The sequence below is a fragment of the Pezoporus occidentalis genome, unplaced genomic scaffold (genome assembly GCF_034315485.1).
Source record: "Pezoporus occidentalis ecotype Australia unplaced genomic scaffold, CSIRO_AGI_Poc_V1 ctg32, whole genome shotgun sequence".
Classification (NCBI taxonomy): domain Eukaryota; kingdom Metazoa; phylum Chordata; class Aves; order Psittaciformes; family Psittacidae; genus Pezoporus; species Pezoporus occidentalis.
In genome coordinates, this window is record NW_026915158.1 from 1,809,658 (window position 1) to 1,931,553 (window position 121,896).

General features: G+C 39.3%; 1 protein-coding gene across 1 annotated transcript; it reads right to left on the reverse strand.

The window, feature by feature from the left end:
• Window positions 1-6,298: 6,298 nt before the first annotated feature.
• On the reverse strand, window positions 6,299-120,148 carry GABRB3 (gamma-aminobutyric acid type A receptor subunit beta3). The gene is made up of 9 exons (XM_062628601.1): window positions 119,872-120,148; window positions 119,627-119,718; window positions 119,401-119,468; window positions 36,701-36,921; window positions 32,581-32,663; window positions 31,357-31,494; window positions 22,094-22,246; window positions 17,841-18,085; window positions 6,299-6,873 (listed from the first exon to the last, which is right to left on the reverse strand). Exons 1-9 carry the CDS (start codon window positions 119,949-119,951, stop codon window positions 6,523-6,525), a joined length of 1,431 nt encoding a protein of 476 aa, XP_062484585.1. The 5' UTR covers window positions 119,952-120,148; the 3' UTR covers window positions 6,299-6,522.
• Between the last annotated feature and the right edge of the window lie 1,748 nt (window positions 120,149-121,896).

Sequence of the window (121,896 nt, forward strand, 5' to 3'; positions counted from 1 at the left end):
TATTGTGCGTCACTTGTGTTTAGTGTATTTATTTTATTTCCTTCCCTTTTTAGTTTCATATTCTGTTCCCTTGTTACTTCCCTTATCATTATTATTATTGGTGGTAGCAGCAGTGATTTGTGTTATACCTTAGTTACTGGACTGTTCTTATCTCAACCCGTGGGAGTTATATTATTTCGATTCTCCTCCCCATCCCTCCGGGAGTGGCGGGCAAGGAAAGGGGGGGGAGTGAGTGAGGGAGCAGCTTCAAGCTTCTGAGCTACCAGCTGGGCTTAAACCATGACACCATCAAAACTCTCCAGCTGCTCAGCCAAGAGGAAAGACCTTTGGAAGTCAGAGGAGCACAAGTGCCTGACTCCATCCTAGCTCTTGGGCTGCGTGCACTGGAAGATTTACTGCATGCTGATTCCTGCTCCCACAGTTGTTAATGCCTTTCATATTAAATATCCCTGGAAGAAAAAAGGCCTCCAGTGTGGAACTGTCCAGGATCTTCATTGCTAGCAGCTTAGAGCTGTCCAGGCTTCAGTGGTAACTGAAAAAAGTACTTAAAATTAAGTACATTTGCATCTATCTACATTCCTGACATTTTGGACTACAAACTCATTAAGAGTTGCCCTAAGCAGGAAGAATTTTGTATCAAATTACTTTTGTCCCTGTGGATTAAATGTATAACCTGAAGCAAAATTTGAGCCTTCGCGTACAGAGAGAGAGAGAGGTTTGTAATTGCCCAACAGCCTGCAAATTCCTCTTTTTCTTGTAATTCTCAAAGGAGAGGAAAATGGGGTCTATAGTGAAACTGGCATTTTAGATGGAGGAAGTGTGAAGCAGCAGTTAGCTATTAGACTAATATAGCATCTGATCTGTGAGATACTTTCTAACAAGCAGAAAATCTAATGGTATAGCTGAGCAAGTCATCACTTGGTAGCACACGTCTGCAGGCTTGGGCTCTCGGTAATCTGTAGACAGATGGTTAACCTAGTGCAAGGGTGATATAAACTCTGACCTGTGATATGGGTGAAGGACAGAGAAAACACTCAGGGAAATGCTGCTGAACTGTTTTAAAGACTTTAGAAAACTTCCCATGCTCTGCCACAGACTCCCAAGTACATTCACATGAAAAGCATCAGCAGCTGGAGACAAGTGTGCTAACTCTTGAAGGCTAGGACATAAACGGAGATATATTTAAATGCAATATTAGAATGAATAACCTAAAGGTCTTTTCCAACCTAAATGATACTATGATTCTATGATTCTGTGATGCATCATAGCCCCGAGTATGCATGCTGTTTGCCGGTGTGCTTCTGCCAGCTAGGATAATAGCTCCTTTATCTCCCAGTTTTTGCAGCAGGAGCAATAACATCTGAAAGAAGCCAACTGCTGGTGGTAAACTGGGGGATAATTTAGAGTTTAGCTTAAGGCTCCCTCTGGAGTCTAAGGAGGGATTCAGAGCAGGGACCTGAGTGGCTGTGGGGAGTTCTGTCTAGGGAAAGCAAAGCACCTCTCCCTGTACCTCACTGGAGCTATGAGAGGTCAGGGCCAAACTTGGCCTAAGCAGCCACTTTTGGGGTTTTCCCTTCTTTCCATGGGAGAATGGAAGATGATAATCTAAATTAGGCTGGAGTAAAAGCATTAGGTCATTGCAAGGTAAGGGACGTTGTTCAAACAAATGCTGTGCTTGCTTAAGCATTACATAAAGTTCAGTTAATTAGGCAATAATTTAAACTCTGGCTGATTCTAGGGGCAGTAGTTTTTATTTTTGTATCATTACATATCTCATCCACGTGGCTTTAGTTTTCAAGTATGACAAGTGATGCTGTATGACTATAAAGCCAACATCTGTGGAAATAGTCTTGATACTAATAGGACCATATTTATTTGGGGAAAACAGCAAATAATTTCTAGTAGTACCTGAAATCCTTTAAGTTAATAAGTAGTAGTTAATTGGTCGTGTTTATCCTACATCAGCTCCAAAATACACAAAGAAATACATCTCTTACCAGATATTCCCAATCACAACTAAGCTTGGTACATCATTAACTTTTCCTACTCTGGACTGGAATAAATAGATGTTACTTATGATCTGGGATGCGTTGCTAAAACTGAGCAGAAATGTGCTGAAGTCAGAGGGAGCTGTTCTGTTAACTTCAAAGGCCTTGCAATCACATCTGTGGTGCCGAATATTTTACCTACTACAAGTTGTGACATGTACCATTAGCTACTATGAGATTAAACAAGTGTGTGACAGCTTGTTCTAACACAAAGCATGGCAATTGATTAGAAGGATGGAATGCTTTCCAAATCTTGAGAATATTTCTTGGTTTTGGGGAAAGGGATTGGTGAACTACTGTCCAGAAGACTTAAAAAACCTATCCTGGAATCTGTTCTTATCCTGACTCCTCTAAAATAACTTACTAATATTTAGCAATAAAAAACATAATGAACACAATCAGCAGTCCCGATACAATTAGTATAGCTGGAGAAAGGATTTTTTTTTTTTTTTTTGGTTTTGAAATATTTATAACTTAATTAATGAAACAAATAAACAGGACAGAACTGTCTTGTTTTGGTATCGAGTACTCTTTTGCCTCCTGGGCTGGTAGAGCTTTCATGCAAGGCAGAGGGCAAACTTTTTGCTCCTAACTGGCAATGCCCCAGCTTGAACAGAGGGTGGTTTGCTATTAAGAGTTCTGCTAAGACAGTGGATACAGTGGATTCCCTTTTCTATAACCTACCGTAGAAAACACCAAGAAATATAGTACTTTAATGCTTAAGAATCCCTTTTGTTACTTCTGTGTCAATAAGAAAATGCTTTAATTTTTGTTAGTTTTGGGTGGGTTTTTTAATTGTGTAACACTAACAATTGCATGATATTTAGCATGTAATTAAAGATTAAAATTTAGACAGTCATCACACTCCCTCCATCCCCAGAAAAAACAAAACAGTAAACAATTAATCTTTAAATCCTTTTTAATAGATGAATATTCATTCATCGATATTTTCATAAAGCATCTATTCATCTTTCCATTTTACTATTCTGTTTCTTTTTTCACTGTTGAATACCAAAAATACATAGATGTGCCTTAAGCAAAAAAAACTGGGTTTTGGTTTATCTTTACAATGGGATGAAATCAACTTAAACCACCTTAATATTTCTACTGTTTATTGACCCTTTGGGCTATAACACAAGATAGTTCCTTTTATTTTTAAATACATTTTACAAACAAATGGTGTGTGTTATTTATAGTAGTGTTGAGTTAGAAAGGAGTTAATTAGCCATGAATACATTATTCTGGTTCAATTTGGTTGAAATTACCATTTTTAGTCTTAAAGCCATCTACGGTTAAAATCATACACTGCAGCTAGCATAAAAGGACAAAAGCCAGAAAATGGGAGGCCAAGGCAAACACTGTTTTTAACACGTGTGTGTGTGTCTGTGTGCAAGAAGTGGTGCTGGGACTGGAGGAAGGGAATTGGCAGAAAAAGGCACAAAAATGCATGTTAGAGATGAAGTATTAACCTTAAGTGAGATTTTCCTGTTTTTTTTTCAAGACAAACCAAGACTTTGATCTGTCCAAAGTTCAAGCTGTTTCTGTCCCACGTAACTCAACTAGGCCAATGAAATATCATGAAAACTCTGAAATGTGCAAATGCCCACTTTTTGCAGTGACAGGCAAGGTGGGGTGTTCACTTTCAAAGAAGGGTCTGCGATAACACACTACTCTCCAGTTGTGCAAAGGGTAAGAGAGGGGGAGTCCTCAGACACTGAGTTCTCTTGCCTATACATGGTCCCAAAAATGCACCTTGCCCCTTTGCTCTTGCTAGACGGTGATTTTCCACCTGCTTGGAAATCCTAACTGAAGCCGCTGGAGAACCGATTTCACCAGGATTTGGAGTACCCATTTTGATCACAACTAAACAGTCTCTTCTTGTTGAAGATCTCTGCTTGACCACAGGATCTGCAGGAGCTGGGACTTGAAGAAAACAGAGAATTTAACTGTGATTAAACCATGAGGGTGGGACCACTTTTCTTTTAAATACCATTTTCAGGGTAGTTCTTTGGGGCACTTACTGAAAGTCTTGCTTGATGATAATTTCATTAGGGTAATTTTCTAAAGCAAAGCCTTCCATTTAACATTTTAAAAAAAAAAACAGATCTTCTTGTTTAATTCTATTTTGTCATTAGGATAAAAACCTGGGAGGTCTTTTCAGCAGTTCTACCAAATCTGTACTTTGGGAGGGTGTTAATTGTTTAGTGACTTTGATTATAATGATGACAATGTGCTCTCTAATCCCTTCGCAGTTTGAAGCGGTATTAGAGAGCTCATAATACACTGTGGTTTACCAATGGGAGATAATACTGAGGAGCTTTTAAAAGCAAAGTTTTTCTGCTCCAGCTATATGGGCTCCTTTGAGGCTCTTCATACTGAATAGTTGTCTGCAGATATAGTGCTTAAACACTGCAGTTAGAGCCACTTTGCACCACTGCCAAGGATGCAGCAGGACTGCGGTGCTGATCCTGCACACAACAGCAGCTGGGGATCACATTGCAGCTTTACTGCAAGGCAACTGAGTGGAGCCCATTCCTGTTCAAGGAGCAGCCCTGAGGATGAGATTGCAACACAGACTTAGCAATCCAGGTTCATCTATGCTGCATTTCAGCTCAGAGCAAAGTTTCATAGTTCAGCTGCAGATAGTCAGGGGTGGGAACAGTAATGGACTGTACACGGCACCAACACAAGTATCATTGCTCTACTCACAGACAAACCAAGTACTAAGGAGAATGAGGGTCATTACAGAGCTAAAGCAGCCTTTTCAGCTTCATCGTTTTTTGGCGTTTTTGGTAGATGCATATCCACACATTTTTCTCCCATAGGCGTCTCTAGCTAGCATCCAAAGCTCTCTCTCTGCCCCAAATTCCTATTCATGTCCAGAGGAATTCTACATGCAGAGAACTGGCAGGGCTAAGCCTGAATTTTTTTTTTTTTTTTTTAAAGATCTATTTATGCTACTGTTTTTGTTGTTATTGAGAATGTACATGATAGAAACACTGTTTACAAAAAATATATCTTCTTTTCTTTAGAAAGTTTTAGTTCTGATAAATAGCAAATTAAGTTTACAGATCTGCAACTGGCATACCTTGACAACTACAATCTACTAGACTGAAAAAAGTTGGAATGGCAGTGAGGGACTGAATTGAGATGAAAACCAAAATGGTCACATTTGCATGAAGGATATGTTAGAATTTAGTTAATGCTGAAACAAAACATACTGTTTGCTATCTCTTCTGATTTGTGATGATAGCACACTACCTTGGTAAGTGGACGTGTATATACTTTCAGTATATAAATAAAATATGAAAATGCTCCATTACTGAATCAAAGTATCAGAAGTGCTCTACTCACTCAATTCTAGAGAATAAAAAGTTGCAATATCACAGAAACAAAAATATGACATAGCATGCGGTCACAATAGCAAGCACAGGGAGGAAAAATATTCAGAAAATATACTTATATGCATATTATGCAAATATATTTTACATTAACATACAATGTTATAAGAATGTTAAATTATGTGAATGCATGTTTAAAAAAGGCTACAGCTAGGTGGTTTCATGTCAAAGTAGCAAATAACCTGAGACATCTTCTATGCTTTCACTGGAATAACAATCTTTAAATCTACAACAGATGTAGAACACATTGACAGAGGTTGAATTCTCAGCTAAATTATACTAAAAATGTGCTGTTCTCTTTCAAAATGACATGGCAGCTGGAACCAGTCCAAGGGAAGGGAAATGTGCTGTACATTTACAGTACTTACAAAAGATTCATTTCACTGTTGATGGACACTTAAAATGCTTGTTTGAAATATTATGAACATGTGTTTGTCTCCAAAGACCTAGAGCAACGCTCCCATGATCACCTTGCTTGCTACAGAAGAGAAAGCAAGAGATCATTGAAAACAACGTCCATTCAGGGGTGGGGAAAAAAGTATGACATATATAAACCCAAGAAATTTTAGCAAAGAAAAATAAATTTGGCTCAATGAAATCATAGTTGATGGATCTGCGGTATAAATGACTTACTTTAAACTTACCAGTGTAACTCTACTGCTTTACGATTAGTGTGTATGGCAGCATTTACAAACAATGTTACTCAGTACTGACTTTATACATGTTTACAGCTGTTTGAAAATTTCTATGACAATCAAAGTCTTGTAGGGATAATATACAACACTTACTTTCTCAAGGCTTGCTGTTTTGACAACACCTGCCTTTTGATTTAAAAAGTTCCTCTGTCCATAACCTCAGAAACAACGTGTACATGTGTGTGTGCATACATATACATTTGCTTTGCAGTATGTGCTTTTAAGTACACACAATTCTTTGCTACATGTATTCACACATACATGAGTATGGTCTATAAGTTCATATATATATATTTATGTATAAATATATATATAAACTGTGCAAGCAAGTAGTATTTCTCTTGTTACAATTGAAGTCCTTTAAAAAAGTTCAGTCACTCAGTTAACATAGTATAGCCAGTAAATTAGGTTGAAAAGAGAAAATGTGAACGGAAAAACCATTCTTGACCATCTGTCGATGGCATTCACATCTGTTAGATCAGGGATTTTTATTTTCAATTGTGAAGACCTCCTTCGTAAATGGCCCCTCCTGCTGTGGGGGCCTGGTCTTTCTGACGAACGTCTCCCAAGGCTTTCGCGATGTGAGCTTTGTTTTCTGTACTGTATTCCTGAGTTGTCAAAGGATATCGTTGAATTTCGGGCTTCCGTAACACTGGTGGTGACCTCGTTGCTTGCCACCTCGTTGTGAATTTCGAGCGATGTTAACAGAATGTTTCCATGGGTGTCCACCTAGGGGGCAAAACCAGAAATATAAATTGCTTCAAAAGACTTGACATTTATCAGCAGAATGTGGGTGTATTTAAATCTCCAAACCCATACATATTTTAAGAAAGTGTGTATTCATTTTAAGCATGTGATAATCTTAGGAAAAAAAAAAAGGGTAATACTCATATGCCTTAAATACTTTTACAAACAGGCATATCATCATACTACCAATCTCCAGTACAACCTGCATTTGGCAAAAATAATCATTTCCCTCTCCCTCTAAACCAGATGCGTTTTAAAGGGTGGTGTAGTTCAGTGAAATCTCCACATTGCTGGCAATGGGGGAAAAGGGATGGATTCTGCCTCTGCTATAGCAGAAAATTAAATTAAACCGGACTAGCTTTTTTCTATCTGTGATTTAAAACCAGCTGGAAAAAGTGCCTGTGAAGCTTGCTAAAATCACAAGAACAGTTCTGATCTGCTGAACTCTTTGCATTTTGCAATCATAGAGTTTATTTGCAAGTTTTCTCTTCAACTTTTCCTTGCATGGTCATTTGCACAGTTTTCCAATCATGGCAACGCTTAACTGTAGGGTTTTACCTCTTGGGTAAGTGATCTTAAAGTCCAATGAACTTAGACGTAGAAGAAATCTGCTGAACTGAGAAAATAGGTGGCACTCTTCCCTTCCACTTCCATATCCAACAGGCAGTGAGCACAGCGTTGAGCACAGGTGAGCAATGTGATACCATTTTTAGTAATTAAGAGGAAGGTTGTGATCATTCATAGCCTCCAGACCCCCTGAGCAGCAATAACGGAAGAGTTGCACAGAGTTGGGTTTGGCTCTTTCATTCCAGAAAAACCTTCAGTTCCCATCAATGGCACTAAAAGGAAGTCTCAAATTATGCTGTCTTAGTCAGTATTTGGTAGCTACAGTGGTGAGGCGTCACCACCCCTTGTGCCCCGTGCCCTGAATGCTGGAGGAAGGGGGGAGAACACAGCTGATGCTGGGATCAGCTCCAACTTTCTTGCTAGTTTTTAGAAAAGGAAAATGACAGATGAAGGTAAAATACTCTGTGCTGGGTATTTTCAGCCAGTTAATGCATGTGTGACTGTTCAAGTGAACTCACTTCCCTATGTCAGACACAGATAGTGAATCATGCCATACAGCATAATTTCCAGTTTTACATATATAATTTATCATCCAGAATTCACCCTGTAATTAATATGTATTTCTAATCTGCCACATGATCTAGCTGTGTTAACTGCAGCAGTCAAATATATCATCCTAGCAGCATCTGTTTAAAAGTGGTTCATAAAACACACTGTTGTCATAGCCTTTTGAAGCTTGTACAGTCATCTGATAACACATCTTTTGCAAGCTTTGTGTGGTGCATTAAAAATATGTGTGGCTGTGGCTGTCCATATGCATTTAGCTTTTTTCAATCCTGTTAAAATTTTGTAAAATGTATATTTCTTTCATTAAGTATTGAAGCTACAGCTTATCTTTTCTCAGAGAAAAAAAATATGATAGTTTATCAGTAATGCTTTGCCAAGCTTCTTGCAAATGGAAAAGGAATATAAAATGCTATGACTGACATACAGGCAAGTAGGGAAAAAATGTCCTAAGGTGTCCAACAAATCCTGCAGTTGTAGGCAACAACAGCACATTATGCTGATTAGCGCCTATAAATAAAAATAAACAATGTGAACCAAAATAATGGGGTGGAGAAGCCTCAGAAGTGATTAAGAAGAATTTATTTTCCTCATGGCAGAAACCCATTGGGTACAAAAGTACAAGCCTGAGGTTTGTAGAAATGAGTTCATGCTGTTGAGCAGTATCTGTGACCGGGGAATACACACAGCTGTAAAATACAGCCATGAATAGCATCACTACTGATGGTGGTCTCTGAAAGGAATAGATTCAGATTTCTCTGTTTTGTTGGTTGGTTGTTGGTTTTGCTGTTTCGTTTGGGTTTATTTCCACAAAGATTACAAATTATGATCAGGATTTGTGACAGCATTGTGTAAAATATCTCCATAATCTGCATTTTTCATATGAACCTTAAAACTAAATCTGTCATCCAGACCCCACAGCATCACATGTCATGTCCTTTCCCATCTCCTCCCACACTTTGAGTAATATCTTTCAGCTTACTAACAATGCCCCAGCAGAGGCTGTTTTGCTGGGCTCCATCCTGACAGCACTGCCTTCTCTTTGCAGGTTTCTACTCCCTTTCCTTCCACCACCACAGGTGTCAGCTGCCCTTTCCCTCAGGGCTTCCAAATTCTGCCTGCCACCTACATATATACAGACATTAGCCCATCCATGGGTACTTTGTCCTTCTACACTGAGCCTGGATTTTTGTTAAATGAGGTGTTGGCTGAAAGCTTGTATTCTGGAGGGTACACTTATATATTCTGGCTTCTCCTGCCCAAGGAATTAATTTTATTCCATTTATTTCATTACACTTCATAGCCGCCTTCATTTTTGTCTGTCAACCTTACATGCCATCCTAACATGGCTTCTGCCTTTGATCTCCCAGTGATGTGGCCACTTGTCACTGCTTGTGACTGCACTTATAAATCAAACTAGAAAAGTTGTAAAAAATGTTGCAACATTTGTGTAAATGCTTTGTCTGAAAATGCCATTATATCCTATGAAGTTGCATGACAGCATGTATTCCCTAAATATCTCAAGTGAAACATATTTGGAGACATACTTCTGAAATGAATCTCCTTGTTAATAGAGCAACAGACTTGCATGTCAAATACAAGGAACGAGCAGATGGAGAGAAGAAGGGGTCTGCAAAAACTGAATTCAGGCTTCTGGTCCACATATACTCTTGAGATCCATTCTTAAAAATTATATTGATACCTTCAGTGGTTTTAGATAAACTACCTAAACATTCAACCACATTAGAGCAATATATGATAATGCTTTGTGACAATCTTAAGGTGATATTGTGAAGTATGAATACTTAATGTATGCAAAATGTTAAAAAGTATGCACAAAAGCATGACTTCTGAATGGTCTAAGCAACAATTTAAATGACTTTGACAAATGTACACAAGCTCTCTCAGTGAATGAAGAAGCAAACCAATAATGGTAGGGTATCCTGTGCAAGTCAACTCATGTTTGCCTGAATATACAGGTAAGGCAAAATCCTCCATGAGTGAACATGAATGTTGCTCAGTGGCTCCTGGGAAAATATTACAGATACAGATTGAGATAAGTAGCTAAACAGATTAGCCATGGATACACATGATGAACAAGGCCAATGTTTTTGTTGAAACTTTTGTTTTGCTCCTTATGAGCCTTAGAATAAAATTTTATCACCTAGCTCAAAAATGTCCTTGTCTGTGCACTGGAAATTACCCCAAAAATGTTAATGGTAGGCTTTGCTCTCAAACATTGCTTATAAATTGGAGAGATGACTTTGTAGATTTGGATGATTTCCTCTCAAACCTTACCACCCTTATTTAACTTAAACATTTCTCCTTTTTGCCTTCTCTGCAAACCCTGTGCCTCCATGCTTCTTGTATTCTCCTTTCTGCCCACTCTGGTTCCACCTGAAGCCATTCATTTCCATTTTCTCACTGTGGTCTCCACTGCTGGTACTCCCATCTTCTCTTCAACACAAGCCAGGGCTGATTGCTTCCAAGGAGTGTTACCCCGTGAGGTCATCAAAGCAGAGAGAAACAGCTGAGTACCAACTCATAATTCCCTGCTGAAGCATTATGGATCCAAATGTGCAAAACTGATGCTTACATTTCAGAATCCATTTTAATCAACCCCATCCTTCCCACCTCTGAACAACAGCTCCTGCACTAGGGTGAAGTGACTGAATCTCACATACTCTGGAGGCTGAGAAGCATGAAATGCTGTGAGATGTTTCAGGCACAGAAGAACAGATTAACTTTTGAAAGTTCACCATTTCTGAACTACACTTATTACAGTACAAATAAAAAAATCTGAAGACACTAGAAGCCTAATATCATCACACAAATATTACCATAACTTACATAACTGAAGTCAGAAACAGGAGAAATAACATAAAGTTCACAAAGAACCTCTGATACTTGCTCTTGGAGAAACACCATGTCACCAGCTTAGATTGTATGTTGTGGGTATGAAAGTCTAAACTTTTACACTTGAAAAGTCCTGAATCTACTTCTCAATTCTAAACAAGATACTGACTCATTTAGATGTTAAGTATTATACTTTTAGAGAAATGAAAGACAAGATCTGCTATAGAATACCTTTCCTCAATTAAGATTTCTGGAAAACCTCAGCTTCAATGCCAGTGAGAGAACACTTTACTAGGGTCAGGAAACTACCATAAGGCTTGATTTACTATTAGGTAATGTCTGAATTATTTCAGGTTCATTTAGTTTTCTGATTAATATTCCATAAATTTTAAGGAGTACTTTACAATTAAATCTTTTTCCTCGTAAGTCTTTCACTACACTACACAAAAAAGAAAAATAAGTAGCATTTTGCTCAAACCCCATAGGTATGTTTAGGAGTTCATAAATCCCAAATTTTTAAATACCATGTCAACACTTTCCATCATATGAAGCAATATAAATGCAAATAGCGGGTTTAAATAACAGCATGAAAAGCTGTCTCTGTAGTTAGTCTTGCATTATTTTACATCAAAATTACTATTCAAGCACATTATCCCATGAAATGGATCTCCCCTTAAAATCATAATAAAATGGAAATTATTTTTAGTGCAAATTATAATCTAGACTCCATCTCCCTGATTCTCACCTTACCTGCCCTGGTGCAAGCGTCTACAGTTTTGTAAGGGGTAAACTACCTCATAGCAGTTTCTATCTTCTTTACTTACGTATATAATTGGCTTTCCAACTTGTAGAACAGTATGCGATTGAACCTTAAGTGTTATCTGTGCTTAAAACAAAACTATCTGACCACATTATACCTTGGATATTTTAGAAATAATTTAAAACTGAAAACACAAGAATCATTGCATTGAGTGTTCTTCCTGTGTCTAAAAGTTGATACTTCTCTCACTACTGTTTTAATATGTTTTTATTAATTAATAAGCAGAAAAAAAAAGATTGAAAGAGAGCATTGTGTTCTATCAGCCTAGGAGATAAGCCCAGGGTAGCCAGCAGAACTGGGAAGATGGAAAGATCTTGAAAAACAAGGCAAGTATGAAGAAGAAAAATAATTAGGAACTCCCATATTAATATCACTGTCCACCAAGTAAGAATTAACATTGAAGTATGTGAATAGAGAAAAAATAAATAAATAAATGCATGGTCCTCCCTTGCCCTGTGTTTCACATTGTCTGGATTCTTACAGTCTCTAGGCTGTACAATGGATTGCACATACAATCCTTCTTATTGTCTCTGGATTTACGCCATTCATACTAGGGCAAAGTGGCTGCAGAAAAAAAATAGTACATGCATGAGTCCACCAGCACATGCTCAGCATCCTCATCATAAGCGCTACAGGACAAGAGTTCTTCCCACAAGAACTGCGCTCATCACCCTTGATGGATATTTTTCGAAACTTGGCACCTACTCACCATGCTCATGTTTCAGAAATATCCCACTGTTCAAAACAGCACCAAAAAAAGTACCCAGGAAAGATGAAGATGCACAAGAGAATACTGCCAGTTTTGCTATTCTCATATTGCCCAATTTAAACTGAGTGGTAATTCTGCCACAGCAGCCAAGATGTTCATTCTCAGAATAAAATCCCACTTGTGAGAAGGGTTGCTACAATTAACAGTTCCTTAAAAGCACTAAGTAGATGTAAGTGGCCTGAGCCTCTATTCTCAGCAATGCCTGGTGGGAAGCTGCCGCCTTGGCCAACAGCGGGGGTTTGAGCCAGGAATCTCCAGCGCTAAAAAAAACATGTAGTGACTGCCTGAAGAGAAGGGCCTTTTTATAAAGGGTTATGCATTATTTTTGTTCAAAGGAAGCTGTTCCCACATGTCTGACAGCCACGGGGGGGTTGAAGCTTGAATGAGCTTGTGCGATAGTCACCCTCCTGATTTGATACCCTGGGGCTGAACTTTTGGTCCCACCAAACTGGAAACGTAAATTGCCACAGCTTGAACTAAGAAGCAATATTTTTAGCAGGGGACTGTGAGGAAATCATAACCTCTGTGGACTGGCCCAGAAGGAGCTATGTCCAAAACACATGCTCACCAGCTGATTATGCCAGTAGCCTCTATCACAAGAGTGAACAACAAGATTGCCTTAGAGCTCTCTCATGCTGATTTAGTTGTAAATTAGGCTGTATCTGAGCCTTATTTAAAATAAACAATTCATGTAGCAAAACTGAAACTGCACAGAGAGCTACAAATGAAGCCTGAATCTGCCAATGGGAACAGGAGAAACAGAATTGTTCTGTAATGATGGTGATCATTTTCCAGGGAAAACATTTTTACAGGCCACCTATTCTTTTGTGACAGCTTTACCACAAACAGAGGATTTTAGGCACTGATACCATATGCAGAAGAAATATTTTATGAAAAATCAAGACTCAGTTCTTCCTTTATCCTACGGTTTGTCCTGATATATGAAGCAGAGTATCAGAGTATGAGAGAGTTTTTAATACAAAACTGGTACATGTATGAAAATTGGTTATACACCAAAAAAATAAATGGATCATCCTATGTTTGCCTCCAGAAACTATGGTTTACTGGGATAGGCTGGAAAAGTTCAGTGAGGAATACTATTTACAGTGCATTATCTGAAACTAAATGTGATGCAAAAGCAGTCAAAAGAAAGAGAGAGCTAAATGTGACATTTTCTTTGTAGTCAGCTGCTGATCCACAAATGAGTCATTTGTAAAGCCTTGCTCAGGTTTCATCTTATCACCAGTTCTGAATCTTCTGAAACCATTTCAAGAGGTTCATTTTAGTCAGATGTGCCTCAGTCATCATGCCACCTTCAGCAGTGCTACATGGGAGAATACAGGAGAGAGTTTTTCTCTCCCCACTGCTTTTCTTTGTCACCTCTGCAATGTGAGGACACTGCATGTGCCGTTTCCATGCTGTGAGGACTCTTTCCCTTATGCCTGGAGCTAATGGGCTCATTGGCTTTATCATTTGGGCAGAGCTGGACAGAAAGCCATAACTGGAGCAGTGAAGCCAATGAGCAGCAGCAGCAGCAGCAGCAGCAGCAGCTGGTGGTGGAGCATTCCTCAACACAGCAAGCCTCAGTGGCAGTGGATCAGTAATAACTCAGAGTGAAGTGCCTAAAAGCTTGGCACTGGAGAGGCATGTTCATAGCAGCAGCAGCAACATGGAGATGGTTGTACCAGTTTTGGCTTTTCAAACCCATAACCTCTGATGCGGGACAATGCAAATGCATGTGATAGGAAGCAGAGTTACTGAGCATCAACTGTCTGTTTGCAGTTATCAAATAAAACACAAACATATCCACATCTGTGGATTCTGTGGCCTAGAACATCTTTGTTACTAAGATTCTCCTGCTCTACAACCAAATAAGACTAAGAAAGTGTAAAAAGCTTTTGCTACTACAGAAACAGTATTTATAACCAAGCCTGCTAGCTTGTATTCCAGACTTCAGTCCTCTCTGACATGCAAAAAGTGAACTACAATACCAGTTTCCATGAACTAAAATCCTCCTGTGTGAAAATAATGTGGCATTTTCCCTCATCCTTCTCTTGCTGCCTTTGCTTGAGAGACAGACACTGCCTCAGCAGTACTCCCAGTCTCTTATACTGCAAGAGCAATGCTTGAACTCAGGGCCTGCGCATAAGGCAGTATGCTGTGCTGCCTCCCAACACAAACAAGGGATTTCCACAGCACTGCTGCCCCTCTTGACTCAGGTTGGACTTGATACAGCACAGTTCACAGTTCTATCACAACACCCACAAGTTACAGCAGCTGATGTGGACAACAAATGGTCTAATGTTTATTTATTTATTTGGTTTAGTCTGGTTTTTTTTGCTAGTGCCCTGAGCTAGCACCCTCAATCAGTGACAGGCAGACCATGCACATATTTCATATACAAAAAAATCAGTTACTCAAACAAAACAGCAACACAAATCAACCCAAAATGGTAGTCTTCAAGACAGACTAAAAATAATGCCTTCTTCCAGTTTTATATTTGAACCCTTTTCAATCTTCTTTCTAGCACAGCACATTTTGATAGTCATCAAATAGTGCTGATGATAGCTGCAGAGGAGGCTGCCTGATTTTAGGCATTCTCCCTTTCTTTCAAAATGCTGGTCAGCCGCAGATCATGTGAGATTTGAAATATTTCCCAGGATTAGAAGTCTTCCTGTTCTGAATGGATATACACTCCATGAAAGCCCAAAGCCTCACCGAAATCACAAAAACTATAATTTTCTTGAACTTGTGCAAAGCTGTCTTCATGGCTCTAAGCATTCCTTGCTATGCAGTGTGCCCTCCCTCCAGTTTATGAGCCTCTCCCAGGACATTCAGCCCCTGAGTCCAAACTCTAAAACAAGAAGCAAAACTGCCAACCAGCCATTATTTCCATCAGACTCAATGATCTTCAAGGGCACCAAAGGAGAGGTTGGAAGTTAATGCCTCTTTGCTGCCTTGAAGAGGTCAGAGCAAACCTTGCAGAGCTTTCAAATATTGTCTTCCAGGGCAAGTATGTTAAAAACTGTGGCATGACCACCTCTCCTGCTGTATTTAAGGGTATCTGTACAGAATAGTGGACATAGAATCACAGAATCATAGAATGGTTTGGGTTGGAAAGGACCTTAAGATCATCTAGCTCCAACACCCCTGCCATCTGCAGGGACGCCTCACCCTAGACCATGTCACACAAGGCTTTGTCCAACCTGGCCTTGAACGCTGCCAGGGATGGAGTATTTATCATTTTCTTTGGGCAACCTCTTCCAGTGCCTTACCATGGGAACCATTTTCCTGCATCAGGGCTGTGGTGTCTGGAAGCCCTGATAAACTCTGTCCTATGTAGATCTGCTAGATGGATTTTCCCTGAGCTGCTCATCCTGAAAGCAATGGGACCTCTTACGTGCTCTGATAAATTCCTTCTGCTTTGCATTAGACAGGCTTTCTAAAATGAGAAGTTCAGATTTAACATCCTACATCCACTGAATCTACATTTTCTATGGTTTTTTTTCAAAGGAAGATTTCTGATCAGCTGTACCTGATGTTCCTGCCTTTTCCTGTTGTATGCTGGCACTGCTTCTCTGAAAGCACTGAATCCAGTAACTGCAATGAAGCTGTATTGACTTCACCAGCTGAGGCCTGGAGACAAAATGTTTTCTACACAGAATGGTATCATACCTCTTTATTTATCCTATGTCACCTAAACAGCACATATTCATAGTCAGTATGAATACATACATTGCCACAAAGCATACAGAGTTCCCTTTCACAGCTGGGACTCCAAGGCAAACAAGTAACAAACTCTTCTTCCAGCTCTGGTGTGCTGAATCTCTTTCCTAATTTGTTTCATGTATGGTTGATATTAAAACAGCAGAAAAATCAGAACAGTCCATGGTATTTGCTTAGGATAGTCCAGAAAGAAAAGATTGTTAAGGGCTGCAATTCAGAAGTGAACAAAAAAAGGTTGATATAAATCTGGGATATAAAAATGGCATGATCTATGTATGAAACTCTATTTTTTTATGTTAAGATACTTATACTTCTTTTAACAATATAGACCAATTGGTCTTAAGATGGAAAAACAGTCAGGCACAGGGTGCTGTTGGGCCCGTTAACAAGACTTGCACTGAATTATGTAAATCATTTAAATGGACAAGATTGACCAGATGGTTTCCATTGGGAGAACTGAACATCAGTGCATACATCTGCATTACACTCTTGTAGCTAAAATCTTCTCAATTTCTTTCAAATCTCTTAATTCTCTTGATACTCTTTTTTTTTTCCCCATCTGCTTTTTTTATTATTATGACTATTTATTTTTCAAGGAAAGGGAATTCATTCTTCTTGCTAGCTTAGTCCTAAGCAGTGTTACCAACTGTGATGAGAATTTGGTTTCATAATACAGTGGACAAAAATGAGTTTATCGATTAAAAAATTCCAGATATGAATGTCAATAATTTGGTGCAGCTCTGCACTACATTTACTATAGCAGACAGAATCATTAGGATCAAAACATACAGCTTGAAATTACTTTTATGATACTGGTATTTTATAAACAATTAGTAGTTCTTTCACTGTGAACTCTTCTAATTTATAGGTCATATTAAAAACAATCTTACTCAATGCAACTGAATGAAGAAACCTCCCTGGAAGCATTTTAGCCAAAAAAAAAAGAAACCCCCATGTTCTATTCAAACTGACATGGTTTGCTAATATCATATAATGTTAAATACCTTGAATGTCTCTTCCAAAGGGAAAAAAAAGGGCATTCATTGGATGAAGTAATACTCTAGGCAAGGGAATAGGCTTGAATGTAATCAGCACAGACCATGCTAATATTTGCTTCAAAAGTAAACCCAAAAGTTTCTCTAGGAATCATAATTTTCTGCTGGTCTTAAACAGCAGCACATGACAATGCCACACACTGCGTTTCAGCTATGCTGGCCAATTAATTAGCATGGCAGAACTAATCCTTTATCTGTTCTCTCCCGTTCTAAATGCATCTGCTGTAATTGAAGTGAGAAAAAGTATGCTCAGATCCTGGGTTGCCTTATGTATATACTTAAACAAAATCACAGCTAAATTATATTGGATTTAGAAAAATAAATGCCTTTGTGGATCTGAGCCTTTATATTCAAGCTAGCTGCACTCCCATTGTTTTCTTCTTCTTACAATTACTTGTCAGACTCCTTCGATTTCTGTATGCCTAAAAATATATTCTTCTGAGTAGGTTCTTGAATATAAAAATGCCCAAGTTTGTCCACAAAAAGATGATGTGGTTGGTGATGTTTTTACACAAGGTTTTTTTGTTTCAAACAGATACTTTTGTAATAAAAGAATAGAGAGCATATATATATATAGATTAAAGAATCTTACCCGGTTGCCTTCAAACTTTGAGCGATCGTTGTTTGCCTTTGCTGTTTTTTCTGCAAGTTTTTTCTGCCTTTGTGGGCCTTTTCCAAAGAAAATGTAGTTGACAAAGGCATATTCAAGTAAGGCCAAGAAGACAAATACAAAGCAGCCCATGAGATACATGTCGATGGCTTTAACATACGGAATTTTAGGCAAAGTCTCTCGCAGATGAGTGTTGATTGTTGTCATAGTCAGCACAGTTGTAATTCCTACACAAAGAAAAAGAGCACATATCTTACAACTCCAGGCACACCACATTTCAATTTTATTTTCCCTTTTGGCAAATCTGCCTTGTCAGTGTGAAGAAGCTTAAAAATTTCTCAAAGATATCTTACTGGTGACATCACTGCAAATCAAAGCAAAATGAAAGCTTGATGCATTATTATTTTGTTACAGTATTTTCTTCACATGATTGGGGGAACAGCTACCAAAGGGTCTGGCACCACTGCCATGAGTTAATGTAGGTTCATGGAAGCCAATGTAGCTGTACTGATGATCCATTCCTCAGAGATCAGGCCAAACTGATATGCAACAGAATGAGTGTTCATATAGATGGTGAAAGACTCTTCCCATGCAGTTTTAAATTTCAGCAGTTAAAACAGCTGGTTGAAGTTAGTCCTGTAGCAAATGTTGAGAGACAGGCACCCTTCTTGAGCAGTTCATCCCACCTATTTTAGACACCTATTTCAAGGAAAGGTCAATATAGAAGAGAGACTTGGAGATGACTAGTTTAGAGCAGTACTCTAATTTTTACATAGAAAGAAGTGAGATGAGCAGTGAGAGGCAGACAGGTATGTGGATTTGTGCAATGAAAAAGCTAAGGGGGGAGAGCAGCATTTTTATGGTGATTGACTGAACACTAGTAAAGTACCTAGAAAAATCTATAAGGTATGTCAAACCCTCATTTATTTACCTAAGGATGGACATAGCAACTGAAAATATATTACGGAGCACTGTTTTGAAAAGCTGGTAAGAAAAGCAAATTTACTATCAGTCTGCTTGAATTCACAATAAACTACATGGTCTGTATCTCTGCTGGAAATTTTATGGGAACTACAAATCACAAGTGGCTGAAAACAATGATTCATAGAATAAGTCTACATTGCAAGGCAAGACATTCTAATAAGTCCCCTCCATTGCTGTTTTCTCTGATTTCATAATTATACCATCAGTTTGTAAGTAGTCACTAAATTGCAGGCAGTACAAAAATAAAGGACAAAAGAAAATTGCTGCCATATTATAAAGCACAGCTTCTTTTATCTGAAGAAACAGAAACAAAGACAATATAACTCAAAATCAAGCTGTCAGTGTAAACAGTGTCACTCCAGGGAACTGCAGTAGTAGCCTATAAGGTTCTGTAACAGATATCTTGTATATTTAGTAGGTCAGTGTCATGCGGTTTTTCAGTGCTTTTCCTCTAAAGTGTGAAACAAGTGTGTGTTGATGTCAGATGTTTGGAGATCCAGAAGATTAAGCACACTGAATAGAAAGGTGGCTATCACTAACCACAAAGAAAGACATCTCATGGGAAACCCTGGCATCCTGCACGCAGATGCCCTTCCGACAATCAATAATTTATTTTAAAGCACAGTTGGAGAAGTAGCTGACACTCACCTGTTATATAGAAACAGGATAATCTTGTGATTACAGCTGTTCCCAAGAGCGAGAACTCTCAAGGTTATTTTTCCCCTCACTCAAAAGACTGAATTTTGGAAATTTCTAGGACTAACTAGCAAAACCTCAGTACTGAGCAGAACTGATGGGTTTGAATATTTCTCCTGAGAACAGCCCTGTATCAGCCCCTGTCTGCAGTTGTCCATAGTACAGAATCTCTGCAATGAGCTGGTGTTTGCTCCATGCATGGATTCCTCCATTGAGGCAACTACTGGGTTCAGTGCAAGCTGGAGCACAGGTGGCATATGCAGCAAAGGAAAAGGGATAGGCACAAAATGTAGAAGTGAATCAACTAGAATTAGGATGTTGTAGAGAACACAGGCTTCCTGTATGGGTTAAGTAAGTTTGTCTCCGCATCCCTAAGAATTGCACAAAGAATCCTTCCTCTAACAAATACTCAGACCAGCAGGCCTTACCCTCCTCTGTACTGCACTTTTCAGTCAGATACATAACTCTAAAGGTGCTATATTGCCTTTAAACTTTGCTACCATTTCAGATCAGCTCCTGGCTCATAAGAGGGGCTACACAAAGGAACATAGGATTAGACCCATGATACTGAACTTTATTATACAAGCATCACAGACGTTATCACCAAGGCACTAATTGTTTTCTCAGAAGAATCTATGAGATGTATTTTTGTCCTGTCAAAAGGACTATCAATTTGTAATAGAACATCTGGGCTCCTGGGCTTGCCTTCAATGTTCTCTCTGACTTTTATTCTAATATTTGTGTTATCACAGTACAGCACTTGATAAACTTGTGTTACAGAGAAATAGACCACATGAGACAGTCCTGTTAAATAACAAAAAACATGTGAATCCATCATAGAAGGGAAAAGAATATCACTAGATTTGGTGACTTTGTCTAACCACCTATTCTCTTTAGTCCTGGCTGGTATGTAAAATCTAGATGCTGACTGATATGTTTGAAGTTCTCCCTTCACTCAATCATATCTCCAGGGTGGACCTTTGAAATGCAGTAGCTAATTTCTGAATACGTCACAGCTGTTTGGACTCTATGTTCCACCTCCTGTTCAGCTACTACTTATTTGCAACCTGCTGAGCATGCACTAGCTGCTCAGTGGCAATGCCAGATTGTGTCATACCCGTATGCACCAGCTAATCTACAGTATCTGTACAATTACTGTACAGAAACTGCAGTTAATCTACTGTATCTCCAGTTACCCAAGTTCAGGTGCTAGTAAGGCAATATTGCACAAATGTATAGCTGTGGCTGACCAGCCTTCTTTAGTATGTGGAACCTTGGGAGGTACAGGGTACAGAGGTAGGGAATCATATGGACATGGGTTGCAGTCCCGGTTTGCTGTAGTACATATCATAAAAATAAGAGAACTAGGGAATATGTTCGTGCTTTAAGAAGGGAAGAGATTACAGCAGGAAGTTATACAGAATAGTCTTAGAGACAGGTTTAGGGTAGGAAGGTATCTGCTATTGGGAAGCACAGAGTTGAAGTCAGGATTCAGGATGAGACGATAGGCAGCCGTAGCCATAAGGATTTATGGCTCCATTTCATCTTCCTTGTCCATAACTATCTGTGGCTATGATTCTGTAATAGATGAAGTATTTCCTGTGAAATATTTTCATAGAATCATAGAATGTTTTGGGTTGGAAGGAATCTTAAAGATCACCTACTTCGAACCCACCTGCCATGGGCAAGTACACTTTCCATTAGACCAGGTTGCTCAAAGCCCCATCCAACACCCCAAAAACTTTTTCCTCAGGGCTGCTCTCAATCCATTCCCTACCCAGAGTGTATTTGTGCTTGGGATTGCCCCACCCAGCTGCAGGACCTTGCAGCTGGCCTTACTGAATTTCATGAGGTTCTCACAGGCCCACCTCTTGAGCCTGTCAAGGTCCTCCTGGATGGCATTCCTTCCCTCCAGGGTATCTACTGCACTGCACCATTCTGAAGCCACCTTCTGTTATCTAAAGGATATTTTGATCTCAATAGGTCTTGGACAGGGATCACCAACATGTGCCAAATCTAATATTTTCTGCTGTGAGTTAAACAACACTTTAAACTGCACTTAAAATGCACTTAGAACACTGTGCATTTTGAGGGTTAAGCAGGATGTAATGGCCTGTAGCTGATGTGCCCCTGTGCTCTGAACTAGTACATGGTTCTTGAGACCTGTTCCTGCCACTGTCAGTTAAAGTCCCAGAACCTCAGGAGGAGGCCTGGAGCTATACTTATCTTCCCACAGTAAACTGGATTAAAAGCCCACACTCAAGAACTTGGAGTATGATTCTGAAGCTGGTCTCCTTTCTGAAGCTACTGACAACATTAACTTTGATAAGAACAAGGGCTAAGATCTGTATGAGCGGCTCATGTTGAGATTTAGTGGTAGCTACATTCTTACATGAAGGGGAAACCTTATCACCTTTGAGGCAATACTGAGTGATATGATTTTGATGGAAATTTAGGATTATCAAAATGCTGACATCACATTGAAGTCTTTTAATGACCTCCAAAGGCTACATTCAGTCTGAAATTTTAATGCTCTATTCATTCTTAGCACATACCAAGGGCAACTCTTGCTGCTGATGCATCATAATTGATCCAGAATGACACCCATGATAAAATGGTAATCAGTATGGAGGGCATGTAGGTTTGAAGAATAAAGTATCCAATATTTCTCTTCAACCTGAAGCTCAGTGAGAGTCTTGGGTAGGCACCTGAGGAAAGGGAGGGGAAAACAATGTTATTTATACTGAAGAGAAGACACTTGCAGATATTTGTCTTCAGTTTCTGTTGAAACTAAAGCACACACGTTTTATGGGGTAATATGACATCTGCACAACAGTAGGGAAAATGCCTTCGCTAGATTACTGGTTGGTATTATAGGAAACTGTGCAGTGAATATGATAACATGCAAACAATTTGTATTTGAGAAGCAAAGAGAGAAAAATGGTAAATTATTCTAGATTATTAAACAGATGGGTGAGCACCAGTTAGTTTTTAAAACCAGATGCTTAGGTCTCCAAGTAAAATGATTATTCAAATATTCAGTTTTATGTATAGTATTTATACTGAGGTTAATAATGTGCACAGTTATTTATTTACAGGGAAGAGCTGTTCATGAGATGGTACTTCTTAATTACATTTGAACTATGAGAAACATTCTACCTGTGGTGTCAAAAACAAATTGCAATGAATCCCGGTAAAGAAATGCCTCTAACAGACAGACCAGATCCTCTAACTCAATTAGAACAGGACAGAATATTTCTTCCAAAAATATTTAAGCAAAAAAGGATTATTTTATATGTGTGTATACATGCATACAGTATACATACAGATTCATGAATCGTTACAACTGGAACACATAAATAATGAAAAAAATTAAGAACTTCAATTTTAGTGTTTTAAAAAAAACATTTAACTTCAAATTGGTGTGTTTCAAAATCAGTGTTAATCTTAACTGAATGTATTTTATATATTTAGAAATCTCAAACAGTTTAAAAAAAATTGTGCCTTTTTTCACCAAAGAGGATTAAGTCTGAGTACAGCTGTACAGGAAAAATGTAGTCATTCTCACAACATTAGCTCTATGATTTCAGTGTTTGCTTTACTAGTCTTACATATGATACTTTTAATAGCTCATCTAAAAGCTCTAGTTAAATCAACATCCTAAAAAACATTTCTGCACATATTGAGGACGCGCGTATATATATATTAGACTACATCTCACCCATTCTAATGCAAATACGTGCAAAATATGAGAGATTACATGTAAAAACATTAAAATCTTCCCTTAAATTATGTTTATATGTTTGCATATAAGCATTAGAAATTACATTTGCCCATATACACAAGAATGATGGATTTCCTGAGACAGAAAGTGAAAGAAGGAATAGAAAACTGCAGATTTCTCTTCATCACATTCTTGATAGTTCGGTATACTTTGAGTCATATGACAGAAAAAATTCTACACCATTTCCAGGAATCAGAAGCATCCAGGCAGTATCAAGCTGTATGCAACTATCCTTAATTGTTTTATCAAAAAATCTCAGAAGAACTACCATTAGAAGAAGAAATATCTGGTAGCTATATTTGTTTGCTGTGATTACTTCAATCAGTAGTAATTTTTTTTTCCAGGATGAAATGCCTTCTAGTTTCACTAAAAGATGAATCTTGGTGGAATCATACTGATTTATTTTATCATGAAAATCAGACCCGGGTTTTCTGCTGTCTGAAGCAGTAAGTATAATTTTTAGCAAAGAAACATTTAAGCTTTAGTTTGCTTAGCATCTTTGTTTTCCAATGAACAATGCTTCATTTCAAAAGACCAATTCTCTCTTTTAAACTATGCCTTGTTTTTTGTTAGGAAAGCTTAACTTTTCCATGGAGCTTCTTATGAAATGGCTTCTGAGCCCTTGTGTCTGCAGACTATGTAAATAAAACAGAAACACACCCTGCCATCATGAAACACATTAAAAACATAGCAGACCTGATCACCTTTCTACAGTAAGAGTAGTGCATAGTATAAATTAGGGAGTATAAATTTTTATAAAGCTCTATTGAGGAAAATTATTTCATATAATACAGCACCCACTCAAAGAATTCTCTACAGAGCAGTTCCTTTCCAAAAGTCCTGTCCAGGTCTGGGTGGCTGGAATATCACTGATAGAGGTGATGACTGGAAAATCTCCCATAAAATACTGATTCTTTGATAAATACCCTAAAGGATTCACTCAATAAGGTTCAGCGGAATTGAATCACTGAATCAAAGCCTCTTCTTGGGCCACTCCAGTGCTGAGGACCCTGGACACACTGGGGAACCTCAGAGAAAGAAGAGGGGACTTGGTGCTATTGAAAAAGCAGGGAAAATTGTGTGGATGGAGGAGATGATAATGTGTCAACAGTGGAGAGACATAGTGTGTCATGTATGTCAGTCATGTTCAGTACTGAAATCCTTAACTGAGAAATACTATGACAGAGCAAACTTTAGATATTTATCCTGGATGATTCACCTGTGAGCATCACCCATTATCTCTATCTAATGAGACAAGATAGTTATTGAAATTAGTGGAATCTGGACTTAAAGGTGGACTCCCCAGACAGTGTCTCAAAGCCAAGGATGTCAGCATAAAGTTGCTTCAAGCACCAGGTTCTTTGTCCTGAAGCAAGAAGACAGAACCCTAAGAACCATACATGGGGCCAGGACTGTCAGTGCTGTCTGACTGCTCTAGAGCTGGACCTGAACTGAAACAGAGAGATTCAATTGTGAATCTGAAGGTGCACTATTTCTTTTGATATCCCCTACAACATCTCAGACACGATCATGTAGCTGGTGGATATGATGTGGCTCCTGCACCTTTTTGATTAGCAGCTAGAAACTAAGAAGGCTGCCCTATGCCATCTCAAGTAGCAGCTGATTAAGCGGCTCACCTGAACTGCATATAAATGAGCGAGGTATCTAAGCTCTCATTACATTTCCAGGAAAGTCAGTTAATCTAGTCAATCTAGTAAATGAAACTTAGACAATTATCCATCTCCTCCTAAAATAGATTCCTATGGGTCAACTGAATTTGTCTCCCGACTCCACCAACTCTATTGACTAGATTCCCAACAACTAAGACACCTAGTTCATATGCAGACACTGAAATTATATTCATCTTAAACCAGAACAAGATGAATACCAGCCCTGCAAGTCTCAGCGTAGGTTTTGAGGGTCTGTGGCTCCTGGGCAATCTAACAAAAGCTTTTACTGGCATTACAGATACTTAGTTGACACATTGTTCAGTTTTATAATGGTAAACAGAATGTCATCCTGTTTCATGGTGATTTTCCAAGCTCAAATTTTGTTGGGAGGTCTGGATCTCTGGAATTTCAGAATAATTCAGTGTTCATATAGTTCAGGTTGAAACTGAAACATGAACTGGTAGCCTTGTGTTTTCATACTATGCAGCCAGATTTCTCCTTTAGGTAGCTCTCCATGAGACTACAGAAGTTTTTATTACTTTCAGCTGTATGGGTTTTATGTCTTCACAGATGATCTATTGGCCCTACCTCCAGCCTGCTATCTCTGCTGTAATATCTCACCTTCAGCAAACAGACCACGGGAATCTGTGGAAAACAAAGAATTAAAAGAAGGAACATTCCTTTTTTTGCCTTGTTTTCCCTTTGCATGGCTAAAACTCAGTGAAAAGGATGGGTCCTAACCTGCATGGAACAATCTGCATGTAAGCCCAGATCTTTTCTGATCGAAGAAGAAACCATCTTGTGTAATATATTTAATAAAAATGGATTTCTTGGTGAGCTCAACAATTACACTGTTACTTTCCTGATTATTCTTGGATAATGATTTGTCAATTAAGGCTCAGTACATTTAGAGATTAGTTACCAGGAAATTCTAGTTGTTAATTTTCCATCAATTTTTTTTTTTTTTTCATAAAGAACAGTGTTGCTGTTCAAGGACCAGATTTGTTACCCTTTCTCCCATCTCATGTAACATATTTATGTCCATGGGCTAATTTAAATAGTACAGGAACAATAGAATTTAGCCTGAAGTATTTAAATCGAAAAACAGCGTTGAGAATTCAGGCATGAAAAAGAAAATAATCAATAACTGAGCTGAAAATATTCCTCTTTCATATATTTGGGCACTTGGTAAAAAGTAATTACTTGTTTCTCTTTCATTTTCATCAAAAGCTGGCAAGCTGAAGTATATAGCTCCAAGGCTAAATTAGTCTCTTGTTATTTTGTTCAAGAACCAAGATAACAGAGTTGGTCAGTTACAGAATTCTTACTTTAATCTGTTCTTTTGGGAAGGTTCTTCCACTAATTGGAAATGTACTTTACAGATTGATCTTTCAGAATACAGCAAATAATTAATTTTCAAATCTTTTAGGACTATCCTTCTCTTACCAACAGGTTGCTAGTCTGGCTCTGACTGCTACGCATCTTGAAGCTTTTAGGTGGTGTTTTACACATCCCTATTCCTGTTCAGTTTCTTTGCATTTGTGGATAACCAACATTTAGGCGGTGGATTCAGCTCACAGGTCTAGGCTCTAAATTTCAGGGGTTTCCATGTAGATATTTACATATGGATGGCACATAAGCTCTTGGTGTCTAGAGATCAGGAGAGCTAGACTTAGAGGCAGCTGATTCTAAGGGCGTGATTTAATTACCTATACAGGCAATCAAATTAGAAGTGTCTAATGCTATTTGAGATGCATTAGGCTATTGAAGAGTAGAACTTAATACCAGTTAAGTAGTTAATACTGAAGCACTGTATTGTCACATAGGACACAAGAAACTACCATGGAACCTGATGAAATCCATCTGCAGGTCCTGAGGGAGCTGGTGGATGAATTTGCTAAGCCACTGTCCATCATATTTGAAAAATCATGGCAGTCAGGCAAAGTTCTGGATGACTGGAAAAAGGGAAACATAACCCCTGTGTTTAAGAAGGGAAGAATGGAAGACCTGGTGAACTATGGACCAGGCAGTCTCACCTCTGTGCCTGGCAAAATCTTGGAGCAGATTCTCCTGGAAACCATGCTAAAGCACATAAAACACAACAAAGTGCTTGGTGACAGCCAGCATGGCTTCGCCAAGCTCAGATCATGGCTGAGCAATTTGGTGTCATTCTATGATGGGGCTACAGAACTGATGAATAGGAGCAAAGCACTTGATATTATCTACCTGGACTCGTGCAAAGTATTTGACACTCTCCTGCATGACATCCTTGTCTGTAAACTGGAGAGACATCAGTTTGATGGACGGACCACTCATCAATTTGATGGATGGAAGATGATAAAAATCTTGAGACACATTCAAAGAAATCCTGGGCATGTCCCAGGGCAATAGCCTGCATGATGTGCGGAGGTTTGGCACCCAGTATTTTGGAAAGGACAAGGCATTCTTTGCATGGGAAAACTGAGGGAGGTGCACCAGGAATCTAGCTTCCTCAGTATTTCTAGGATTTTTGTCAACAAGAAAAAGCACTGAGGGCAATTACTATTCAGCTGAAGGCACTTGACATCTTGCTGTTTCTCCCAGCTGGAACAATCAGTTTTGATGTTGCAGACATCAATTTAATGGATTGGCTGGATGGCCACATGTAGAGTTGCAGTCAACAGCTCAGTGTCCAGCTGGAGACCAGTAATGAGTGGTGTCCCTCAGGGGTTGGTGTTGGGATCAATCCTATTCAACATCTTTGTCGGTGACATGGACAGTAGGATTGAGTGCACTCTCAGCAAGTTTGCCGATGACTCTAAATTACGTGGTTCATCTGATATGCTGGAGGGAAAGGATGCTATCCAGAGGTACCTTGACACGCTTGTGAGGTGGGCCAATGCCAGCCTCAGGAAGTTCAACTATGCCAAGTGCAAGCTCCTACACCTGGGTCAGGGCAATCCCAGACACCACTACAGGTTTGGCAGAGAAGAAATTCAGAGCAGCCCTGTGGAGAAGGACTTGGAGGTGTTGGTTGAAGCTGGCAAACAAACAGCTGGCAGTGTTTGCTTGAAGCCTAGAAAGCCAGCTGTATCCCTGGCTGCTGGGGAGGAACTCTTCATTAGGGACTGTAGCAATAGGACAAGGGGTAACAGGTTCAAACTTAAACAGGACAAGTTCAGATTGGGTTTAAGGAAGAAGTTTTTTACTGTGAGGGTGGTGAGACACTGGAACAGGTCTCCCAAAGAAGTGATAAAAGCTCCATCCCTGGCAGTGTTTAAGGCCAGGTTGGACAGAGCCTTGGGCAACATGGTCTAGTGTGAGGCATTTCTGCACATGGCAATGGGGTTGGAAGTAGATCTTAAGGTTCTTTCCAACACTAAACATTCTATGATTCTATGATTCTAAGGCTCTGGAACACCAGCCTAATTGCTAAGCAGGATGTTCTATAGCATATCAAGAGGCACCAGATACCTATGTTTAGACAACTGAATAGTTTCCTAAGAGCTATTCAATTGACAGAATACAGGTATTTGAGAGCTGAACTGTTCTTTAGGCTCCATTGACAGCACTGATTTGATATTATTTGACTGTGGGCTTAATTTAGTTATTGACACACAGGCATCCATTGCCATTTCAGATGTCTTACGGCAGCCTGTATGGACTTCAGCTGTGTTAAAAAGACAGTCAAAGCAGAATTTTCCTTCTTCATAGAAATTTCACTTCTACTGTCTCTTCTTTCCATCATGAATAAAGAGAACAGGCTAAAGCCCGTGTCTTGCACATACATTCTAGACATTTGAAGAATTTAATTACCACCAAGTATTCTCTTTTTTTAAACGTACATGACCATACCTGTTTCTCCAGTAATATCAGGTACTCCATTTTCTAGACTTCAACTCCTACTTACTGATTTTCCCTGGACCCTCTTCTATTGCTCCACAACTGTTTTGAAGAGCGGTACCCATGATCACAGATATTCAGCTCAGGCCTTAGCAGTGCAAGTAAGATTCCTTATAGGATGAATTTTGTTTTGCTTGTTCCCCAGAAGATGTTTGAACATTGGCTCATATTCAGCCTGAGATCAACAGCAGCCCTAGATTTCTACACACAGACGCCTGGTCTAACCTGGTATTCCCTGTCCTGAATATGGATAGGAATAATTAGTTGTATGTATTTTGCACTTGTCCATACTGATTTTTATATTTTCTTTACAGACCTATTTTGACTCAATTTGGCAAGATAATTTTTAACTCCAATGCTATGTTTCAACATGCATGCATTTCCTCCAGTATTCTTGCAGCCCTGCACAGCTTTCTGCCATTATCTATGGGGTTTTTCCCATGCTTACTGTTGCTTCTCTGTAGTAACTATGGGAACAGATTTTCCCATTTGCATAAGTTACACAAGATTATACAGCACTGATCCTCATAGAGGATAGGAGAAATAACTACTCCGAAGGCTGTTTATGGCATGACTCTGAAGTCTTCTTTCAGTTTTATACAGTCAAAGCACACTAGTACTGAAATCTCTGAAATGTTCACGGAGATGTTGTGCTCAAAGAACTAATATCTTCCCTTAAGAATTCAATAACCTCATAGCCAAATAAAAAAGAAAGCATGCCTGACTTATTTTCTACAGAAATGAAGAAAATGGCCCTAATTACTAGGACCATAATAAAGCAGGGTCTTGAGATGAAATCTGAAGAGATTGTGTTGACTTTATCAACCAGATTCACTAGCATGCTTCAGATTTGAAATCAAATATGTGATTTTTGGAAAAAAAATAAAAGGAATGATGTTTCCCCTGCATGGAAATACTTGTCACAAAACTTCATAATTAATCAAGCATTTTCACAATGTCCTGAACCAAAACAATAGTAAATTCAGTATTGTGTCTTCATCAGTGACAAAAATTACACGCTTCAGAAAATGGTACAAGAAACATGGAGTAATCTGTTTCCTGTGACTGTGTCATCCTACTCCTGAATGTCAAACTGTCTTAAACCCTGAAGCATGAAACTCTTATACTGTTTCCACAAGGTTGTTTGTTGTTTTCGTTTTTTTTTTTTTGAAAGAACTGTTGTGATTCTGAAACTTTGGTCATAATAATGTCTAATCCTAGTTTTCATTCTCTCTTATATTCATCTTACAGCTCTTTGGATTTCCTTTTTTTCCTGAATTAGCAAATCTTTCTCCTCTCTAAATTACTAAATCATGCCTTTACTGAAATATTTCATACTGAACTGAAAGGTGGTTTAAGACTGCCATAAAAACTTCCCAACTAAGTTCTCTGTATTCTCATTGTTATCCAAAGGAGCCATCCTACAAAAACAGGTCCAGTCTTGCATAGGGGCAGGTAAACTCTGGCTGCCAAATGTGACACTAGCTGCAGAAAGGAAGGATATAAGATTAGAGTATCTGGTTTGTTGTAGAAAAAAACCCTTCCATTCACAATGATAAACAAGCACAGCAGCAATTGGCAACCCCCCTCACATTAATTTCAATCTCAGCAATATTTACATTTTGTTCTGAAATACAACTTGTGCTTCTGTGTACTTCAAAACAGATGCTGTGTCCAAAGAGTGGGTGAAGCGATGCTTACAAACATAATAGAGCTGTGCTTCATTTGTTCTAGTGCACCTAGACAGGTGGAACAGCACACTCCTGTGGTCTGAAGAGCACTGAAAATCTGGAGGTCCCAAATAGTAGCCCCACACTTGCTGATAGCTTTCTGTGCTGCTTGTCACACATAACAATATTTTCCTATGCTGCTGTCTAATATTAAACATAAAATTCAGTACTGTGCTTTGTCACCCAAAGACATCTAATTCTGTGAGCTACCAGTAACTTTTATTACAACTTCAAGGAAACAAGAAGGAAAACCAGGGATTTAATTTTAGCATCTTTACAATGATGACAAAAGCACTGGCTGTGTATATAGTACTATATATACCCATCAGTGCAAATCAAGATACAAAAGACATTACATTCACTATACAACAATAAAAACAAACATGCACTGAAAAGCTGCAGGGAGGTATTTCTAAAAATAGTGGCTTTTTGACCTAGTATGCCAAAACACAGTTATGTATGCCCTGTAACCCTGTATGAAAACTTACGATTCAGAGGTGAATGACTTCATATGCATTTAGATCATAGATATTTAGGTCTCTGGTTAAGTATCACACACACACAAGAAAAAGAGAAATACACAAGAAATTATATTTCATGGGCTCTTGCCTCCGGGTATAATCAAGTAAGTAATTTCTTTAGCCAAACACACAACACAGACTATGTGTTATTATGATTAATTATGATCAATAAAAATGTAGTTGTCATACACGAGGAAATCAAACAGTAAATGGGCAAATGACAATACTTGCCTGTGGCAAAGACAACATTTTTTGACACCAGTCTATATTCCACAATGGAGAACTGAGGAAGCTCAATCCTCTCCACGCCAGTGACTGCATTATCTCCACCTCTCCAGTAGAACTCTATGTCATCAGTTGTGTAGCCGTCTGGAGGCAGAGCAGAATAGTAAGTCAGAAACAACAGCAGACTCAAAGGTAGCCTCAAAGACAGTACAGGCAGTTTGTCATTTGAGACAATGAAAAGCATCAGAACAGCTGGAGTCCTGTGTGGTATTTTGTTCTATTTTCTCCTGAAGATCTGTGCTATTACAGTCTGCTCAAGAATTTGAGGCAATATATTCTGGGTTGTTTTCTGTTTGTTTTTTTTTTTGTAACACTCATAAAATTCACATAGAGATTAATGGCCACAAGGAGACGGAAAATGCTACCCAATAACTTGCAAAGTTGCATGATTTTCATATACATTTAGCACTGAAACGAAGTGTATATTTATGCTAATAATCACAAGAAGGTGGACTGTTCAATGAATAAAGACAAACATAATTGAGGCAGATCTTTTCCACTCACACTAAAGACTGTGAGTCTCACCATTTCCATTATCTTCCATAGTGGAGGACTGTAGCTGAATATAGAATATATACTAGTATTTTCTGTATATGGCTTACAGTCCCCAGACAGCAGCAGAAATGGAGCAGGAACTCTTGAAGCACAAGTATACCTCTGAATATTTCAAACCTAGGAAAAGACTTGGTGTTTAAGAGAATATGGTTCTGTTTGGAACACAACTGCAAATCATAAGTGGGGCAGATATGAACGCCCAAGGGGAGTTCCTCTGTCAAGACCATCTATCTGTGTGTAATAAAGCATACCAAAAGAAAATGGTATCACAGTGTTTTCTCTCTTGAAAATGAATCTGATTGATTGAAATATGAACATTCATTCTCTTATGTTGATGTATCCAGTCACTGCCGCTGCCAAGTAGACTAGAGTAATAAGTTACTTCATTGTCCTAAATCCATTTTTCTAGGATGTATCCATCCATCTAGAAATGGATGACGCCTTTTATTTTTTAAAAAAAGTCAAATAAACAAGCAAGCAAAAAATCCAAAGGGTGATAATTACATGATTCACATATTGCTTATAAATAACCAGTATGAATAGTACACGGTTCTATAAAAGGAAAACTGCCCCACATCTGAACCAGGTTTTACATGCATTTCCTTATGTACATACAGCTTTCTATTTCCAGAGTACAGTTCTGTTCATCTAATGGGTATCTTCTCAAGTCCATCATACAAGCTGCAGTGGTTGTGATTCTGAAATACAAACATCAAACAGAATTACTGCACAGCCAGTAATCCAGGTTTTGCTGTTGTCATTTATTTTTCAAAGTGAGGACTCTCTGAAGAATAACTTAAAAATATTTTAGGATCTGGTCCACAGTTTTACACTGAGCAGCAGCTTAATAAAGCAGCAGTTACAGTAACTGCAATGAACAACTCACTGTGACTTACCCTTATGCAACCAGTCCCTTTGGGGTTCAATGGACGTATCCACATATGCAAGTTTTACACAAACATTTGCTGAGATTAAAAAATATGACTATATACCAGAAAATGTGAAGCGAAAAAGTCTGCTACAAATGTCAAAATGATTAGAGCTGTATGAATAACTGATTCCTTGGGTTTGTGACAGCTCTAGAAAAAAACTGAAATGCTGACAAAATGCTTTAGTTCAGCAAAACACTTTGTTTCAAAGTTGAGTATACTTCTCTAGTCTTCAGATTTAAAGAGGATTTTGTAATGAAGCACTGTATTGAATTTTAAATTTTCTCCCCAAATAACAATATATTTTTGCTTCTTTATCTGTAATGCAGGCAATTGAGCATACTAAGGATGAATTTGCAGAACATTTCACTATTGATGCATCTGCATTTTCCATCAAGCTCTTGCATATCAGGGGTGTAAAAAAAGGAAATGCACAACCAAAATAGTTCTATTAGCAGCTTCATATGACATTGGACCTTTTTTTTTACATGTATTAATGAACTTACATATCTGTACTAACGTATTTCAGTGTTTTGCTGAATCACAACCTTCATCAATATGTACTTTATTATGCATAATTTTCTTTATAATGGCTTCATATATATTTCACAAATTATCTTCTGGGACTGACTAGGTCCATTCCTTGCTGATCTTTTTCTGATATAAACAAGAGATGGATCTTGTACACAGTTCCTAAACAAACAATATTCTGGTGACAAGGAGGAAATGCCTTAAATGTACCTCTAAAAGCTGGAACTATCAATATTAAAAGCTTTGTCCATGTGTATTCTCTGTTTTGAAGCTTTCTCTTTAATCCCTTAACCAAGGTTTCATTTAAGATCGTGCAGCAGAATCCACATGAGCTAAGTTGATACAAGAGGGAGTGTGGTACCAGGATCTTTACTATTATGCTGTGTAACTACCTTTAAATGCCAGACATAGAGCACATATGCAATTACAACTGATTAATTTGACAGAATTATAAAAAATTATGCAGCTGGCAAACTTGCATTCAACTGACTAATTGCCTTATGACTTTTTAAGGAATGTATCTTTATTTTGGCCTCTTAGCGTACCATAGTTGCTCTGTGTCATGGGTTCCAATACTGGAAAACACACATTCTTGCTCAAGTAAAATTTTAGACTACAGCATAATGTATGGTTTTAATTTCATAAATATGCACTAGAAAAGAAGGTACAGCTAGATATAGATAGAAACATATTTACCCCATTTACTCAAAGTAAGCTGAGTGCTCAGAGGTCCCTCCTGAATGAACATTCAAGCAACCAAATTTAACTTACACAAATGCTCACCGAAAGCAAATGCTAACTGCTCAGGCTTGTGTGCACTCCCAAGAAGAACAGGTTTATTGTTTTATGGGCTGGGATGCTGCCTGACACAGCAGGACTGCAAGGTTTCAAGAACTCACCATCACAGCAGTGACAGAGAAACAATTATGAGGCAGACAATGGTAAAGTAGTACAGAGATACACATACACTGTGGGTAAATGCAATACACAAAAGAAATATTTTTACTTGTTTAAAATCCTTCTCTACTACTTTATTACCAGGCTGATTGCCTTTGATTATATTGCTATATTATACAGGAACCCCATATGGAATGTGCTGGGAGGTGCTGCACAAACAATTGACAGAAGGATATTTTCTGTCCCTCAAAAGTTTACAATATAAGTCAGTCTAAGCAATATAAATACTTGTTATGTGACTACGTCACAGGCTTGATGGCTAATTTGATTCTCTTTTCATCTTGACACAGAAATATATTCATCCAAAAAAGAACAGAAGTAAGCGTGGTTTTCTTGTCTGGCCATTTGTAACTAACCTTTTCATCTTGCAAATATCCATCACATTGTATTTATGAGTGATAACTACGTAAGTCCTTTCAGACAAAATACATATATTCCTCCACTCTATTTATTTCTAACATTTAGCATTGTACTTCCTGAGAACATGAGATCTATATATGGCAAACACACAAGCAGTCAGACTCTATTTTTGATCCCCAGTCTATGTCATTATTTCTTTTTTGGTCTCCTATGAGAAAAAAAAGCTGTTGTACCATTGTATGCTTGTAAATTGCTCTGAACAAGGTGGAACAAACTCAGTGCCATGGCCCCCAGAAAAAATCCCCAGAAATGGGTTGAACTTCAAAAAGCTACTGTCCCATTTCCCCACTCTCTTAGAGAACACAGAGACACTGTGACCTCAGGATCACTTTCACAACTGCTTTGCAACATGGATATTCCATAATCAGTTGTAACCCTCCAAAATTTCCACTATTATTCTCAGTGACCCTGTGTTTTGTGGCACATAAAACTCAGGTTCTTGTCTCAGCCCACAATATGAATCAGTGCCTACAGACTACAACTTGAGGCCAATGCCATCAGGATGCTCTGAAACCACAACACAAGAAGACAGGCTAGCAGTAGAACAACACAAAGCAAAAGTCTAAATCAACATAGTTAAGGCTCAGATATTTACTTCCTTCTGGTCACAGTGTCCTATATTTTGCCAAGATTTAATTTTAGGCAGTTATCCTTCACTAAATAACTTGGCTGCATTACACCATGGGTATCTGACCCTGGATGTTGCAAGCTTTCAGAAGAAAGGGAAGGATAGAAGTGAGCCACACATGAACCACTGGTGAAATCCCTATTAAGCACATAATATGAAGTGAAATGCAGTCTGCTTGTGGACATTTACATCGTGAAGAAGAGGAAAATAACTTACTTAAATACACTGTTTTATGGCAGATAATCCTCACTTGAATGATTTCAAAGTCTTTTAGAGTGGAACAGAAAGACTTCTATACGTTATTATGATCATAAGAGTTCTAATCTCCATCACTGCTACACTGCTTGTGGGGATGGTTGTTGAGATAATGGAAATGAAAATTTTTCCTTTCTTTTTTTTGTCATTTAACTACCTTTGGAAAGAATTGTGAATCTGTAGTGTTCCATTCTGGGTCAATAGGATGAGAGATGAAAGGCTCCTTTTGCTAAGCTTAGTTAATTATAGAGACAATAATTCCAAGAACATCCTAAACTTCTTTTAAGTTTCATAATAGACTGAGGCTACTTTTATTTTGTCTAGAAAGATTCACCCAATTATAGGTTATAATTGGATGATATGCAATAGGAAAAGAGGTAAAGGCCCAAGATCCAGGTCAGGTCAGAAGTGCCACTGCTCATAAAAAACAAAAGCAGGTAAAATAATGATACTAGTCATATAATCCATCTGCATCACTTTTCAGATCTCATTCATATTTACACTAGGGATTCTTTATGCAGCAGTACCTCTGTGCAGCAATCTTGGGTATTATCAATGTTTAAAAATACAAGAAACTTCCAGTGATGGAAATGGAAGTACCTACAGTCATGGTCTTAACTGTGGCTGAATTCATTCAACCAGCGCTGACTGTGTCTTTTTCTTTATAGACTACAGGCACATCAAGAGACAACACAAGCACTGACATTCAGTCTTACCACCTACACTTTGGACAAAATTTTCAGGTTTACAACTAATGTGTGCTGTTCTGCTTCCTATAGCCAGCGGGCTTTCCAGATACGGTGACTCTACATAGAGAGATAAAACCTGACTGAAGGCACTTTTGGCAAAATTAAGAAACATCCAGTGTGTCATTTATTTTCTACAATCATCTTTCAGACTTACAGTGGAAGGTTACACAACACACTACCCAATGTTTGTAATAACCTTGTACCAGGAAGCAACTATCAATCATATATAATGACAATGATAAAATCTTCATCATGGAAGTACAGACCTGAGGCCGTAAAGCACTGTTCCATCCGGGTGAAGGCGAATCATTCGATTCTTCACAGTAACACCATGCACAAATGATTTCTTGTCATTTAAGAAATAAGTGTCGGGCACCCAGAGTTGATCTGCCACTCGGTTATCAAGCGTGAGGTTGAGAGGTATACCAGCGTAAGCCAGTCTCTTATCTCTCCAGTACTGTTGAAAATACATAGTCAAAGTGTAATCCTAGTGAGGAAAAAAGAAAAGCACATCAGTCAATCATACTTGGTGTAACTAGAAGAATTTTGTTTTTTACTTGTTACTAGCTTATTTTGCTGTTAGTTTCATTTAAATTTTATTAAAAAAACCCAAAAACACTAATGAAAACATCAAATATTCCCATCACTTCCTAAATAATTTTAACAATTCAGGTATCACCCTGGTCTAAAGAAGCATTTCAAATCTGAAGAAATTCAGCTAGTATTGGTATCTTTTGTCCTGCTCCTCATTTTCTTTCATGTGGTTCCCCTGACAACTACCCAAAATAACGATGTTTGTGGAATGATAAATGAGGCAATAGGTAAATACTGCCATCTTCCTCACTTTTAAAAATGATACATAAATGGAAATATATGCAAAGTATTTTGAAGCAGCATGCAAATTTCTGCATGAAAAATAAGCTGCAAAGATGCTATTTATCATGTGCCTTTGTGTGAGACTGCATCTTGCAGTGACATAAAAATTTTCTCATCAACAGGCTACATTGGTACTTAGAAAAACAGCAAATCATAGTAAAATCCTACCAATGTCCATGTTTGGTATTCATCATTTCATCAGTTTCATGGTGTCTGCTATAAGCCATGATCATGAACATAAAAACCTACACATGGATACAGAAGTCTAAAGCACCCATTTTGGTGAAGAGGGCTTTAACCTAAGTTGCCAGAGGAAGGGAACATCAATCCATCCCACTCCTCTCAGTTTGATGCCAGTGCCAGCAATAGATGCCAGGAGCCCATAAAGGGATCAAAGGTCAGCAGGAGAGCATCTGACGACCAGCACAAAGAAATTCCAACCACTCCTGCCAGTAAGTCAGCTTCATCGAGGGTGCAATTTAAATGCCTCTACACAAACACATGTAGCATGGGGAATAAACAAGAGGAGTTAAGAGATGTGCACACCCTTCAGGGCTATGGTCTTACTGGCATAATGGAGATGTGGTAGGATGGATGCTATTACTGAAGTGTTGAAATCGAAGGATACAGGCTCTTCAGGAAGGAAACACAGAGGAGATGAGGAAGTGTTGCCTTTTATGTGAATGACCAGCTGGAACGCATGGAGCTCCACCTGGGGATGAATGACAAGCCAACAGAGAGCTTATAGGTCAGGATTCATGAGACAGCAGGGACAGGTGACAATACAATTGAGGTCCACTACACGCTGCCTGACTAGGAAGACTGAGCAAATGAGGCCCTTCTGTAGACAGATAGGAGCAGCCTCACATTCACAAGCCCTGGTCCACAAAAGAGACTTCAACCACCCCAATATGTGTTGGAGTGACAAGACAGCAGGGCATAAGGAATCCAGGAGGTTCCTGGAATGCACTGATGATAACTTCCTTCTCCAAGTGACAGAGGAGCCAAAGAGGAAAGGGGCTGTGCTGGGCCTTTTTCTCACCAACAAGGAGTGGCTGGTGGGGAACATGAAGCTTAAGGGCAGCCTTGGCTGCAGTGACCATGGAATTGTGGAGTTCAAGATCCTTAGGGCAGTGAATTGAGCACACAGCAAGCTCTTTACCCTATACTTCAGGGGTATAAGTACTTGCAGACTTTGGCCTCTTGAGGCATCTGCTTGGTAAAGGACCATGAGATAAAGCCCTGCAGGGAAGATGGGCCCAAGAAAGCTCATTAATATTCAACGATCACCTCCTCCAAGCTCAGAAGCATCCCAACAAAGAGGAAGTCAGGCAAAAACACCAGGAGGCCTACAAGGATGAACAAGGAGCTCATGGGCAAACTCCAGTACAAGAAGGAAGCCTATGGAGGGTGGAAGCTAGGATAGGGAGGAATACAGAGAAATTTTCTGAGAAGCCAGGGATCAGGTTAGGAAAACTAAACCCTGATACAAGTAAATCTGGCCAGAGATGTCAAGGGCAACAAGAACAGCTTCTGTAGATATATCTGTGATAAAAAGAAGACTAGGGAAAATGTGGGTTCTCTCCGTCAGGAAATAGGAGACCTGTTTACCCAGGAGGTGATTCTGTCCCTCTACTCCGGTCTCTTGAGACCCCACCTGCAGTACTGCATTCAGCTCTGCGACCCCCAACACAAGAGGAACATGGACCTGCTCGTATGAGTCCAGGGGAGAGACACAAAGATGATCAGGGGCTGGAGCACCTCTCCTATGAATACAGGCTGAGAGAGCCTGGCTTGTTCAGCCTGGAGAAGAAAAGGGTCATGGGAGGCCTTAGAGCAACCTTCCAGTACCTAAAGCGATAGAAAGCTGAAGTGGAACTTTTTAAAAGGGCATGTAGGGATAGGACAATGAGGAATTACTTTAAAGTGAAAAAGGATAGATTTAGATTAGATAGAAGGATTAAGTTGTTTACTGTGAGGGTGGAGAGACACTGGCACAGGTTGCCCAGAGAAGCTGTGGCTGCCCCATCCCTGGCAGTGTTCAAGTCCAGGTTGGATGGGGCTTGGAGCAACCTGGTCTATGGAAGGTGTCCCTGCCCATGGCAGAGGTTTGGAACTAGAAGATCTTTGAGGTACCTTCCAACCCAAACAATTCTATGATTCTAGGATTTTAAAATTCTTTATTTCATTTTCTAATTTGCTAACCTTAACTTAGTCATTTCAGAAGAGTTCAACACATTAGTGGTAGGGAAGCAGTCCACACAAGAGGGTGGTTTAGATTGGATATTAGGAAAAATTTCTTCACAGAGAGGGTGAGCAGGTATTGGAACAGGCTGGCCAGGGAAGTGGTGGCATCAGTGTCCCTGGAAGTGTTCAGAAAATGTGTAGATGAGGCCCCTAGTGACATGATTTAGTGGTAGTCTTGGTAGTCCTGGGGTAAAGGTTGGACTTGATGATCTCAGACGTCTTTTCCAACTTAGCTGATTCTATGTTGTAATAATGCTATATTGAAACACTGAAAGTCTTAGACACAAGGTCTCATTCATTAGCTTGATGGTACTATAAAAAAAAATAGAGTCTGGAAGCATTTTAAAGTTAGGTGTCACTAAACTGAAAACGATATCACATTAAATAATAGTAACATTTGCAGTTTAGAAAAGAAAAAACTTTGTCTTTTCTTTCCTTCATAGCTTTCTAAATGCGGAAGAGCATTTCAGCTTTAGGAACCCTATTTTTATGCATGACATAAAAAGTGAATATCTGAAAATAATTCTGTCTTATATCTGGAAATGCATGTTTATAATTAAAGAAAATACTGAGTTTAGATCTGATAGTACTGACATATTTACCAATGGAAAAAAATGAGACTAACTTCAGGGCATTAAAACTCTGATTTTCAAATTACAGAAGGGCTCTAAATGATAAAACTCTTCGCAAAATGCTGAGAAATTTATATGATCTCCAAACACATTTAAATATTTAGCAGCAGGTGTGCAAGCCACAGGATACCTGCATTTGCATCTGTTTCTACAAGCTGGTAATGCAAACCCCTCAGGCTTGCTGCTTGTTTGGGAAAAGGATGCTCAGGCTTTCTAAAGACGGCTGTGGGGAATGGTCCATCTTTGTAATGGGCTTCACGTGGAGCCAACCCAATTTCAGGCACTGATCCTGCCCTACTTCCCTCCAGCCCTACAGCCTTTCCTTGAAATCAAATGGAACCTGAGCATGCCTTTCATACTCTCAGCCTTTGCATTTTTTATTCAGTGATTCATTCTCTTTAATGAAGGAGCTGCTATAGCTTTAAGAAATTAAATTTAATTGCTTAGAAAAATAAATCATTGTAGATATCAAGGACAAGCTGTTCTCATTTTAGGAAACTAACAGGAGACCTCTGAAAACAAAAGGGCCCAGTGATGGGAGAAAGGAGCACATGTGGAACTGCCTGGAAGGAAGCTCATTCCTCAAAACTCAAATTCAACATGACTGCTCAGGAGGACAACCTTTTTGTCAGCAGCTTGCTTTGGTGGGACTAATGGTCCCTGCTCAACAGTGAACGAGGTGCATGCTACACTGGGTGCACTTCCCTCACTCACATTAGCATGTCAAGAAGACCACATCTTTACTTATGTTGTCTGAAATCAATCTTTTAACGCTCATGTATTAGAATGAATATCCTCTGCCAGTTCTGTTTCACCTCAATTAAAGCTTTTTTCTATTAATGTTCAAAATTTGCTGTATGCTTAGCTTCTATAATATTTTGCACATCAATGTCAAGAGCTAGGGCTTATAAAAGCTGTGGACACAGGAGCAGTACACCAAAAGCTCACTCAGTGTAAATGTATAGTATTGCCCAAGATAATGCTAAACAGAAATAAAGAAACAGGGTGGCATTACACAGCATTGAAAAAAGTGAACCAGCTAGCACCAAAATATAAGAGAAGCAGTATATTTGAACAGAAGAGAGTTTTAGCTTTCTTTTTAGCTTGAGACAAAATATATGTTAACAGCTAACAAATGAAGAAATTAGCTAAGTAAATTATATGTAACAAAACAAGCAGTGTTAGTTTGTAGTTTTATTTTTAAATAATGAAATTTATTACAACAGGGAACACCAGAGAAAAGGTTTACAAATTACACATAGAAAAAACAACAGCCAGCCAACATCAAAAACTTTCAGTGTCTTGACTGAAACATGAACTTCCAAAATGTATCTTCGAAGGTATAAATTTCATTAGTGCTTTCTCAATTAACTTCCACTTCTTATTTCATCTTAACTTTAAATCAAAATCTCCTGTCTATATGTCTGCTAATGCATGACTACATTTGCATCTACTGAAAGAGATGACATCCAGAACAGTTTGGGGTTTGTTTTTTTTTAAAGTATATTATTGCATGTGAGCTATCATCCCCACTTCTTTGCTTGGTATCTACTAAGGAAAATGTTCAAGCAGCATCTTCTGCAATAGCAATATATTAACCAGATGCACTCTGCACTTTGAATAACAGACAGGGTAGAAATGGAATGCCTGAGAAAGCATGTGTGCTATCACACACCTTGAAGGATCACTGTACATTTGTGTTCTGCCAGCCTCACCTGCTCTGAAGATGATGGGATAGAAAGAATGTGAATCATGCTTGTTCACCACTTTTTCAAATCAACTCAAAGCAAAAAGCAGAAACAAACCTGTATTAGAACTTTACTGAAACTGCTTGGTTATGCAAGGAGCAATAAAATCACAGAACAGAATCATAGAATAGTTAGGGTTGGAAAGGACCTTCAGATCATCTAGTTCCAACACCCCTGCCATGGGCAGGGACACCTCACACTAAACCATCTCACCCAAGGCTCTGTCCAGCCTGGCCTTGAACACCTCCAGGGATGGAGCATTCACAACCTCCCTGGGCAACCCATTCCAGTGCCTCACCACCCTCACAGTAAAGAACATCCTCCTTATATCCAATCTAAACTTTCCCTGTTTAAGTTTTAACCCGTTACCCCTTGTCCTATCACTACAGTCCCTAATGAAGAGTCCCTCTCCATCATCCCTATAGGCCCCCTTCAGATACTGGAAGGCTGCTATGAGGTCTCCACGCAGCCTTCTCTTCTCCAGGCTGAACAGCCCCAACTTCCTCAGCCTGTCTTCATACGGGAGGTGCTCCAGTCCCCTGATCATCCTTGTGGCCCTCCTCTGGACTTGTTCCAACAGTTCCATGTCCTTTTTATGTTGAGGACACCAGAACTGCACACAATACTCCAGGTGAGGTCGCACGAGAGCAGAGTAGAGGGGCAGGATCACCTTCTTCGACCTGCGGGTCACGCTCCTTTTGATGCAGCCCAGGATACGGTTGGCTTTCTGGGCTGCAAGCACACACTGCCGGCTCATGTTCATTTTCTCATCAACCAACACCCCCAAGTCCTTCTTTGCAGGGCTGCTCTGAAAAATGAGAAGGAAAGGCTAGTTCCTTAGGGTGGCTCTACCAAAGTCACTGCCAGCAGAAACTAAGTTTATTAAAACCCGTAAGGGTATCAGTTCTCATCCTTTGATTAACTAATTTGCTAGGCTTTGTACCCATAAAGGAAGTTTTCCCCTTTTCTATACTCTAGAGAAAAAAACAGAAATGGTGTGAGTGGACAGGAAAAAATGCGCTAGCTATTTATCAGGTAAAATGAGAAAATGGACTTTTATCCCTAGGTAAGTAGTCTACAAAGTTTTTTAAGGGCCACCTTCCTCCGAGGGAGCTTGTGACGACTAGCTCTGATACAGAGGTGAAGAGGCTGGATGTCTAAAGCTAGAAGAGATTAATCCCACTACAACTACTGTATTAGGGTGTTATTATATGTCAAATATGACACAGAACTGCCAGCTTTCGGAAATACTAACTACTGCACAGAGCAGCAGACAATTTTCTTAGCATCACCGTGCCACATTCCCCATACCCCACCATGCCACATTCAAGCTCCTCCGTTCCTTTCTCCACTTCTTATCGAAATAGATGCTTCAGGTAAAGCATAGTAACAAAATCACTCAAAATCTTGACAGAAAGACAAACACAATGCTTCTGAAGAACAGGAGACATGTCCTCAAAATGGGAAAAGCTAGACAATACAGAGAATGTGAGCTTTCTTTTGAGTACTCAAAGACCATGGAGCACTGTACAAGGATAAAAAAAAGTGACAAGCAAACTTAAGTATCACTGTAACTATGCCAGTAATGGAAGGAAAGGAATACAGAAAGGTATGATGGTGGTTTTTTAACAAAATTTCCCCTGAGGAAATTGATTTAAAAAAAAAAACAAACTCAAATAGTAGACAATACTTGGGAGTTAATTTAGATAAAACAGTAAAGAGGCTGATATCACATTAAATAAAGTGTAACACTTGAGGATGTGGGTTGATGAGAAGCTCAACATGACCTGATAATCTGTATTCACACCCCAGAAAGCCAACTGTATCCTGGGCTGCATCAAAAGGAGCATGACCAACAGGTCAGAGGAGGTGATTCTGCCCCTTTATTCTGCTGCATCTAGCTTTGCGGTGCCCAATAGAAGAAAGAAAATAGACATCTTGGAGTGAGTCCAGAGGAGGGCCAGGAAGACGATCAGGAGGCTGGAGTATCTCTCCTATGAGACTGGCTGAGACAGTTGGGCTTATTCAGCCTGGAGAAGAAAAGGGTCCTGGGAGATCTGATAGCAGCTTTCCAGTACCTAAAGGGGGCCTACAAGAAAGCTGGAGAGTGACTTTTTCACAAGGGCATGTAGTGACAGGACAAGGGGGAATGCCTTTAAACTGGAAGAGGGGAGATATGGATTAGATATAAGGAGGACATTCTTTACTATGAAAGTGGTGAGGCACTGGCACAGGTTGCCCAAGAAGCTGTGGCTGCCCCATCCCTGGCAGTGTTCAAGGTGAGGTTGGATGGGGCTTGAAGCAACCTGGTCTGGTGGAAAGTGTCCCTAACCATGGCAAGGGGGTTGGAACTACGTGATCTTTAAGATATCCTCTAACTCAAAGCATTCTATGATTCTAAGATCCTATGATACCTGTGTTCTTCACTTACCTTATCTGTGTTTTCAATACATCTTAAGCAAGAATTCTGGGGACTCACCAATACTGAGTTGCTAACTCAGTGTGCTAACCATTTCAAAGAAATTTTTTAAGCATTTCCTACATATGTGTCTCTCCACAGACTGAATATAACAGTACAACTATGATGTAACTACAAAGCTACTACAGACTGGCAGAATGCATTATAGTATGATACTGCATGGTGTCTAATGCATTGACTACAGGAATAATGAACAATAAATACTAATATGCTGTAATACTAAAAGCAAGCAATAGTTTGTTTTCTATTACAGTATTTGTTAATTTTAGCTTTTCTCTCTGGAACTCAGTAAAAGGGAAAGAAAAATTAAAAATATAGTTTGCTCATCAAAATAAAATTAACAACATTACAGCTGCAATAATGCTCTGAAATTCACTATCACTTTTTACAGTCTTACTGTGTTATGTATCAAGGAAGTTCAAGTTTTCTATTAGCTCTAAAAATGTGGGTTTTTTTCTTCAATATAACTCCTAGATAGAATATTACAGTTAATAATTATGATGGAATACTGTTAACATGACAGTTAACCAAAAGAAATTATTCACACAAAATAAATGTATTGAAAATCACTGGAAATATAGGAAAAAATATGCAAAAAGATCTGTTCCATTGCTTGGGAAGACACCTTTGTATCTACTTGAAATGCAGATTCCTGTTTTAGATTTGCATTTGGATGTAAATTCACACCCTTTTTTCTTAACCAACAGACAAACATGATAAATACCATCAGCTTTTGGATTATTTATTTTGATGAGTTAATAAAGTAAATAGTTACTCACTGAATAAAAAGATGCACTGAAAATCCATGCCTTAGCCTTTGTATAACTTCAAGATCCTTTCCCTCACCTTCCATACAATTTCAAAAATTAGATATGGCTGCTGTAGTATAAGGAGCTGTTTCTGAAGCATTAATGACTGAGTTACTTTCTTCCCAATAAGCCCACAGTGAGTTGCAAAGCCAAACTCATGCAGCCTGTGTTTTGACAGAACAGCTGTAAATCTGTCCCTCTACCATACACAGAAGAGACCTGAGAAATACATTCATGCACACATTAATTCACATAGCTAAATATGAACTTAATAAAGATGTATTCAGAAAGGTTAACCTTAGGAAGTCAGAATTTACCAGCAATAGTGTTCAGTTGTGTGAGATGATCAATTAAACATTTTTCTCAGCTCAGCATTCAGAAATTTCTAAAAGCTTCAGCACCTTCCATATTAAAAATTTTATTAAAGTAAAAAATTAATTACGTTTTACCTGTTGACAGGTAAAATGTATGGTTTAGACCCAATGTCTAAACCATACATTACGTACTTAATTGTCAGTGAATGGAAGGAGACATGTGCATGCACACAGATGCAATGTGTGTGCACATGTGCATGCACCAAAGCACCATCCTCTTATGTTCTGTCATGGTTTAATCACTGAACCCAGGACATGTTTCTTGGTCTACTTGCTGTTACAGTAAGGATTCACCTCACCGATCCTGACTTGGGTTTTTCTCTGACACCATTCAAAAACCCTACAACAGTGACACATTGAAAACATGGCACATATTTTCTCAAATATGTGGCTAAAATACTATTCTGTTAAGAAATAGAATTTTCAGTGCTAAAGAAGCTCAATTACACCAATTTCAGTGTGACCTTCTATGAACCCATGTTGTCTTGGATCCGTTGTACCAAAATTACCATGATTTTTCTCCTGTTCTACTGAAGCACACAAGGATGGTGTTATAAATAGATCTAAGGAAATATTTAACCTCCAAGAACCCACTTGATGCTACACAACAAAATTCTCCAAATAAATGTGTGATTGCGTGGGTCTTTCCTGCCCTCTCACATACTTTGGCACAAGAGTTTCCATCTCTACCATAACCACAGTGCCTTCTCCACAGAGCTTGTCCCCACCAAGCATCTCTGGGCGCTCCAAGGAGGGTTGCCATACCAACCAGTGCTCTGCTTTCCTCAGGCGAAGGGAGCATGGTTGACATAGCAACCAGTCAAAGCATCATCTCCCCAGCTTTTCAGGGACAGTGGTGGTCACTGCAACAAAAGAGAAGCTTCCCAACAGGAATTCAGGGAGCAGCTGCATACCCTTGGTGGGTCCTGCCCTACTGCACCTTCCTGCCATAGCCACAGGAGCTTACTCTTCAAAAGCTGGGTATTGACGCTTCTCAATCCGTGTTCCTCTGCCTGCAACAAACTGAAAGGGATGTCTTCGTGCCCATGGGGTGTTCTCTCATCTGAACATCAGAGGACACCCACTGACAAGGAAGTGAGTGCTTGGTCTGAGCTTTGGTAGGTGGATACAGAGAGAGAAGGAACAAAGTTCCTGCAAAGATTACAGTTCAGTGACAAAAGTCAGGACAAAAAGTCAGCCTGGTATATTAATCCTTGGCAGATGGGGATGAGGGGAGAATATTAAAATATTACTTCTCTGCTTCAGAGTATCACAGGTATTACACCACCACAAGCTTCTCAGTAACCAGGAGTTTCTATTCCCAAAGGACTGGTCATAGAAAAACTAACATGCACCTTTACACATCAAGGGTATCATACTCTGATCTAGTGGTAGAAAGCTAGCTAAAAGAAGCATGGTCTTTCACTACATCCCTGAAGAGCTGTCTAAAGACTGTGTGCCAAACTGCAATCAAAATCCCCTTGATGATGGACAGATAGAACATTAAATTCAGTATCTGATGGAGCCCTCCTGAAAAAGAATAGAAATAGAAATGTCAAATGTTTAGATGCTATACTTAAAAACTCTAAAAATGATTGTCAGAATATACACACACAACTCCTAAAGGGATTATAAGAAAGAAAAATAACATTAGGCTTAGTGAGGCACTGAAATTGCTTCATGAAGCACAAATTTATTTATTTTAGAGTTGACAGGACCTTAATAAAACAGGTATATTTAATTGCACTAATTGAAATACTGATAACCTACAGGGAAGAAAAAAATCAACCTTTATCAGCTGTCAGCTGGTTCCTACAATTGAGACAGCTGACCTTAGAGAGATGGGAACTGACAACTAATGGATTAGTGCCTCCTACACCATAGCAGGATGTGCCACTGATGAGCTGGAGAAATGAGCTAGTGTCCTAAAATCTTAAAGCTATGGGATTTTTTTTTTTTAGTTATGAGATATGAACAGAAGCTAAAAATGTGGGATCTACCAGGTACCCATTTTAGAGAATGAAGGGCTTCTCACACTTCTACTTTGTTTTTTCCATAAAAATATCAATTTATCTCTATCGTATTACTTGAATTAGCAATAAAAATCTGGAAAGGAAAAAAAAAAGCAACTCAAAGCCCTGTAGGTTGATATTATTTGTCATATTTGTTCTGATCTTCCTATTTTGTAGGCTATTGCATGCATAATTCTTTTAGAATCTGCAAGGTGTTCCAGGACAGCTGTGATAGAGGTACTCACAAGCCTCCATAGCTGGGCATACACAGATGCATTTTAAACAGTGTGACCATAAACATATAGCTCATGCACCTCTTATTTGCTATGAACATGAAAACCATCCAAAACAACTTTCAGTAAACCCATATTTCAGTCTGAAAAGTCTACAGTCATTTTATCAGCGTAGAATTGTAAAAAGACCTTTCTAAAAGCACTCCAGAACTCATGATAACCACAGATAACAAGTAACTCAAACCCATATTTAAGAACAGAGAGCTAAGGGAAACATGCAGTTGAATTAAAACAGAAATACGTATCTGTTCACGTCCACACTTTTTGGTTAAAAAAAGATCTGTTTCCTGTGGGAAGAACTTTTAAAATTTTCTCACCTCCAAAGCTATTCATTTGCTGACTCTGGGAGACAGCCAGTCTCACTGGCACTAGAGCAGCAAGGCTGATGCCCACATTTCTACTTGCTGCCTGTGATTATCTGAACCAGCAGATAGTCTTACAGGAAATCCCATTCAAGACAGACACCATGAACAAAACGCTTTTTGAGAAAGATAGTGAGAACACATTAAAATGCTTTAAATGTGCAACTTGCAACATGATCCATGTATTTTCATATTGGTGTTCCAGGCTTGGAGGGCACCCCCAGACCTCACTGCCCCATTTTGACCCCCCAGGGTTCCCCCATCCTGCCCAGGGGCCAGAACCCCATATCAGCCCCTCAAGCCATCAACTCCTGCCCCAGCAACACCACAGCAGAGCTGATCTTCAGCATCTCACAGTCCTGCCCTGCCTGCCCATGGGTCCTATCAAGCCAAGCCCACCCAAAAGCCCATGTCCCAGCCCGACCTCAGCCTTTTGCCATCCCCAGGGAAGTGCCTGTTGTCCAGGGCTGGGGCTGTTTGCCCACTGCCCTGCTGCTAGGTGGGAGTGGTGTCAAAAAGAACCCTGACTTGCTGCCCTCCTTGGGAGCCACTGGCACTCGGATATCATGACAGGGTGTCCAGAGCAACTGTGACTCTTTATACATAAATGGGCAGTTCACTGGGACCAGGATATTATGTGTTCCTTTTTGAGTAAGGAAACAAACTAGAAGAGATTTCTCTGCAGCGGCCAAGAGTCATAAAGGTGATCAGTGAAGTGCCCTGTGCATCCTATTCCTTTCCCTCCAGACACATTACTTACACTGCCAGCTTCCCTCACTTCACCCTTTCATTCTATCAGCAATGCTAAATCCAACTTTACATCTTGCAGTAACAAAACTGGAATGCATGCTAAGTCAAAATAAAAACAATGCATTTACTAAAAATTCATTGCTGTGGGTAGGATAAACTCATCCCATGACATGGTTATCCTCATAAAACTTGGTAAAGTGCAAAATAAATAAATGGGTAAAAAAAGCCAAATACTGCATTCAAGAGGAAATATGACAATATTAATACATGATATTCAACACAAACTACTTGTACACAGAAAAACTTGTGAAAGAAGTGGGAAAGAGGGTGTCCCCTGCCAGTGCCCTTTAAAAAATGAGGCTGTGAGTGATTTTCAAGGGAAACGTCTTGCTGAGGGACCGTCTCCCCTCCTGCACATGATCTGAACATCCAACAAAGATCTGCTAATAGCTTTTAGAATCAGGGAATCAAAATGTGTCACTGCATAGAGAAAAATGAGGAGAGTTTCAAACCAACGCTTCCTGACTGCTGAAGCCTCAAACAGGATAGTCTAAACAACTGACATGAAGCACATATCTAGTCACAAATGTTCAAAACTTCCACTTTCAGTAGCTGGATTTTTTAAAGCGGAGTTCTTGGATGGCAGTAGGTACTCCTAGGGCTTTGTTTCTACTTAGGATACTTAGAGCAAAACTGATACCTAATGTGCTGGTCACTTTGCCCTTCGTGCAAATCTCATAAAGTTCACCAAGCCAAGTGTATTGGTGGATTGAGAGCAGCACTGAGGAGAAGGACTTGGGGGTGGGTGTTGGTTGATGAGCAGCGCAATGTGAGGAGGCAGTGAGTGTGTGCTTGCAACCCAGAAAGAGCAAGCAGTGATAGGACAAGGGGTGAGAGTTCTAAACCAAAAGAGGGTAGATTTAGATCAGATGTTAGGAAGAAGTTCTTCATGGTAAGGATAGTGAGGCACTGGAACACATTGCCCAGAGAAGCTGTGGCTGTCTCATCCCTGTTCAAGGCCCGGCCGGATGGGGCTTTGGGCAACGTGGTCTAGTGGAAGGTGTCCCTGACCATGGCAAGGGCTTGGAACTGGATGAACTTTAAGATTGCTTACAACTCAAACCATTCTATGATTCTATGGTTGTATGATGTATGTATAGTTATATGTTGTATGATGTATGTATAGATAAAATACTTGCCTATTGTAGGCTGTTTTGGACATCAACACATATGTGCAATTCAAGATACTTGCAAAGATGAAAAACTGGGAATGTATTTTGCCTTATGTTCACTTCTGGTAACCAAATGTAAAAAGGGCTGCTTGTGTATTGCAACATTCCTCCTAGTGTGGTAAAAACTGGAAGGACAAAAGGCAAGTATTTTTATTGCCTTGGAAATTTCGTTAAAACTTTTGAGAAATTAAAACTCAGTCTGTATACCCCCCCTTACACAAAGTGTTTTTCTCTCACTAGACAGTTACTGGGCTGTATGTAATACTTCTCCTGCAGCAAATTACTCTTACAAATCTGTACTAGGTGAACACACTGATTTCAGAAGCACTCCTCAAATTCAAAAGGAAAGACACAGACCATATTTTTAAAGAAACAGTCTTCCCTGCCGTAGGTACAGCCTATAACCACTGCTCAATTACTTACCTAATTCATCTGCTATTGTTAAATAACTCAGAAGTACCAAAGTGCATTTAAGAGGTGAGAAATCATTTTGCCCACAAGGCCTTTGGGTGAACAAAAATGAATAAAGGAGCGTGAGCAAGGTACATTATATAACATTGTTTTCGGCCAGAGATTAGCATTCTGCATAGCACCTCAGTTATGGTAATCAGATGGCCTCCTCAAATACGAAAATATATCCTTGATCATCTACCTTTGCTCTTGCTCCAGCATACTTTTTCATGCTGGCTGAAGAATCAGTCCTTCAGGCAACAGCATAGGGATGAAGGATTTAGATTCATATGGAGCAGGACAAACTTTGTTAAAGTCTGTACAGCAAAAATAGGACTCGGGTAAAGCTACTGGAACAAATAAAAAAGGAGGTTACCAGAGAAGGTATGAATGAAAGACTATGGGAAAGCCAGCAGGTGCAGAAGAAAATCTGCTTGAGGGATGAACTGCATAGGGGTGAAATTGAAGAAAGCTTTATATCCTTGAGAAATAAAAAAGATAGAAGCTGGTAAAACTTATTTAGGACACAAATTAAGCTCATTCTGCACCCAAAAATACCATATAAAAATAGCGTAGACAAATAAGCAACCAGAACAACTGCATACATAATACTATTGAAATGCTGGAGATTTTTAAGTGAGATGAAGGAACTAGCATACCTAGTTTTAAGTGAGAACATTAACCTAACAGGAGCATCAGCGACTTGATGGCAGGAAAGCAGTCAATGGAAACATGTAACAAACTACACAGGCAAGAAAAGAAAAGATGTAGTGCATGTTAAAGCAAGCTTGGCATCAGATAGTTAACTGTACTGAATGTTATATATCATCTCTATGGATTAAGACACCAGGCCTACATAAGTATTAGACATAAATTGTTACTCCCTAATCAGGATGACAACAGTGTCAGTGAGGTGCCAAGAGAGATTTAAGAGACAGAAGAAACTCAAATCAGTAATCAAGAACTTCAGTCACCCCCACATCGATTAGGTAAATGTCAGGTTGGGGTGTGATGCAGAGATTAAAGGACACCACAAAAGACTGATTTATGGAGGAGCTTTTGGTGAAAGCTAAAACAAGGCAAGACACACTTGACTTTGTTCGGAGCCATGTGCAACTGATGGGTCGAAATGCTGTGAAAGAACAACTGCTCCATATCCCTGATGAAATTGGGAAATCACCTTTTAAGAGTAAGAAAAGTCTAAAATGACATAAAGGTAGTATTTAATATTCAATTGTATAAAAATGAGGTCACTTGCTTCCAAGCTGGAAAAAAGATTGTTTATAATGATCATAATATGAACTTCTTTATATTAAAACTCACTGTTGAGTAACAAACAAAACCCCCCAAAAAGTTAATTAAACAATTTCATTAGGACTAGAAAGACTTCAAACCCAAGAAGTCACACCCAAAGGAGAGAAAACAGGTTAGAAGATAACATAGAAAACCAAGTCAGAACCACATAAGCAATAATTTGCTAAAGGCATGAACACCTATTATAAATCATTGAATAGTCTTAAAGAAAGCCTCATAGAACAAGAAAGTATTTCCTGCCATGGATTAATGACCAGGTAAAATAATAGAAGTGAACAAAAGAGCCTAGCAGTCATTTTTCACAACAGCAGCAGGTCACTTGCAGACCTGAATGGTGATCTGTGCAGGACTTCATTCTTGTCATCACCCTCATAAATGGCACAGACAGGGGAACGCACATTAATGTGCTTATATTTGCTACAACATTTCTCCAAACAGTAAAAATGAAAGATACGAATATGAGGACGTGCAGAACAGCAGCATTCTAAATGCCTGAGTGATGAAACAGGTAAAATTCAATGCTGATGCAAAAGCAGTCCTAACTATGTACTAAGTGGTAGGTTCTGACCTATGACCACTCAGGAAAAAAATGTTGTGATATTAATCAGCAGTTTTATAAAGAGATCAGTTCCATGTTCTGTAAAGTCAAAATAAGCAAACAGAACATTAAGACTCTTTGGGGAAAAAAAAAAAAAAAGAAAAGGAAAAAAGTCACTGTACTGCATTGTTTTAGTTTACTTACGTATTGAATACTGCATTCAGTTCTGGTCCCGGTCCCCCAGTTACTGAATTACTTGATGCAGTAATTGCATCAAGGGGAATGAAAGGCATAGAACATCTCCCGTGTAAAGACAGACAAAACATGCAAGGCCTTTTCTGCCTAGTAAAGAAGCAACTAGGAGATACACTGTAGATAGCTGTAATAATGTTGTAGAGGAGGCCAACAGCTATTAACAGCTCCTAACTTGTAAGAAACAGAGAGCAGCAAAAGAAATTGCCAGACGCTGGGCTCAAAACAAACAAAAGGATACTGTTCTAGGCAGTTCTTACTCACTGCTTGGCACTGAAATACACAGAGGTCCCAGGAAGACCCTGAGCAGTTTCATAGTTTGATGCTGGGAGAATATCAAAGAAATAACACAATTTAGTCTTATTCTACTTTTACACGCTTCTTGAGCCTTCACTGTTGCCCACAGTTGGGAACTGGCTATCAAGAAAGATGGACTTTTGGTCTTAAGTACATAAAGCCATTCACATGTCCTTATCTTCTTTCTAGTGAGCTATTAGGACTTTGCGGCATTGTTCATGGGCTGATGTGGTTGTGTCGTGTTGTGTTGTGTTGCTGTCCTGTTGTATCACAGTATCACAGTATGCTGGAGATTGGAAGGGACCTCAAAAGATCATCTAGTCCAATCCCCCTGCCGGAGCAGGAACACCTAGATAGTGTTACACAGGAATGTGTCCAGGCGGGCTTTGAATGTCTCCAGGGAAGGAGACTCCGCAACCTCCCTGGGCAGCCTGTTCCAGTGTTCCGTCACCCTCACTGAGAAGAAGTTTCTTCCCAAGTTTAAGTGGAACCTCTTGTGTTGTGCTGTGTTGCTGTCCTGTTGTGCTGTGTTGCTGGTCCTGTTGTGTTAATAAGCATTACTGTCAGGGCTGACAACTTATTGTTACAGAAGGAAAGAAACTAGAAGTTGTCACCTGCAACACTTAAGTAATTCATTTTTTATTCAACTGCATATGAAGGTAATTTTGCACATGTGATCTTTGCAAATAGCACAAATATGCCAATGCAGAATATTTAACTGCCTGTCAAAGTTCAGAAATTATTACAGGGTCGCTTCTTTAATGATGTTGAGTGATAGTGTGTTTACTTTAATTTGTCTAACATCTGCTCCTGGCAAATGTAAGCAAATGCATCTAATTACTATCTTTCGATACTTGTATATGCATAGCATGAATAAGAACATGAAAAAGTAAAGTTTTTGTGAAGTAGAAGGTAAAATGCCTTTGAACTAAACGATATGGCAATGAATCAGATAGTTAAAATACCTATTTTATAGGTGGGAAGTTAGCAAATAAACACAAGTGATACATTATTGCAAGTGCAAATATTGTTTCAAGATTTAAATTAGTTTGGAGCTCAAAATCAGAACCATGTTCTTTCCAAAGTAATTGGAAAATTGATAGCAGTAATATTCTTACTTTCCTACCACAACACCATTCCCATTTTATTTGAGTGGTTTTTATATGTTGAAAAATTTTACATTTGTTTAAACCCCATTTAAAGTAGTGCACTTACCCTTTTTAACACAGCACAACTATTCTATGGATTTCTGGTCTATGTCAGGAGATGGAAGTTTAACTATAAATCCCCTGCAGAATGATTCTCCAGTTATGTCTGTCTCCTCAAACTGGGATCTCCAATCCCATAGTCCCTCGCGCAGCCTCTCCCCTGCTCTCCCTTACGTCTGTAGCCCTGGAATTTGGGTCAGTCACTGACAGCACAGCTCTTGGACTTGCTGCCATGCCCAGGGACAAACTTCTGCCACACAGCTGGCTATCACCATGCAAGCCTGCAGGCAGGTAACACTGTTCGCCTGATGTGCAGGGTCTTGCTGCTGTGCAAGGGAGCAGCTGCCAGCTTTGTGTTCATATTTCTGACTGACTGTAGTCTGCCCTGTCCCTGGCAAGGCTGCTGCTCTGCACGACAGCAAGCTGGAATGTCTCTGGACTCTGGGGTTATATGGCAGAAAGAGGGTGCAATGGGTTTCTAGGGTGATCTGATCAGCAAAAGCTGAACTTTGAAAACTGTTGCAAGAGCAACATCATCTCAAACAAATAAAGAAGTCACACTATTCACACCAAAGCAAAGTTGGTTAGGTTATCACCTCTCTTACACAGAATGCAGATCATGCAGGTAAAGAAGGAAATATTTGACTTTAAAAAATCTGTTCAAACCAGATAAATTCTGTTAGTGGTTTAAATTTTAAGAATGTTTGTTTCACTATTAGATAATCTGATTTTATTCAAAGAATGTAGACAAAATGGCTCTGCTCATAACCAAATATAAAATTTTCTACATGGTACAAAACCTGTAAGTAGTTCAAATTCTGCTAAATGAGAAAGTTGTACCTAAAACTATACTGTATGACACTGCAAATAAATGAACAAGCTAAAAATTACTCATTCATTTTAGTGTGTTATAGTGAATTTTGTTACTATTCCTTTTTATGTAAACAGATACTTTTTCTACACAATTAGTGAGTTTCCGTAATGACTATAAATTTGTGCCTTTTCCTAATTAGAATTGCAGTTATCACCTACTAGTGCAAAAAGAATTATCAAATCATTACTTACATAAACCAACAAAAAGTAAACTGTATCTTAAACTCAGAAATTAAACATATGTGTGATTTTTAATTCAGTATATAACCCAGTTTTACATTATCTCTTTTTCATGCTTTCCCAGGTCTATCTCACAAAGAAATCATTCCTATATGGACAGCATTTTTACATGGTCCTGAATTCAGCCACTCGCCTTCAGAGTAGAAGCTGTTGGATGTTGAACACATTAAAACATTTTATGCCATACTGGAAGAAAGCTCTTAGAAATCTGGTCGCAATGATGAAAATGGATGCATTTGAAGAGCATGCTTGGCTGGTTATCTTTTACAACTAACTAACAAATGCGTTTACGCTAATAAAAGAATTTACTTTCTTTGAATTCAGACTCTGTTCCCCGGTGGAGCAATATATTTTATGCTTAAAAAAGGCCTTTGCAAGAATTATTGATGTATATGTTATTATTACAGTAACATGACATGGTAGAAATATTTCAGATGGATTAATAAAGTGAGTCCACGATAAGATAATTAAATTCAAAGGATTTATCTTTCGTACCAGATACACAGAATATACATGCATTTGTATGTGCAGGCATGCAGTCTTTAAATCTTGGTTCCATGCTACTCTATATAAGAGAAGCATCCAGTATCTCCATGCCACACTAACTCACATTTTCAGTAACATGGCTCCCCTACCTAGGCTTTAAAAAGCTACTAGTTTATAGTTAACATTACTATTTCAAAAAAGTAATTTGCTGATCATACAGAAGCCATATGAAGTATATGAAGAGTCACTGCTTGGAGCTATTGTTTCAAAACCTTTATCTAAGGCTATGTATCCTAAAAGGCTAATTTAATTAAAATTGATTTTTTAAATATCAGTAGACATTATTGGGTTTTTGGAGTACAAGAATTTATTTTACATACTTCTCAATTTTTTTCAAAATTGATTGACCTTCCTTTGCAGGAATAGTCTTCAAATGGCTACAAAATGTCGTGTCATTTGCATGTTTTCCAGTAACAACAAATGCAAAATATACTGAAAACTGTAAGGAATTAGCCCCTGCCTTTCATAAGGCTAGAATTTCTTCCATTGTCACATTTGGGAAATACTGCAGTTACTCCTACTTAGTTAAGTCCTCCTTTAAGTCAAAGAGGATAAAAGCAGTTTGAAATTGGAAGTTTGAAGCACAGAAGTGGAAAGTAATGCATGGAGGGACTAAGAACAACAACATTAGCTGATCAGTTATTTGGTAGAAATCATAGAAGATGAAGTTGGGTATTCTGGGTAGTTGCAAGAGCACTTTGAGTTATCAATGAAATGTTTATGTGAAAGATGCTATTGTAATCTCAGCATGCAGCTAGTGACAGAAGTAGCAATGCCACTGCACAAGGTTAAAATTTCAAGGTTGAAGTTAAAATTTTACCTAAAATACACTGTAAGTTCTGGACACCTTTCCTCAAAAACTTAAAGTGGAAAAGATGTAGTGAAGGGCTAATGAAAATCCAAGGGAAGAGAGAATCCATCTTCTGAATAAAACACTGGCTCATTTAGGCTGGTGAAATGAAAAATGGAGTCTACTGTGACTATCTCCCTGCACACTGATTTCCTTTAAAATGAGTAACAAGATTGAGAGAACATGTGTACCTTCAGCATAGCAATTCATTCACATTGCTTACCTTGATCCTAGGAAAGGAAACACTCCATGTTCAGATGTAATCTAAAACAGTTTACAATTAATTGCATCAAGAACCACTCAGACACATTTCTTCATTATTTAGCAAGAACCTTTCGCAGAAAGTCCTAACATAAACTCCAATTTGTATAAAAATATAGGTCTTTTTTTTCCAAAGGTGTCTACCTGCAGTTAGAGGTAAGCTCCTAAACTACTTATGATCTTAAATTCCTTACCAAAGCTCTCATCAATTAAATTGTTCAAATTTCCATGGGAATTAATCAGAATAAATTAATCAGAATTTTTCTAACTTATTAGAAAAAAAAGTAATTATTACATTTAGAAGCATCAGTTTCCTACATAATGTTGATCTGACTCACTGGTTGCTGTCATGGATTGTCACTCATGAAAGATTCAAGCTGTTTATTTTAGATGATTTATGCTGTTAAAAACAAAAATCTCAATTAAACCTGAAGTTGTGGCGCTTGTCCAAGCACGCTTAGAGCTAAAGACATAAAGCTATTTACATATCTCAGTCGCGGTTTAGACCCAGCTGGTAACTCTTGTACCACACAGGCACTCACTCATTCCCTCCCTCCTCCCACCTCCCCAGGCGGGATGGGGAGGAGAGTATAGAGAATACAAATCCCACAGGTTCAGGTAAGAACAGTTTAATAACTAGAGTACAGTATAATGCTACTAGTACTACTACTAATAATAATTATTAGGGCAATAACAAAGGAAGAAAATATAAACTTAAAAGGCAAAGGCAAAAGCAAAAGAAACCCCACAATAAACAGCAGTGATGCACAATATAATTTCTCACCACCCACTGACCGATACCCAGCCTGACCCGAAAAGCAATTGGTCCCTTCCAGGTAACTCCCTCCAGTTTATATACTGGACATGATGTGCTGTGGTATGGAATAACCCTCTGGCTAGTTTGGGTCAGGTGTCCTGTCTCTGCTCCCTCCCAACTTCCCGTGCCCCTCCTCACTGGCAGAGCATGAGACTGAAAAGTCCTTGATCAGGGTAAGCATTACTTAGCAACAACTAAAAACATCAGTGTGTTATCAGCACTGTTCTCAGACTAAAGCCGAAACACGGCACTGCACCAGCTACTAGGAAGAAAATGAACTGTATCCCAGCCAAAATTAGGACCCCTATTCAAGTGTGTATTTCACACTGCACACACATATCAGTGCGCGTTTGGAAACCAAATCACAGACCTTAAGTGTGTGTGAAATCGTGCATGGAGCCTACTGATGCTGAAGGGATGACAGTGACAAACTGCACTCCTGCAGTGTGTGGAGATGGCTGATGCCATATGCTGATGGGCAGCCTCACCAAAAAGTGATCTAAAGGCCCAGGAGTATGAGAAAGGGAGAAAAGTGCCCACTTTGAGGGTGTACTTTGAGTGGTGTGATGGGTCGGTAAATAGGAGTTGCAAGCCTCTGTGCCTTTGTGATCTGGACTTCAGAGTTTTTCACAGGAGCCAGCTGATGCCTCAGTATCAGGATCTAAGTGAAGTGTGACCGATGCTCAGTGAAGAACTTAGGAGGCAGGCTAATGAAGAAAGACACAAAGCAGAGTTAAAGCTCTGCTTTGGCACCCCAACACTTGGCAAAACCAGGGTGTAAGTTACAGTCCAGGTATAAGCAGCTGCTGCTTTCTGACTGTTTCTACATCATTATGTCAACATTATAAGTTTTATTTCAATATGCTTATTGTTGCATTCAAGGATTCTGTTCAATTTGTGACTGTTAGGAAGCATTAAAAGGAGAAGATACCAATGAAAAACTGCAACAACAGTGACAGTGTAATTTACATGTACGTTCAGTTACTATTGTACTTTGACAGGATGAGAGCACATTCATAGCTTTAATGCACCAGATGTATGGCATGTCCATGCCTGGATAAGCATTCTCTAGAGCAGAGTCATAGCAGGAGAGCTGCACACTTTAAAATACTTCTGTTGTGTGATTCAGATTCTGGACTGAGCTCAGACAGACAATTTACAAATAATGGGCCAGACTCAGCTAACGTGATGCTATTAGAACTCTACAGGTTCAGATGGAGTTCTGCTGCTGTAAAGATGTAAGTTTCTCCCAGTAAACAATAAAATAATGATTCATGAAGAATGGTATGATGCAAGATTAAATACAACCCAGAATTAAACATGCATGCTTCCCTCCTTTCAGGGCAAATAGTGGCTTTTTCTGCTAAATATTTCTTTCTATAAACTGAGTTTATGCTCAGGCAAATTCTTTATTTATTGGAGTTTTTTTTAGTATTCCACCTACAGTCATCCATTATATGGTCTGTGCCACTGGAGCATTATCCTCTTTGCCATACTTTTGTTTCTGATTGTGTCTGATTTGGTCTGTGATTTTTAAATGCATTCCTCTTACCACATAAATCATATTTCTTCCTCTAAATGTATTCTCCTATACTTGTTTCTGCCACTTTGTGCTTTTTCGATTACACTTGTTGCTACAGTATTATCAGACCAGAGCAATAGATTCCTCCTTATTTCTCTGCTGTGGATTTAGTCTGAATTCACACAGATGTAGCAGTGCAGAAACTGAAACACAGCATTATAAGGTGCTGGAATCAATCTTTTTCCACAAGCCAATACTTGTATTTATGTGAATGTGTTCTACTAAGTAGTTCTCTTCCTTATAACAGTGCTGTGAATAACAAGCAGCCAGGCAATTTTGAAAGGCTGATCTTAGGAACTTTGCTGGTTGCTGTGCCTTGGCTCTTGCCATACTTCTATGCATCAGCTGTATTTATTCACTGTTAGATGCAACTAGTTTAAACCTCACTAATCTAACCTCTCCAAACCCCATGGAGAAAAAATACACATCATTGAAGCCACATTAACAATTAATGACTTTATCAAAATGCTCAGGGTTTTACATTCAAACTGAGCCACCCAGAATCAAATTAACTTATTCTAAGAATTACAAGCAGGTAAAAAATGGTAACTTTGGTTACTGATCCCTCTCTCTCTGGCAGCTCCCAGAGGCTGATATTGCTGCATGTTTTAACTTTGTATTCAAGCCTAACTACCTGGATAGTTACACATACAGCATCAAGGAAATGGCAATTATTCATTTGGAGACTCTTCTTTGAATTACATAGATTTCAAATCAGTTCCTCAAAAGGACCTCAGGGTAATTGTTGAGAGCAATTAAAATACTTACTCAGCAATTTTGGCCCAGCAATATTATTCTTATTCTGTAAGTTTTTAAGCTACTAAATAACTTCCAAAGTTCTTTGCTGTTTTCTTTCTCAGAAACAGACTGCAACAACCATAAAACCTTCACATTAGAACTTCAGCCCTAACATTTTTTTAAACATGCAGGGCAGTTGTTACAAGGGCCTCCAACCATAATGATGAAACCACATTAATTTTGTGTAGCTATCACTTCACAAGAAAAGGCTTCCCAGAACACACTACAACTGAGTTTTACCCTTTTGTATGTGTACGATTTAGTTACAGCATAGAAACATCCCATGCAGCAGAGATGGAAATGACTGGGAAATAAAAATGCTCTGTTGCAATGAAGTCAGACAGATTGGCTTGAGGGGTTATGTTCTCCCTTGTTTGGCAATGAAAGAAATAAATATTTTTATTATATATCACCATCATGTGATACAGTGTCATTAGCCAATGTATTTTAAACCAGTATAAATAAAAGCAATGCAGGATGTTACCCATGTGCAATAGAGATTGACACTAAAAATATTTTTCTGTCATATGCCTTCCTGAAGCCAGAGGGAAAAAAAAAAAACCAAACTCTAATGCACTTCCCTTAAGAAGCCTGGCAAGTACTTCAGTCAAATGGAAGTATGATACTTGCGCAGGAATGCTTTTACAAAAGAACCCAGACCTACTAGGAAAGAATAGAAATAGCTGAAACACTAGCAGAACAGCACCTTACACATGCTTCAGGTCAGCAAAAAAGGATTATGTATCATACCAATGTCCAAGGACAATTTGAAAATACGTATGTTGGAGATTTAATTTCTTTATAAACATGCACATTAAAGAAAGAAAGAACCAGAGTAAAAATCATAGAATCACAGAATGTTTTGGATTGGAAGGAACCTTAAAGATCATCTAGTTTCCTGTCATGGGCAGGGACACTTTCCACTACACCAAGTTTCTCAAAGCCCCATCCAATCTTGCCTTGAACGCTGCCAGAGATGGGGCAGCCACAGCTTCTCGGGCAACCTGTGCCAGTGCCTCACCACCCTCACAGTAAAGAACTTCTTCCTTCTATCTAATTTAAATCTATTTTTCACTTTAAAGACATTTCTCCTTGACCTATCACTGCTTGCTCTTTTTAAAAGTCCCTCTCCGGTTTCTTGCAGGCTCCCTTAGGTACTGGAAAGCTGCTATCAGATCTCCCAGGAGCCTTTTCTTCTCCAGGCTGAAAAAGCCCAACTGTCTCAGCCAGTCTCCATTGGAGAGGTGCTCCAGACCTCTGACATCTCCCTGGCCCTCCTCTGGACTCAGTCAGGCAGGTCCACATCCCTCTTGCGTTTGGGGCCCCTGAGATGTATGCACTATTTCAGGTGGGGTCTCACGAGAGCAGAGTAGAGGGGCAGGATCATCCCCTTCTCCCTTCTGGTCACTCTCCTTTTGATGCAGTCCAGGATACGGTTGGCTTTCTGGGCTGCGAGTGCACACTGCCGGCTCATGTTCAGCTTCTCATCGACCAACACCCCCAAGTCCTTCTCTGCAGGGCTGCTCTCAATCCATTCCCTACCCAGTGTGTATTTGTGCTTGGGATTGCCCCGACCTAAGTGCAGGACCTTGCACTTGGCCTTGTTGAACTTCATGAGGTTGGCAGTGCCCCACCTCTAAAGCATGTCAAGGTCCCTCTGGATGGCATTCCTTCCCTCCAGTGTGTCAACCACACCCTACAGCTGGTGTCATCAGCAAACTTGAAGTTGCATTCAAACCTACTGTCCCTGTCACTGACAAAGATGTTGAACAGGATTGGTCCCAGTAGCAATCGCTGAGGAGCACCACTAGTCACTGATCTCTACTTGGACTTTGAGTTGTTGACCACAACTCTCTGAGTGCAACCACCAGCTAATTCATTATCGACTGAGTGGTCTATCCATCAAACCCACGCCTTTCTGATTTGATTGATTGATTGATGGCTTGGCTTCGAGAGCAAAAATGTGGGAAGGGCTTTAACCACGCTTACTACAAGCACGATGACCAAGGGCATGTGGGGTATGCAAATCTGGGTGGAAGAAAGGGTGCTTAGGCAATCAGGAAGTGTCCGACCAGGACTATCAACTCCTGAGCGATCTCGATCTACCCATGCGCTGGTAGCATGCCCTGCATGCAAGGTTGGATCTGCAGCTTCCCACCCACCTGGTCACCTACCATTTAGACCCTCGCCCGCCCATACAGACAAGTGAGAGTGAGCCCTTCCAGCCTGCGCAGTGGATGTTTTAGGTGAGGCGCAGCTTGCGCAGAACTGCCCCACCCTTTACACCTGAGGTTTAACTGCCACGGCCTAGCTAGCTAGGACGGTGACAGCAAAGTCCTCAGGTCGTAGGTTTTGTAAGAGTGCCCTTCTCTTCAATGGAAGACCATACAAGGCTAGGCGAGCTCCATCAGCCCAGGTCCGAAGATAGGAGTTTTCCTTCTCCGATGAAGAAGGCCTGTCTTCGCTAACGAAGATTCAGGAAGGCCTTTAATCCACACATTCTGAACAACACTGTCATTTCCTGGGTCAATCTCGAGCGACCGATGACGCAACAGCACAACATCAAGCGTCTAGGTGGGATTCTGACTTAGAGGCATTCAGTCATAAGCCCGCAGATGGTAGCCTCGCGCCAGTGGCTCCCCAGCCAAGCGCATGCACCAGGGGTCTGAACCTGTGGTTCCTCTCGTAGTGAGCAGGATTACTATTGCAATAACACATCATCAGTAGGGTAAAAGTAACCTGTCTCAAAGCAGGGCCTCACAATCCTTCTGGCTTTTGGGGTTTTAAGCAGGAGGTATCAGAAAAGTTACCACAGGGATAACTGGCTTGTGGCGGCAAAGAGTTCATAGCAATGTTGCTTTTTGATCCTTCGATGTTGGCTCTTCCTATCATCTTTCCGATTTAGAGACAAGGATATCATGCACCATAGTGTCAAATGGTTTGCACAAGTCCAGGCACACATTATCATTTGCATTCTCGATGGGGAGACATCTGCATGTGCAGCCCTGGGAGAAAGCCAAGACCCATGGGCAGGATTTTGGGTAGAGTACTTGTGTCAGTGACCAACTTAGTTCTGGATACAAGGGAGATTCCTATTGTTTATGCAGTCTGACCAGGAAAACAGGACTTTGTATCTATTCTTGCCTTTATGTGTTTTCTTTGTAAATAAACACCATGTCTGGACAAAATAACACCAAAATGAGTCATTTCGCTTTCTACCCAGGAACGTAACAAGAGCCTGCATGTTATCAAACTGCATGAATCTCAGCACAGTAACATCTGCATGTGTTGTTACAGTTTTAATGATTAATTAATATTCACAAAAACAATTTAATTTTTTAGTATTTACAAAATTGATTTTGTCTGAAATACACATTGTGAAGCACCAGACTAATGGAAAAGATTAACAGAAAAATGCTCAAAGACTGTTTATGCATTAATGTGTTTTAGAATGGCTGAAATATTTTTTAGTAAACCCTTTATTTTTCACTTCAGTTTTTGAGGTTTATTCCACTATTGAAGTAGAAGCAATTGACACCCTGTGGATGCAGAGCAAAAAAAGAAAGTGTTACTTTACACTTGTAATACAGAGAAAGGGTAAACAAATAAGGTCCCAATTGCCTGTGTATTGAACTCAAGGGCTGAATCAGCTCATTCCTAGAGCTGCACTACCCTCTCAGTGTTTCCAGTTCAGGAAAACATCAGCTCATAACTAACTGGAGTGCGTGATTAAAATCCAAGATTTGCTCATTTCTTGCTCATACAACATTTTGTTATTACTATGTTTAGAAATCAAATGAATTTAAAAATCAAGTCTGCTTAGAAATAGCAAACCTCTTCAGCTTAATGCAAATGCTGGGAGTAGCAGGTGAAAGCACCTTTTTCTTTCAGAACCAGTGACTGCTGTTTCAGGCTGCAAAAAAATAAAAAGCAGGAAAATGTCAGCTGACACAACGAATATCTGTATAAAAGCAATGATACAACTTGGCTAAAGCCAGGGAGATGTATGAGATAGCTGAAGGCAGTAGAGCTGTCAGCCTGCTATGCAGATTTTATTGTACTCCTTGTAAAAAAAAATAATAAAGTTTATATTGTGCACTATAGATACAGTATTTTTGCATTTTTTAGTGCTCACCTTCCTATCAGCAATTTTACTTTGTCACTGACATAAATCTTAGGTATTAGCAGCCACAGGGTAAGGGCAAGCAATAGGATGCAATGTGTTATCTGGTATTTGCTTGTCTGCTTGTTCAATTAAACAATCTCAATGAAAATATTAAAGCAAGCTTGATTTAAAAGTTACCTTATTTAGAAAAAAAGAATTAATTACATTAATCAAACTACAGTGTCTGCCAAATTTCCATGTCAGCTTTAGGGAAAAAGTGAACCCACCCCAATGCTACTGAGCATATTTGACGTACACAACACACATCATTTGCATCCCCTTAAACATGAGATAAACACATTTCTTCCTTGCACAGTTCTCTTTCGGCAGCTTTCTACTATTATGTGATCTTTGTCTACCAATATAATCTGGCTGGCACAAATTCAAAGACTGTATACCTGCCAAATAATTTTCCCTTTGACAAAAATGTATCCTATTTTCCCTTCTGTACTCCCACGTTTATTTGCAGCTGTCTTGGATAGCCTGTGGGCTGCTGGACTTAGAACACTTGGGAAGTTTGCAGAAAAACTATTTCAGAACATTTTTATTGCCTTATAAAACATTTTAATATTCACACTGTCCTCAACACTTCGTTTGCTGATGTTACTCTCATTGGCAGTACATAAAGCCCAAGAACTCATCAGAAACAGGACTAGGATAAAAAGAGTACCAAAATGACTTCGGTAAACTGACTTTGGTAAATCGGGATATATGTCCCTGGTATGCAATACTGATTTGACAACAGATATAAATAGTGAGTCAACTAGTAAGAAATCCTTGTAGAATAACTACTGTTTGGTTTGATTGATTGTGCAATAAAAAAGCCAACAACTTACCCGCTTTCTAATCACTTACTAGAATGCCAGTACAAGCTTTCCCTTTGTCTTTCATAAAACAAATTACAATACATATAAACAGGGTAGAAAATCAGTGGCAATGGTTAGTAGAACATTTTATTTCCTTTTTGATTGTTAATGAAGAAAACAACACAAGTTACAAATGAAAAGGAAAAGAAAATTCTATCCATCAGACACTTATTACTTACAGTTGGTAAAAATTTAACACAATTCCAACTAGATCTATAATCCTTGTGCTGTTGGTTTGATGTTTGTGTATAAACATCAGTTGAAAGAATATATACATAAAAATAGGTTTAGCTTATTTAGGAATGCAAATATTGATTATGAGATAAACTAACTTAGAAAGGGGGTAAGTTGGTTTGTTGTTAGTTTGTTTTCCTTGCACTTACAAAATAAACAGTACTTATTTTACAAGGATTTCTTAAGATTTTTTCAGTGGCTCTTTACAAAATAATTCTAGTCCATAATGTAGTGTGTTACTTATAGCACAGTTAGCGCTCAAGGTTTTGTTTTTTCAGAGCTTTCAGGATCTGGCACCTGCACAGGAGCTTGTGACCTTGCAATTTGTAACCCATTTCACATCTTTCAAGAAAAAGAACATTTTCACTCTACTGGGTACTTGACACAAGATGACTTATGAACTGAATGCTTGGCACCTTCAGGCAACCAGATTAAAACACCATTTTTGAACCTTCTAGTAGCTTGCTGACTGCTTAATATTAATTCAAATTTGCCCACTCTAAACCATTGATTATTTTTCCTTTAAACTTGCCTTTTTCCTCTCCCCTCTCCTTCCTCTCCCTTTCCCTAACCCCACTTTCTCACCCTTTCTCCTTGCCCCACCTCTCCTCTTCCCTCTTTTTTCTTTTCTTATCAAAAAAGACAAAGTTCATCACTTGAGCCATTATGCACTGCAGGCAATGAACAGAAACTCAAGTGGATCTTGAATGACAACAGAAACGGTACCACATGAGAAGTTCACCCAGGAGAGCGATTCTAGATACAGGCTATATGACAACAACATTTTCTTTTTCATGAATGACAGGAAAAAGAAAAAGAAAACATCTATTACTTCTTCAGAGAGCATAAGTCCTTAGGCCCAGGCTCATCCTGCTGAATTTTAAACACTTACAAAAGTGAGCTGTGTAAATGCCCCAGGCCAGTAAAGAAAGACAAGGTACTCCAGAGGGCCATTTAGATCTCAGACAAGCTGAAGCCTCCGGGGGTGCACTTCTCTTTCCATTGACTGCACATGCAACCTAGGAAAAATACACTCATAATTCAGGCACCTCATATGAACCCCAATTCAGTTTCCACAGACAAGTTATTCAACTTGGACTAATTGGGGTTGAAACAAAGCCACTTCTGAACTAAATCCCTCAGAATCTGAATCAAATGTCTATTTCAAATGCACAAATTTTCATTACATAATCACAAGCAATTCTTTTCCATTTCAGCCCCTAATTATATTTCTAGAGCTGAATAGTTGATATTTGTTTATAATAGGTTTAGAAAAAGCTTTATATTTCACTTTCCTGCTGCCTCCAAATGATCTGTAAATAGGAAAGCTTGTCTACTTACCACTCAAGATAGTAAACAGATAACTAACCTCTTCAAGTACACCATATGCCTCTATAAAAATTTCACGACACATTTGCTTGTAGAAATAAAGCAAGAAACAAGAGACACCTACTTCATCTCAAATTGGTTCTGGCAGTTACATTAGCCAGACAGATTCACAGACTGCTGGACAAGCATTGGTGTGTTGTTATCATCTTAGAAATACATTCTATAAATTTCCATCCCAAGGTGGTAATTAAATTGTTTGTACACACTATCATTAGCTTAATTTTTTCAGACTATTTAAAGCTGTAATTTCATATTTATTAGAAATCCTTTTTTATGTATTGTAGATAAAAAGAGAATAAGTGAACAGTGATAAAATAATTAACAGTATAAAACAAATTTTTATTTAAAATTAGACCCTAAGCCCAACCTAGGCTTCTTTTTATTTTTAAAGAGAAATTAACTCTTGGTCTGAAGGACTTATCAATTATAAAGCCAAGGAAGTATTTCCATGTGAGAGGCACAATGTGGGGGAAAAAAGTGCCTGCCAAGCATTTCCTTACAATAGGTGTAAATATACAGAGGTGGATGGCTCTCTGACGCTAAAATTTGTTCTGCTGAAGCCTAGTGCATTTCGGCACTCTGGTGACTATGGCAGACCTTGTTTTTATCTAGTCCTGTGCCACATAACACCTCCCAGTAACGCCTACAGCTGGCCTGGAAGCTGATTCACGTGTCCCCTTGGTACCTGTGGACAGGGTTCAGTTACCAAGATAGATACACAAACTTAGATATCTTCTTGGGTATCTAAGATTTCTGCACAGGATTGCAGATAGGACACATGACCATCAGACTACCCACTCCCTTCCTGTGACTGTACCAGGACACCAGACAGAGTATATCCCACACCCAAAGGGACAGTAGATACCATAAGTGAGCAAAGGGCTCCAACCCTCTCTACTACAAAATTAATACAAATTAAAAAAAAAAAAAAACAACAAAAAAACAGAGATGAGCAAAAATTGCAGAAGTTGAGAAGTTGCAGAAACATTAGACTGAAATAGCTGACTGAGTCACAAGCAGTAGGCAAAAAGTACAGGCCACAGATTCTGATGTCAAACAAATTTCATGCCTCCCATATAACTTCTCCCACTTTCTGTTCTATTTTGTTAATTCAGTCATAGAAGAAGCCCCTGCTGTTTCTCTATCAGGGTTTCATTTTTCTTTACAAATGAGTCAAAAGAGAAACGAGATAAAAGATAAAAGAAATACTTAACTGATTCAATTCCTTTTCAGCCCATGTCTATGATGTTCATGTCCAACTTTCCCACACAGACATCTTCAGAGAAAAGTTACCAGAATGGGGGTTTCAACTCCCAAAGCTGTAAGCACCTCCAGACAAACAATGCTTGACAATACGTGCACTGATATGATAAACACTCACTTTCCTGAACAGCTCACTGCCAAAGTCTTCAAAGCGGGCAGGATTTTACCATGAATAGGCAAACATATCAGTTCCTAATATCTCTATATGTACAGCATATTACCAGCTGGAAATAGTATCTTCAAGAATAATTAATCTTGCCCGTTTAGAATTTGTCTTTTAGAATTACATGCCTGACACCTGTGCTTTTGCAACTACAGTCTACTGATTCATGCATGCCAGCTTCTTCCAAGTACTTAGAAGTATCAAAATATAACTTAATTATACTGATAGTACAGTTTCTACCTATTAAACCAGATAAAACGTGTGAGTTTATGTATTCAAGCATATGTCTGTCTGGAGAATACAGGAATGTTTATATCCTATTCAGCTCTTGTATACAGAAGTAATCTTCAAAAATTCACAAAGCAGAGCCAGCAAGAACAGCAGGAAAATATTCAGTCATTCTCATTAAATCTACATCGAGGTACTTAAGCAAATTAATACCAAAAATGTATCTGTCAGACATCACTCGCTTTATGGAGTCATTAAAACTTGATGTAAGGAATACTGGATGGATAGCAGAGCTGTATGATACAAGCTTTTAAACAGAAGGGCAAAATAATACTCTGTGCAAACTGTTGTCCAATTTAGGCAATTCTATATATTATTAATTTTTTTTACAAGATAATTATTGAAGAGCTGTTGAATGAAATTTGGGGATTTGAAAAAGGCAATATGAATAGAAAAACTGCTCAGTTATTGTGTGGCTTCTGTCAAGTTTTTTTTGTCTTAACACCATTTGAAGCTGGTTTGGAAGTCCTTAATAAAAATCCAAAAAAGTAAGTAACTCCAACTTAATAGTTGGACTCGATGATCTAACAGCTGGACTTGATGATCTTAAGGGTCTTTTCCAATCTAAATAATTTTATGATTTAGTTCTGGGACAAAGTATGACCACCACTATATCAACTCTTCATGATGAACTCCATTCACCCTCATGAAAAAAATCTAGTGAGAAGAAATAAAAAGAAGACCATCCTAAGCGAGTGACCTTTAGAAACTGGGAGAAGACGTTGCAGACATTCCTAAGTACATTAGCTGTGGGAATTTGATCAGGACAAATGTACTGGAAGGATACATCTGTGTTACAGAGGACAATCATGAAAGCAACCTTCTGTAGGCAAAGCTGCAGTACAGACATTGCTACAGATTCTGGCTTGCGACAGGTTCACCATTGAGCTGACTTCTATTGGTGGCTGCCAGGAGATTGAGAGGAGGACAGGCAAGAAGAGAAGGAAGGGAAATTCAGTAAGATTCAGGCCATTATAGCCAAGGAAATCAGAAGCTCTACGTAAGAATATTTGGGTGGGAGAGCTTAAAAGACTGTATGCAATCTAACTCCTGTGGATCTAGGCTGAATTGGATGGCAAGTTGAAAATAATTCTGTCTGGTTTGGTGCTGTCTCACACTGCAGCCCCAGTACAGCTGCTGCTGTACAAAACTACCTATGCTTGGCACAGGTAAGGGAAGCTTTCACCGGTTCTCTGGAGAGAAGAAAGGCTTAAAGCAAGTTACTTCATCTGTAAACAAACTATGACAGACTATGTACAGATCTATACATCAGAGTACAAGGCAGTCCTGGAAAAGCCCCCAGCCACTCTTGCGCTCTATCCCCTTTCACAGAATTCCCAGGCTGCCTCCAGTGCACACAGCCGCCTGGCAGGCAACCACAAATCAGGAGCATTACTATAAAACTTGTGGGTGCATGGGTTGTATCAGAGCAGCTACGGACAGGAACAGCAACTGCAGAGACTGAATCTGAATTCTGCCTTTGTTGTCAAAAACACAAGGAAAGCCAAGATCAGCCTAAATACCAGTACATGACATGAGGAGCAATTTTACCCCCCCGGGAAAACAGGTTAACATCAGAAGGCTTGCTATACTGATGACAGATGGGCTTTTTCAGGCATCTGTAGATCAAACTTAAGGCTTTGGCAAATCAGAGACAAACACAGGGCAGTGGTCATCACCCACTCATAAACAGTACCAGGGAAAACCAAACCAACCAACCAAGCAGATGCAAACAAACCTAGAGGCAGAACTTCCTATGTTTTAGGCATTAACTGTGAAGTGTATTGCGGTAATTCCTTTGTGGTCAGCTACCTCAGCAGGGAAATAAGGCAAAATTAATACAGCTATACAGGACTTAGAGCAATTTTGATCAAAGTGTGCTAAGAATATGATCAGAAACAATCTGCTTTTAAGTAAAAAAAATAAAATTGCTTACACAGGCATTATTTACAAATATGATCAGAAAAACATATATAAAATTCTAAGTGAACATTTTTCTGCTCAGACTAGCTATGCTAAATAGGTGATAGTTTTGCCTTTCCCCCTAAAGCTCAGTACATAACACAGTACCTCTTAATTTGGGAAAATGTGAGAAAACTTAGGTCACTTGTACAAAAAAGACAAGAGAATTAACCATTCTAATTAACAATTAAGAAAAAAAAAAACAAGAAAAAAACAACAGTTTGGAAATACCAAGAGGGTACTTCAGAGACCCACTCTGCCTTCTTCCAGGGTCTATGTATAAGGTAGGCTCAGGAAACATGCCTTCGTATCACATCCAAGGGAGAAGAACAGCAAGTCTCAGCAGCAAGTGCTCTGCTCCAGACAACTGCTTCTAGCTACTCCTCCGTGTGCTCCATGAGCCAGATTCCTGGGAAGGGTGGAACTGAACTTCCATCCATATCCTCTTCCCCACCCAAATTTGGGTGGGAGAGCACTAGCCACACAGGTCTTGCTTTGCCTGTTTCCCTGTCACAGTACCAAAATGCATGGGAGACTGCCGACCTATGCCAACAAGTTACACCTCTTTGAATCCTCATGCAGGGTTAATCAAATCAGCTGCAAGATCGTCATTAGAAAGGATGCTAATGAGACAGCAGCTACTTATCACCAAACATTTCAAACGTTTTAAATACAATCAAAGTAACAGAAGCAAGAAGTTGGACTTTGAACTACTCCACTGCAAGAAAGAAGGAAGGCAAAAAGGGAGGTGTTTTGTTTTTTTTTTTAATCCATTAAGACATCTAAGAGGGATGCTAGCTGGCTTTAGTTGTAGAGATTTCAATTCAGATGTCTCAGACAAGTGTCCCTGCAAGGGGTATTCTGAAATGCCTTTAAGCCACTCTTATCTTTAAGGCTTCTTGTTCTTCCATTAGGTTTAAAATATACAAATGCTCAGGGACCCATTAGGAAGCAAACATGAAGTTAATTCTGTCACCAGATGGCTAGCACATTCACCTGTACACTGAGCTCCTTCAGCAAACACCAAAGTGTTACACACCAAGTACAACATTGTCAAATGGGAGACACTCTCAGGACAGTGAGTGAGCAATGTTCCTGGTTATGTCTTCCAAACAGTAGATGAGTCAAATCCCACTTCAACAAAGAAAGGAACTGATCTTCAGATGTCCATGTGTAAGCATGCCCACTGAAGGTCTATAAAATAAAATGAAAACTCTTCTATTTAATTATTCTGACTTAAATAGTCTTTATTATTATTATTATTATTATCATTATTATTCCTTTGGAAACTGAAGAGTGTCTTCCGAATCAAACTCACTTTTTTCACAAACACACAAAAAAAAAGACAACTCTAATTTCAATATACTTAGAGAAGGAAAAAAACACCACTCCAAAAGAAACCTATAGAGACCAAAGAGAAAATGAGGAAGAAAACTACTCCAGCTGGTTTGCAAGTCAAAGGATATATTGGGAAAGACCATGATCTTCAGTGGCCTTTCTTTCAAACCCCATAAAGAGCTGTGTTCCACATCTGTTGGAAAACAATGACTTTAAATAAGGAAAATGGCTCACTATGACATCTTCTTCTTTAACTGGAAGCTCCTCTCACTAACTCATAGTCCACATTTGTTTCTCCCTGGTGCTGGGGAAGACAATTTCTGCCCAGCCAAACTGAGATGCTCTGTGGAAAGGAAATAACAAGCTAACTCTCCTACCAGGGGGCTGGCACATCATTTTCTGTAATTCTGAAAACCTATGTTCTCTCCATCTCCCAGATGCTGCAGTAAAATACAGTACTTAAGGAATCTGAAACAGATTCTTCAAGGAAGAAAAAAGATGTACCAGTTTCATGCCAGCCATGGAAATGCTGTTTCACTGGTTGTTTTCCAGTGACACAGCCACAGTATATCCTAAACATGAGTCTTGCATAATCTTGCAGCTCATTCTCCCTTGTTTGTGGATTTAATTATAGCTGGATAAACTACTGCCCAGATAACTTAAGAAAAAAAAAAATCTCATTTACACAATAATGTGATTAAATTTCACAGTGCAAATGCATACTGCTTGTTTCATTTGTTTAAAATCATATGCCTAACACTAATCTTCGCTCTAATAATCACCAAGTAGAAACACAGAGAAGCTGCATAGGATAATGTTATGCTGAGTGCTGTCTGGTGGAAACTTCAATCTGTGTGGAGGCCCACGTGAATCCTCAGTGCACGTCACATAAAACTATTGTTGAAAGGATACACAGGACTCAGTGAAAGAGGGTGAATTGAGGCTCAACGGTCTGGATTAGCTGTTTGTGTTTGGTACTCTGATGATGCTATGGGGTTGTTATAGCAACAGGCCAGAACCCTCTTGGGCAGAAGAAAGAAAAAAAACAACAAACCAAAACAACAAACCAAAACACAACCCTCCCCAACCCACACCCACCCCCCCCCCCCCCAAAAAAAAAAAAAAAAAAAAAAGAAAATCATAAAGGGTTTACATGACATGTGGGTCACTGTGAATCTGTTTTGAATGAACAGGGATGGAGAATGGACGCTGCTTCATTCCAATATGTCTGTACAGGCTTGAATTTCTATTTGTTTAGATTGGGATACTATCATCCATTAGGCTCCACAACCAAATGTGTACATCCTCCTTTAACCTAAATAAAATCATAGATGGTCCAGTCAAGTAGAGGAAAACAGATATTACAGAAAATAGGGATAGTAACTTTTTCCTGTTTCCCAACAGCCCTGAGATTCCTTCACTTTTCCTCTCCTGCTATTCATGACTTCACCTTGCTTTCCTGCTTTTGTGACCAGCAGCAGCAACCTGCAATATAAGTGGTCTGAAAGGATCAGTGAGGTAAGGTAGCTGATCTGACTTATATTGAGCTTGGAAGCATGGAACCTACTGAATTGCAAACAGTTTCAGACTCTTCATCACTGTTTACTGCTCTGCTCATCCTCCTCCTTCTAACTTAACCTTTGCTGGATTTTGAAACACCCACCAAAACCTTACCATCCATAATAATTTTCTCCCCCCCCCCCCCCCCCCGAAGAATAATTAGCATCTGAAAATTTCAAGCAAACGTTTTATCACTTAATATAAAACACTGATAAGTGGTTTTAATATATAACTACATTAGTTAGCCTTACTCCTTTTTTCTAAATGGGAAGGGGGACAGAGGGGGGAAGTTATTTAGCAATGCAGCAGAGTAAAAAAGCATTAAACCCATGAATTTTAATGACTTCACCATCTTGAAAATAATAAAGAGAAAATTAAAAGGATAATTCAGAAATGCATTCACTCTAACCATTCATGGCAGCATTGGTGTGGGGAAAGTTTTATATCACCTTGATGGGGTATAGAAGACTGGCATATAAAGAACCAAAGCAACCTGGATAAATGATGTGAGGAAGAAATTTTTTAGGAGGGTGTTGAAACCCTGGCACAGGCTGTCCAGAGAGGTGGTGGATAAGCCACCCCTAGAGGCATTCAAGGCCAGGCTGGATGTGGCTCTGAGCAAGCTGATCTAGTTGAAGATGGCCCTGCTGATTGAAGGGGCGTTGGACTAGATGACCTCTGAAGGTCCCTTCCAACCCAAACTATTCTATGATTCTATGAAATGCTCACGTCCTGGTGCGTGGCATGCAGCATATGGCAATTTTTGCTTCATACTGTCAAATATAGATACAGGAAAGGTAACTTCAATTTATGACAACTACATTATTCACATACAGCAAATCAGTTTGCTAAAGCCTTCAGGGCTCTACAGGATGTCAAACATAGTTACAGTCTCATGTTTAGTGGCCCTTAAATGTGTATCCTAATTATGTAAATACCTACATTTTACATTGGAGTCCTCAAGGACTGTTGACAGGAAAGGTGACACACCTTCTGTACGCAGAAACCTACACCAGAAAGTGGGGTTCCCAGTCTTCCATCTCTTTTTAACCCAGGACTAGCAAACGGCTGGAGGAAGAGATGCAGTGCCTGAGCTGTCATGAGCAGAGCAATGACTTTCCACTAATGCTTTTCACTCACTTATCAAAGTCAAGTAAGATATAAATGTAACTTCCTGCACCACCCTGGAAACTAAGACATTTTTTAAAACTTATCTGGTTCAGCCCAGAAATAAATTAGCCGCTATATACTTGGCTACATGGGAATGTGCTAAGGATGACTAGCCAGCTGAGAATTATTCATGGCTGTGAAACCTGCTCTCAGCATTCACAGCTGATAAGCATCCAGTGCATGGCCTTTTGGCTGTCTATATTTGTACCACTCTGCTTTGAGGGCTTTGCATTCACTTAGCATTGGTCAGGTCATTACATCAGGCATCAGCGCTTCCCTGTAAAAAAGAATGATTGCCTGAAGCGGCTTTAATCAGTTTGTAACTGGAAATGTTCCATACAGGTCAATGGCTATCAGTTGTTGGAGTGTGCATAATGTAATTAGCATGGGCTACAATTGCTATTTTTGACTTAAATAAGGGCCTTTTTGCTAAAGTCTACAGCTTTATCTGAAAAGATACTGAACTGTCTCTTTCTTGTAGTAGTGGCACAGTCCACAGAGTCTTCATTCACTGAACCATGAAATTTAGACTGTTTAAAGAATTCCATTCTGAGTAAACACTACTGGAGGGGCAGGAAGAGGAGGCTGTTTGATTTTCTTTAAGTCAATATTCCTCTTCCTCTGCAGAATCTAAGAGTTGTCTTTCTCTTAGTAATCAATATTGAACATGAATTGATTAATGAAAGATGTTACTGCTGTTAGTACGTACCTTGTAAAGCCCTCCACAGAGTGTTCCCTATTATGCCACACATTCTTCACAAGATAGCAATTTTGTCTTCTGAGACTATTTGACTCAGTTGTTTTCTTTCAGCAGAATCTTGGATGGGTAGTTTCTGGGCTTCTAGGTGTCTTCAGCCCTAAAAACATTTGCGAACTAAAAGGACTGTACTTTTCCTTCAAGCTCCCACCAACCTTCAGGAGTTCCCGCAGCTAAACCGCTGGCTAGTTTCTGCAGCGCTCTCCTGTGTTTCTAGGTAGTTTGCTAATTAAACAGACCTGGCTTTAAGAGGCAGGTCACACAATTATTCTGAGGCAAACAAGACAACTTTTCTAAGCTACTGATGATGGCTTTGCCCTCTCATTACGTTTTACATATTTAAAAACCAACTTCCATCAAAAGGTAAAATTAGCACTGAAGTAGATAATTTTTTAAAGCATCAGTTCATACTGTTAAACAGAGCAAGTGGCTTTCCCTTTGAATTTGCATGTTAACATCTAACCCCACTGTCTCTGTGTTCCTTGTTTTAAATGGCAATAGGTGGGAAAATAAACCAGGCAAGTAAAACAGCAGCAAGCAATAATGGTAAATTGAAACTTTAAAAAAAATCTAAACAAACAAAACTTCACTCCCTCTTCACAGTAGGAAGGCTTCACAGGAGTAACCAGTGTACTCCCAGATACCCTTGTTTATAATGAAGACCAAAATGCTAAGCTTCATAGGCAAGGTCTATTATATAAATTAACTTAAATAGTTCAAGCTGGCCTAATTTGTATTGAAAAGATTCCATTAGTATGTAAATTCTTCAAACAAAAAGATATCTATCTACAAGTACAGGGTGCATTTATGTGAATAATTAGTGTAATTGCAATAGCTGCAAAATGAAAATCTGTAGAAACACTATAGAAAACATTGAGTAACCAATAGCAATTACCATTCCTATTGATATAATGTGCTAACTGGCTGAAGAGCTCCCTTCTAGAGACTTTTAAATGTATTTAGTTTTAGAAAGAGCATGAAAAAATGGACAGCTGAGTTCCTTTTCCCTGCAAACCATTTGTCTAAATCCAGTGCAGGCCGCAAGTGTTAGACAGTCATTCCCATATGAAGTGTGGCTCACAGCTTGTATGCAATATTTCATTCTCCTTAATGAAGTCTTTAAAAGCTTATCACAAACACGGTTAAGGTACCAGTGGTGAGAGCTGATTAAGAAGCTTTTTTTTAAGCTTGTCTAAATGAATACACACTGTCCAAAACATTTCAGTACATTCCTAAATTTATGCCTAGGCAGAGGTCACAAAGAAGCAAAGGCGACAACGTACATGCTCCAGGTTGAAGACACACCTAAGTGAGCTGCTGTGAATAAGATCTAAATTACACCATTGGGACAAAGCTCAGCTGGGAGGCCAAAGTCAGAGAACAAATTACCACTTCACCCTTAGACATGTCTTCCTTCAGACACTAACAGAATTGTAGCAGTGGGGACTGGGAAGAACTTTGCATTGCTGACAAGATAGGTGTGATTTTGTATCCAGCCTAGGGAAAGCAATAATACAGCAACCCCAATACCCCTGCTGGCACTCCAGGTGACCTGGGGTTCTGACATGAGCTCCTGACCAAATTCCAGCCTGCTTCTCCACCTCCTATATAATTATGCTGCTTCTCAGGATGCTAAAGTCACAGTCTTTAATCAAATTAAAACTTGGAAATACACAGACAAAATGCTGAATATGAATATTTTTCTAGATTTGAACGGTTGCTTGCTGGAATTGGAGTAATGTAGAAAGACAAGAACTCTCTCAGCAGAGCAGGATAACCCCTGCTAGTAAGATGCTTGGAAAGCACATACCATTTGTCGTGGTTTAAACCCAGTCAGGTAATTTGTTCGCTCACTTCCCCCCCTTTCTTGCCCTCCCCCTGCTCTCGGAGGGATGGAGAGGAGAATCGAAAAGAATGCAACTCCCACGGGTTGAGATAAAAACAGTTTAGTAACTAAGGTATAACACAAATCACTACTGCTACCACCAATGATAATAATGATAAAGGAAATAACAAAGGAAGAGAATACATCATCTCACCACCAGCCGACCGATAACTTGCCCCCCCTCAGCCCAACCAAGCACCGACCGATACCTCCTCCAACCCTGCAGTCTCCCAGCCCTTCCGGCTAACCCCCAGTTGCATCCTGGGCATGACGTGCTGTGGTATGGAATACCTCTTTGGTCAGTTTGGGTCAGGTGTCCTGTCTCTGCTTCCCCCTGGCTTCCCCTCCTCCCTGGCAGAGCATGAGGCTCACAAAGTCCTTGGCCAAACCAAAACATCCTTGTTATCAGCTCTGTTCCCGAGCTGAAAGTCAAAACACTGCACTACACCAGCTACCAAGAAGGAGAAAAATGACTGCTACTGCTGAACCCAGGACACCATTCATTCAAGTATGTAACAGCTAAAGGTAGAATTTTCAAGCAGAAATGATTGAATTGTACCTTGAGACAGGAGTGCCACTAGCTGACTATGGTTTTCAATCTAGCTGTTTCTTATGATGTACTTACTCAAACGATATGGTGATCAATAAACTAATGGAGCTCTTTACATAAACTGGCTTTGGCCATAAGGTCTTTTTAGCTAACAGTGTTCTATCACTAAAGAATAAACCAAAGTATTTACTCAGACATGATTCTCGCGTCAGTGCGGCTCCCAGCTAAGAACCTGACAATTCCCAGAAGAGCACGGTATCGCAGAACCGCTGTTACGCTGCTGGCACCAGTGGGTCATACCCTTCCCTGCCACAAGGATGGTGGACTTGGCTTCCAGGAGGAGGGTCTTGCCATGCCCAGGAATCAGGCCCCTCCACCTGCTTCCCATCCTGGCACAGGTCTGACTGTCGGTATCTGCCCGGCACATCAACAGGAGACTGCAGACCTCAGGACTACAAGGCTGGTTGTGCTCCCCTCACAAGCAAGAGAAATGTATTTTAAAACTATATAGACACATACCTGTATATCCAAAGAAAAGATTACTTTTTCTGCTGATGAGGAGTAGCCCATAGGTCAGCCTACATGTCTGATCTCTAAGATAACAATATATATATTATCTTTGAGAAACAGAGTAAAGAGCTACCCTGAGGAGTTTTACACATTATTTTCTGCACATTGTATTACTGAGCTTATATTCTAGCAGAAAACAAAAGTCATTCTTTTCCTGGAATACTCCAGCTTGCAAGAAGAGATCAAGCGCATTGGGTGAACAAAAACTCAGAGGAAAAAGAAAAAAAGAAGTCTGTTTGATACGTTAATTAACTTACCATAACAAATAGAAAGAAAACACATTTGGCAGGTGGTGATGAACTTAGTGTTGCTCTTAGCAAATTATAGTTTATTCATTGTATAGTAACCTTGAGTCCACTTTGCCAAAATCAGTGGAGAAACAGCCTGTCAGCTGCAATAGATGTAGCTGGCTATAGGTAGCTGGCCTAGAGTACGCACTTTTGAAGTGGTGAGTTGGCAAGGCTTGTCCTTCATTTGGGGGGACAGGACAGGGCACCACCAATCATATTTGTCTTTGCCTCAACTATGTGAGTTGTCCCCTATTCTTTACACAAGGCATATAAAATGCTAAACAGCAATCACCTAATTTTAACTGAACATTTATGTTTAATGAGGTCCACATTGTTCCTTCTTGTACATCAAATGCATCATTTGCTAAAAATTAAAAAAAGAACACATAAAAAACAAACAAAAAAAACCACACAAAACACCCCCCCCCAAAAAAAACACAAAAAAAAACAAAACAAAACAAAAAAAACACACACAAAACCAGGAAATGAGGGCTGAAGAAGGGAAGGACTAAAGAGTAAAAATTAAAAGAAAAAGCACTCAAACATGGGCTGATCATCTAAAACAATTCCCCAACTGAGAACTTGTAGCTTCCCGACAAATAGAGTTGCTCCCTTGTAAGCGTTTTGCAAATCTCTATTCGGCTGCAAACAGTATGTAACCCGTTAAGCTCCTAGAGATGTTATATCTAAATCAGAAAATAATTGCTCTATTTTTAGCCACAAATAGTTCTGGTTAAAGAAAAGCAAAGTAAAGCCATGGCAATTAAACCTAATAGCTGTGCACAGCAGTCCTGTCAGGCTGCCTCACTATAGGTGAATGGAAAATGCAGGGGGACTAAAAGCTCTGTAGCTGAAGGAAATTGCACAATTAAGATGCTTTTCTGATTTGGCATTTTTAATCTGTTTTTTTTCATGGGAAAGAAGCTATGCATTTAAGATTTTCTTCTAGGAACAGCGAAAACATTTCAGTGAGATTTGTTCCTTTGATCCTTTAACTTAATTTTTTACAAGAATAAGAAACTCAGTGATTTTCAGTGTTTTAGAGTATCTTCTGATATAGGAGAGCAGAAGGAGAATGAGACAAAGACATAATCATTTACCGTTTGGCACTTCTTTGCTTTTCTTCCAGGGTTCTCAACCCCACCCTGAGTCTTTAGATCCTACCAAAAAAAAAACCCAAAAAACTAAACAAACAAACAAACAAAAAAAAAAAAATAAAACCCCCAAAACAAACCAAGCAAACAAACCCCATCACCATCACCACCACCAAAAGAACCACCCCCTAACACAACAAAATGCTTGTTTCTTTTCAGATATTGCAGACTTTTCTCATTAGCAGACCTTTCTTTGGCCCAAATTTGAGAGTGCTTGGTAAAGCCACTTGTAAGATAGGAGACACAGGACAAATAGGTGCTAATTATGTTTTGAAGAGCCTCTTAGCACATTTTGCCATGTTGCATCTCCAAAACTCGTCTGTTCTGGAAATTTCAAATAAACCTCATCTGAAGTGAGATGTAGCTGAAAAGGGCCATTAGAAAAAGCAGGAAGGCATTCTGGGATATTATTTGTTGCTAATTAGGAAAGTAAGAAGAATCTTATGACCTTTGAAAGATTTTTAAAGGATGCAAAATGACTAAACAAGATTCGGAGTCCTAATCCTTACACGAAACTACAGGCAAATGCAGCTTTGGAAGAAACAAGGGAGTAACAAGATTCTTAAAAGGGTGGAACTGAGCTCTCTTCCACCTTGCTGAGTGAAATACGTTTTTTCAAGGTGACTGGCTAGGAAGTTTTACAGCCAGCAGTGCCTTACATGACATTTTCAGGATGACACAAGTACCTGAATCAGGGAAATTTCTTTCAGGTTTCAGCGGGAAAATGTAATTTCAGTGGAAAGAGATTTAGCATGTTGAAGCTTGTGCCTATGCTGCACCTCTGGCCCTTTGCATCTTATGCCTAAAAAGGTGGACCCAAGAGATCTTCCAGGCGATCCTACAAAGGCCAGAAAACAGTCACAGCACTTATCAGCCAAACCCTTTGAACAGGAAGCTGGGGACCATCATTCAAGGCATGTCTTGGAGTCTTTTCTCTGAGTACTTCTGCTCACAGACTGTGATAAGCGCCAGCTGTACATGTTAAAAAATGGCTTGTAACTGGCACATCTATCTGAGCTTGCAGGACCTTCACAGGTTTTGCTTGTTGTGAAACCATGACCGGCAGCAAAAGGCTTTCCAAAGTATGTTTATAGGGATGCTGGAACTGGATTTTTAAAAAGATGAGAAAAAAAGGATTTCAGACCACAGCTAACACAAGTATATAACCTCAAGATTCACACATTACAGTACTTTCTTAAAATAAAGGGGTAGAAGCCATTTATGATCTCTGAACCAGCTTAGGTTCAATCTGAGAGCCTATGTGCAGTCTTTTCTTTATACAACCACCTGTTCTTACACTCCAGCCAATCTGGGTTTCAGGACAGAAGCACCATTTCATATGACGCTCCATCTCAGTCAAATGGTTCACTTCTAAGTCATTATCACAAAGATTTAATTTGTCTTTTCTTCAGAGGACATATATTCCTACCCAGTCGAAAGTATCTCTGCATCTATAACAAAGGTGTATCACAGCAGTAAGAGATACAGATGCTGTGTTAATAAACACTGAGGACCACAGCCTTGGTCCAGCTTTGTATCTCTGAAGATCAACCATCAATACACGCAGGTGGCAGGAGCACTCAGCTCTGTGGACATACACAGCTCTCCAAAGGCTGGGGGACAGGCAGGGGAAACGGAAAATCATGAAGTAGTACAGAGAACCCACAGACCCATGAAAATTCCTCTTCAAATGTTTAGTCCTGGTGTTTCGCAGAAAAAACATACAGAAAATAAATTAGAGGAAAAGTCTTTATTATAAAGCTAAAATCATAATTCAGAATGTATTTCAATAACTAAAGGTAATAACAAAAGTATTTCCCTCACAGAGAAATAATCATTGAAAGGGGAGGAAATTGAATGCTAAATACAACTAAAACTCAAAGATTCAAAAGCACTGAAAAGTCTGTTATCCAAACAGCTCTGGGTCTGTCCAAAAGATATTAATGTGGAGCAACAGCACAAAAAAGAACAAAAAAATAAAACCCAGTTCAGTAACTCTGAGATATGAGTTCATTTTCATCAGCAATACAGAAAAATGGAATTATTTAAATTCAACTCCTAAATTTTTATACCAATACCATCCTCTGCGATCCACAGAGAGCTCACAAAAGAAGCTGTAACTTACATCAGCTTAACGAAGCGCAGAAGTCCACCTTCCACAGCATTTTACTGCGAACCTTCCATTGTATTAAAGAAGTTGAGTATGTCACACAAAGGCACAGAGGTTACATGAAATAAGACTTGCACATATCTATAAAGCAGCAGAGGGAGAAAAAACCTGACCTTAAACTACTAATTTAACAAAAATACAATTGTGCTTTTCTGCCTGAAGCCAGTGTTACATAAGTACAGTAATAGAGAAAAATGGTTTCTATGCAACATTGCCAGATAATCTATCTGAATAAGAAGCTATTTTTAGTTTTCAAGAAAAATTACTTCTTCAGATGAAAGCATCACTTTCACTACACTCAGAAATTACTTCTCATCAAACAGTCCTCACTGCAGTGTGTACCATCTATTTACATCTTCCACATAGATTTGACATTTTACCTGATACATTTCTTGAATGCAAGTTCTATTAAAATACAAATAATTTGTCCCTGATAGTAGAATATTTTATTCCAGCAGGTTCTATTTATTAAAATTAATAAATACAAGGTTTTCAGCAAGACAACTGCATTGTTACAACCTATGAATAGAAGTCAGTGATGTTTCTGTGATGTTAATTATGATTTTTAAAGACACAGGTACAGTTTCCTTATAAAACAGTGTCTCACAACAGAACGGTAAAATAGCATAGTAAAGACTTTTTTTCCCCGCCTTATTCCTTAAAGAACTCTCTTTGACCATTTAAAAATTCTTTTGCTATGCTGAATGCATGGCACTTACATGCAATGCTCATCATAACAAAATTCAGAAGATGGTATTTATTATGTCATTTATGAAGACTGCACTACAGGATTAATTTAAAACAGGATTCCACAACAGAGGTCTCTGAGCTAGCTCCTAAACCAAAGCACTTAATACACCAAGAAAAACTAAAGAAAAAAACAAAAGGAAGCAGAAAGGAGAGCATGACAGCAACAGAAGTCATATTAGTGTCACACAGAGTGCCATGCTTTCTATATATAGATACATAAGGCAGCATGAAAAATAAGTGGCAAGGCAACAAATGCCAGAAGAGAGGTAGCAGAACAGGAGAGGAAATGATAGAAAAAGAATAGCATATGTAATTGGCTTAGGCAGACAGTAGATGGACAGATGATCATAGTTGACTCAAGTCATGCAATTCCATTTGTAACTCTGCACCTCAGCTGTGACTGTCCTCAAGCCAATCTACCAGTGAAGTACAAAACCATGTAAGATACTAGGCAAGTAGATTTAACCAATACAGTTTACTTCATGAATAGGAATGCAGGATTTTGAGTACAGTCACTTGATGCTTAGGTACTACCCAGCTTCTCATTTAGTGAGGGCAGCTAGCTCCATGTCTTCAGCAAGAGCAATTGATGGTTGGTTGAGCTAGGGGCACAATCACCCAAGGCTTATTCATGTACACTTGTGTCTTGCCTTTACCAAGAGCTAGTGCTAGTCACCGTGACTGTTCAGATTTATGTTTTCATGTGATGACCAGTTCTGCATGTGTATGTTAGGAAAATCGTGGACTTTGTTCATTTATATTCAGATATAATAATGTGATTCAGCACTATGAACTTCTTCTCCTGGGAAAAGGAACAGTTATTTAATGTAAATGCTCCATTTTCAGCCCAAACTGAAAAATGCTGCTAGTTAGACAGCTGATATATGCCCAAAGCATCTTTATGTGTTAAACTCCCTTAAAAAAGGACAACAGGTTAGTGAATGAGCATATGAGATCTGTTACCCCTGTAACACTGTAATCAGGGTGGGATTTAAAAGTGGAAATAACTTTAATAGAAAATTTCAGTGAAAACTTAAACCCAAGCAGTGACTAGCTCTAGAAGAGAAAGCCAGAAACCAGAACTTCTGAAGATGGTGCATCCCAGTTCTGGGAAACTTTCAAAAGGTTTTGCAAGGTCAGCAGATTGTTCTCTCACATTAACTAAAACTTGCTTAAAAAAAAACAGAAATTGAAATCATACTCCTATAAACCTATAAAACACTTGTTTCAACTTTCTGTACCCTTATTTCCCTATCACTGCATGCTGTCCCTCAGTTGTACCAGTGCAATGGATACAGAGCTTCATTCTGAAGCACACTAGTTGAAAAAAATAATTGACAGAGCTGGACAAAACACTGCACTGCCACAACCATCAGCCTTGCAAAGTTGCGGCAAAGGGGACAGAATAGTTGGGGCCACAGGAAGGAGAAAGCACCAAAGCCACCTTTGCCAGTAGAGAAAATACTGATGATATGGCATCCCAGTTCCCGCAGCAGTGAGCCCACTCTTCCCTGAAACAAGACGTCAATGAGTTGTCCTTAATTTTTAAATCGTCTGTGAATTCTGGTATCGCTTCACTAACATTAAATTCAGAAGGGCAGTATATGTTTAGAAATCAGGTCTTATCTTCTATTGAATGGATTACCAAGATAAATTATTATTTTCAGCAGTTTTGATATCAAACAATTTTTTAAGATAAGATTTTTTTAATTTCCTTTTACGTTGTTTCATGTGTGTTTCATAATAAAAACTCCTACTAAAGAAAATATCATTGATGCACCAAAGCATCATAACAGTTTTAACATGAACATCATAAAATATCCAAGATAGATGAACTTTGAAGAAAAAGTAAGAATCAAAATGAACAAAAATACAAGTCTATTCATGAACAAGTAGAGAAGAAAATAATAAAGCCTAAGGCTTTGGGAGTTGTTTCTTTTTTAACTTTTACAAAATAGTATTTACAAGAGTATGTAAGATACAGATGAAATATGTAGCTGACACACATTATCTCATCTGAAAAGTACTGCCTCCAGAGCTTTATTTTTCGACACCAGTCTGGGATGAAGGATGAGCTTGACAAAGGACATGTAGCTCTGCAACACAGAAGAGTCAGACTGGCACCTGAGAAAGCAAGAGCCAGAAAACTCCAAATAACCATTTTGTGCATTCCCCCATGTGGGGAAATCTGTTTTTATGAGTAATGGGCCATTCAGGCAAAACCTTTTAGAGTGTCCTAACACCCCTGAGTGTGCAGTAAGGGAACTAGTAGATAGGCAGTTTTGCAGAATTCATAGCAAGCTATTACATCAAGAAGTGTGTAACCTATGATATACACAAACAAAACTTCAGTTAGTAGCTGTAAATTCTTTTTTTGATTGCTAATATTATTCACCAGATCTTTATTTACAGTTCTGTTTTCTAAAATTCAAACAGTACTTTTTAGCTGTATTTCAGTGGGGGTCAACCTGAACACTGTGACAGCAATTGCTGGCACAGTTTTTGACCAAATGTGTTTGGACTGAGACAACTTGGTCATGTAATTTAATTACATTCCTCTACTCTTCTCTGTTTTCCATCATTTATAATTTAAGCCATGTGTAGAATCTTAGATTAATGCAGCAGTGAGAAAGCAAACCTTTCTACTGGCAATTTCTTCAAGCAAATCTTCCAGTTATTGTTAATAAAGTGAGTCAGGGACTGAATGAGGACAACCTTATGTTAATAGTTTTTAAACTGTTGTACATTTAATGAATACGAAAAAATCTTTATGTTAGTTTGTCATTGGTGTTTACACTATATACTCTTCAGCTGGCACCATCCCCAAGCATCTTGCTGATAAAGCATAATATCTGAAATCATTATGCCACTAACACACTTAGAATGTTGGACTAAGCAAGCTGATTGCTATTATTAGCATTTGCCTTTTGATGCAAAATAGTAACTCAGATTATAATTCAGTACTGGAGGAAAAAAAAAAAAAAAAAAAAAAAAAGGAAAAAAAAAAAAGGAGCCAATTTCACCTGTGGTGCAATTCCAGTGAATACACACAAGGAAGACTTTGGACCAATTTATCAGCTAAATGTGTTGAATTACATAAGTTCACTTAAGTGACAATGACTTCATTTTGAAAAGTGCTGAAGCAGCACAAAATAAGTAAAGCATCTGTATGCAGCAGAAACTGCATTACCTGAGGTGTTCCTTGAAGCTCCAAGTCAATCTTCTTTAGCTGACATAGATGATCATGCAGGATTTTCTGATATTTTATTATTAGTAAACTACAAAAGGGCTCTGTGGGGTTTTGTGTTTGGTTTCCCCCCTCCTGCCCCTCCCCAGTTTTGACTAGTCTAATGTTCTAAAATACTATCATTCTGTTGTGATGTAACAACCTTGCCTGTTGCTATTCTGCTATGTTTTGTGTTCCCGGTTTCAGTCTTAGAGCAGATTAGTCTCTCTGCAACTACCTAGCTTTTCCTCATGTTGAATACTGAGAAAAGTTAGGGCACACATACATACTCCCAGCAACCATTTTTGCCTATCAATCACAAACCTTCTAGGATCAATGTTGCCTCCTTGTCTACCATATTTAAAAATGAGAGTAATTTGTACTTACTGGCGCAATTTAATTGGAAATTTATTGTCTTCCCCTACAATATGGTAACAAGATACTCAGGTAGCATAGCCAAGGCTGAAAGGATGTTCTTACAATCCATTAATTCCTTTGTGCGCACATGATGCCAACTGCAATATACTATTTAAAACCAAAACAGAAGAAAGGGATTAGTCAAATACACATGCGTGCTTGTTTTAGTAAAATAGAAAATGAATGTTATAACCAGTAGAAAAAAAAAATCAATTAATATTCCTAAGTATTTCTTAAAGTGTATAGTTGCTATTCTGTGTGATTAAAAAGGAAAAATAAAAGGGATGTTTCCTAAGAAAAGAATAATTAGGCAGTGTGCATTTATAGCATTAAATAGCATTAAATGCACTGAGAACATTCCAGCTCCGAAAGGGAGGCAGAGCCTAGAACCAAGAAAGAAAAATCTGATCACCCATGATTTGACAGGCCTAGAAAATGTCATAGCAATACATGAAACTCTGTTGCTTTCAACACAGATTTAGAGGAACTTCTATCTACCAGAATGAACAGAACAATAATTAAAAGTTATTACTCTGTCAGAAGTTTTCTACTTTTCATGCTATTGATTAACTGCTGGCAAAAATTAGTTTACATGTCTTGCATTTTTAAGAGCAATCGCTGTCTACTGCCCTCTGGACAGTCTGGGTCTCTTAAACTATATCTACTGACTAAGAATTTTAATAACTTTCTGGATCATTAGGAGCTGAATAAAAAGAAAGCAGCATACTTCAGTGTTAATGATCAACCACTGGTTTTATGTAAATATCCAAAAAGAGAAAGACATCTTCTTCAGAAGGAGTTAAACTATCTGGGCAAGAATTTATCTTTTTTTTTTTTCATTTATTTATTTATTTATTTTTACGAAACAAAAATTTCCTAAGGAGATCTGGAAAAACTCTTCACAAGAACGTGACAGTCAAGACATGCTTTACCTAAGAGGAAAGCAATCAAAAGTATGTATGTGAGTGGGAATGGGAGAGGGGAATCTTTTAATGCAAATTGTATCATTATTATATTATACTGTACTACTGTATATTATACTGATTATACTGTATTCCAAAAGCTTGCTAAAGTGCAGTAAGAATACTGTAGGGACGAGTAGATTCTAGTGTCTTCATTCTGCTATAGTAAGCCTATCACAGGCCACTAGAACCCCATATGTAAGAGAACTGAGTAACAACAGTAGGAATATCAGAATCAGATCCTATTCTTTCTCTTCTCAAAGTGAAATTTCATAGTGTTTTTTACTAAAGCAAAGGTTTGATTTGAAAAAGAAATGAACAAAATGAAGGAAATTAAGAAAATCTCAGAAATCTAGAGTTTTTTAAAAACACATCCCCAAGCTATTTGCAATTATTTAGGTGTTAATTAAAAATTTTCTTAATTTTTTTCTTTTGGGTAGAAAAATCACTTTTGCGTAGAAAAAGGTCCATGTCTAATCACACTCCTGACTACTTAAAACACACACTGGATGACACAGGCAACTGGGATTTCCACAACATAACAGAAGTTTGAGAGAAGCAAAATAGCTGCTACAACAGTTTTGCTACCCAGTGTATACATTAGAAGGTCCTCTGGAACTTGAGCCATCATAAATATCAAAATCACAAAGTGATAATGCTGAAGTAACAGGAACAGTAAAAAGATGGGTTAGTGCAATCCATCAACATCATGAGTACTAACCGGCGAAATACCCAACACAGATGCCAGCACCCACAAAGGAAGGCAGCCTTGTCAAAACCGGTGTTTCTAGTTTGAAAATCCATTTTTATTTGCGCAACTGCTGAGCTGGCATTAACCTCACCACTCCAGCTGGAATGGGATGCCTGAATCGCAGAAGTGTATGATTTACAGATTTTACCTCTTTGCTGGGTAACCAGAGAAGTTCCTCCGCTCCAAGCATGTTCTTGAGCAGCAACAGTGTACAAGGTGAAGGATGCAGCAGCACCCATTGGCTCATGCATCACAAAATGTTCTTCAAGAATTGTTTATTACACACAAACCTGTACAGGTATCTGTGCATCTCATCATCTTGACTCATTTACTGCCACATGGGCACTCTCAGCAGCAAGGAGTCATTAAACAAACATCATTGCTTACAATTCACCCAGTGTTTTTCCATCTGTGGATTGGCTGAGAAAAACTAATGGAAACATTTGCTACTATAGATTTGTTTCCCAAATTATACAGACCAGCCTGACAAACCAAACAAGCTTAGGAGAATTGTTTATGAAATAGAAAACTATTATTTGTATCAAGTGAATGCTTTAAAAAAAGCTGGGGTTTCCCAATGCAGGACAATATAATGTGTAAGGATAAACAATACAAAAATAATCTCTAACGAAAACCCAGGCAGGTTATTTGAAGATTATTCCATGGCTATAGCTGCAGTTATAGGACTGTCTGTCTAAGCTAATTTAACCTGCTGACATTTTGCTGTGAAGATATTTTCAGGATTTTGGAGTTCTGTGTCTCACGGGGGAAGGGAGCACTTTTCATGAGACACAGCAATAAGCAAGATTAACAAATATTTGAATAATTTCAGCCTGAATTGTGTTCTGTGCAGCCCTAACCCTGAGGGTTAAATTATTTAACTCCTTACTGATCATATCCTCCTCATTTTAATCATGTTGCACATAAGACATGGTGAAGTCCTTTACTCTTTAAACAGGTGAATACTGGCTGCATTTAAGTAAATTCACCACAGATTTATAAGCATAGGAATGGAGACTGGGACCACATGAGTACCATAAAAATTCTGAAAGCCATCCTTTATGATGGCAGGATTAGATGGAGTCATAATTCCATCCACTAAGAGAACTAAGAGTAAGCTACTAACCAGTGACATTAGAAGGGCAGAAACAGCCTCTTAAATTAAGGTTCATCAGTCAAAAACTGGCAAAGCCAGTGTTTTTCCTACTGTACTACTAAACCTTATGTAAAAGGCATGACTTCCAGTTTGCAAGCTTAATGTTCTTATGCCCAGAGTATTTCTATGGGCAAAACTTAAATTGCTTCAGCACTTCTAGAAGGCACACACAGCAGCAGTATAAATACAAGCAATGCCTGCTCAGGTAACAGTGCAGTGACATAAACAGTGCCTTCTCCAAAATCTCAGGAACTCACTTCTGATTTTTTTTACCATGGGATGGAACCATCAGCCCTTCAGAGTTATTTTTGATACAAGCTAAGATCTATCTGACATGGACATGCCAATGGACAAAAACCCAGCCATTTACAGAATATAAGGTCTCTCACATACAGTGCAAACTGTCTGACTTATTTTGGGGAGGTACCTCCCAATTCACTTCAGGACTAAAACGATCCCACATTTATCTCCTGATTGTGTGCCAGGGTGTGTCTTTAACATCCATATGGACAGACAGAGAAAGCTGACAGATGAAATTTGGCAAATCAAGATCTGCTTGATAAGGCTATTTTAGTGTCTATATGCAAAGTACTGCATTGCTATGTATTCAAGTTATGAGCAATGTTGGAGCACATCTGTGTTCAAAAGTAATCTGATTGAGTGCAAGAGAGAAATTGTTTTCTCTCTTGCAGGTTTTTCTATGGTTTTCTAATTTCTAATTTTCTATGATTTTCTAATTCTTTTGCAGGCTTTCTAATTGTTGTGAAGTTTTTCTATGTGGTAGGTGATACACATAGGATTCGGTAAACCCAGCAAATACATCATACAAATGAGAACAGATAGTTAAAAGGTCCCACAGACGTCTCTCATGCCCATGGTGCAGCACCAGGAGTGCATCATGGCACAGCAGTACTCTAGCCAAGTCCTGAAAAGACAATGGCTGTATAAGGATGGCAACACCATGACTCCAATAAGCTCAGCCACTGCGTGCTGCAATACACCCTTGGAATTGCCAGTCCTAGTAAGATTAAACTTCACAGAGAAACACAGCCTGTTCCAACCAGTTTTGGTTTGGGTGACAAGGAAATCCACCATATTGAAATGGTTTGCAGCCACTGAAGTGGATGGCTGCAAATGTAGCGCAAGCTATTTTGTTTTTGAATGTGGGGTATTTTCAGGAAAGGGCCATTAACACTATTCTATCATTGCCTTGCTCTGAACAGGGAAGCCTGAAAAATTCTAGGAGAAAAACACTCTGACATTTTACCAACAGGGAGGAAAATAGAGAAACAAAAAAGCACAAAAACTGCACTCCAGAAATATCAAACAAGTATTCTGGTGAAAGTGGATGATACAAGAAGGCAGAGGTGGTAAAGAAAATTAAGACAAAGTTGAAGAAGAAGGGCAAAGGGCCCTAGGATCATTTTTTAACCCCGTTTTTGCTCATTGCATCAGAAATAGAGATTTCTCTTTAAACTTATCTTCAGTATCTATACTACTACTGCACTGTTCACTTGGAGTGTTGTCTAAGCCAAAAGCTACTACAAGTGAAAAAAAAAAAAAAAAGAAAAAGAAACTATATCCTATGGAGCTAGGTAGCCATATTTCACCTGAGGAGTAAATTATTATAATTACAGAAAGTTTTAAAAGAGCTTTGAGATGTCTAGCACTGCAAGATAGTGGATGTGGATTTTTTCATCACTCACTCCATTTTGGCAAGCATATCACTTCAGCCATCATCTTCCTAAACCTGATAGAGCTAGGAACTTAAATATATTTTGAAGAACATAGGTAAGTGGTTTGATGCCTCTCACCTGCAGTATGCAGCAAAGTAAATAACATCTGTTAACTAAACACTAAGACATTACTAAACATTTCTGGAAGAAAATATTGTGGGATGTGGTGCAGTGGGAGAACTGAGTATGCTCCATTTCACAGCCCACTGTCAGACTTCTTGAAAAAAGGCAGCTCAGGATGAACATTTCTGAAAGCAAACATTCAATACCTAATTACATTTTATGAGGATACAATGATGGCACCATATCTCAACATTACTAAAAGGAGTATAAACATTAACATAGCTCAAAGCACTCGGTCTTTATTTTACATACTCTTTACAACGGCAAAGGCAAAGAAGACATTTTCATCTTAACTAATCAAAATTCCAGCCTGGCATAAACAGGATAAGTCAAAGCAGTCCTTCACTAAAAGCCTACTACACATCTCAGTAGGATAATAGAGGGCAGAAGGAGTTTTGTACTTAAGACCCAGGTGAAATATTTGCCACATTTAATCCAACTCCAAAATTATTAAAATCGTAAGTTATGACAAGTATTGTCATCAGGGAAATGGAAATGAGAAAAATAGGATTTTTATCAGTGTAACTGTTCTTGAACTCTGTATGCAGTAATATTCTTTTTGTTCTTTTATCTAAAACATTCACTATCATCAAAGTAAACTACTTTGCATTTCTAGTAGTGCATATCTATATTCTGCACTAAATGGTGACTTTAATGCATTTGTTTACTTGCAGCTTCTCCTCAAGATACCTCAACATTTTGTAGTTGTGAGCATGAGTAATTCAGGTTGATGTTTTCTTAAGTGGGTTTGGCCACCTTGGCATGTGAAAATCTGAAGTGGAACTTGTGATACAGCCCTTGAAAGTGCACAGTAGTACTGAGAGGATGAGGAAAAGAAAATAAGTTTCATTTTACTTTAAAAATGAAGCACTGAGGCCTGTGCTCAAGCTCTCCCTAAAATGCAAAACCAGCTTAGTTGTATACTCTGATCACTGTAAGAAAATTCAGCAGTTCGATCACCTTAATATGTAGAATGTTACAAAGCTTAAAATAGTTTTTTCCTTCTTTCTCCAAATCAAAGACTTTGTCCCAGATACAATCAATTACCTTAATTCAATATGCTAGCATCTATCAGGCTTTGAAGTGGTTTGGCAGCAGCTTTCCATACAGACTGAAACCTTTGCAAACACCAAGCACAATCTTTCCCAAGTTTCCAGCAGCTACCATTCCACCCCTTATTTTTCAAAGAAATGGAGACAGACATCAAATAAATGGTTTGAAGTAGTCCTAGTAAACTAATACTCAAGCTCAAAGTGGCAGACAATCCAGGTCACATTTGTTCTCCCTTTTCATTATACAACAAAGTTTTTTCCTAAACATGCCTTGCAACCCTGATTCAATTTAATTACATTTTAGCTGTTATCCAAGTAACCTAAAATGAGTAATATTTGTGATTAACATATATAGTAGGATTGCAACTTCCAACTCAGTTTCATTGCATATTTTATCATTTCAAATATCTTCAATATATGCACACTGAGTTAGTTAAAAAGCTAGCAGTTCACTAAGTGGACAAATGCTGAAGAGCCCACTGAAGCGTAAGCACTGACTCTAAATATGCACGCCATAGGCATTTATTGGTTCGTAATCTGGTTTCATTGTCTGAAAAAAAGGGAGCCTATTGCACATATGCAAATACAATTCTCAATTATAACAAAAGATGTCTTCAAACCGAAGGCTGCCACAGTGTAGACAGGCTGAAGTTAATGAATGAGACACTAAACTATGCTATCCATACTCTTGAGAAACACCATGCAGACATCACAACTGCCTATAAAAATACTAAACAGTGGGAGTACTGTTTGTTGTGTTTTCTCAATAATATATGGGTCAACAGATTTCAATGCAACCTGTTTTGTTGCCGTTCTCTATGAATTGTCTGAATATTTAAATAAAATGGCTGAGCTTCAGAGCTGTCTGGCCAGTGAGGTCTCACTGGGAGGAAGAATAGTAAGTTCATTTTATCTTTCAGATGATTTGGATCCTTTCCTTCACCAACATTTTTAGATCAGCTTATTGTAAAATACACAGGTAGAAATGCTTTCTGAATGCTCCAGTCGCTCAGCTGGTAAGTAAAACTGCTACAAAATTAAGAACTATCCACTTCTGTAATCAAATCTTTCTACACCCTACCAGAAGGGAAAAATTAACTTTGCACTATATGCAAAAGAAACTTAGCTACTACTTACTTTGTAAAGCCTGTATAACATGCTTCTTATACCATAACTGGAAGAAGCTGTTATAACTTACTTACAACTGTTACAACTTACATTATTCCAAATTCACATCAAGAAGGCCCTGCATAAAGACTTTTAAAAGCACAACCTCATGAGAAAAGAATCAAAAATAATGTTGCCTTCACTCAAAATTCAGGAAAAAAATAAACCCTTACAAACTCCTGTGATTTTTAAAAACACTTTTTTCCCTTCTTTTTGTCTTTCATATTTTATGTATGATGAAATGTTCCAAGTTCACCCCTGTAATTCTGCTTCTCAGTCCCAACTACTTCCCTCTGATGTCTTACCCTATCTACATGCTTATGGGCATACAGTCTTCTGGAGTAGAGAACTTCTGTTCAGAGGTACAAACCTCTATGCAGGAGCTCAGCATAAAAAAAGAAAGGTACAGGAAAGAAACTCTAGTTTTGGAGTCATATAATTACAGAATTTCAGGTTTTCTAGAAGCTTCTAGCCCTTAACAGTTGCAGAAAAAACCTGAACAAAAACAAACAACAAACCTTTAAAAAATGAATTCTCACTGCTCAAAACCCATAAAACAACAAAATACCTTACAAATTGGTTTTATATCTGACAAGCACTAATACAATTCAGCTTCGTAATCAGTTTCAAGATGCAATAGCCATCATTAGATTTTGCATCTGGCATCTGGCCATAAAACAGAGCACTGCCACCCTCTCGCACAGCACTGCACCTTCTGACCAACCCTAACACTTCTACACTCTCCACCATTTGGCAGTGCTAAGGATCACAGCAGCACTGAAGAAAAATGTCTTACTCAAATGAGGTAGGTACATTCAAATTATATTTTTCAAGCTTAAAAGGTAGGTTTAGGAAATAAAAAGATTTGAATGCTCTCCAGACTCCGCACACACTGGTACTAACAAGCATCCAAGCATGACCAGCAGGTCAAAGGAGGTGATCCTGTCCCTCTACTCTGCTCTCGTGAGACCCTACTTGGAGTATGGTGTACAGTTCTGGTGTCTTTAACATAAGAAGGACATGGAGCTGTCGAAGCAAGTCCAGAGGGCAACAAGGATGATCAGGGGACTGGAGCACCTCCTGTATGAAGATAGGCTGAGAAAATTGGGGCTGTTCAGCCTGGAGAAGAGAAGGCTGCGTGGAGACCTCATAGCAGCCTTCCAGTATCTGAAGGGGCCTACAAGGATGCTGGAGAGGGACTCTTCATTAGGGACTGTAGCAACAGGACAAGAAGCAATGGGTTTAAACAGGAGAAGTTCAGGTTAGATAAAAAGGAAGAAGTTCTTTACTGTGAGGGTGGTGAGGCACTGGAATAGGGTGACCTAGGCAGCTGTGTTCAAGGCCAGGCTGGATGACACTTTGAGCAACCCGGGCTAATGGGAAGTGTCCTTGCCCAAGGCAGGGGGGGTGGAACTACATGATCTTAAGGTCCTTTCCAACCCTAGCCATTCTATCATTCTATGATTCTGTCTAAAAAAAACACTCTGCAAACCATTTCCTCCCCCAGCTTCTGCTGATCTGGGCTCTTTGGTCTTGATATTCAGACACAGCTCTGAACTGAGCACCCTAAGGCTTCAGATCCCTCCCAAAGTCTCTTTTTTAAAGCGTCTGCTGCTGTTCATTTACTGATGCCTCAGCCTTGGAGCCAAAGCCAGCCAGAAGTGCAGATGACACTCTGCTTCACCTACAAACCCTCACACACAAAGCTTCCAAATGAAGGTGCACAGGAAAAGAGGATGAGGGGGACTACCTCACAAGGGCTGAAAGAACAAAAAACAAATACGGAAATTTCTGCTGAATGAAGTGAGATTGTGTTTTTTTTTTGTTTACTTGGACATGGCAAAAGATACTGACTGATCCTGTTTCTTCCTGAGCTGCTGGTATGCAGTTTAAAAATGGAGATTTCCACTACTTAACTGTAAGTCTCCTCCACAGCCCGATATATCCTACAGATCACCTCTCCTTCCCACTTTTTCTAAACCACCACCATATAAATTATTTTTATGGTATGTGTATATTATGTCTCCTGTAATGCCTCTGAACTGCTCTTACTCTTTTCAATACCTGCACACTACAAGCAGAGATTATCTCAGGATTAGGTGTTAATTTAGAGTTTATCAGGTGATCACAGAAACTATTGTTGTGATGTCACCTAAATCTTAAGTCAATTTGCTATCCCTTCATTGAGAAGTAAACAATTTATAATTAATTATTGGCAATTATTTTGACTTTCATATCTGATCTTCCTACAAAATGTTTATTATGGTTTTAAAATTAAAAATGTAAAACGATTACATGGAATAAAACAATATGGCAATTAGTACTCTATGTAAGAATGATGTTGCACTTGAACTAGCCATGTATGAGAACAATCAAAGGGAAAAATAACGCTTTACTCATATTTTACTATCTGAAAGCGTAAGGTCATTTGTCAAATTGTATTTTTAAATGGACCATGAATCTCGAAACTGTATCTGTTAAACTTTTCCACAAATAAATCCTTTTAAGAGCATTTCTTCCCCAATCACAACACCAAGTCAGAAAAGCGTATTTATCCACTTTTATTTGGAAACCACTTAACATCAGGAGTGTCTTTAACTCTGCTGGCCACAGTGTGAGTCACAGCGATGCTGAACCTATGCCTTAAAATATGGTTTCCAATTTGAACAACCCTGGCAAGGTTCTCCCCTTGTTCTCCATCCCTTCTACACTGCTCTGCCTTAATGCCACTATAAACAAAGTAGGAAGGACTCCTGCAAAAGCATGACTGGAATAGCCAGGATGCCATCATTTCCAAGGTGGTTTTCAACAGATGAACTGAAAGGAAACTTCCTGCTGCCAGATTACAAACTGGGGGCCTTCAGGCTGCACTCCTGCACTGGCTAAATGTGTTTCAACAGAGAAGAGAATACTGCCAACGCTGACCAACAGCATGCGTGATGTTTCTTGTATCTGTTCCTTCCCTTTGCAGTCGGCAGTCTGTCTTTGAGGCAAGTACAAGGGTCAGTGCTGTCAGCAAGAGGGAAAAGAGGTTAAAAGACCAGAGCTGCTACACCATCCCATAGCCTGTGGTGAGTGGCACTAGTACCCAGACCCATGTACAGTCCTCACAGAAGGCTCCAGGAGCATGGGAGCAGTCCTGCACTACCTCAACACTCACACCAGTGCAACCGGCTCCTCCCGCAATTTCTCAAATGTATTAACGGGGAGAGTTAAGTAATCTCCATTTGATTTAATCTAGTGCCTCTGGGGGGACAGTAAGTATTTCAAGCTCTATCTAATTTTGGATGGAAGCAGTAGATTTAGGATTGAAGCAAGAATAATTTATCTTTTTCCCCAACTCTATTTCTCTGCTTCTTCACAATACAGAAAATAGTAAAAATAGCATGAAAATTCTGTATTTTAAAATAGCTTCTATCCCCAAAAGGTTAAGCTGCATTTGCTCATACTTCCACTCAAGAATATGATAAAAACATTTAAGCCAAGATGAAGGATTCTAGTCAGAAATCATCCACACTTCTAACAGATGACAACAAAGGGATTAAGAATTTATTACTGGAGTCAAGGCAGGTTTTCTACGTTAAAGCAGAAAACTTAGAGCCTCCAGAGATATTCAGTATTTCTGTGGGAGTTGGAAGTCACTCACGTCTTATTTAGAGGGTTCTTCCTCCAGTGGCCACTCTGTTGTGCTATGGTATGCGCTATGTGTCACTGCAGTGAAAGTGCAATGAAATAAACTTCATTGACATGAGCATTAGAAATTTATTATGAGCTTTTCAAGCATGAAAGACCATTTAAAATAAATGTCAGAAGGGATACTGTTAGAATTGCTATTACTTTTATCAGGCTTTGCAGTAAAAACAATGGAGAGTATATCTTAGAGTTTTAACTGCAACTTGTTAATAAGTAAAAGTCTACAGCTGGTTTTCAAAACTTTAAAAATAATACTGAAATTGCATGAAAGAAAGTTGCGGGTTTTTTGGCAGGTTTTTTTTTTTAGTGCTACTTTTCTACATTTTGCTTGTAGTAATTCAATTTATTATTAAGAAATCCTCAACAACTCTTGGAAAACTAAATACACATGTAAGTAAACAACTTTTTTACATGATAATCTTGCCCAATTAAGTACTTGGAAGAAAAATTATCACAATGGGAATGGAAACAGGAGTTACTTTTACTAGCACTACTGATCTGAAAGAATACTCTTTAAAACAGTACTCTTTAATGCATAGGAACAACAGTGTTGAGTGAAACAATATAAGATTTAGTGTTCATTTATTTTACTTACTCCTCTTTAAGAACATAGAATTATTGATGATTTTACCTTTCTAAAATGTTAACTGGATTTTTAGAAGACTGAGTGCAACACAGGACTGTACCTTGGAGGCAAATACCTACCTTACAAGCAGGAGCAGTTCAGACACTACAAAAATGTGTATGAACTCTTCAAGCAGAAACACAATCTGAACAAAACCAAAATGTCATTTTGAAAAATTAAATAACAGGCCAGGACACATTTATGTAGAATTTTTAAAGTCTGTCATTTTTTATTTCTAAAATTATGAGATATCTTGAAGGAAAATAAAATGAAAACTCAGATGACTAATGTTCTATTAAGGGATCAACAAGTAATAAATAATTATGAGCTTGTCTGAAGTATTACATTTTACATATTACATTTTTACATTTATTCTTATCTAACATGCATCCAGTACTGGAGGTCTAATACATCAGTTAAGACAGTTAAAATTGTAAGAACTCATTTTTTATGCTAAAATATTTTTAGTAGCCACTACAGAGACATTTTTGAAATTGGGATCTTTGCCTCCCTGTTTTACTGTGAAATGATTTCAAAATCAACATGTTTCTAAAATATTGATTCTAAGATGTCTTGCAATCGTCATTCCGCTCACTGTAAACATTCTTTTCCCCATATATATAACTAATAAAGGTATTCCAGACACACAACATCTTAAAAACAAACAAAATCTAATTCCCAATTAATATAAAGTGCCACAGTATTACTGATTTCAGAAGTGAGGCATTGTGGATAGAGGCACGTGTGTTGGGCCATGGAATTATTTCAGATAAGAAATTAGTTTGTCGTCTGTATCTGGTGCACGACAGAGGAAGGGGGCCAGCATCTGAGACGTGTGTCATGTGTCAGCACCAAAAAGAGGAAAAAAACTTTCTGCAGCAGTTCATGAGGTTCTGGAATGAAGGCAGCTCAGTGCTTGCTACAAGCACCCTCGTTGGAAGACAGCACTGAAAATGGTTCAACTTCAAAGAAGCCTTTTAGTTTCAATTAGGATTTACTGTCCTCCTCACTATAATTCAATAATACACGTAGCCACATGATACTGAGGATATAAAATATACATATTTTAGACACATATATCACATAGTCTGTGATGGTTAAAGCATAAAAAAGTTTACTTAATCTATCACAGACAGAAATAGGCAAATTATGCATCAAACAGGAGATTCAGTCTCCATTTTTAGAGCAATTTCTAATGCTGACTTGCTCTTCCAGTAGTAATCACTCCAATGCAATGACATGGTCTTTACAAATGCCACATCAGTGTGTGCACCTGGAGCTATTTTCCTGAGCTTGGACTGTAGGCATGACAGCAGGATCTTAAGGAGTATGAAATTATCCCAGTATGGCCCCACTAATAAGTCTGTCCTGAGAGTCTAGGGCTTTCTGTGATTTTTGTGATACCTGGATAGGAATTAATAGCACAACCTAAGCATGCATCAGCTAAAGACTTTCACATTCCCAGAGTAGAAAATCACACGTAGTCAGGCTCCACTTCAGTTCATCCAGCTTACTGTGTGTTTAAGGATACACCATTACCCCGCTGGCTGCTACAACCACACTACACCTCCCACCTAGAACTCATCAGTCAAAAGATAGTAACATCCCTTCACATCTGTCCCTGTCCAGAGTGAGGACCAAATATTGACCTATATATTCATTCAGCTAACATAATACAGCAAATAATACTGTAAAATTAGCAGCCCTTTGTTGAGTGTAGGTAAGTTTACAAAACATCATAAAGGTGTGCCTGGTAGGGTACATTTATACCCAATCTTTTGAGGTTAGTGAGTCAGAACTGATTGTAGCTATAAATTCTAAGAGAAATATTTTAATAGGTATGTAAATATTTACTTCTCTGAAAGTATTTGATGCAACTGGATTCCACTGTGAAGGACTAACCTGTTCCACAGAAGCTTCTTTGGAAAAAAGGCTAACATAGAAACAAACAAATAAATAACCAAGTGTACCAATGTAATAAATTAATTTCAAGCAGAGATTTGTTAGAGCACGACATAGAATATAGTTACAAAGCAAAGGTGTGATCGTCACATTCTAAAACAGTAGTGCTAACCCGTGCTGTCTAAAATAGCAGTGAAAATAAGAACTTGAAAGCTCAGGCTTCAATGTACTTCTGCATTCCTGGAGTTAGCTCTGTTACTGCTCCTACATGGTAGGAAGTAAATAAAGGCTATTTTAAGTCTTTATTTTCCCACTTGTACTAGAAAGATTCAGCAGGCACAAAGATACCAGTTTTGTTACTCGCTCATTTGCACTTTGCTCAGCACCATGATGAGCAGATTCCAATAGCGCTGCAGTTGTTTACACATTGCTAAAAAGTAGTACGGAATCAAAATTATACTTCATCTGCCAGAATATATTGATTTTGACAAAATGTCATTTAGGAAAAACCTGTTTGAAGAAAATCAATGTTTGTTGCAATATTTCAGTAAATATTTCAGTATAGTTGCATGATAAATTAGCACTACATTGAAGAAAAAAAAAAAAAATCAGCATTATGATAAAAAGCATTTTGACTGCTCCCAAGAAATACTTTTTAAAATGTTCTATTGAAAATATTTAATATTAGGTTTTGCTGATTCTAGGCCAAAATAAACATGTAAAGAATAAAATTGCCATTAAATAGTCTGGTTCCCACACAGCTCAATTAATGGCTTACATCTGGGAGTAGCCCCAAGAGAAGACTGCGCATCTCAATAAGTCTACTTATTAAGCCTGGTGTACTCTCCTACACTCCAGATGACTTTTGGAAGGCTTCTACAGGGGTACTTCACATGCACTGCAAGAATAACAGCTCTGATTCCATGAAAATCACCGTGAGTCTGCCCATCTGATTGTGGCAAGAATCCACACTGGAGTCTGACAACCCACAGCTGTGGTTTAAGGAGGGGTGGAGAACATACAGGCACTTGTGACTCCTCTTGCACCACCTGGTCACTCCATCAAAATAGTCTTGGAAGACCTTGAAATAACCCACTAGAAAATAATTTGAGCAGTCTGCACCACCACAACAGACTGAGAAAACTATTGTGAGGATTAGCTTCTCCCTTTGCCCACTCTCCATTCTCCTCTTGTTTTTCAGCATACCTGATGCTGCAATGATTGACTTAATGGAAACCTGTATACCAGTTACAGGGTAGATAACAGCGAAGAAGATGCTGAGGTGAAGAATGTGAGAAAGTCCATACTGCACAATTAAGACTGTATCTCAGTGAAAGTTCTGTTTGTACAAGGAACCACAAATTATGCCTCATCTGAGACACCTGGGACCTCATCACCAACTCCTGAATAAGGGCTCTATACCTCAAGAATACTCTGAACACAGGAAAAATATCCTGTTCTCCACCTGTTTATGATGCAAGTAAAAAATATGCTGTCCCTTTAAAGAGATGCAATCCAATTTTCTGTCCTGGATTTCACAAGTACTTCGTTGTGAAGCTTTATCTTTTTGGAAAGGGAGGAGTTGCCAGTTCTTGAAAGAACTCTCAATTCTTATTCTGTATTCAAAAATACACATTTTAACACCTTTCAAAATGTATTACAGTTTCTTTTTTTAAAGTTCATTGAAGTAATCAGAAACTCTCATTTTGGGGATTACGCACTCCTATACCTTATACTGCAGAACTCAGTATTGTAGGCAAAAGGATCTTGAGGAAAAGCAATCTCAAGCATAAATTAATCCACAACTGACTATCCATAGACATTCAGATTTTCTCTTCTTGAATTCCCAATAGCGTAACTCAAGCATTACTTCAGAAAGATTTTTAAGGACTAGTGCAATTTAAAGCAAAAGAGGTGCTGCTCTGAGATACACAGACTAGAAAAGTACAGATATTTAGGGGAGAGTATGCAGTTTTCCCCCTTACAGTTGCAGGCAGACACACACTGCTTCATACTGTTTGTACATTGACGTTTTCTGGCATTCAGAGGAAACAGTGAAAGCAAGCAACTACCAGAAATCTGCGTGAGTGAAAGGAGTTAGATTTCACTGCAATGTCAGTGATTAACACTGGACAGCTCTGGGGATTTAATAAGCACAACTAACAATGATGATGATGTGCATTATAACAAAATGCTGCAGAAAGTATGACCTACAAGGAAAAACGCAGCCAAAACCTATATATATATATCCTTTATCTAGGAGCATATTAGCTAAATAAGTGCAATAATTTATTTTAATATCCTTTAGTTTAATGATTAAGAAACCAACTGCAACCATCTGCAATATTCCTGGATTGAAAATCATGGGGGCTGGGGAGATTTTTCCAGGGAAGTATCACTTTTTTGTGTTACTCATTAAACATCTGATATTGGACCAAGTCAGAGGTATACTGGGCTAGAAGACATTTGGTATGAGTTGATACAACAATTCTTACACCCCTTTACCACTGCTTCTTGTAAACAGCACAGATGAGAACAAAGATGAAGATATCACTTTACAACTAGTTGCTAATTAAGTGATGAATAAATAACACATCAGATGGAGATGTGCTTCAGTGTCCCAAAATGAAATGACAATTCATTCTAAAATTGGCAGTCAGTATGGCTTGAGCTATCTATATTAGCACTGTACTTCAAAATGGGAACATGCTTTTGAAGTGAATCTGCCAACTGTTCTCCCTTACTATACCTTGGTTCACACTGCAAAACTGTTTTGAGAGCATGTCGGCTTTACCCCTTTTGGTTGTGCCCAAACCAGAGGTGCTTTCTACAAGCACACCAAAGCTCGAACTATAAATTGTTATGCAACCCACCAAACCAAACCAGAAATACTTCTACAAAACAAACACCCAGGATTTGATATGGACATTGACCACCCAGCTGCATTCTGCAGGTCTGCACCTACTGGGTTGCACAGTACTAGCCTTCGTCACCAAAAACTGGACCACATCTCAGGAAAGCAGGGTCCGTCACTGGTCTGCTGAAGGATGTAGGACATGGTTCTTCTCTCATCTGTGGCCCCACACCTTTTAACTCCTGTTTAACTCCTTTAGAAGGAACTTTGAGACCTATCAATGAAAGCTATTTCCACAGTTATTTTAAATGCTTGGTTAACATGGCATTCTGGTAAGCAGTTCCCTTACAGACATACAGTATCGGACCTTGCTTTTGTAAACTATCCTCCACCCACATCTCGCTTGTCAGGCTTTTCAATAGAGAAGAAATACCTGTGGGCAGAATCAGACCCTCTGGACCCCATGAGCAGCTCAAAGGTCAGCCTGCAGAATACACAGATAAGTCTGATCAGCTCAGTGTGGAGAAGACATTTTTTAATGGTAATCTTACAGATTGCTGCTAGAAACAGAGATGTCAGCTGGCTTCATTCTCCACTGACATGTTTCCAAAATAGACAGTTTCCCACTTCTGTTAACATAGAGCCTGCAAAATAATCTATGTAGCACTTAAAGTTAAAAATTACCTGGTTTGATCAGTACACATCAAACAAATTTTTATCTGTCTTAACTTCATTGACATTTTCTCCCTCATCTCTCATGCACTGAACATCAAATATTTATTTAGAGTGCTACAACAAAAAGTGGAAGGGAAGTTTGCATCACAGAAAGGCTCTAACGGTGTCAAGGAGGAAAAGTGTAGGGTGATGGTGTCCACAGAGCTGGCCACCACACCCAAAAGGGACAACCTGCATCAGCTATGGGTCTGGGGCTTGTTGATCTCTAGTCATGCATTTCCTTCAGAAAAAAAAAAATTCTTTGGGAAAAGCTGAACAGCAAACACCACTGGAGCCTTTTGTCACAAAAAAACTGTGGGGAATTTTCACCAGCTCTGAATTCCTGCTGAGAATTCACCTTTGTTTAAAAGTTCAACAGGAATGGCTTAGTGAGGACGTTTAATAAGGTTCAATGCAGAACAGCCAGTACATCTGGTACAGAAAAAAAAAGCTGAATTTATTAGGCCTATAGGTAAATATATAAATTTCTCAGAGACTCCATGGCTATGTCTCTACTAGTGAATTAACTATGACTAGAATATTAAAAATACATCCTGGCACTGAGGCCATGTGGCAAGAACATCTCTAGTCTGTACTATGAGACTTTTTCACCCTCCAAAAAGGGGTGGCTGTATGCTAGCTGGGTATCAGAAGTGTCTTTGGCCTGTGCAGGCTTCTGAACAGTGCCTGGGAAGCCTCTGAGGAAGCGCCCGCTGGCAGGGTCCAAAGCCACCCCATGAAGCACACCAAGAATTTATTGGTAAGGTTGGCTGGACCTGCAGCACTCAGGAACACTTTCCAGAACTGTAGCAAAGTAGCCTATTGGCAGCAATGTCTGCGTGTACGTCCCTTCCTTTTTTGTGTAAGTCAAGAGAAGGAGCTGAAGGTCATGGTGGGACAGTATAAGAAACACAGGCACAGGCACACAAGCACACGAATGCAGGTCAAATTCAGTTTGGTTCCTTGGGATATTTCTTCATAGCCTGGCAGTAACTGTTGAACTGTCAAGTCTCTAATAATTTCTTTGGGATGTACACTAACTGTAAATGATGCTGAGCCTCTGCAGATTATTGAATAATGAATACAACTTTTTTTCTCCCTTTTGCCAGTGTCTAATGCTCTAGTTAGTTTGTTTATACCCATGAAGGCAAACCAAGAAAAAAATGGTGTTGGACCTTCTGGTAGATCCTATACACTGAGTTGAACAAACTTTTTTATTCAGATTTCTGCTATTTTTCACTGGGATTTTTTCTGGAAAAGAAAACGTTGCTCTGAAAATGTAGTGATCAGATCTTCATCAGATAGAGCTTACAGTCAGAGCAGCTGAAGGGTAAAATTGGAAGTTTTCTTAAATCACCATCTTGTTCCTCTGATCTCAAACTGGCCAGACGGAGCCAGCTCCCAGCATGAACAGCAGCAGATCAAGGACTATAGAAATGCAATGCTGGCCGAGTCATGTAAGTGTCAAACAGACCCTACTGCACACAGATTCTGTCCCCTGTTCATGCTGATAAGCTTCTCTCCATATCCCACCTAGACAGAAAAGGTGTATTAGCTCCAGGGAGGTATTTCTAACATTGTGCCCAAAGGGAATCCTCAGCTTCTTACTCTCCTGCACTGAGACAACAGCCAATAAAGTAGACTCTAGAAAAGTATCAGGTTATTTTCTAGACCTCTGGATTAAAAAAGCCTTTTCATACAGAAAACATACAGTACAACACTAGACTATGTATCAGCAGGAATCATGACCGACATTACAGTTGTTGGCCACTAAAGAGAACACTTAGTTAACAACAACAAAGATAAGCCCGAAAGTGATTAATGCACAAGTGCAAGGTTTACCAACACATCAGCATCTGAGAGCTCCAGCCAATGTTCTTGTAAAGCTAAAGAGTACGCAATACCATTTGCATCTGTATGAAGATGTTGAACTGAATACCAGCCACAGCTCGGCTGTGGGGTTTGCTGCTTTTAGAAACAAGGGGAGGGTAAAACAAGACCTGAAATTTGTACAAATCATGGGACGATCAACAGAATTAATGTCTGAAAAGAAGATTTTCAAAGAAATTAAGATTCAAAGTATTTTTGGAATTTAGTCTTGTAAATGCATGTAACTCTTCTGTTGCTTTTAACACACTCTCCAATACTCACAATGTATTCCTAGTTTTCCAGGGAATATACACAGGATGGAAGGCATGGCCACTTCTCTCCCTTCAAAGCACCTAAAAAATTAGGCTATGATAACTAGCTGTTTAAAAACCCTGGCCTTGGCATGAAGATCTTCATGTCTGTAGCTTTCGTGCCATCCTATGAAGATACAATGGGACAAGCTGACAGTCAGAATATTGGCATTAGCGCTGGAATTCCTTTGCTTTTGCCAGGCTGTGTGAAAGCTGACAGAGGATGGAATGAAACCTCTTCTCTTTGACACCACTGAAAATGCATCACTGCATGTAATAGCCAAATTTGACCCTGTGTTTCGGAAGGAAAGGGGAAGGGGAAGGGAAATGTGTTCCTCAGAAGCCTGATATGATGTAATTAGAATAATCTCCCCTCGAGTTTTTTCAGTCAATCAATAAGTGTCTTGGAGGAATACTGAATACATATTTTTGATCACACAGAGACTGAAGCGCCTTCTAAGTAACTGTGTCTTTACCAATGGTTTTTGTGAAAAATAGTAAACATGCTCTGTCCCTGCTGAGCAATGATAACCAAATAAAATCGAACTTTCACTTCACTACAATCTTACAGTAATCTAAAAATTGAACAATTCCCTTCTCCCCCCATCTTCCTTCCCTGTGCTCTCTAACTCCAGCAGAAACAGTCACAGTTTATAGTATGGCTCACTACAGGAAAAGCACAGGTTGAAGTGAACTGGAGGATTTTTTCTGCAAACGTCTTGTCCCTCAAGTCTTTTAAAATTTGACCTTTCTTATATTTATTTGTACAGCACAGAAGTCTGCTGTTCAAGTCAAAATAAACAAACAAATAAGACATAGCATAACAATATCGTTAAAAATAAGCATTTTCTGTTTTCAACAAATTAACATGCCTGTACTGACAGCCATGCCACACTAGTAGAAAACAACACACAGAAAAGGATTTGGAGCTGAGTGCTGAGCATAGGCAAGGGCGTCTTGAAGAATATGAGAAAGCCTAACTGGCAATGGGCTGGTTGTGCTGAAGAACTGATGAAAAATTATCATACTGCTGACAAAAAGATGACTGAAGAGTAACTGACAAGAAGATTCAGCAATAGACAACCGGGAGGAAAAAATGAAAATATACTAGCTGTCTCAGTAGAAACTAGGACAAAATCTGTTTGCAGTGAAAGATGACCACAATTCAATGACAGATTGAAAAGTAACCCTGACACTTTCATCCTTTGATTGCCTTCATCATCGTTACAACTACTCAGTTCCTCACACCCATTATTTCCATGTATCTGAAGATTTATCACTCATCTCTGAAAGGTAGTGTTTCATTTTGTGTCCTCTAGAAGCAATTAACTAAATCTATCTTCTGAATCTTCAACACTGTTACTGCATTATTGCTGTGTCTTAATCGAATTCCTCAGAAGTGATCTGCCATTAAGTACAGATTCATCGCAACATTTTATTTCAGGTTTGATTTGGTTTTATTATCATGAAGGAGATCACAATAACATATCAATGTGTAAGACACATATTGGATTCAACAATGCTACATATAGCAAGGTGCAGATGACATTTAATATAGCTCTGTAAATGCTACAATCAAACAATATACAGCATTGTAAAGAGCTTTAAAACTCATTTATTACCATGCTTCGCAACAGCAAGCATCAGCTACAGCCAAGCTCAGAAGGACTAGCTAATTTTGTGTCAGAAAATAGCAAGCTACATTTGTATTTAGCTTAATTCAGCAGCGTTTTCAGGGAGAGGGAGGCATCTGGTTTTCACGCAACAGTTTGTTGTTTGTTTGGGGTTTGTTGGTTTATTTTATAGACTAAGCACCTTAGGAAAAAGACTAGAAAGGTAACTATGAGAAAAATGCAGCCTCCTGCTTTGGGGAACAATAGATGTGAATAATCAAGAGTCCAGAGAGAAGACAAAGGAAAATTGAGACAGATTCCTACAGGAGCCTCATGAGATGTGGTCATTTTCTTCAGCTATTAAAAAAAAATCATTCAGGAACTTTTAGGGAAAAGTAGTAACAAATGATTATGACTTCTGTCATAACGACAGCTGTTCAGTGAGCACCAGCAGTCAAATTAATAGGTATACTTACATTTGAGTGGAGTAATTCTTTTTTCAGTTAAACCACTTTTCACATATAGAAACCTTTGTGCCAGCAGGTTACTAAATGACATTATTCATGTGTCTCTGTGGGTAAATTAGAGGAATATAAGGTAAGACTATAAATGAGATCCTTTTAGATGGGACTAATTAAAGAAAGGGGTAACACCATGAGTGTTAAGGTTACATTATTTCTTTAGGAAGGTAAGCAAAAGGAGTCTTCTTCAGAGGGTTTTTTTTTTAATGTAAAGATAAAAAAGTAGTTTACTGATGCAAACTTCTGGCTCTCCTTTCCAAATTACAGCATCAGCATCCAATTCAAAAGGCACCTGACACCACCTAAATGGGTATGCCGGGAAAGACGTACAGTATCAAACTTGATGCAGTACTTTACAGTCAGGTTAATAATACATGAGTATGCGACTAAAGTGGGTCTACTGGAAAGATAAGCTGATCAACTTTCTTAAATGCATTTTCTAATTCACTGCCCATCTTTTTTTCCTCTTTTTTTTTTTTCCTGCCCATTTAAGGGGGAGGGTTTAGAAGAAGAATTGTAGACAGATAATCAACATTTTAAATATAGCTAATCTATTCCCAAGCTAACTCAACTCAAAATAATTGAAGAAATGCCAAAGGAGACACCATAGTTTTTATTAAAAGGAAATAAAATATTTCTCTTAATTACTCAATTCTCATTCATCACACAAACACACAGGTACTACTAACTACTTCTCTTTATGTTCCCTAAGTCCTCACTGCCCAAGGACAACTTGCTTTCTCTGTCACATGAAGTGAAGGTGAAGTCCAATCCACCTCATCTAGGCAATTAACTTCCACCTACGTTCTAGGTACCTAACAAAGGCTGCTTAGAGGACTGGCACTTTCTTTAGTTTATTTTCATGAAGATAAGAACTCCGGAAGTCCTCCACAGAACAACTATTATCTACCTAAAATGTCACGAACAACATCTGCATCTCAATTTAAGTGCATGTTAACTGCCCAGTGTAGCTGGCTCAGATGCCACCTCAAGTTCCTTCTTCTCTTCCTCAGTAGCCGTTGCTGAACTGCCAGAGCTTTCTGCTCTGCTTAACACGCAGCTTCCAAACTTTGGGGGAAGTCACTGTCAATGGCTATGAAGCCAAGCAAGACCAAGAGAGAGAGCTCATCCCTGAAAAACAAGTTTGCAACAGCAGTTTTGCCGACATGCAGAGAATATTTGTCCACCTATTTTCTCTAGAGAAACAAAGAGCTCTCAGAGCAGGGCAGAGTCAAGAGGACAGGCAGGTAGTATTCATTTCATCTACTGCCAGGAGCAAAACAGACAGGCATTTCACCCATGCCATGCTCCCTGTACAGAGAATGGAAAGAAACAAGCCCTCTATGAGTTATCTTCTAATATAGGTACTGCCATTCAGATAGGATGCATCCCCTCTGGAGAGTCACAGCTCTCCCCTTAGAAAAGGTGATGACATAACTTCACTTGGATGCAGGAAGTTGAACTTTCTGGATATACCTAGCTTAGCAAATAAAGTGAGACAGGTAGCTTTCTGGTCCAAAGGACAAGCGGTAGGACATGGTGTGTCATGGCACAGCTTGCTTCTACCTACATTAACTCATTTCACAGGAAAAGTAGCTGCATTCTAGCTGCCTACTGGGAATGGATGCAGCATGTGCTAACCTCCAGAGTACCCAAGCATCACCTAGGAAAATGCTGAGCCGAACCCATGCTAATGATTAACATACAACTGGTGCATGCCTGAGCTCATGTGCCATGCTCTAAGCACAGAAGTCTTGACATTCTACAGATCATCAGGAGCATCACAATCCATAAATCTAGCAGATGCATAGCTTATGGGTCCTTTAGAAAAGAAAATTGAGGGTCATATCTAATTTCCAAGTCCTATATGAAGTTCCAGTCATTCCATCCCAAAACATTGGGAGAAGTTTTTGTCATCCAAATAGAAAGCCTATTTTACATGACTGGAAAATGCTTGGAAAGGCCAAGTATTGGTATCTGAACAGCCTAGGAGGTCAGAAGCTAAAACAAATCATTGCTGGTGCAGAGAAATGTCATTGTGTTATATTACAAAAAAAAGTCTAAGTTCACCTTTTGGATCTTTAATGAATAACAAGGCTTAACTGCATTACTCAGTAATCCCATCTTGACTTGGTGTATTTTAGAATTCAGAATTCAAATGCATGTTTGTACTGTCTATTATTTTCAACTTCAAAATTTCTGTGCATATTAAGAGGCGCAGTGGCATCAGAAACCACCAAGAAAAATAGCTATATGCTTACAAAATAACTTCAGATTAAGTCAAAAAATGGTTTCCACTAGTTCACATTTTAGCATTCTAAGTCTGGAAGATTCAATTTCTGACTCTTTCAACCTATTTTCCCACTGAAAAATGTGAGAGGGGCTCAGCTTCCCCACATAGCCAAGCTCAGCTGCTACAAGGGGAAGCTCTCAGCTCTGATTCTGTACCAGCTCAGTCCCAAAGACCTGCCCAGTGAAGCTCATGTGGTCTGTGAATTGGATTACAACTCAACATTTGACATTATAACTAAGCAATGAGCTCAATTGCCAGGCCTATTATGGGCAAGTAACCACCTGAATGGGATATGTTAAAATATCCCTTGTGGTGAGGAAATAACTATGTGTGACTCAAGGGAATGAAGCTGCTCCTTTCAAGTAACTCTAGGGTTAAGAGACAAGCAGAGTGTAATAGTGGGGCTATCTTACATCTCAGTTAAAAGAACAAGGGATGTCCTATTTCTAATCACATGGATTTGAGCTTGCTTTTAAAGGTTATCTTCTCTGTCCTACATGTGTTTCGAATCAGGACTCACACAAAGCCTACCTGAAAAACCTTCCATAATTGAAACCACATACAAAATTTTGCATGCATTAACCTACTGGGTAACATTACTTACTGCTGCTAAAGATCAACTGTGTATCAGTTCAGGACACTCTTCTATTTACCTGTGAAAAGGCAGGTTAAGGAGGAACAATACATGGAATTCATCCCAGCAGGTTAAGGACGAACAATATGTGGAATTCATTCATCCCAACATTAACTAAAAACTGCTCATTTATCCTAGGTCAGCCAACTCTTTGCATTCTCTTCTCAATCCCCTTACCTTGTTAGCACTTCTAGATGAGCATTTCTGGAGGGCCAGTCATCCTTACTATCTTAAATACCTGCCTTACAACAAAAATATCCGTCTTATAGAAGCACTTCTCTCTTTTAAGGGGAGACGATTACCAGCGCTGGCTGGATGCTGGTCATACGCTGGATAACCTATTTAAAGCTTGCAAAACAAGTCATAATCAAGGACCTAACTCCCACTGATACAAAATCCTGTACGGAGCTCTGTAATGACATAACTTTACAGCTTCCAGAAGCTGTACTAACTGCACCAGAAGTACCTCTTGCATCTCTGCGGAGTGCTGTATTGTGCCATGGAGACATACCCATGAACTAATGAAAATTCAACATTCATATTAGTATAAAGAAAAAAAGTCATTAAGTGCTATTGAACTGCCAATTATCCAGCGTAACTGCAGACCTCCCAGCACAGCTGTTTTACCTTCCCTCTCTGCTGTATGCAATATTACATTCATATTGCAGGTTACATTATCACAGCAACCTGTAACTGCTTCCTAACTGCTGAGAGAACAAATTATTTTGCCAAAATTATCGGCTCGAATCCGTAATAGTGAATAATGAATTAGACATGCCTAGACTTGGGGATTTTTTCCTTGCAATATCTGTAGTTATGAGGAGCTGTGAAATTCAATTACAAATACTAAATGAACTCTCCTTTTGAAATGATTCTTCTCTCAGCTATTTTTTATGACTCCGTGTCATAGGGGAGAAAAAAAGAAAGTTTGTCCTGGATAAGCTGAAACCCCTAACGGTAGCTAAATATTACTCAACCTCTCCCACTGAAAGTTTTTATTACCCTTCAGTATTAATGGATTGCACTTGATCCTTCCCAAGTTTAAATACTTTATATAATCACATCTCTATTAAAATGAAAATTGTGGGGAAGAGTGTATCATTACTAAATGATCCCAATGCTCCGGTGGCACATGATCAAAGAGTCTTGAGATACAGGAAGTCTGAAGTCACAAATCATGGGAGGCTTCAAGAGTACACTAGAGAGCTATTAACGCATGTTTATTTCATTCTTCCCTACCAGCCAGTATGAGAGTCAGGACACTTGGCTGGGTGGACCTGTGTCTGTAGGTTGCTTCTGTGAAACATGAGATTGTCTGCCATGGCTTTATCATATTGCTGAGCTTTCTGTATGATTAAAGACATAAAATTACCTGAATAAGCACTCAGTGCACGGATAGAAACCTTCATATAAATATAACTCTTTGCTTCCTCTCCTCTTCAAAGTAATGGGAAAAACTGCTAGGCATGGAGTAGGTATAAATCCATAAAGCTTCTGTAAATCTTCCACTCCTGTATAACTTAAATTACTGTACTTCTTCATTATGTGGGCACAGTGAAAGGTTGCTAACAAAAGTAAAAATTTCCTTACGCACAGAAGTTACATGCACAGAAGTTACATGCACAGAAGTCCTGACCTTGTACTTTACAACTCTTGTATATTTGAAAGGACATACATGCAATGCCTGTTGCAATCAGTGCAGGGATAGCAAGAACATGATGAAGATAGATACATAATGTTGGCAACTTATGACATCTCACATGGTATGGACTATCCTTGTTACACTAGCATATATTATAAATAATCTACAGGAAACTCCTCATCTTCTGCAGCATCAGCATGAGACCAGCAGTGATACCTGAAACCACACCAAGACACACTTGCGTATACAACTCAGAGGAGGACTGACAAAAACAGTGATTAAATCAGAGCACAGATTCACAGAAATACAGTGCTGGAAAAGCTCCCAAAGTACCACCTAGCCCAGCTTCTCCAGAAACAAGAGCAACAGCATTGGAAGAGGTATTTTTCTGGTCTCTTCGTGAAAATCTGCAACAAAGGAGATGCTATAACACTAGCTAGCTGAAAACTAATCTGAAATCAACTAATTAATTCCTTCAGGTCTTACTTCAACTGGTTCTAAAGAGCAGCTGATCATCATTCTCTCACCACCAGCTTCCCACATATTGGGAAATTTATGTCCTTTCTCCATCACATTTTTCAGTGCTAAACAAAACCATTTACTTCAACATCACCACATACGCCCCATTTTCTAATTATTTTAATTAGAAACATTTGTTTCCCTTCCTTAAACCTCCTGTTCACTTCCATCTCCCTGAAAGCCAGCACGAAAACACAGGACACAGCATTCCTCCACAGCCGTCACTAATGGCGGACAGAGAAACCCCTGTGTCTTGTGAATGACACTTCTATTTATGTACTCAGGAGTAAGCTGCACCTTTTTTCAATTGTATTGCACCTGTGACCTGGATTAACTTGGATTGCTTTAGACTCTGGCCCAGTAAAACCTCTGTATTCTTTTTTTCTGCACTGTTGCTTAGGCGATTCTGTACCATTATAAATAGTGGATTCTACCTTCCTTACAAAATGTAGCACTTTGTGGCTGCCCCTTCTTAGGGCCATTCCTCTAATTTGTAAACAAAATTTTGAATTCCCTTTTTGTCCCCTGAAATATATGCAGTTATTCTAGATTTATGTCAGCACAGATTGTATCTATTTCATCATCCAAGACCAGACAATCCAACACTGGCAGCTGGAGTTGGCTTTTTAAAAGCCTACTGCCACCTCCCAGCAACATTAACTACCTCTTTGTCTCTACATAAGCAGGTATTTCTTCCCCTTCACAACAGCTGCTTTCCTCTGCAGATAAGCAGAAGCCTGTCATCAATTCCTCTGGTCAAACAGGAGCCATTCTTCTATCATGCTGTCTGCTACTAGCACTTCTCTCACTCTGTCAATGGGAACTATGAAACATGACAGGAGTGGAGAGACAGAGTGAGGCAGGCTGGGGGAGTTCATGGGTCCTGTCCCTAGGAAGAAAAATTAATGGGGCTGAGACAGAGGATTAGAAGGAAGGATGCTTTGGTTGCCATCTGGCAACTAGAGAGAAGGTAACCTGCTAAGATACAAGATAAACTGTCCTCCAGGAGCAGTAACCGTTGCTGCCATCTCTTAGTGGATGGATGCTGGTCATCACCAGCACAGTGATAGCATGCTTTGCGGGGCCTCAGGAGATGGATGCTTCCCCACTTGGGCAGTATTTATTTCTTCTTCTTCCCTTTTTTCCTTATATTATCTATCAAACGTATACATAAATATATATATACACATGAAATTATTTACATGGTCTCTCTGCACTATTTAGCATGATCTACTATTCTCCCTATGTACATCAAATTATAAAACATATAAAAGCAAAAAATCAGCAATCTATTCTATTTGTGATCAAGCAGTGCACACATGAATCTTCTAGATAGAAAACTTGTGCTTGCAATAAAAATGATTATGTAATCACTCTATTAGTACAACTCATTTAATTTCTCCATCTGAATCTTCAAAGCAAAGTATGTCACAAAGCAGTTATTTCCTGCGTGAGGTAACTTTGAGATTCTGTTACTTTGAGATTCTGTTTGCCAATTATTTAGAAAGTAGCTGTTTATGACAGGAAATATAAGCTACATTTATGATAGGAAACATAGGTTACATTTCTCTGTGTCTTGCTACACCTACTCAAAGACTAACCAAGATACTTTGACTCTCTTCATAGCCATTCAGGAATGATGGACACCTCCTAGAAAGATGAATCCTTCCATCTTAAAAAGAAAACAAAATCAAAAACAGAAACAAACAAACAAACAAACAAACAAACAAAAACACCAAAACACAAAGCACCAAAAAGTCTACATGATGTCTAAGATACTAGTGCCTGCCTGCTTCTGATTCCAGAGGGAGCCTGGAGAATGAGCTTTAGCCAGAAACCTAGAGAACAATTCACTTACCCACTTACCCAAGTAAGGGTGTCTGCTGCCATTCTGGATGTCCTGGATTATGCAAGACCCCTGCATATGGCTGATAGGTACAGCACAGTATCTATGGGAGTACCCTACCCTTCTGAAGAGGCAGCTTGAGTTCAAACAGGATACCCTGAGGCACCTAAAATATCTAAGAAGCACTATTAAAGTGTCTTCTTTAAGATAAATAGCTCTCAGGGCTCCACCACTTGTACTCACAAGAGTAAGAGTCAGTTGTTTAAACTTCAGGAGTTGATGTCATGTATAACACATGCACAGAGAACACAGATATGGCAGAGGACTTCAAAGAGATCTGTGACAACCTGAACTGGAAATTGTAGGACACATACAACACCATGAAACAAAAATGACAGTAGACACCTTTGCCTAAGACACCACATTTTGTTCTAGATCTCCGTTAACTATGGCTTTAGAATTTAGCAATCCAGCTCTCATTTGGTCATCTAATTGCATACATCTCAATTTACATAAATTGAATCCCACCCCATTTTTTGCATACCTAAAGTGAGATGTGAGAAGGTTCTGCACCTTCAGTACTTCAAGTAAAGTATGAATTAATTCACCTAAGAGTAATTATCTATGCATTGCTACCTAAGGAATAGTAGATGATATTTGCTCACAGTGAGTAAGAACTTCTGTTGACCTTAGAGCAGCAAATAAAACAGTTTGTCAGATGGATGTCAAAATTACTTTGAAAATCAGCAGGGACACAATGAAGTCCATACGCATACTTGCAGTTTTATAATGGAACATATGTAAAAATAAAAAATTACAGTGTTAGCATAGAACAGATTACATCTTTTTCAGAAACAACAACTCGTAAGTTTTACGGTCTGACTATATGTCAACCTCATTTTCTGCTTACAGTATTCTCAAAACAGCAGGATGACCATATAGCCAATGATGCCTCCTGAGTTTTGCTGGTTATATTGATATTAGAGGCTGAAAAACCCTGGATGAGCAGCTCTGAAGTCCCCTCTATACTCAAAGAGAATGTAGTCAGCACTCCAGAGAGCAGTAGCACAAGTTTGCTGTCTTTCAGGAGACCATACTATTCTGTGCAAAACATTATATCTAAGGAGAAAGGTTCATATTTGAACTGATCTCCTTGTTTTTTTCTATCCACTTTATAGCATTATCTTCTATAAACTATAAAACATATCCTAAAATGACTGCAAAATGAAAGCACAGCACCTTAGTCTTACAGCTATAACAATGAGTTTAAAGAGGAGGTTACGTGGAGATTCAGTGCATTGATTATTTAACTTCCTAAGGATAAAAAGCTACAGGATTATTTGGGTTCTTCAAAATTATATGTGTGGAACTAACACATTTGATTCACAGAGCAAATGTTGAACAAGAATCAGATTATTAAAAAAAAAATAAATCACAAATTGTGGATATTGTCTGATCAGAAATAGGTTGACAGACTAGTAAAAAGCACAAGAACTATTTCTTTTTCAATTCACATTGTCTAAGCAAAACATGCCTCTAAAACACAGAAAGTGCAGAACACAGTCAACCCAAATCACGTAAAATGATAAATTATAACGCTAAATTATTGAAATCTGACAACAGTAATCTTTCATACTCGTTATTTATAAGATGACCAACAGTAGTTTCTCAGTATTATGTCTGCCATTATTGATTACTATTTTGTTTGGAGATGCACGTTATAGCAGTTTTAAATGCAATTATCGGAAGCATGCACAAAAATAGGTAGGTACTTAAGTACTAAATTACAGATATGATTTGTGAAATAAGCAAATAATAACGGGAAAGCATGCACAGGGAAATAAAGCACATGCGGTGATACACATATATATATCTCAATATATATTTGTACAGGACATTAACAGACTGCAGACCTTCCTTGAACAATGCACTACTTAGATGCAACTTCATTAATTAATTCTTGCTACCATAACTCAAAGTATAACTATCAAAGCATAGCATTTTTACTTAATAAATGTTTAGTATTTTCAGTATGATGTAAACAGTAGAGTAACATTTTCAATGATGATAATCAATATTTTCAAGAGGTTATGTGATCAAATAGAAACCGCTTACTTAAAACTTTTCAATAAAACAATTACATGCTGTGCAGTCCTGATACTTGCATCAGTCCTCCTGATCCAGCTTAGCATTTCATCATCAAAAGCAAAGAAAAATGTTAACTGTTCCATGTAATCTGAGGAAGCAGCACCTTACTATTCAATAAGTTTATTCTGAAAAATAGCTACAGGTAGCCTTGATGTAAGACGGCCAAAAGATTTTTAATAATTTTTAACAGAAATACTAAAGATACACAAATTTTTTAAGTGCTGGAAAGCCAGAGTAACTAGTAACTGAAGATTCATAGAGGAATACATTATATGCGAGCCTACAGTTTGATTAAGAATAGAAAAGAATATGATACAAGCCATAATTCTTGTTACAAAGAATTGCCATCATATCACTGAAAGCTACATTACAGGCTGCCTAGAAGGCAGTATAATAAAACTTGCTGTAATAACTTTTTATATATATTCATAACATTGAAGAATGTTAATTCTCTGGTTATTTTCTTTTTAATATAGAGATGAATTTTAACAAGCTAATTTATAAAGGTTACACAAATGTCTAGTTTTAAATCAAAGAAATTAATGTCCATACTACTACAGTTCATCTTTTGCAAAAAGAATATGCCAAAGATTAAAAGTTTTGTTAGTAACCAGCATTAAGTTCAACAGCTATGCCTTAGGTCTTCAAACTGTGACCTTTCTTCCCCCCTCCACATTACTATCATTACTATCACTATATTACTATTACTTCAGTAATCTTGAAAAGCTCCTTCTGATCATTCTCATTCACTGTTTCTTGGTATTTACTCAAGAATCGGCAGATCAGTAGGAAATTACCTAAAATAAGTGGAAGTAATCAACTTGAGCGGTACTTGTGCTTAGTCAAAGATTACTTCTTTCACAGGGAGAAGATGCAAGTTCAGCTGAAACTCCAGTTGTAGTAAGGTGTTCCACATTCAGAAGCTCTTTCTACTCTTTTTTTCTTGAAGCAAATTAATCCATGTTTTGCAACAGTACTTCAACATCTCCCTTCAGAAACACATATTTGTTTCTGTTGCAAGATCTATATTGATATTTTTCAGACTTTGCACTGCCCCATGAGAAGGCATGGGAAAACCCACTTCTTTACAGCTCTGCCAACTGACAGAAAAGAGCAGACACTTACTTGTGGGGCTGCTAGAAAATTCAGCAATTGGTACACTGTCTCACTGTCCAGGGGAAAGGGATGGCACCCATCCTCTTGAAGAGTTCCTGTATAATTCAAGATCTAATTACCCAATCCAGCAACATCACAAGTAGTGTAATTACTTACTTTTCCTTATAGCCCTGCTACAGTGGACTGGGCAAGCTGTTATTTAAAACTAACAGGCTTTCCCACAGCTGGAGGAGGGAAAATAAAAAGGCCACAAAATGCAGGATACATCCCCTCATTTATTTTTTTTTTCTGGCCTCAGTCTGCCTTTCTCTGATTTTATTGCATTTCACATACACAAAGTGTTATATATTAATTTAATGTGCATTGCAGTGCTTCCCTAAGCCTGGAGCTTAGCCAAAGGTGGGGAAGGTGGCAATGGGGATACTGGAGTCAGGCTTTTTAATTACCCTTCAAAGACTCGGCTTCCATCCTTCTGAGAAGCAATCCTACAGATACAGAAAAGCCTGTGGAATAGACAAGGTTTCCCTACAGCTGCCTGAATCTGCAGGAAGCCTAAAATAAACTCTTATAATTAAGAACTGTCTTGTATATCCCTCCTGAATGAGTAAAGAGGCAGAGTGGCACTTTTAACTGCAAGCAGGTAACAGGTGTCTCTGTTAAAACCACTTCTTAAAAGATTGGAAGTAGAACAGAAGTTTCTATCTGAGAATTTTGGGTATAGTGGGAAACAGAAGGGGCAGGATTAATGAAGATACACGGATCATGCATAAAGCCAAGCTATGCCAGCTTGTAACACTTCAACACTGCACTGAAGGAGGGGTAGTGCGGTGTTAGTGTCATATTTATTGAAAGAGAGCTCAGCTTTCAAACGTGCAGATTATTACTCTTAATGCCATGAATGTAACTACACCACTGCAGAGTAGGCTGGTCTTTTTACCTCAGGTTTGCAAAACTAAGAATAGAACGAGGAATCTGAGATACAGAGGGAAGGAGTAATTTGCTCAGGAACATGAAAAATCCACATCAGATTCAGGACTAGAACAAGAAACCTCAATTCTATCTGTTCACCTCAAATCACCGAACTATACAGACGGGGGGACCGAAATGCAGAAACACTAACACCCTTCTCCTCAGCGAACCTGGCAGCCCCGCACAGCATCACTCCGCGAAGCAAAATTACAATTCCTCCGAGGTCCACAGGCAATCGCGCCTGCCGTAGACAATAATTAATACGCTCACACATGTCAGAGTTTATCCACAGACAAGCTGGCTTGGTGGGCTTTTTTCCCCCGGAGCAGCTCAAGGAGCGGAATGATGCGGGCAGCACTGATGCCGCCGCCCGGGAACCCTGCGACCGCCTCCGCCAGCCCGCTCCGCTCCGCGTCCCGCCGGCTGCGAAACCGCGGCAGCTGCCGGGGGCCTGGCGGAGCCCCAGCAAGCTCCGGGAGGAAGACCGGGAAGAGGAAGAAGAGGGGGGTGTCAGGCGGTCCGGCATCCCCAGGCTCGGCCGGACCAACCGCGCACAGCCGCGGCGACGAGAGGGGGAAAGGGAAGGGGCGTCTCCGGGGAAATAAAGTTTTCAAGCAGAGGACAGCGTCCGCCGCACGGCGCAGCCCGGCCGCAGCCAGCCCAGGCGGCACCGACTTCGGGTGGAGGGAGGGACGAGGAACGGGCGGTAGCCCCGGCGCCGGCCGGGGCCTCCCGCTACTCACCATGTTGACTTCGGAAACCATGTCGATGCTGGCAATGTCTATGTTCATCCCCACGCAGACGGGCGGACCTGCGGGAAGATGACACTGTTACCCACCGCTGCTCCGTGACCTGGAGGCGAGAGGGGCCGCGGGAGCTGGGGCCGCCGTGCGGGAGTGGCGGCAGACCGGGGGAGAGCAGGGAGGATGGGGGGTGCTCCGGGCGGTTAGCCCGGACAGGGCGACTCACCTCCGAAATCCGGCCGGAGGCGGATGTCGTAGCCCTTCAACAATTTATCCACAGTTTCTTTCACGAAGGACATGTTGCCGGGATCGTTCACACTGTGGGGGCGAGAGAGACGGGGGGTGTCGAGCGGGGGAAGCAGAGGACGGGGCGCGCGGGGTCGGTGGCGATGGTAGGCGCTTGAGGGGGGAGCATCAGCTTGCTCTCCTGCCGAAACGCACCCCGCGCCGCCGGGGAATGCTGGCTCCTACCTCTGGGCGCAGCAGACTACGGCCACCAGGACGGGAGCGGAGAAGATCCCGAAGATCCTGCCTCCTCCAAAGCCCCACATCCCTCCGCTCCGCGGTCCCTCCGAGCAGCAGCAGCAGCCGCCGCGATCCGGCTGCCCCGGCTGCCACTGAGGAAGAGGCGGAGGCGACAGTTCCCGTTCTACCCTCACTTGGCCGTTCCCCCCCCCCCCCCCCCCAAATAAAAATCCCCCCACCCCCTGTCCCAACACCACTGCTGGGCCCGCGGGAATAGCCCGCGCACCCGGACGCCGCCGAGCCCCGGAGGAAGCCGCCCTCCGCCGGAGCCCGGCCGCCTGCCTCCCCTCCGCCCGCTGTCCCCGTACGCCGCCGCCCGCCCAGCTGCCTTCCCGCCAGCCGGGAGGGGAAGGGAGGGGAGGGGAGAGAAGATAAGGGGAGGAGAGCGAGGGAGGGAGGGCGCCGCCACCGTCCCTCCGGGCGGACACCCCGAGGACGGGCGCGGTGGGCAGCGGGGCTTGTCGGGACCGGGCCGGCAGTAGCGGGCGGTGGCACCCCCGGCACCGCCTCGGGGCACGTCCGCCCCGCCGGCCACGGCACCGGCCCCGAGGCACCTGCCCTCAGGTACTCCCTCGCAGCCCCCTCCCCGCAGCCGGCTCCTTTTCTTCGGGAGGGTGAGGGGGTCCCCGCGGTGGGACCCCACTGGAGCCGGGCCGCCGTCTCCTGCCCCTCTGCTTGCGCCGTGCGGGGTCCCTGCGCCCACCTGCCCCAGGAAGCAGGGTCTAGGGGGGGGCCGCTGGGGCAAGAGAGGGAGACGGGCTGGGAGCCCTAGACCGGATCGCAAAGGGCCAGGGAGCGTCCGCGCCACGGCTGGCAGTCGGGTGTGCGTTCAGCGCTGTGCCCGAGCCTCTCTTCAACAGTGCCTGTGAGGATGCCATCAACACAGACCTAGATGATTGTGTTTTGCCAGGCAAAACCTCCACTGTCTTTAAAGCATGCCTATCGAGGCTTGTTATGCAGGGCAGTGATGAAGGGAAGCTGCACTGATGCCAAAGGGCCCCACGGTGGAAGCTGTTGGCTCCTTGATGTGTCGCCTGTGAGCTTCTGGGTGCTCTTTGTGTAAAACATTGGTCAGGGTGGAGACAGCACAGTGGCTATTATTGTGAACTTCCTTCCAGGTTAATTAGTCCTTTCAGCAGGACTAATTGGCGTGGAAACAGAAGCACGCTGACTTGGCTATATTGCCTTTGGTTCCAGAGCCAGTACCTTCTCAATGCCAGACCTCTTCAGTACGCTCTACCAACGGTATAAACGTTAGCCAGCTCCTGATTGTGGTTGCAATCGCTGGCCACTGGTCCATGACTGAGCACAACATTTCACTAGCCGAGGGATAAAAGCAATGTCTTTTTTTTTTTCTCTCACTTCTCTTGCCGCCTCTTTTGCCTTCTAACAACCCTCTTCCCTTAGAAAAACTGCTAGGAAAAGGATGGACAGTTGAGTAACACTGTGGTGCTGTGTACAGGGGGGGGAAGGGGGGAAAAGGCTTTTTGCCTCTCAGCAAACTCTTGAAAAGACAATTGCAATCCATGGCATACATCCTGATCTTCTTGCTGTTACAGTTAACAATAAAACTCCAAGTAAAAGAAGGAGCAGGCTCAGTTATAAAAATAATATAATCCCCTAATATTTAATTAAAACCCTAATATAAAAATAGGCAATGACAAAAATATAGAGAAACAGTGTTGCCAAATCTTGTGATTTCATTTTAAGTCTTGCGATATTTGGATTTTTTTAATAGTGCCATAATTACTATGATTATAAAGTAAGTAAAAATATCAGCTTTCTTTTAAAAAGTAATAAAGCTTATGATGAAAGCTTGAGACTTGTGACATGAAGCATACACGACTCAAGTGATCAAAACCAAGAAGTTAAACTATATATATAGTTATTTTATATATATATATATGTTATTTTAGGGTCTTTGATCATTATAATTTTTTTTAATGCTATGGATGGACACTATTGAAGACT

What these genes read in the sequence shown, in the direction of transcription:
- GABRB3 (XM_062628601.1), bottom strand. Translation starts at nt 119,951, where the DNA reads ATGTGGGGCTTTGGAGGAGGCAGGATCTTCGGGATCTTCTCCGCTCCC. An exon ending in ACAGTGCTTTACGGCCTCAG is followed by an intron (nt 32,664 to 36,700) that starts GTCTGTACTTCC and finishes TTTGTATTTCAG; the next exon opens with AATCACAACCACTGCAGCTT. An exon ending in AGCAGCAAGAGTTGCCCTTG is followed by an intron (nt 18,086 to 22,093) that starts GTATGTGCTAAG and finishes TTCTTTGTGTAG; the next exon opens with GAATTACAACTGTGCTGACT.